A 144,179-nucleotide genomic window follows, 5' to 3' on the forward strand; every position below is an offset into this window, starting at 1 on the left:
CCTATATTTTAACTAGCTTTACTTATCATCTTTATTCTGAATTTACCTTTTTTAAAAAATTTTTTTCAATTTATTTATTTTCAGAAAAACAGTATTCATTATTTTTTCACCACACCCAGTGCTCCATGCAATCCGTGCCCTCTATAATACCCACCACCTGGTACCCCAACCTCCCACCTCCCCGCCACTTCAAACCCCTCAGATTGTTTTTCAAAAGATTTTTAACATTTTCAAATTATTTTAGTAATTTAGTAACAACCTCCATTGTTGAATCTTTAATTAGTGGTATTATGTGCTCATCACCTTAAAAAAATTATATTTCCATTCCTGACTTATTTATTTTTATTCACTTTTCATTAGTTAAATAATTTTCCATTGTTTTAGTAGTTTTTCCAAAAACTAACTTGTTTAGTTATAATCTATAAGTTCTTACATGTCTGAAGACATAAAACACTTATATTTCTTTTCCACCAAAAGTTAAAGACGTAGTTGCACATTCTTCTATCAGTGAAGAAAGCTCTGTGAAGTCTGAAGTTAGTCTTATTTCCCTCTCCCTTAGATATTTTTACATCTTGAATGAAGATTTTCTTGTTGATTTTGCCTTAAATTCATATTTACCAAGATACAAATGTGTGAGGATTATTTGTTGATGTTTCACAGTGCAAAATATACATTCTGATATATACATTTCATTCCTTATTAAAGAAAGCAATTATTTCTATAGCTTAGATTTTTTTTCAAATCTCTGTTCTCTTATTTAGAATTCAGATTATATAGATTAAAATTCCTTTAACTTTTATATCTATCATAGTTGAGCTCTTATTTCTTGAGTTTTTTTCTATTGCACTTAATGTGACTTTTCTTATCTATGCCCAGCTCATTTTCAAGAGTATCTTTTTTTTTCTCTCTAAACTGGCATTACTTTTTGAAATGATTTGATTTTACCATAAATTTTCCTCAAGTTCTTTTCATTCATTTTTTAATCCTTTTTGAAGGAGTAATTATCTCTTTTTTCATTAATCATGTCTCAATTTTTGAGCTCTTTAAAATAATTAATATACTGCTTACTTTGAGATCATAGGTATTTTTTTCCTGAAATTTTCCAAGGGCAATTCTAACTAAAATACTTCATTTATGTAGGGTTGTTGTTTTGTTATGCTTATCTCTCTCTCTTTTTTTTTCTCTTCTTCATTTTAATGCTTCAAGAACACTATTTTTTTTTAACTACTCTTTTCTAAATTAAGATAATTTTAACAAAGCCAATGATACATTGGGAATAAATTGGGAAGGCAGTAGATTTTTGGCAGCAGTTTGCATTTTTTTCATCCTTGTGTCTACCTGCCACACTTTGTCATTCTTCAAAGTTCAGCTCACATTTAGATAGGAAATTATTCAAAGGCAAAGGTCACTCACATTTATCTTTTTGTATTCTCAAGTTTTAAAACAGTCTCATTAATTATATTTTAAATAAATTGGTCATGTTGATAGCCTAGCTCCCAAACCTCATTACTGATTTTCAAACCCACTAAGCCTTTGATCTCTAGCCAGAAATTTCACCTTTTGGCACATTCCTGGATTTCCTTCAAAACTGGCTCTCCATAAATCTATTTGGGTTAGTTCTTATCCTTATCTCTTTGTGACAATGTCAAATGGGAACAGGATAATTATAAGTGTTAATAAGTGAACATGGATACAACTGATTAAGGGGTAGTATAATCAATATATTGCATTAAAAAGAATAAAATACCTTGGCTTAAACTTAACCAAGGAGGTAAAAGACCTGTGCACTGAACACTATAAGATACTGATGAAAAAAATTGAGGACAACACCAATAAATGGGAAGATATTCCATGCTCTTTGATTGGAAGAATTAATATTGTGAAAATGACCATAGTAGCCAAGCAATCTACAGATTCAATAAAATACCTGTCAAAATTCTAATGGTATACTTCACCGAACTAGAACAAGTAATTTTAATATTTGTATGGAACAAAAAAAGATCCAAAATAGCCAAAACAATCTTCAGAAAGAATAATAAAGCTAGAGGTATCATCATCCCTGATTTCAAAATATATCACAAACTATAGCAATCAAAATGGAATTATGTTGGTTACAAAAAACAAACCAAAAACACCCAGTCCCATAGATCCAAAGAACAGAACTAAAAATCCAGAAATAAATCCACACATATATAGATAAGTAATGCATGACAATGAGCCAAAAGCATACAATGAAGAAAGATAGTTTTTTCAATAAATGGTGTTATAGAAATTGGACAGCCAAAGAATAAAACTAGATCACTATCTTACACCATACACAAAAATAAACTCGAAATAAAGACTTGAATGTAAGATCTAAAACCATAAAATCCTGGAAGAAAGCATAAGCAGTAAGCTCCTTGACATTGGTCTTAGTGATATATGTGTGAATTTGATGCCAAAGGCAAGGGGAACAAAAGTAAAAATAAGCAAAAGAAGATCTACATCAAACTAAAAATTTCTGCATAGCTAAGGAAACTATCATCAAAATGAAAAGACAACTTACTAAATGGGGGAAGATATTTTGAGACCGCATACATGATGAGGGCTTAATATCCAAAAAAACTCATGCAACTCAACAGCAAAAAGGCAAACAACTCAATTGAAAAATGGGCAGAGAATCTGAAAAGATATTTCTCCAAAAAACACCTACTGATGGCCAATAGTTAAATGAAGAGATGCTCAATATCATTATTAGGAAAATGCAAATCAAAGGCACAATGAGATATCACCTAACACCTGTTAGAATGGTTATCATCAGAAAGACAAGAAATAACAAGTGTTTCAGATAATGTGGAGAAAAGGAAACTTTCATACACTGTTGGTAGGTTTGTAAATTGGCACAGCCCTGTGGAACATAATATGACGATTCTACAAAATATTAGAACTAGAACTACCATATAACCCAGCTATTTCACTTCTGGTCATCTGTCAAAAAAATGCAAAATGTTATTCAAAAAGACATATGCACCCCCAAGTTTATTGCAGCCTTATTTACAATAGCTAAGATAGGGAAACAACCTAAATATCTATCAATAGATAATTGGATGAAAAAATGTGGTATATTTATACAGTGGAATATTACTCCATCATAAAAAAATGAAATCTTGCTATATGCAACATTAATGGACTTTGAGGTTATTATCTAAAGGACAGTATGTCAGGCAGATAAAAACAAATACCATTGAGTTCAGTCAGATATAGAAACCTAAAACAAAATAAAACAAAAAGTCATGGATACAGAAAACAGACTAATGGTTAGCAGAGGGAAAGCGGTTTGAGGGGTGGGCACAATGGATGGAGGAAGCCAACTGTACGGTGATTGATGGTAACTAAAACAGTGGTAATCATCACTTATGTAATGTATACAGATGGTGAATTATAAAGCTGTGCACCTGAAACTTATATAATAATAATAATAACAAAAGGATTTTGGGGGTTGCCTACTTAATATCTAATTGGAATTTTTCACCAAACTTTGGCAGAGAGTAAAAGCTCATAAATTTATATCCTTTGATGTTATATAATATTTGCACATAGAAATGATCTTCTGAAGACTACACCACCCAAGTAGCAACATAAAAAATAATGCTTTCAAAAAAGTTTGAAATTAAAATCAAAATGTGATGTAAAATTAAAAAAAATACTTTGTCCAGTAGCAAATTAAAATATATATTTCAGATTTGAGAAAGTTGCATGTAATGAACTTAAACTGTTTACTACAGTGTTTCTAGTGTTTCCTGATATGGAAACACATCAAGTGCAAAAGGGTTGTACGTGAAGTTGGGGTTTACTTGAGCAACTAATTCTGGCTCATATTCAAAGTTCTTATAGCTTTTAATACCCCAAACCCTGTGTTTTCTTTGATTATTCTCAACAAATCGATGTTTAATTTATTAATTTATTAAAATCTTATCAAAGTGATTTTAATAAAATGATTTTATTAATTTTAAATTTTATCATTTTAATTTTTGTGATTTTAATAAAAATGGTCTATGGCATTCAGTTTTATCTATTATTGTGGGTTTTCTGTCTGGCAACATTTTCCTTCAGATTTTTTTTGTTATATTAAAAGTGATCTTTTCTAAGGGCCATCTATCTTCCACATCTCTCTATCATATGCCAGAGTCTACAAGTATAATATAAACCAAAAATAATTTTGACACTATTGTGATGTAAGAACAAAGACTATACTGTCTTGACCCTCACAGACAATACATTGATAAGATAGTAATATTACTTTTAAAGTCATTTTGAAACATGTTAACAAATATTCATGAGCTATTAGGCATGTGTCATATCTTCTACATAATATTATTTCACTGTCCAAATTCAGTCCATTTCAAAACATAGAATAATTCTGCTACTTCTTAGAACTTCTGTAAGCCATGAGATTAAAACAAATGGTCAATTTTTATGTGTGAACTACACACTCTTCTTACTTCTTCATGGTAGATGAGACACTGTATTTTTAAAATTAACATTCCTAATACAATTTAAATTTAAGGAGCAGGACAGATGCTAAATACAGAGTGTGAATACGGTGGTATCATTGTGCTTTCTATGATAAATTACCAACCATTTACTGTTTTATATAGTCAACTTTTGTATGGAAATTCTTTTTTTTTTTTTAAGATTTTATTTACTTGTTTAACAGAGAGACATCACAAGTAGACAGAGAGACAGTCAGAGAGAGAGAGGGGAAAGCAGGCTTGATGCTGATGTGCAGCTCGATCCCAGGACCCTGAGATCATGACCTGAGCTGAAGGCAGAGGCTTTAACCCACTGAGCCACCTAGGCACTCCAGGAAATACTTTTGAACAAAGGAAAACTCATAATAATTTCTTAAAAAATACTAATTTTGACCCAACTACTGTTTTAGATTGTCAAATAGTCAAATATCTATATAAGGGCCTACACAATGTTTCAAAACATGTTAAAGAAAGTATTTATTAAATAATTAAGTAATCTTATACAAAGAGGGAGACAACAAAGATTATTTTTTTTCCTAAATAAATTGTTGTATCATTTTTCATGCCCAGTCTAAAAAAGAAAGTTATTCATCAACCTGAATTGGTAACAAACAGTCAGTTTTCTCTTCATAGGTTTTTATGAATATTTGCTAAGTAGGGTGATTATGCAGATGGTTATTTTGGAGAAGTTATCTGGCAACATATCCTACATTGCTTCATTTTCATCTAAATTATCGTTGCTGCAGTTCTTAGAATTTTGATAGCATACTTCATTTTTGAGAGAATCAGCATGTAATGGAAATGATGTTTAGTATAAGTCTGTTTCTACTAGGAAACATCAGTCCTTTTAGATGTACACATGCTCCAGATATAGAAAAGAGAAATAGAAAGAGAGAGAGAGCAAGAAAAATGTATAAATATATTTGTATTCTATAAAAATGCAAGTGTTATTTGTTGCCAAATCTTACATCACTAGTTGTGGTTATAAGGTACCCAGAATCATGTTATGATTCCTGCATTCTCAGACAGTTAGATATGCTTTAAATATATTTGAAATTTTCAGACTAGTAGAAGCAAGGACAACTATTATTTCATGTTTATGTTTTATATTCTAGAAGAAAATATTTTCAAATAAATATTCTTTACAACTTTTTAATACTTTATAAAGTCAGCAGGGTTTATTTACAACCGTGAAATGATTCACAAGTTGTAGTTTTTCCTCACCTTTTTCTACCTAATCAAAAAGCTTTAGATCAATCATCTTTTATAAAATGCTGCAATCTTTAGAGGATAACGTATGTATAACAACATAGCTAATTTCTCTGAAAAGATATTAACCTTATCTAAAGGGATCTCCAGTAAGTTAAGGTATGAAGATAAATGAGTACTCTGTTTCATTGTATCTGGATTTTATTTTATCAGAATTTAGTAAGAGTTGTCTGTTGAATATGAAATACATGGCTATCGATTACTGAATAGACACAAAATTATTCTGATTTTGTATATAACTGGAAATTTAAAATTTAAGAATTCTTCTAAAAATTCATAGGAGTAGAAATTTCCTAATATTTCCTCAAGATGTTTTGTTTTAATTTCAGTTGATTTTTCTCTAGGAATAAATTAACTACACATATTCTTGAGTGATGTACCAATGTATCAATAAACTGATCTCTCTAAATACCATGGAGCAGAGAAAAATAAATTACAAAATCTATTTCCATTGATTTTTGCAATCAGGTTGTTCTTTTGGAAATTTTCTCATAAATACATAGCACATTAAAGTAATTTAAGAAATTTTAATTTTAGTGGCTAAATTGCCATTAGTGATTTAGCAGAAATATTACTGAATTTGGTGTCATAACTACCCAAATTTGTTCCAGTCCTATTACATGATCGCTGGTTATATTCCTTGGTCTTAGGTAGTCCCTCAGTCTGAAATAATAATTTTTAGTAAGCTACTAGCATATTCATGATACTGTTTTGTATTGAGCCAACTCTCAGTGAAATGCAAATGAATTAATGGTGTTACCATTAGATAGTTGGGGAATTGTGTATCTGCACACTTGTATAGATAAACTCCTCAAAGTATTTCTTGGAAGACTTTTTGACCACTTTTGGTGAAACTTTGTTCCTATGTTTCACTTTCCTCAGATTGGTGGATGATCATAAAGAGAGCTTTTAAAGAAATTTTGTATTAATTATCATCTATTAAATTATCATGTATGTATTGGGGCGCCTGGGTGGCTCAGTGGGTTAAAGCCTCTGCCTTTGGCTCAGGTCATGATCCCAGGGTTCTGGGATCGAGCCCCACATCGGGGGTCTCTGCTCAGCAGGGAGCCTGCTTCCTCCTCTCTCTCTCTCTCTGCCTGCTTCTCTGCCTACTTGTGATCTCTGCCTGTCAAATAAATAAATAAAATCTTAAAAAAAATAAAATAAATTATCATGTATGATACATCTATTACCTTTTAACAATATTCTTCTATTTGGCTCTTAGTGATTTCTTTCCTATAAAAATATTTTAACATTTATTTTTATGCCTTTGCATGGACCATTTTTGGCAAGAATTACTGAGCTACCATTGTGAATGTCAGAGTTATTATTAAATATCTTATGACAGAACAGGATTAAAAGAATAAAATTAATATGTCAACCACATTTTTTTTTTTACAGAGGAAGAGTCCCCCCCCCCTTAATCCTCTCTCTTCAGCCTCTTAAGTTTTCTTCAGTTATCATTCACTGATCAGTGATTTTTTTAAAAGATTTATTTATTTATTTTAGAGAGAAAGAGAGAGAGCAGGGGGAGAGGCAGAGGGAGAGAATCTCAAGTAGACTCCCCACTGAAGGTGGAGCTTGAAGCAGGTCTCAATCTCATGATCCTGAGAACATGACCTGAGCAGAAATCAAGAGTCCACACTTAACCGACTAAGCCATTTAGGCACCCTTATGATTTTTAATAAATAGAAATGTGATGCACTATTTTGAGATCTGAACATATAATTTATTTATATCAACATAAAAATGATTTTCTTTATTTTTATTGATGTGCATAAGAGAAAATAAAGGGTACTATTTTATTCTTTGAATTCTACACCATTCCTGAGCTTTAATTGTTGTATTTAATCAAGTAAATTGATCAATAACAGGTTTAGTACAACATAGCAGATAAAGTAAAAATACATATGAGATCTTCAAAAGTTTTTCCTTGTTTTGCAGATACAATAGAGAAGGCAAAATGCATTTAAATGAGTTTTTAAGACCTAAGGTTATATTTTCACCCTGGTTTTCCAGAATTTTTTTTTAATCCCATTGCAAGATGCCTTTTTATAACCTTATCATCCAGGCAAGCACTAATTGGTATATATTACTTGATATCCTGCATATCCTATGTAAAATTACTGCTTTGAGAATTAAATTTGACTTTGAAATAAGTTACTATTATAACTACAGTATAAAGTTAACTTTTTTCAGTATTAATTACTTTCTCTCTTTCAAGTCCATTTACATTCATTAATGAAGACTTAGAAAGGATACAGAAAAGCATGGTAGACAGAAATAAACAGGAACTTTAAGTTATTCTGCTTATTTCCCCCTGTAAGTATTTGAGTGCAATTGACTTCTTCCAGCTTTCATATTCCTGGTCTGCTTGAGGTACTGCTTATGGTTGTCACATCTCCTACTGTGGCTTTAAAAGTGATTTAAAAAGCCTGTTGTTTAAAATTCTCAGGCAGATGTTACTTTTACCACCACAGTCAAGCATGACTCCTGTGTGTTTGACTTTCAAAATCCCTGCTAAGTTCCTTGCTGAGATCAGAAATGGTTTGTTTATTAAATCTATATCTTTACATAGTGTGGGGTCTAGAAAGCAATGCCAGCTCTGTGACAGAATCCCAAGGGAACATATACCTACTTAATCTTTTATCCAACACCATTTTTCAGTTACAAAGATGTATATCTAGAGTTATGAAATGAACAAATAGTGTTTGGCTTTCATCTGTATCAAGTAGATTTATACACTATGAGGAACTTTCCGAGTAGACTACAGTTGTTTAGCCTCTGGGGCTACAATATCACAAAAGCCTACTTTTGTTGATATGTTTGTTGCAGTGTAACTATTGGCTATTGAGTTTCATCACAAATAATTTTCATGTTTAGGATGAGAATAACTGAAAGATGGGAAACAGTTTATAATGAATTTATGACTTTGTTCATTTAATTTAAACTACAATATCAGTATAAATTGATAATATTGAAAATTAGTATTATTGGTGTTATTATTATTGAAAATTAATATTATTATTACTAACACATTTTAAATTTCATTATTGTCATTCAATTACCTGGCCCTGAGTATAGAGAAAATAAAAACCAAATTTCATGATATGGTTTCTGCTGCAATGTGCATTGCAATCAATGGAATCAATACCAAGAAAAAGTTAGCTAGGGGACCTGGGTGGCTCAGTTGGTTAAGCATTTGCATTCTGCTCAGGTCATGATCCTGGAGTCCTGGGATCAAGTCCTACATCAGAATCCCTCCTCAGTGGGAATCCTGTTCCTCCTTTCCCTCTGCCTGCCTCTTCCCCCTGCTTCTGCTCTCTCTGTCTCTGTCAAATAAATAAATAAATAAATAAATAAGATTTTTAAAAAAATAAAGAAAGACAAAGTCAGCTATATGAAGAAATCTACATTCATTGGTAATTGGTAATAGAAGTGCCTTAATTCATATTTCCTTTAAGAAAGTAGATAAGATAAAGTAGATAAGAAATTTTCACCATAAGAAATACTGGAAAAGAGAGATATGCTAAAATTTGAAAAGAAATTATAGATTTTAATTTGATTATTGAAGACTTTTTAAAAATGAGAACTCACTGGCAGGAGTGATAATAAGTAAGAAAGAAACACAAATTACCACTATAAGTAAAAACAAAACAAAACATCATGAGATATTACCTCACAACCTTATCAGGATGGCTAGCATTAAAAAAACCACACAAAATAACAAAAATAGCAAATGTTCATGAAAATGCAGAGAAAAGAGCCCTTGTGTGCTATTAGTGGGAATAGTGGATTTTATCAAGCATATATATAATAAATAGCTCAAACTTATGCAAAACCTTTTGGAAAGTAGAAAAGAGGGAAACTCTTTGTAGCATGACTTTAACAACTTTAACAACAAAATCTGATAAAGACATTTAAGAAAAAAAATTATAGAGCTGTAACCCTAATGAATGCATACACAAAAACCTTTGACAAAGCACACAAATCAATAACCATTAAAGAAAAATGTATAATTAGACTTCATCTAGGAGCACCTGAGTGGCTCAGTGGGTTAAACTGACTGTCAAGGGCCATATATGGTCTGTAAGTGTGTGCATAAGTTTTGCTTTGTTTTGTTTTGTTTTTTAAGATTTTTATTTTTAAGTAATCTCTACACCACCTGGAGCTCCTGGGTGGTTTAGTGAGTGGGTTTAGCCTCTGCCTTCGGCTTAGGTCATGATCTCAGGGTCCTGGGATTGAGCCCTGCATTGGGCTCTCTACTCAGCTTGGAACCTGCTTCCCCCTCTCTCTCTTTGCCTGCTTCTCTGCCTGCCTCTCTGCCTGCCTCTCTGCCTAATTGTGATCTCTCTCTCTCTCTGTCAAATAAATAAAGTCTTTAAAAAAAATAAAAATAAACAAACATCATCTAAAGGCAATGTTAAAAAAAAAATGAACCAAACCATAGACTAGGAGAAAATAACTGAGGAGAAAAAAGTATGTGCTGATTAAATATATACACACACACACACACACACACACACAATAGATAATTAAAAGAGAAACATCCCCATAAGGATATGGGAGAGACTGAAACAGTTATTTAACTAAGAATATTTCTAAATGACCAATAGCATCTGAAAATGGCTATCATTAGTCATCTTGGAAATGCATATTTTTTTAGTTGTAAGAATTTACTGCATACATCCGGTCTACTAAAATGGAAAATATTAAAATGAGTCACAAGATCAAATGGTGGTGAGAATGCTGTAGTAACTTGCTGACAATAGTGTAACCTGAGACAGGCACTTTGGAGTGAAGAAAAAAATGAAAAGAAATAAATAGCAATTGGAGAAATTTGTCACCAGCAGATTTCCTGGGCAAGAAATATTAAAAAGTACCCATCTGAAAAAAGGAAAACGTTGAAAGAAGGGGCATCTGGGTGGTTCAGTGGGTTAAGCCTCTGCCTTAGACTCAGGTCATAATCCCAGGATCCTGGGATCTAGCCTCACGTTGGGCTCTCTGCTCAGCAGGGAGCCTGCTCCCCGCCCCTCCATGCCTGACTCTGCCTATTCTTGATCTCTCTCTTTCTCTCTCTGTCAAACAAACAAATAAAATCTTTTTTTTTTTTTTAAAGGAACAGATCTACATGAATTAAAGGAAGAACTAAAGGAAAAACAAGAAGATAATTTTTTTTTATTTTTCCTATTCTTAATCGATACAACAGATAAAACAGTTCAAAATGATAATAGCAACAATGTATTTGGTGATTATAGCTTATGGAAAAGTAAAATGAATGACAACAAATTCATAAAAGATGAATGGGAGGAACTGGGAATACTGTTATAAGGAACTTGCACTGCTCATGATGTGGTACAGTGTTATTTGAATTAGATATAAAGATAAACTGTAAACTCAATGGAATCACTGAAAATGTTAAAAAAATAAAAAATGAAATACATAAAAAATGGAACGATTTTAATGACTTCTTTATAATATTTATATCTGAATAAAATGATAAGTCTATACTAATAAAAATGAAGAAAGAAATGAAGAAATGAATGACAGGAAATGGAAAGTTATTTCCAGTGGTGGGTATGCTCAATAGATAGTGAAGATATGATGGAGTGATAAAATCATTAGTGGATTTTAAATACGGTTGATGAAAATTTGATTAGAAATAGGAAATTTCCATGATCTTAAGGTATCTCTCTGATTTAGCTAAATTATTATATTTTGTTAAGTAGTAATTTTAGTTAAGTTATTAACTAAAATAAAAAATAATTTTATAGCTGTGAGACACCATGATAGCAGAATAATAAAAGTTAAAATCTGCTTTATTGGGATAAACTGACATCATATGCTTCCTAATGAGGGACCAAGAATAATATGAGGGACCAAATAATAATATTTCTGTCAAAATGTATAACCTGAATACATTTATAAGATAGCTTCAAACCAACTCAAATTTAGGATAGTTAATGAAAAAAAGTAAAATAAAGACTGAAGAACCATCCATCCATTAGACAACTAAATGCAATGTGTGACTATGAAATGGATCATGAAATTTGGGGAAAAAGGAGCTATAAAAGTTACTTGAAAATAGCTATTATTTGCACAGCTAATAAATTTGAATTGTGAACTAGGTAATATTATGAAATGTTACATTTTCAGATTTCGATAATATAGAGTTAAAATGTATAACAGGGTTTCTTGGGTCTAAGAAAATGCACACAGAAGATTTTAAGAATAAATAGGCAAAATGTTTTCAACTTGCTCTCAAAATATTCAGAAAACAATAAATAATGATAGATGGGCAGACATAGGCATTGCAAATAGATGAAATACATAAGTAGGAAGAAAGAATGATAAATGGGAGAAAGGTAAACATTTGGTGAATCCAGATGAGGTATATATATGAGTTCTTTGTATTTGTGATTTTTCTATAAGTTTGCAGGTATGGCAAAACGAAAATCTGTGAACAAAAATTATACCACTTAGTTGTCTTAAATTTCCATAAACCTGGATGTGCCAAAAATATGCTATAATTTTTTGTGTTTATAACTTAACAGTGCAGAAGAAAATGTAAAGTATATCACACATATGAAGAACTTTAAAGTTTTTGTAGAAACGAGATAAACCTCCTATTTACAAACTTACCATTTGTTTAACAGATTTCTCTGAAAGATTGCAATAGGAAATAAAAGGGGGTTTAAGGGGAAACAAAAAGAAAGAAGGCTAGATGTGGCACCTGGATGGCTCAGTGGGTTGAAGCCTCTGCCTTTGGCTCAGGTTATGATCCCAGAGTCCTGGGATCAAGCCCCACCTTGGGCTCTCTGCTCAGCAAGGAGCCTGCTTCCCTTCCTCTCTCTGCCTACTTGTGATCTCTGTCTGTCAAATAAATAAATAAAATCTTAAAAAAAAAAGAAGGCTAGAGATAGTATCTGTATTATTACATTTAATCCTCATAAGAATCCTTAGATTATATTTTGTTACCCAACTTTTGGATTAAAAAAATTGAATTGGATTGGATTAAAAAGAGTGAATTGGATTAAAAATTGTATTAAAAAGTCTGAATATATTATCCAAAGCCACAATTTATAAACTGGTTTGTAGCAAGCAAATGAATCCAGTGCTTCTGACTCCAAAATTCATGTTCTATCCAGAATACTTCAACAAAGAATTTTTAAACTGGTAGATGTATATATTTTAATATATTTTATAAGCATTTATTATTTGAATATATAATTCACACTCATATTTTTTCTTTTTTTAAATATAAGTCAAAAAGTATAAAAGTATCTCCCTGATATGAGGAAGTGGTGATGCAACATGGGGGCTTAAGTGGGTAGGAGAAGAATCAATGAAACAAGATGGAATTGGGAGGGAGACAAAGCATAAGTGACTCTTAATCTTACAAAACAAACTGAGGGTTGCTGGGGGGAGGGGGGTTGGGAGAAGGGGGGGTGGGATTATGGACATTGGGGAGGGTATGTGCTTTGGTGAGTGCTGTGAAGTGTGTAAACCTGGCAATTCACAGACCTGTACCCCTGGGGATAAAAACACATGTTCATAAAAAAAATTTTTTTAATAAAAAAATTATTTTAATAAAAAAAAAAGGATAAAAGTATCTAAATGAAGAGTCTATCTAACCACACTCTGATCCATATCTCTTTCTTTTTTTTTGTTTTGTTTTCTTTCTTTCTTTTCTTTTTTTTCCTGGTCCATACCTCTTATTAATTTATATTCCCAAAGATATTCAATCATATTAAACACATAAGACATATCACTTACTTATTTACATAGAAGTTAAACCATAGTTTTTGATCTCCCCTTTTTTTCTTACTTAACAATATATTTTAAAATATATTTCAGTGTTCCATAGTTCCATAACTATTAATCAATATATATTACATTCCATATTTTAAAATACTAGGTCTCCAGTTAATATCCATTCAGTTGTTCCACACTTTTGAAATCAAACAACTACATGAGAATCCTTATACATACATATCTATATATATAGATATGTATGCATATATGTTTTAAAGATATTATTTATTTATCTGAGAGAGAGAGACAGAGATCCTGAGCAGAGTGAAGAGGGTAGAGGGAGAAGCAGACTCCCTGCTCACCAGGAAGCCCCATGAGAAACTTGATCCCAGGACTCTGAGACTGATCCCAGGACCTGGGCTGAAGGCAGGTGCGTAACCAACAGAGTCACCCAGTTGCCTTCATATATATTTTTTACATGTGTACACATATGAGTGCTTCCATAAAATATATCCTACAATTAGAATTTCTTGCTCAAAAAAAAAAAACCGCCTTTGTAATTTAATAGTCAAAATGTCTGCTAAAGGCAATGTACTGTTTATTATGTTCAAAAAATATGTTTAAGAATGTTTGATTCCCCACTCATGAAAACATAAAATTATCAAGCTTATTTTTATAAATTTATATGGAAAATATTTTTTCATTGCATTTTTAAAAGTTGTTATTTATTTATTAATGTAGAGTGAGTGGGGTAAGGGGCAGATGGAGAGCAAGAGAGACAATCTCAAGCAGACAGGACCCAGGGTTCAATCTAACAACTTCAAGATCACAATGTGAGCCAAAACCAAGAGTCAATCATGCAACCAAATGAGCCATCCAGGCATCCCTCATTATATTTTTAATTTGCTATTCTTTTTAAATTCAAAAGGCTTACTTTCTGCTCATGAATTTAAAAACTAGTATTTCTATTTCTTTTGGAGGGACTCTTTATTTATGCTCTTTGCCCATTTTATATGCTTTGTTAATACATATTTTATTTTCAAATTCTTTATATTTAAGTATATCTTATTGATATTAGTCTTCCTCAATCTCATATCATAACTATTTTTAACTCGGCCTTTAGTTTTTTAAATGTATACATAGTATCTTACATGGAGAATTTTAAAATATTTTTACAATTACATTTATCAATCTTTCGGTTATGAATTCTTTTTCACTAACAAAATCATCTTTTCTGTCATTACATGAAATGTGAGTTTTCAGTATTTCATTCTATTTTTCTTTACTTATGCTAAACTTTTTATTTTTCTAGAATTTCTTTTGTGTAAGGAATGGCTCAGCTAGCCAAGTGTATTTATTTCCTAGGATTATGACTTCTACTACTTCTATGCTATTTTGAAATACCTCTTTTATTTTATGTTTACCTGTATATTTGGGTTTATTTCCAGTCTTTTTTCTGTCACACTATTTCTGTGCCAGGAACAAGCAATTTTAATTACTTTTGCTTTGTAATATTTATATTGGATAGGGTATATTACTCTTCATTACCTTTTATTCTCCTCATCTATTTTTTTTTTAGGATTTTTCTGGTTATTTTTATACATTTCTCAAAATAATGTTAGAAGAATCTCTTCTTCCAAAATGAATTATAAAAATAATTCTAATATTTCATTAATTTTTTGAGGGAGGAGGGACAGAGGGAGAGAGGGTCTTAAGCAGGCTCCATGCCCAATGCAGAACCCAACCTAGGGCTCAATCTCATATCTGTGAGATCATGACCTGAACCAAAATAAAAAATCAGATGCTTAACCAACTGAGCCATCCAGGCACCCCTATTTCATCAACTCTTAAAGTAATTTAGGAAAAAGTGTCATCTGTAAAATTCTAAGCCCTCATTCCAAGAACAGCATTTATCTTTCAATTTATTCGTATCTCTTATACTCATCAGTAGCATCTTATAATAATCTTATAAAGCTTATACCTGAGCATTTTGCCTTTCTTTCTGCTCTGTTAATGAGCAGCAGGCTTAGCAATTGCCCTTTTGTTATCTTCTTAAAATTTCGATTTATACTGCTGTCCCTTTGGTGTAGCATTGGGTAAGTCCTAAATCCCTCTATAGCCCTATAAGAATAAGAATAAGAAAGTGCAGATTCAACACTAAATTCTACTCCTGAAACTAATATTACACTATATGTTAACTAACTGAAATTTAAATAAAAACTTGAAATAAACAAAACAAAAAAAAGTTTAAGTTCAAATTAAGAGGTAAACATGATAAGCACTATAGTATGGAAATGCTTAGAAAATGTAGGTTTGAACTAAAGACTCAATAGCATGGCATACAAAAGATTCACTCTGGGAGATTGTTTTGTTTTGTTTTTAATGCAACTGACTCTACGTTTAAGGATGAATTAGGAATATGTAAGAGACTGAGATAAATGGCATGCGCTTGAGATCAGAAATTTTGTTCTAGAATCCCATATTAGGTAGCGATGGGCATGAGTTAAAGATGGTAGTATTAAGAAGAAGACTTATCAGACAGGCTGATTTTATAAATTACCATGAAAAGAGCTATAATAAGGAGTCCCATATCTTGACATTACACAGAAACTCACCACTGTATACTAGACATTGGCTATGGGTCTGGTTAGATGGTCCAGCAGGGGCCAGAAACCTGAGAAGTTTTATAGTTGTGGTTGTTATACACCCACCCACCCCCCAGAACACACACCAAAAAATCACTGATCTAAAAACAAACCAACAAAATTATTATTTTAAATCCCCCCCACCCTTCAAATATTATCCTAAATGCCCCGCCCATGAGAGAAATTGGAGCTAAAAGTAAGTGAAGATTATTACCATAATTCTTTTAAGGAATACATTATGTAGGCTTGGAAACTGGAAGAGGCTAGCACCTATTGGTCATGGAATCGCATGCTGGGGAACTAGAGAAAGCAGAGGTAAAGAAAATATGCACATAGAACTATAGCATAGTTTCTGTGTCTTATTCATTGGGGCTTCCTCGGTGGCCATTCTCTTTTAGGGAAAATACTGCTTTGAAACATATTCAACATATTCAGACTTCAGGAGTCTCCACCATGATGACTTTCATTACAGAACAAAAAGACAAGCCTGAATGTGTTTTGCTTTCATTACAACAGACTCCCATTTAATAGGTCAGAATTCTGACATCCAGACTAAAAGAGCAATTTGAGAAATAAACATTTCTAAGTATTTAAATTCCAAAATACAAGCCTATTTGAAAATGTGCTTTTTAAAAAACTTACAAATACTGGGATGCCTGGGTGGCTCAGTCGGTTGGACGACTGCCTTCAGCTCAGGTCATGATCCCGGAGTCCCTGGATCGAATTCTGCATCAGGCTCCCAGCTCCACGAGGAGTCTGCTTCTCCCTCTAACCTTCTCGTAGCTCATGCTCTCTCTCACCGTCTCTCAATAAATAAATAAAAATCCTTAAAACAAACAAACAAACAAAAACTTATAAATACAATAAGTTTCTTCACTTGGAAGTATGATAATGTATGAGATCTTTATTTTCTGTTTTCCATGAATTTTAGGCATTTTCTATAAATAAGCTTCATGGATATAGCCATCTGTATAATGTCGGGAGTCATAAAGCAAAACAGTATCAACCACATTCTAGACAAAGAGCATGGGTCATTTATTTAATAAATATTTATAATTGGCACTCTTCTGGACTCTAGAAATCTAACATTATAGAATCAAATCTTTATAGCATGGGGGTTACATTTAAGTTGAAATAGATACCTACTAATAATTTTTAAGAGATTAAATATATTATATGTATGTTAGTATGGAGTTAAGAGTGACCAAAGAAGGACTCAGTGGGAAGTTGACATTTTACCAAAATTTTAAGGAGAGGAGAGTGTCAGCTTGCATCTAACGTGCCTCTCCAGTAGTGAATCACCAACGTTTGTCCCAACAGTTTCAGCATGCCTCTGCTCTGATTGATTGAAGGCCATGAATTAACAGCTGTTAAATATTTGGGATATCATTTCTGAGTAGACATCTATAGTTTTCCTGAGAAAATTCTCACCATTTCTTTTTTCTCTAAGACTGGCTGCCTTTCTGAAACCTAATTCATGTTTCTGAGTCCAAAAATGATGGACCAAGATAAAGGTTCAGCCAAAGCCTGGCCAATCACAGGCCTTCTCAGAGATTTTAACCACAGATCTAAGGAAAGGCGCTCAGTGTACTGTCAGCACAATGGTGATACACAGAGCACAACTATAGCCAAGTTTATATGTATATACATTATATTGTCCTCTTTTTGTGTGCCCTGGTTGAAGCTGAATTTATGGAACTTGTAAAAAATAATTTTAAATAACGCAATCAATTATGTACCAGACACTGTGGTAGAATATATGAAGTAAACACTGTTAAGATGTCTCAAAATTATTTCAGAGAAACTTGATTTCATCACAAATCTAAAGCAGAGAGCATTCACTATCACATAAACAATCTCGTTTAATTCTTGCAGAACTCAAATGTAGCTTACTTTGACTCAGGCACTTCTGAAATCCATACAGACAATTAAGCTGTGGAATCATGATTCAACCTGAGACTCCAAAGTTAAACTATCAAAGTTATAATATTACTTATTTTTAGATTGCCAAAATTTGGAAGAAAAATTATTTCTATTCATTTTTTAAAATTCTATAAATGTTTTTAGAGAAATCAAAGATGAGAAACAGTAATAATAAAGACAGAATGCTGTAATGGTTTAGAAAAAAGAGGAAGTTTGCATTAGGGCTATTCTACAAATATTGTATGGATCAAAGAAATGGGGATTATATTCTACTTATTATTGTGCTCTTACTGTACTCTGCATGACTTTTTACCTTTCTTTCCATTAAGACTTCTTTTTTTTTTTTTAATCTTAATGCAAATACAACAGGGAATTTGTTCCCAAAGTTAACTTCTCTCCCCATATAAAATTAAATTGGCATTAACAGTTATACAAAACTTCGGAATGTGACAGGTATTAAAAAGATTGTCACCTTTATCATGTAATGGTATTCTTCGGGCTCAGTAATATGTACAGAAGTTTTCTTCAATTTATAGAAAACAAAGACATTAGTGTTCATATGTTTAAAAACTGATTACTCAAAACAATTTAGTACAAGTCACAAGTGACAGAACCAGAACCATAGTCCAAATACTCTAATCCTGAGTGTTATATTCTCTCTATCTAAGTACATGTAAATGTATCACATTTAGGAGTCTCAAGAATTTTTTTTTTGTTTGTTTCAGTTTTTGAAAAATTCTGCTGTCTATTAACTGTTTAGTTCTTTAGGAATTAGTTTTGAACAATGAGAGTAGAAACATTTAGTTGTCTGTTGTTTCAAAGAACAGAAACTAAGACCAGCTCAAATGTAGAATTTACTGAAAAGGCAATGGGAAGTTCAGAGGGAAGATCACAGGAAAGAAGTCTGTGACTTTGGTGATGTAGACTTAGGATTTAATGTGTTACCAAGATGTCAGGTGGTTACTCTGTGTCAGCTCCTTTTCACTTGCTGTCAGTAGAAATAGTCTTTCCTACTTACATCTCTAATCTGTGCATTTGATCTTTCTATTGTTATAGTCTGTGTTTCACCTTAATTTAGGTTTATTATGGTGCTGCTTCAGACCTCAACTTTAAATGAAATTTAAGCTCCAGAGCCTACAGTATGTGTCTCTAAGTTCAATTAAAATAATAATAATAGTAATAACAATAATGATGATCAGTCTGTTCCATAACCAATTTTTTGACTCTGTTTAGCTGAAATATATATTCTGATCTAACATAATATGGCCATAAGGATGGATTCAGTAATACATATATGGCTGTCCCAGCATATTTATTATAAAGAATTTGCTCAGAGACAGTTATATGAAGGATTGTGAAATTGTGCTAGAGTTGAGAAAAATCTACTTTAGATTTTTATTTTCCCTTAGAGGATACATTATCCACATACCTACTTGATCTCTTCTCTTCACTTTTGTCTCAGTAGACACAAGCAGTATTTCAAGGCTTCCAGATGAAGGAGTTCAGAAAACGTTTAGTAAATGTGTTCTTCTGGATAAGGTCAAACTATTTTGCACCTAAGGAATTTCTAATAAAATCAATAGCTAGAATAAAATTTTATAGAACCAAAACATGTGAACCATGACTGACAAAAACATGTGAGGTGTGACTGACAAAAACATTATTCAGGATTTCTTGGAAAAAAGTCATCAAAGTCTGGGCAAAACTACTATGGTTACGGTAGATTTAAAAGTATGGATCATTCGGAATTGACTAGAAACTTCTGAATATCATAGATTTTGAGACTGGTTTTCTTAGTATTTTCCTATTATTTCATTTAGAAATAAAAACAGACTTATAGAACATCGCAAAATAGAATTCCTGTATACACTTCACACCCAGATTCCCTAAATGCGAAGAGCTTACCATGTAAAATATATATATATAGTCCTTGAAACTTTCTGAACCATCTGAAAATAAAATACATGACTCCTTCTGCCCCTAAATAATTTCTTAAAAAGAAGGACTCTCCTACATAATCATATAGCCACAGCATGATTATAAAATCAAGATGTCACCACTGACATAATAAAATTACCTGAACCCTAGATCTTATTCAAATTGTGATAATTTCTGCACTAATGTCATTTACCTGTCAGGATCCAATCCAATCATATCTTGCCTTTAGCTGTGATGCTCTTTAATCTCCTTTAATTTGGAATAGGTCTTTATTCTTTCTTTCATGACCTTGACACTTGGCTTACAGAAGGTGTCTCTGTTTAGATCCTTATGGTTCTATTCAGATGGTGTATTTTGTTGGAATATCACAAAAGTGATTGTGTATTCCTCTGAGTATATCATATCAGGAACCACATGATGGTAATTTGTCCCATTAGTAATAACATGAAATTGATCAGTTGGTGATGGTGGCACCTGAAAAGAATTGACTACTGTAAAGTTACTGTATTTCTTTTGTAATCAATATTTGAGACAATATCTGGTTTCTTCTCAAGCTTTCATATCCTAATATCAAGCATCCATCAATGTGAATCAATTGTTGCTCTGATGGTCACCAAGAGTTATGATGCTGATTTTATTGATTAGCAGTTTATTAGTTCATCCAGAACATGCTTTAAATGTTCTGAATTAGTCCTAAAATCAAGCAGAGTGAATATTCCCAATTTAAAGTAACCAGTTCAGAATTTTGTTTCTAAGCAACTTGCCATTCTACTTTCTCAGGAATATATACAGCTCTAGTAATTACAAGCACGTTTTCATGGGGGGGATTAAAATGAACAGAGATAATGAAATTTGTATTTGTGATCTCTCCTGAGTCTATTCAGTAATCTGAAAGATTAATGCATTTGTGTTTTATTTAAACTTCATGATTTTCTTTTTCTTTTTTTTTTTTGGTTTTGGTTTTTGTTTAATAGTGGGATTTTTTTCTTTGTTCATCTATTTTCCTCCTACAGTTCATTTTGTCCAAGAGGCAAGTCAGGCATTAGAATTAGATATCATCCATTTATTCAACAATGCCACACTAAGAAATGCTATAATCAACAATTCTGAAAATAGCAGAGTTTGTTTGTTTTTCATTTGTCTAATCACTTTTTCGGGAAAAAAAAAGCATTAAGGTTTTTACCTCCTTGAGCTCCATCCTTTTCTTTGGTCTGAGATTGCCTTCATGTGGGCTTCATTCTCTTATCTATATTTATACATAAGCAAATGCTTCAAACAAACTCCCTGAGTTATTCTTTGATATTAACCTGAAGTTATTCTCTACAGCATAAATTCATCTGCATTAAATCAGATTTTCCCTAATTCAGTAGTAGCAAGTTCCTATTAACCTTATTATGTCTTTGAGTCTTAATATTTCTCTTATCAATAATATGTCAGAATCTGTAAAAAAATGTAAATAATCTTTTAATATGGAAACATTTATTTAAAAATATTGACTAATCTGAAAATAAAGGTGATGATTTTAAAGAGATGTGCACTACTTTATACAATTTTTTTTTTCCATCCCCTATAAAGCCTATCTCTATAATAGCTGCCTGTTTAGAGGGGTCATCTACAAGTTTCTAAAACCATTTGGTAACTTGCTCTGATCAGCATATTCCTGATAGGTGTAGGATTGGTATAGGGTAGTAGGGGTGAAGGTGAGGAATCTCTCAGTCTTGCTGAGCTCTGAAGGAAGCTTGTTGTTGTTATTTGTATTAGCTCATAGAAAACAGATATAAAATAAAATATATCAAGTTAAATATAAGGTAGGCTTATTAATGTTCTTATTTGGCACAACATCTTGTTATCCTTTATTTATGTACTCCATTTATTCTCGACATCTAACTGGTTCATTAAAATCTGAAATGATTAGGATGAGTAACAGAGGTACTCTAGTAAAGGAGATTCTTGAAATTTGACTACCTGTGAACCAAATGTGGAGATTTCACTGACTTACGCTTTCAGGGTATAATGAGAAAAAATGCGTCTTGGGGAAAAAAAAAATGAAAATATGCCAGTACCTATCTTATCATGACAAAACTAAAGAGATTTCTACTTTTCAGGTTTTACTGTTTCCTTGAAAATAAATAGACCCTTACTATTATAGAAAATCAAATAATAATAATACTTGAAGACTAAACAATTCTTCACTTTGATATCAAAACAGAAAATCTCATCTATGGTGGTCAAATCCTAGAGTCATAGGTGCTCAGAACTCAAAGGGACTTTGAAGGCCAATTTATTCTACCCCTCTGGCAGAGATTTGGTTCAGTGCTACATAACTATATACACTATTTTCTCAGTGCATTTGTGCCCTTTCCTTACCTCATTCTTCCCTCATCTAAACCAGAATAATGTTCTCAAGTTTCAAACAGGTTTTGTGATATAATGATTTTGCTCCTTACTAATATAAAGGAACATTTTGTATTTATTTTAAGTTCATCAGAAGGTCATTAGCGTCTCCTTTGTCCTGGTGGGACAAACCAAACATCTTCTAGTCTTTGTCGAATAAGCTAGTATTATCACATTCTAGCACTGCTTTTTGTCTGCTTTTTATAAGTTTGCACATATAAATCCTTAAAAACCAAAGAGAAGAATCAATCAGTACTCCAGTTATCAGGGATGAATACATTTGTCTTTAATAGAGCTCTGCATTTGGGGGGTGCCAGGTGGCTCAGTGTTAAAGCCTCTGCCTTTGCCTCAGGTCATGATCCAAGGGTCCTGGGATCAAGCCCCTGCAAGGGGATCTCTGCTCAGCAGGGAGCCTGCTTCCTCCTCTCTCTCTATCTGCCTGCTTCTCTGCCTAATTGTGATCTCTGCCTGTCAAATAAATAAATACAATCTTTAAAAAAAATAAAAAATAAAAGAGCTCTACATTTGGGATACATAATTTGAATTAGCATTGTATGGATATTATGGTTCAAATAGTCAAAGAAGAATAAAACCAAAATCCACACTATAAAATTTTATCCTGACACTGTATATTCTTATAACTATAGACTCTGAAATGAGCTTAGATATGAAACCCCACACAATGAAGCTGATATTGAATTGGTGTAATACATGTTAGAAGATGTGACAACTAATTATAACTTTCTGGTTGTATTGTCTAAAGAAAATATTTAGCAACCACCATCGACTTCCAGACTTTTTAAACATTTCTCAAACTGCTAAATTTGACAAGGCATTACTCTGCTGACCGTGTACAGTAAATAACCAAAAGCATGGAATGTATCATTGGAGAACCTACTGTTGATGAAATCATCATGATTTTTATAGCTTAGCTCACTTTTACAAGCAGAAGTGCTGTAAGGGTCAAAGCCCTGTTTCATGTCATATGGCAATTGAACAAAGCTGCACACCCACCATGAGACACTGAGGTGGCCAGCTGGCATGGTGGCGGCTCTGCAATATTGTTTTGCCCACCCACACAGTGTGTTTTAAACCAGTAAATAAAGAACACAACAGTAGCTTTTAAAATTACCAACTATAAGCAATTAACTCATTAGATAAAAGATTGATAATTAAAAAAAGAGAAATTGCACATGAATCTTAAATATACGAGGAATAAGCCCTTTCCAAATGCAATGAACAGGGCAGAAAAAATAATCTCTTAAAATGCTCTATGAGACAATACAGTTTGCTACTTTCAAGTTTCAGCCAAGAAACTGTAGATCAGAACTAGATTTAACTTCTAGTTTTAGCCATAATATTAATATGTAATACACTGTAGGATACATTCAGTACCTTTCTTGGCATTCTAAAAAGCAAGCACTCCATGAAGTAGAATAGACTATATATTATGTGGTCTGACATAGAACACCTATGTCATACTCCAATTTCAGAATCTCACACAAGGATCTGACCATCTGATAAATGAAAGCTAGTGGGGTAGCTAGAATGATTTAAATAGTTAGGGCCACTCTTGTTGACAGTTTTACTTGTTTAAAACACAATCTTAATTCCAGTTGCAATGTTTTCTAAATTGATTAGCAGATGCATTAGGTATTATCTTTATTCTTTGAATAATAATATAACTAAATTAAAAAATATATTTTAACTAAAATAGTAAATGTGGGTTGAAAGAAAACTTGCTTTGGATTACAACAAGGATGGGTCAAATATCCCCATTTGGGCTATATACTTGTTATGAATAAAGTTTCTAAATAACTTCACAGGTAAGATATAATAAAAAAAATATACCGTTTGTCTCTTTGTCTAAAGAACTCTGGTGTTCTACAACTTTAAGTTTCATTTACTCTATCATTCTTTTTTAGCAGCCTTTGTTTATTTTTTATTTGTGGGGTATCTTATGCACATCTCTGCATGATATTTCTGTTGGCTTACTTTGTAAACTATCTGCAAGTGTTTTGAAATAAGCTAGAAACTGCGATTCCTATTAATGCATGTGATTACTAAGATAAAAGATAAGAGAAAATATTATTTTTAAGTGGGCCAGATTCAGCTATAAGAGTAAATTATTATTGATTCTTTCATCCCTCTGCTTTGAGATTTTATAGATAACCATAGGGCCCAGTGAAATTAAAAAGTTTCAAAGATTCACTTGATAGTGATTTTTTTTTTCCCTACAGTCTTTGTCAGTCTGACCCCACTTCTTCAGGGCCTCAAATAATCATTTTAGATTTTTAAAAAATCAATAACAATAACCAAGCAAAAATGCAAATTCTCATGATTAAAAAAAAAAAAGAGGATGAAGCCAATTTGTTTTTTTATTAATGCATTCTGATTACAGTGAACGTGTTAACATGATTTCTGGTGATCAAATTCCCTTTTAACCACACAAAATGCTCTGGCTTCTTTCCAAGTGTGGCCTAGATTCTGGATTTCCACAGTTAGGAGCTTTGGGATTTGTCTTTGCCTATTATAGGTAGAGAAACGGGAAAAAGGGAAATGGAATTCTAGGTGACATGATTTTAGGAACCAAATAATGGATTGAAATGGCCATTTTGTAAAAAAAGGCACTGGCTGATGAGATTAATATTAGTAACAGGACAAGAAGGTGGTATCTAGAAATTTTTCCTGAAGAAAGGTTCACAGGGAGCTAGAGATTCTGTGTTTTGCTACTGAAGAGTTTATAGAGAATATTCTTGAATATATAAAATTTGGATAGGTAATCAAAAGCAAAACAGAAGAACTGAGATATTAAGTACAAAAGAGGGAAAATCACAAGACTACAACAAGCTGAGATGAAAGGCAGACTTGATATAGAAGAAAAAGACCTGGTGGTCAGCCCAGGGATGCACTGAACCACACACAACTCAGAGCAAACCTAAAGGCCAGGCTTCTAAGGAAGGCCCGGTGTGACTGAATCCTTTGTTGTCATTTCAACAGTCTTCTCTGCCTAAGCACCAAGAGTAGACTCCATCTCAAGGAACCCTTTCTTTGCTTATCGGTCAGAAGTGAACGCAACTATTCAAGTTTCATCATGAGATTTCCGCAAGTCAGTCACATTTTCACGTTTCATTTCTAATTCTAGTTCTCTTGTTGTTTCTACCACGTCTGCTTTTACTTCCTTCACTTAGGTCTTGAACCCCTCAAAGTCATCCATGAGGTTGGAATCAACTTCTTCTAAACTCCTATGAGTATTGATATTTTGGCCTCTTCCCAACTCCAAATGTTCTTAATGGTATCTGGAATGACAACTCCTTTCCAGAAGATTTTCAATTTATTTTTCCCAGATCCATCAGAGAATCATTCCATGGCAGCTATAGTCTTAACAAAATGTTTCTCTTCAATATTAAGAATGAAAGTCTAGTTTACCCTTTGGTCCATGGGTTACAGAATGGAGGTTGTTTTCACGGGCATGAAAACATTGTACATCTTCTTGTACATCTCACTGTACATCTTATCTAAAGCTCTTGGGTGACTATGTGCATTGTCAATGAACAGTCAATCATATTTTCATAAGATTTTTTGTTTGTTTTGTTTTGTTTTCTGAGAAGTAGGCCTCAATAGTGAGTTTAACCAATTTTGTAAACCATGTTGTAAACAGATGTGCTATCCTCCAGGTTTTGTTTTTCCATTTATAGAGCACAGGCAGAGTAGATTTAGCACAATTCTTAAGGGCCCTAGGATTTGCAGCATGGTAGGTGAGCTCTAGCTTCAACTTCTTTTCACCAGCTGCATTTGTCCCTAAGAGGAGAGTCAGCCCTCCTTTGAATCTTTGAAGCCAGGCATTGGCTTCTCCTTTCCAGCTAGGACAGCATAGGTGGTATCTTCTTCCTATGGAAGGTTACATGACATTGAAAATCTATTGTTTGGTGTAGCCATCTTCATTAATGATCTTAACTAGATGCCCTAGATAACTTGCTGCAGCTTTTACCTAGGGGATCTAGTTAAGATCATTAACTCTGGAATCCCAGAACTGATGCACTTTTAAGAAAACTGCTATGTGGATAACTTAAGCATTTTTATATGATTTGGAAAACAACTGACACATCTTTACTAATCAAGTCCCACTTTCAATGTTATCTCTGCCCCACCCTCATTGCTCAGCTGTACAATAGTCACTTATCTACCTTGTTTCATATATCTGTCTCATAATCATCTGCCAAAGTTTTTGTTGCAAAAAAATCTTTATGATTAAATACACAATGGAAAGATGATTAGACATTTATAGAATTTGAAATGTTAAAAATTAACACATAATGTAGTGTGATAAGAAGGGTACTTTTATGCTATACAGACAGCTTCTTTGCTTTTTTCATTTCCTTTCATCTATTAGCTTCATACTTTACTTCTGCAGCTTCCTCACTTCTCTTGGCCTTCATAGAAATGAAGAGAGTTTTCTGGATTAGGCTTTGGCTTAAGGAAATGTTGTGGCTGGTTTGATCTTCTATCCAAACCACTAAAACTTTCTCCATATCAGCATAAGGCTGTTTTGCATTTTTATTATTCTTGTGTTCACTGGAGTAGCACTTTTAATTTCCTTCAGGAACTTTCTCTTTGCATTCACAACTTGACTATTTGGTGCAAGAGGCCTAGCTTTCAAACTATCTTGGCTTTCAACATGTTTTCCTCAGTAAGCTTAATCATTTCTAGCTTTTGATTTAAAGGGAGTGGGGTAAAAAATCTTTCTTTTGCTTTAATACTTTAGAAGCCATTGTAGGATTATTAGCTGGCCTAATTTCAAAATTGTTATGTCTCAGGGAATAGGGAGGCCCAAAGAGAAGGAGAAAAATGGGGGAATAATCAGTTGGTGGAACAGTCAGGACACATAAAACATAAGGTCCACAGTCTGATATGGGTATCATTCATGGTACTCCCAAAATATTATAATAATAACAACTCAAATCACTGATCGCAGATCATAACAAATATAATAATGAGAAAGTTATAAATAGTATGAAAATTACCATGCTGTGGTAAAGGGAGCAAATGTTGGAAAAAATGGTGCCAAAAGACCTGTTTAATGCAGGGTTGCCACAAAAACTTTAATTTATAAAAACACGATATCTACAAAGTGCAATGAAGTGAAGGTCAATAAAACAAAGCATGCCTATACATCACTGGGATGAGGTATCATCATCTGGAAGTATTACATATAAAGATAAATACTAAGGCATTTTAAATTCTTAAAATTCCATGTCAATAAAATCTGTAGAGTGAAGGAGAGGATCCCTATATGAATATCACCAGCCAAAGAATTGCTTAGATAGATTGCAAGTTTTCTATATATTTTTCATTTAAACGACTCAGTGAAAGGTGCCATAAATTGATTGGATTTAATGGTATTGTTTTAAAACTCCCCTTTCCTACTACTCTAGTGGAAGCAAAGAGCACATTTTTTAACTGTATAACATTTGAAACTGGGCATTTTTTTCTTCATTTTGTGATACATATCCTTAAGTGGTTTAAAACAATCATTAGTTCTGAGTTATGTCTTGTATATATAAAGAGTAAACTATTCTTTCACTGTAGTAGTTTCCAAATATCATTTTATAAATGACAAACTATCTAGTTAACAAAAGAAACTAGAGTCATTAATAAAGAAAACTGGGATTGGGAGGGAGACAAACCATAAGTGACTCTTAATCTCACAAAACAAACTGAGGGTTGCTGGGGGGAGGGGGTTTGGGAGAAGGGGGTGGGATTATGGACATTGGGGAGGGTATGTGATTTGGTGAGTGCTGTGAAGTGTGTAAACCTGGTGATTCACAGACCTGTACCCCTGGGGATAAAAATATATGTTTATAAAAAATAAAAAATTAAAAAAAAAAAAAAAAAAAAAAAAAAAAAAAAGAAAACTGCTTTTCTGGAAACCAAAACATCTGAACAACTAAGCTCTGAATAGAAATAAGCAATTTAAAATTTTATGATAAGACAAATATGTTACTGGGGCACCACAGGAGGTACATATTTTGCACTTAATTTTTCCCCTGGGAGGGGGAATCTCCTTGAAGAGGGAATCCATCAGTCTGGGACACAAACTGGGGAAGAGAGAAGACAGAAAAAATGTTCTTCCTCATTTAGGAGTGGGGGTTGCAAGAAGATCTCATAGCTATTACAGAAAGAGGCTGTCCCTAAATAAAAATTCTGATATTCTCCAATCTATGTTTTCTAAATTCCTGGATTGATTGATTGATTGATTGATCTATGTAAATTCCTGGGTATACTTGCAGGATGTTTTTGCCAGGGAAGTACATGGGTTACTTTTTGCCTTGAAGCATACAGGATAGTTTCGCATAGATGCTTTTAAGTAATTGTGAATGAGCTAATCAAAATCTTAGAAGTACAAAACAAAATCTATAAAAGTAAGGTAAGTTATCTCCCCCTTCATTTACTTCTTCTCGTCAGCCTCCAACAATCTGTATTGAACTCAAGAGATAAAAATGTTATTAAATAGACTTAAACATTAATTACAGAAAAAAATGAAGCTGGTATATATAATCCATAAAGCCATTCATCGCATAGCATATAATTATAAGAACACTGATTATAAAAATATTTTCATTGTCTGAAAACTTATAATTGCACTTATATATTGCTCATCTGGTCAACTGACTGAAACGATATGATAAACACAACATTTACTTGATAATAAACTTCTGGTAAATAGTTTATATTTTCCCACAGTTATAAAAGAAAATTATTACTTAAATAAGGAGTTATTTAAGACATATTTTTTAAAAGCTCACAAGTGATTATAATTCTGTTTTTATCTGTTCCTTTTAGTTGTTTAAATGTAGATTTAGGAAATGTTTATACCTCAAGCCATATATATATATATATTTTTTTTTTTCATATTCTGTTTTAGGTGTAGTTAGGTTTCCCCTCTGGCATGACATGGTGGCTTCTGGGAATAAAAGTTTTAGATTTTCAAAGAAGATAAAAATAGTTAATTATTTAATTTGACAGTTTATTCCTATAAGTCTAACTCTATTAATCTTTTAGTTATAATATTTTTTAAGGAACTGAGATTTAATAAACAAATATGATGATCCAAATGTTTTATAATTTTAGGAACAATCCCAAAGAAATAATGCAAGTGAAGTTAGTTAGAATAATTCTTTTTCAAACTAATAATATTATAAAACTATCCTACCATATCTTTTTATTGTTTTGTAACAATGCATCTTTCAAAATTTCACAAAAATAAAGCTTCTAGAGATGGTAGTGGCAATGATATTTCCGCTACTGATGATAACTAACATGATTTTCCAAGTAATGGAAGTTAAAACATCACTGAAATAATAGCAGCATCTTGTTATAGTCTTACTGAGGGACATAATTCTCAGGAGTCTATAATATACATACAGTCATAAATATCATTACAATTTGGATAATTCAAAGAACATAACAGTGAGCACTTTACATTTTATTATTCATTATTCAATATAGAGTCTCATTAAAATGCTCTGGGTTCTATATATCAGAGCATCCTGCATTTAAATGATAAGGCCTAACCATTAGGCTTTATACTTCCCATTCACTCAGCCATCTGATGAAGTCAGCTTCCCTAGGAAGGAGTGTCCTTAAGAGTTAGCTCACTGCAGCTGAGACAGATCCTGAGGTTGCTGATGAGTAGAGGGTGTTGGCTGACTCTCCTCTTTGCTATTATTCTCTTCGCCATTCCCTAAAAAGTCCTCCCTAGAATTGAGATTCAGGCAGTAAATTGACACTTCTATCACAAGGGTGCTAGGTAACAATATGGAGTATAAGAAGTGGTCAGATTTTGGATACAGTGTGGAGGTGGGGCTGGAAATTTTTCTTAATGGATTAAATGAGTGTAATAAGAAAAGTAGTTGTCAGGAAGAGTCCTAGATTAGATTTTTTTTTTTTTTAATAGAGATCTCGTGTTGTATTTCAGCAACACTGCACTATTCAAAAATCAACTGTATTCCTTTTTAATCAAGGGAGAGGTGTTTTTTTTTTTTCTTTTCCCAGAGTTAATTCATGAAAAGTCAACAATTTTTCCAAAATAAGAGAGGGGTTGATTTGGAAGGTAGAAAAATGAAAGTTTTGTTTGGAGTGAGTTTAGTTTGAGCTATGCGTTAAACACCTCATGTGTATGTCAAGTATAGACTTAGATGTATGTGGTTAGTGAGGAGATTGGAGAAAGAAATGTAAATTTGGACATCTTCACTGTCATAGGATCGACAGGGGTGAGGGTTAAGACAAAACAAGAAAGCCAAGGATGAAACCAACACTTAAAGAGTTAATCTGACATTTAGATGCTGGAATGAGGAGGAGGATCCAGAAAGGAGACTAAAAAACTTTCCAGGAAAATGACAGAGAACAAAATAGGGAGCCAAATGAAGATGTTTCAGGTTTGAAAGATAGAGACAAAGATGTTTCTAAATCATTCAATCTGATTTTTTTCCTGTTATGATGAAAAAATCCCTCTTCCTTGATTAAAAAGGAATACAGTTGATTTTTGAATAGTGCAGTGTTGCTGAAATACAACATGAGATCTCTATAAAAACAAATGACTAAGCAATAGTCATCAGCTTTCACAAAGTTATATTTAAATATAAAGATCCTTCTGCAAGTGAACTATAAATTAACTTTGACATAAAAGAGAAAGAGTTTAATATGCTTAACTCTAATGATTGCCCAGAAAAATATTCCAAATCCAGTCAAAATGTATTCTCCTAAATACACAAAAGCTGTGTTCACTGCATAAGTTACTGCTTGGTCAGTAGCTAATTTTATAGGCTGTCTTGCTTATGAAGGAATTGTTTTGTAATAGCATAACAAAAAACTAATGATAGCTTAGGTTTTTCTTTTGTGATTTCCTGTTGTGTTAACTGTCTATGCAAAACCGAATATCAAAACAAAACTTGTAGATATATTTAGATGAATTTTAAAATAACGAATTATTTTAAAGATTTCTTACATCAAAGTGATAATTAACATAAAACCCACTTGAGACACATTAAAATAAATTAAGCTTTGTGGTAAACATATTAAATAACTGCCCATTCAGCCCTTGGGCAAATTTTGTAATGCAGTTTTATCATAGTATAAAATTAGTATTGTCAATTAGTATTGTCTTAGTTATACTGACAATTGAATAGTAGTCTACATTTGGGTCAATAACTTTAAATGTGACCCTAACTTATGATAAAAAAATAATGAAAAACTACTTTGGCCATTTAAGAAAAAAAAAAAAAAAAAACTTTACCTGTATATTGCTTACTGTTCATTGGTTTGTTTTCCTTCAATGAATATCTTCAAGTACATAACTGAAGTTAACATTCAAGTATATAACTGAAGTTAACATGTTGATATGTGGATTTTACACTCTCAAAATTTACTTTTTAAAAATCCCCATATAAAATTAAATTTTCTAATTCTTCTCTTTCAGTAACATAATATTTATTGAAAAGAAGTCTTTGTTATGAGGAACAGCGTTATATGTTAATTACTATATGACCACATGTGCCCTGGAAAAAATTTTCAAATTAAAATATTTATTTAGGTAAGCCAAAATTATATTTGGGTACATTCAATCAGACTAACGTTTGTTTCTGGGGGAAATACTTGTTTAAGTTTCAATTTGTTAAAGGTTGTTTCAATCACAGCATTGTTTACTTTTAAGACATTGAGGACAGTATGAAATTTTTGTAATTTACAAAGATATATTACAAGCTAAAATACAGTTTACCCATGAAATAATCTCGGCATGATTGGAATTTATTTTAAATCATATAAACGATGAAATTCTGCCATAACTGTACAAAATGTGGGGTCACGGTATTGCAAGGTAACAAAAAACAATCATTTTTTAGTTGCCCTTCCATTTACTATGTGGTTAAAAAAAAATAGGGAAAATCTTGTCATTTATTTGTTTTATTTATTAGGCCAAGCAGGAAAAGGACTGATGTTTCAATGTATACATCCTACACTGAACTAAGGAAGACGGAAATGATCACCAGACAACTATCTTACACTTCCTTCTACTGTCCCCATTACCACCAAGAAGAAATCAGCTTTTACTCACCTTGCCCCTTTTTGAGAATTTGGGCTGGCCAGAGAGTTGGACTTATTCACCAATACCACATAATCTGTATTTTGACATTGTGGGTGTTTTACAGTAATTTGAAATATTATCTAGTCAACAGTCTTTATTTATTGCTACATTCATCATCTTGCTTATTGCCAAGGTCTATTCAGTTGATCAGACTGACTAGTTGATTATATTATTCCCTTCTAGTTGCTTTCTAGAGTGTTTAATTAATGAGAATGGTCTTTCCAGCAAAAGAACTGCCTTTCCAACAAGAATGCAAAAGGAGTAATTGTACTTCTGTAAGGAAAATTCTAAACACATTGTGTATGTTTATTTTTTAATCATTCATAGAAACTGTAAAACTTCATTTATTAAAACTGTGTTTTGTTAAAAAGCAAATATTAGAGCTCCATCACATTCCACAATTTATTTCTACATTTACTTTTTCTCCAACATATACTGAGATTATGGTAGCTCATGAAGATACACTTATGAATGATCACAGCCTTTTTGCCCAACTGCTTAGTCTTGTGGAGTGAAAACAAAGAAAAATTCTAAGAAGTGTGATAAAAGCTGTAAAGGAATACTCACAGTCCTCATTTAGTACCACCAAAAAGTGAGTAGATATGAATGTAGAACAAGCTTAAATATGTTTGAAAAAAACTTTCAAAATTAAAACCTGAGATATGATAAAATAGATTTAATAATTTGATGTTCTTAAAAAATAATAATAATTTGATGTTCTTTTTAAAGTGACCACTCATGCTAAAACAGCCATTCTTTTAAAGACTGGTGAAAGAGAATTCATACTACCATTACTAAAATCATATTAAGGAAGAGAGAGCAAGATATCAGGAGAAAATTATTGTAATTAATTTTCATCGATATATAAGGCTCTAGAATACTTACACTAGGGATTTGTAAGACATACAAGCTGCAATGTCATAATGAAAATATGATTACATTTTATATATTACTGTAGGGAAGAAAAAATATTGTTTAAAATGAAGTTAGCCCTCAAGCACAATTGTTTAATTTCATCATGGGTTTGGATGCCAGGCAAGGCTTTATTGCCATATTAGCAAGCATTATCTTTGATATGTTTTTCTACCAAGTCCTTTTTAACATTTCTGTGGGAGATAAAAATAAAGATTATCAGAGTTCTTTTAGTGCCTTTATCCATTGATATCACTATATCCAATCCCAAGAAGATTGATTGATTCAATTGATTGATATCATCCATCTTTATAACCAATCCCAAGAAGAAAATGACAGAAATTTTACAAAAAACAACATTGCAGTGCTTTGAGATATTACACAGTACAAACTAGAAAGCATCACCCTCAAAGTCTCTCCGTCTTTTGTTAAAATTCTACCAGATTCTAGCCATTAAAACAACAAACAGAGGTGAATAAGAGTCTCCAAAGTACTGAAACTAGAGATAATTCCACTCTTTTCAAGATTTCCCATGCCTCAAAGTTCAAATTTGATATATATTTATTTGAGGAAAAAATCTTGAGAAAAGCATTTAACATGCACTCAATTTAAATCGTTTTGAACACAATGCTTCTGGATTATCTACATGTGTTCCTCTTTAAGAGTTGCATTCTTTTTCTCGAAATATTTATTTTATTCTATCTTAATTTGTTCCACTTAAATTATTAAATTATGCCATGTGCCACACAACATTTCCTAATATAATTTTAGTAAAGTCTACTGATAAAGCTTTTAAATCATTAAATGAACAATTCTCAGTCTTCTTGGAAACTTGCCTCCTTATAATACATAACACTTTGTAATTCCTTCTTACAACTCTCCACCAATTTATGTGCAAGTCTTCTACCTTCTTGACTGCCCTTTCCCATTCATTGTCTGTTGATTTCCTTCCTCTTCTAATCTTATAAATATTTGTATTTCCTGAAGTTTTGTACTTTGCCCTCTACTTGTCTCTATGCTTTCTCTCTGAGCCATTTTGTCTGCTCCTTATATTTTCAGTATATTTCAAATATGTCAAGCTGTTAAATCTATAATCTTAACTAAGCCTTCTCCCTTAAAATCTTCAAATGCTGTATAACTTGACTAGAAGTTCAAATATTATATATTATAACATGGTTTGAAAGAGAATTCTCAATTTCTAATTTGATTTCCAACTTATTTTGTTTATGTCTTATTTCCATTCTATATTAATTGAAAGATGTTCTCGGGGTGCCTGGGTAGCTCAGTGGGTTAAAGCCTCTGCCTTTGGCTCAGGTCATGGTTCCAGGGTCCTGGGATCAAGCCTTGCATCAGGCTCTCTGCTCAGCAGGGAGCCTGTTTCCCTTCCTCTCTCTCTGCCTGCCTCTCTGCCTACTTGTGATCTCTGTCTGTCAAATAAATAAATAAATAAAATCTTTAAAAAAAAAAGAAAGATGTTCTCAAGAGATAAAATTAAAAGTATAGCATGGAAAGAGAAAGATCTTGCTCTAAAGAGAATGTGCTTTGTGCACACTTGAGTCAAACCCAGTGAAACCTCATTTCTTTTAATCATTAGTCAATAACTGAATTGCCAAAGTAACTTTTTGTAGTTATTGTCTTTAAAGAATAATTTTTCATTGTGTTCTTTATTGTATATTTGAGATATATGACTGATATAAACTCTATATATGTTTATTTTCAGGCAATTATATTAAAAGAGGAAAGTCTTTAAAATGATACAGTAGTTTCATTTTTCTAAATGGTTTCTTAATGAACTGTCATAAGAATAAATGAGGTTAATTCACATATTGCATTTACAACTAGATGTTGATATAAGTTTTCCTAAACATGAGTATTTTTCAAACAAGTGGTAAAGACCAAGTCATATATAAAGACACTTTTAGAACTACTTGATTTTATAGTGTATTGGAGATATTCTTTATAGGCAGGTGAACTATCATTACTCATTGGAGGATATCCTCTGAATATAGATGCTTACTTACTAAAAATTACTGATTCATTAACCCAGAGCTATGTAATTGAAACAAATACTTTTGAAACAGCTGAAGACTCTCTAATAGAGAAAGTTGGGAACATTTTGAATTTCATTGTTTTGTGCCATATATATTTTTTTATTATTTTGGCTGGCCCAGAATTAGTTTTCAGAATCTTTTAAATATGTTAATTGTTTGATTACTGACTCTTGTGTGAAAAAAAAAAAAAGCAACGTTGGTGTGTTTCTGACTTCAATTAAGTCCATCAGATCAACACTGGAGAATTTATTCTCATGTAGTTCAACCTAGGAAAAAGCATAAGCTAATTTCGAAGTTTATTTCTTTATGAAAACCAGTTTGTTCCAAAGGCAATTCATCTGGAGATACTAATATGCCATTTTCCTTCTATTAACCTACATGTTTTTTCCTTGAGAGTAGACATTCAGAAATGACCTAGTGGTTATATTTCAGTATGTAGTGGTAGAATGGTATTGGCATATGATATGTTTATACTATGAGAGTAAAATAATAAATACCACTTAAATCCATTATCTATTGAGAGAAGATACACCATTTCATTATAATTATTATCAATTTAGAACAGATGCAATAAGTTGAAAGAGATGTTTATAATAGCTCAAAATCTTAAAATAGTTAAAATCTGTGTAGACTAAAATACAATAAAGGTTTCATAAAATCTCATTGAGCAAGAAGCCAGAAAAGAATGCCCTTCTGTTCTTTAGTTTGTGTTTTTTTAAAAAATCATTGATATGTTTACTATAATATCTTAAAGAGACATTCAATAATATCCAAAATGAGATAGAGAGGGAGATACTAAAGGACACGCATATCAGTGATAGTGAAGAGACTTAAGTCAAAGTTCTTTTGTTTTTAGTGAAGTGTGACTGATCTAAAATATCCTATGAGTTTCTGTTGCACAGCATAGTGAGTCAACATGTTTATACATTACAAAGTGATCCCCACAATAATTCTAGTTATCATCTGTCACCATACCAAATTATTACCATTCCAGTTATTTTAACAGAGACTTTATATAAAGAATGGTTAAATACCCATTGAAAAATTAGGACAAATAGAAACTAAGGTATTATTTTAGAAACAATTAATAGGAAACAGATATCACCCCTTGAAGTAGGACAACAAGAGGAAGAGATTGGGATTACTAAAACCTTCCAAGTTTGAAAAAGGGTCCTCCTAAGCTGAACTTCAATGTTCCAGGGGTACTATTTGTCTGGTGCTATATCTCAGAGCTTAGAAGAGGGGCTTTAAGGATGAGGAGGGACACTGGCCACTTCACGCCAATGTAATTAAGAGGTCACAAGTGCAAGTATTGGAAAAATTCCCAAAGGTTGCAACTGTAATGAACCTGCTATTGCTGACATGAAGAACCAAGGCTGCGTGTCATTAATGGGAGTGGGAAGTCTAAAGAAGCAAAGAGAAAGAAACTATTTCTTTCTCTTCCAGGCTCCCAATCTTCCCTCTGCTGGCAGAGCCCAATAGGAAATAAGCTTACAAAGCAGAACTGTAGTTTGCAGAGTTCTTGCCCCCATATCACAAATCACTATGTAGAATGATGGGTTACAAGTGAAGAAAACTAGCTTAATAACTTGCAAAACTGAACACTAATGATGGCAATATTTTGGAAGTGAATTTTTAAATTGTGAAATCAAATTGAAACCACAAGTTTTGCTGACCTGCTCTAAAACTTAAAGAGGACATACTATGCTGAAATTTGAAAAATATCCAAAGAAGTTGCTGAACTTATTCTCAACTAAGTTCTTTTGAAAGATATAATGAATTTGAACCTCACCAAAGGAAAAGAAAAAAAATATTAGCAAAACTGTAAAAAAATAATATTCATACTTGTCTGCCCTCCAATTCACATATATAAAGTAGAAAGGTCATGCCTATGATAAAAGATGGCTAAATGAGTTAAAGAAAAGGACAACTTTGTAATCTCACTATCAGAACACAAGAGTCAGATTTCTCAGCAGCTGTGTACAATGTATGTTTATGGTCCCTGGGAGAGTATCTTGTGCTTAGTTATGTTTATAAAGAGCAAACTTCTGTTTGATACAACATAACCAACTATTTATTCCCCCCACAATTCCTTGAAATCTTATCTAGATTTGTACAAAATATATTTGATGTTTGTATTAAAATTAGAACCTAGAAAGGCAGTCAAATTATTTATAACCTATGAGCATGTCTTCTACACGTCTCTTTTCTTTTTTTAGGAGGCGAACTATCACAGACTTTTTTTTTTAACTAAAAATTATGGTCATTAGTTTCAGGTGAAAGAAAACTGGAACAGAGAAAGAATGATAATTTCTGCAGAGAATATTTTTTTTTTCAGAGCTCATCTTTATGCTGAAAGGTTCATAGCTTATTTTAATTTATTCTTTTTCTAGAAAGACAGAATATGATAGAGAGAGGCTGATTGGAGGAAGGGGCAGTGAAAGAGAGAGAATCTCAAGCATCCTCCACTCTCAGCACAGAGCCTGACGTGGGGCTGGACATGGGGATCAACCTCACTACCCTGAGATCATGACCTGAGTCAAAACCAAGAGTTGGACACTTAACTAAGCCATTCATTTACCCCAAAAGGTTCATAGCTTATACTACATTTATCTCTAATGGGAAGTTACCAGTGTAAAAATAAGTAACCATTGCTAGTTTGATCTAGTATAACTATGTGTGTGTGCACACACACACACACACTCACACACTTAGGAAATATAAAAGGTATATATCCAATTCAATTTACCTTTTATTAGTATGCAAAATTATATGTAAATTTATTATACTATAATATATATATACATATATATAAATTTTGTTGCACAGTAATATAAATCTAGAAGAGCCATTTAAATAATTATTTGATTCGGGGCACCTGGGTGGCTCAGTGGGTTAAAGCCTCTGCCTTCAGCTCAGGTCATGATCCCAGGGTCCTGGGATCGAGCCCTGCATCAGGCTCTCTGCTGAGAGAGCTTCCTCCTCTCTCTCTGCCTGCATCTCCACGTACTTGTGATCTCTGCCTGTCAAATAAATAAATAAAATCTCTAAAGTTGGAAAAGAGAAGGAGGATTCTTCTTAAATAAATAAATAAATAAATATTTGATTATAAGTCTTTAAAACATGGCTAACATTTATTGAGTGCCTTCTAAGTATCCAGAGCTACTCTAGGTGTTATAGAAACATAGGTGAAGAAACATAAAGACTAATTCATGCCCTCATGTAGAAATAGTCAACAAGCATATAGTCTGTTACATGGTAATAAATTATATGATGAGATATAAAGTAGGAAAGAATTTAGAAACTGTTACTAAAGGGGATTGTTATTATAACCTAAGGTAATAAAGGAAGAACTCACGGAGAAATTACCTTAGAATATAAACAGAAGGGAGAAAGAGATAGTGAATAACATTATCTAGGAACAACCATTCCGAAAGGGGAGAGAGTAAGTGCAAAAATTCTAAAACAGGTGCAAACCTGGAGTGTTCAAGTAATTCCAAGACTGATGTAACAAGATGTAAGGGTTGTGAGAAACAAAACAAGAGGTCATATAAATAAGGAGAGTCATATGATATGGAGACTTGTAGATACTGGCCTGGCAACGGTAATCCATGTGAGTCATAGCAAAATCAGCATTAACTCTGGCTATACAACATCAGCTTAAAGCCACATTTCTTCACATTTCACATTTCTTCCACATAACTAACTCCCTTAATTGATTTCTAAAATAAGCATTGAGGTCTTCATATAGCAATTATGGGAGGGAGGACAAATCAAAATTATTTCTGAGTTTAGCCTGAAATGAAGAGAAATAATAGCTCAGGTTAAATGGCTTTTTAGGTTAAATGGAGTGGAAATCTCTGTGACATATATAAGTTGAGCCAATTGTATCAAGCAATAAATCATAGAAATACCAGTTAACAATTATCTTTGCGTTAAATTAACCTCCATACTTTCTTCTCTTAGTCATTTCCCATCCTCCCACTTTCCTTTTTAGAAAAGTTCTAGAAGTAATTTTATAAAAGTAATAAACAAGTTTTATCCAACTCAATTTCAGTAAAAGAGAAAAAAATCATCAATAATATCTTAAAGCTTGAATGTGTAACTTACTTAAAAAAAAAAAAACAACATTTGCCCACTTATATTTTTTGGGAAAAATGTGTATAAATTAATTACTGAATAATTAGGGAGAAAGGACAAATCTCCATTACAGATAAATTTTTAGAGATAAATTTAAACCTTTCTTAAAGAACATAGAAGATTTTAATAAATAGAAATACAAAGCATACTGAGGAATGGGACAATATTATCAATTATTTCAATGTTAATATAAAGGCAACAGAATTTTCACTTGGACATTTTGAAAAACTCTGCATCTTAAAATTTAAAGGAAAGGCTAACAATAGATGGATTTCTAAAACTTAGATAAATATCAGAGAAGGTAATTGATCTATTATTTATGAAGATGTAAATGCTATTATAATAAGTCTTAAAACACTATAATAGAAACATAGATATGCCAATGGAATAGGTCCAGATTTATATGGAAACTTGACAACATTAACATTGAATGGCAAATTAATAATGAAAGGTTGGATGGGCTAATTGGGTGATGAATATTAAGAAGTTTATTTGTCGTATTTAGCACTAGGTGTTATATATAAGTGATGAATCACTAAAATTTACTTCTGAAATCAATATTATACTAGATGTTAACTAACTAGAATTTAAAGAAAATATTGAAAAAAAGAATAATAAGTAGAATTATGTAAACTAGCTCACACTATAAAAAATGAAATATTTCCTAATACAACATATAAACTCAGAATCATGGTGGATAAAAGCTTAAGTCTGAAAAGTAAAGTTTTGCAGTATATCTTTTTGAATCAGAGATTGGAAAATACTTCTTTTTAAAAAAAAAAATTCCACATAGTACATACTAAGCAAAAAAACAAAGAAAAGATAGAATTGATTAATTTGTTTTAATATACACAAACATTTTATTTTTTCAAGATTTTATTTACTTACTTGAGATAGAAAGAGAGCATAGGTGGGGGCGGGTGCAGAGAGAGAAACAGGCTCACACTGAGCAGGAACACCGGCACAATCAGATCCCAGGGCCCTGAGATCATGACATGAGCTGAAGGCAGACACTTAGCTGACTAAGCCAACCATGGCCCCTATAGACACAAATATTTTAAACAATTAAAACCAATTTTATAAAATCTCTGAGAAAAAGAGAGAGAGAATACTTTCTAACTGATTTTTTGACAATAGTACTTGATACAAAACCATATAAACAGTACAAAAAAAAAAAAGAATAGATTGACACCTCGAAAAAAGAGAAAATAGAATGACATCTCTAATAAACATAGATACAAAAGTCCTCAACAATGTATTAGCAAATCAAAATCATCATTACATAAGTAATTATATATCATGACCAAGTGAGATTTATTTCAAGTTTAAAAAGCTGGTTTAATATTTAAAAATTAATCAATATAATTAACAGGCTAATTAAAAATATAATCATATTAGTGGGTACAGAATAAATATTTGACATAAGCCAATAATCATTAAGGTTAAAAACTCTTACTGCGTTAAGAATGAGAGGAACTATGTCAGCTTGATAAAGAGCATCTACAGAAAACTTATACCTAACTTCATAATAGTGAAAGACTGAATGTGTTCCTTTTATGATCTGGAAGAAATCAAGTATATTTGTTCTCACTACTCTTATTCAGCATAGCATCAGAAGTTCTAACCAATATGATAAGAAAAAAATAGAAGGGATACAGAGTTGAAAGAAATATATGAAACAGTCAATAATTTTAGATGATTGCTTATATAGAAAATCCCAACAAATCTACCAAAAAAACCTCCTGGACCTAATAAGCTAGTTCAGCAATTTTGCAGGATGCAAAGACACAGATGGATCAATCACATTCCTGCATAGAAATAATTAACATGTGGAAACCAAAATTCAAAACATAATACTATTTATAATCATGCTGAAAAACATAAAATACTTATATACCTAACAAAACTTGTATAGAATCTGTACAATGAGTCTTTTTAAATGGTGATGAAAAAAATAAAACAAGACCAAAACAAATGGAGAGAAATATTGGAAGACTCAACCTAGTACAGATGTTACTTCTCCCTAAAATGATTTAAAGCCTTATGTAATCCATATAAAAATCCAGTAAGGCTTTTTTTTTAAATTTTATTTATTTATTTGACAGAGAGAGATCACAAGGAGGCAGAGAGGCAGGCAGAGAGAGAGGAGGAAGCAGGCTCCTTGCTGAGCAGAGAGCCCGATGTGGGACTCGATCCCAGGACCCTGAGATCATGACCTGAGCCGAAGGCAGCAGCTTAACCCACTGAGACACCCAGGTGCCCCCAGTAAGGCTTTTTTTGTTGACATAGACAAACTTATCCTAAAACTAAAATAGAAAGACATAGACTCTAGAATAGATTTAAAATACTGAAGAATAAATGGTAGGGAGGGTTACTCTACCTCGTATGAGGCCTGTTACATCGGCACTGAAACAAGGTAAGTGTGGTAGAAGGATATTGTGGTAGAGAGAAAGATACTTGGATTGTTCCAAAGAAAAAAAAAAAAAAAAAAGGAATCCTGAAATAGAGGCACATAAATATGCTCAACTGATTTTTGATAAAGAAGAAAAGGCAATCTGATCGAAAAAGGTTACCCTTTTCAACAAACAGTGCTAGAACTGTAGCTCTCCTCAGCCCCTGGGGGGAAAAAAAAGAATCTTGATTCAGATCATGACCTTTATATAAAACACAATTCTAACTAAAATAAATTTTGGCAAGGATGGAAGAAAGGGAAACCCTCTCACACTATTGGTGGGAATGCAAAGTGATGCAAACACTCTGAAAAACAGTATGGAGTTTCCTCAAAAAGTTAAACATATAACTACTCTATGATCCATCAATTACACTACTAGGTACCAACCCAAAGGATACAAAAATACTGACTCAAAGGGATACATGCACCCTGATGTTTATAGCAGCATTATCAATAATAGCCAACTAATGGAAGGAGCCCAAATATCCAATGACTAATGAAAGAATAAGGAAGAGGTGGTGTGTGTGTGTGTATATACACACACACACACACACCACCTCTTCCTTATTCTTTCATTAGTCATATTAGTGTATATACACACACACACACATATATACATACATACACACACACTATGGAAGAGATGATATATATAGAGAGAGGTGAGATTATATATACATATAAAGAGAGAGAGAGAGAGATTTGTACACATACACACACACACACACACACACACACACACAGGAATATTACACAGCCATAGAAAGGAATGAAATCTTGCCATTCACAATAATGTGGATGAAACTAAAGTATATTATAGTAAGCAAAATAAGTCAATCAGAGAAAGATGAATACCATATAAGTTCACTCATATGCAGCATTTCAGAAACAACACAGATAAACATGTTGGGGGAGAGAGAGGCAAACCATAAAAGAGCCTCTTAACTAGAGAAAACAAACTAGAGAGAAGGTTGCTGGAGGGGAGGTAGGAGGAGGGAAAGAGTTAACTGGATGATACCTATTAAGGAAAGTACTTGTGAGGAGTATCGGGTGTTATTTTTACATGGTGAATCACTAAATTCTACTCCTGAAACTAATACCATGCTATATATTCATTGGAATTTGAATAAAAACTTGAAACAAGCAAACAAAAAGACAAATACCATATGATTTTACTCATATGTAGAATTTAAGAAACAAAACAAATGAGCATGGTGGGGAGAAAAGAGAGGCAAACCAAGAAACAGGCTCTTAACTATAGAGAACAAACTGATGGTTACCAGAGAGGTGGGGATGGAGGGAAAGATTAAATAGGTGATGGGGGTTAAGGAGGGCACGTTTCACAATGAACACAGGTGTTGGATGTAAGTACTGAATCACTAAATTCTATACCTGAAACATATTACACTGTATGTTAGCTAACTAAAATTTAAATAAAAACTTGGGGGAAAACAAAACAAACAAACAAAAAAGAATCTAGATTTATTCAGTATTTATTTATTTATTTATTTATTTATTTATTTTATTTATTTGAGAGAGACTGAGCATGAGTTCGGGTGGCAGGGGGAGGAGAGGAGCAGAGGAAGTGGAAAAAGCAGACTACCTATTGGGCAGAAGACACAGTGCAGGGATTAGTTCCAGAACCCTGAGATCATGACTTGAGGTGAAGTCAGATACTTAACCAACTAAAATGCCCAGAGACCCTGAATCCAGATTTATTTTTTTTAAATTTAATTTAATTTTTTCCGTGTTCTAAGATTAATTTTTTATGTACCACACCCAGTGCTCCATGCAATATGTGCCCTCCTTCATATCCATCACCAGGCTCTCCCATCCCTCCACCCCTCTCCCTTCCAAAACCCTCAGTTTATTACTCAGAGTCCATAGACTCTTATGCTTCATCTTCCCCCACCAATTTCCCTCAATTTTTTCCTTTCCTTATCCTAATGTCTTCTATTTTATTCCTTATGTTCCACAAGTAAGTCAAACCATATGATAATTGACTTTCCCTGCTTGACTTATTTCACTTCGCATAATATCCTCCAGTACTGTCCATGTTGATGCAAAAGTTAGGTATTCATCCTTTCTGATGGAGGCATAATACTCCATTGTATATATGGATCATATCTTCTTTATCCATTCATCCACTGAAGGGCATCCTGACTCTTCCCACAGTTTGGCAATGGTGGCCATTGCTGCTACAAACATTGTAGTATAGACGGCCCTTCTTTTCACTGGCTCTGTATCTTTGGATCTGCAATTGCAGTGTCATAGGTTATCTCTATTTTTAACTTCTTGGGGAATCTCCACACTGATTTCCAAAGTGGCTGCATCAACTTACATTAGCACCAACCAGTGTAAGAGGGTACCTCTTTTCCCACATACTCTCCAACACTTGTTGTTTACTGTCTTGTTGATTTTGGCCATCCTAACTGTTGTAAGAGCATCTCAATGTGATTTTGATTTGAATCTCCCTGATGGCTAAATATGATGAACATTATTTCAGGTGACTCTCAGCCACTTGAATGTATTCTTTAGAGAAGTGTCTGTTCATGTCTTCTTTTTTGACGTGATAATCTGTTATTTGAATGTTGAGTTTGAGAAGTTCTTTACAGATCTGGATATCATCCCTTTGTCTGCAGTCTCCTTTTCAAATATCTTCTCCCATTCTGTGGGTTACCTCTTTGTTTTTTTGACTGTTTCCTTTGTTGTGCAGAAGCTTTTGATCTTGGTAAGTCCCCAACGTTCACTTTGCTTTTGTTTCCTTTGCCTTTGGGGATATGTCTTTAAAGAAGTTGCTGTGGCCCATGTTGAAGAGATTACTGCCTATGTTCTCATCTAGGATTTTAATAGATTTCTGCCTCACTTTGAAGTCTTTTATCCATTCCAAGTTTATCTGTGTATGGTGCAAGAGAATGGTCGAGTTTCATCTATACATAGCTGTCCTATTTTACTAGCACCATCTACTGAAGAGACTATCTTTTTTCCACAGTATATTTTTTCCTGCTTTGTCAAAGATTATTTGACCATAGAGTTGAGGCTCCATATCTGGACTCTGTTCCACTGGTCTAAGTGTCTGTTTTTGTGCCAGCACCATGCTGTCTTGGTGATCACAAGCTTTGTAATAAAGCTTGAAATCAGGCAGCATGATGCCCCTAGTTTTGTTTTATTTTTCAACACTTCCTTAACATTTAGGGTTCTTTTCTGGTTTCAAACAAATTTTAGGATTGTTTGTTCCAGCAATTTGAAAAATGCTGGTGGAATTTTGATGGAGATGGCATTGAAAGTATAGATTGCTCTAGGCAATATAGACATTTTATAATGTTTATTCTTCTGATCCGTGAGTATGGAATTATTTTCCATCTTTTTGTGTCTTCCTCAATTTCTTTCATGAGGGTTCTGTAATTCCTTGAGTACAAATCCTTTGCCTCTTTGGTTAGGTTTATTCCAAGGTGACTTTTTTTTTTTTTTTAAGATTTTATTTATTTATTTGACAGAGATTATAAGTAGGCAGAGAGAGCAAGTTGGGTGGGGGGAGGGTCCTTGCTGAGCAGAGAGCCCGATGCAGCGTTCAATCCCAGGACCCCAAGATCTTGACCTGACCCAAGGCAGAGGTTTTACCCACTGAGACACCCAGATGCCCTATTCCAAGGTATCTTATGGTTATGGGATCGATTCTCTAATTTCCCTTTCTATATTTTCATTGTTAGTGTATCAGAAAGCAACTGATTTCTGTGTATTTATTTTGTATCCTCCCACATTACTAAATTGTTGTATGAGTTCTAGTAGTTTGGGGATGGACTCCTTTGGGTTACCGTATAAAGTATTATGTCATCTGTGAAGAGAGAGTTTGACTTCTTCTTTATCAATTTGAATACCTTTTATTTCTTTGTTGTCTGATTGCTATTGCTAGGACTTCTAGTTCTATGTTGAACAGCAGTGGTGAGAATGCTCATCCTTGTCCTGATCCTGATCTTAGTAGGAAGGCTATCAGTTTTTCCCATTGAGAATGACATTTGCTGTGGGTTTTTTCATAGATAGATTATATGAAATCGGGGTATTTTCACTCTATCCCTATACTTTGAAGAATTTTGATCATGAATGGATGCTATATTCTGTCAAATGCATCAATTGCATTTTCTGCATCGATTGAGAGAATCATATGGTTCTTCTCTCTTCTCTTGTTGATTTGTTCTATCACATTGATTTATTTGCAAATGTTGAACCACCCTTGCATCCTATGGATAAATCCCATCTCATCATGGTGGATAATCCTTTTTTTTTCTTAATTAAATTTAATTTTTTTCAGTGTTCCAAAATTCATTGTTTATGTACCACACACAGTGCTCCATGCAATATGTGCCCACATTGGTACCTATCACTAGGCTCACCAAAACCCTCCTCCCCTCCAAAACTCTCAGGTGGTTTCTCAGAGTCCACAGTCTCTCATGGTTTGTCACCCCCTCTTATTTCCTCCAACTCACTTTTCCTCTCCATCTCCCAATGTCTTCCATGTTATTCCTTATACTCCACAAGTAAGTGAAACCATAAGGTAATTGACTCTCTCTGCTTGACTTATTTCACTAAGCATAATCTCTTTCAGTACCATCCATGTTGATACAAAAGTTGAATATTCATCCTTTCGGAAGTGGGATAATACTCCCTTGTATATATGGACCATATCTCCCTTATCCATTCATCTATTGAAGTGCATCTTGGTTATTTCCACAATTTGGCAAATGTGGACATTGCTGTTATGAACATTGGGGTACAGATGTCCCCTGATATGGACCCTCAACTCTATGGTCAAATAATCTTTGACAAAGCAGGAAAAAAATATGGAAAAAAAATGTGGAAAAAAAAGTCTCTTCAGTAAATGGTGCTGGGAAAATTGGACAGCTATGTATAGAAGAATGAAACTCGACCATTCTCTTACACTATCCACAAAGATAATCTCAAAATGGTTAAAAACCTCAACAGGAGGCAGGAATCTATCAAAATCCTAGAGGAGAACATAAGCTGTAACCTCTTCAACATGGGCCAAAGCAACTTCTTTCAAGACATAGCCCCAAAGGCAAAGGAAACAAAAGCAAAAGTGAACTTTTAGGACTTCATCAAGATCAAAAGCTTCTGCACAACAAAGGAAACAGTCAACAAAACAAAGAGGCAACTCACAGAATGGGAGAAGATATTCACAAATGACACTACAGACAAAGGAATGATAGCAAAGATCTATAAAAAATTCCTCAAATTCAACACCCCAAAAACAGATAATCATGTCAAAATATGGGCAGAAGACATGAACAGACACTTCTCTAAAGAAGACATACAAGTGACTAATAGACACCTAAAAAAAATGTTCATCATGATTAGCCATCAGGGAGATTCAAATCAAAATCACATTGAGATGCCACCTTATACCAGTTAGAATGGCCAAAACCAAAAAGACAATAAACAAGTGTTGGAGAGGATGTGGAGAAAGGGGAACCCTCTTACACTGTTGGTGAGGATGCAAGTTGACGCAGCCACTTTGGAAATCAGTGTGGAGATTACATAAAAAATTAAAAAATAGAGCTACCCTATGACCCTGCAATTGCACTACTGGGTATTTACCCCAGAGATACACATGTAGTGAAAAAATCTTTTTCATGTACTGTTGGATCCTATTAGCTATGATCTTGTTGAAAATCTTGGCATCCACATGCATCAGGGATATTGGTCTGAAATTCTCTTTTTTGATGGGTCTTTGCCTGGTTTGGGGATCAAGGTAATTTTTGCTTCATAGAAAGAATCTGGAAATTTTCATTCTGTTTCTATTTATTGAAACAGCTTCAGGAGAATAGGTATTATTTCTTCTTTGAATGTTTGGTAGAATCCCCCAGGGAATCCGTCAGGTCCTGGACTCTTGTGTTTTGGGAGGTTTTTGATCACTGCTTCAATCTCATTACTACTAATTGGTCTATTCAGGTTGTCAATTTCTTCCTGTTTCAGTCTTGGAAGTTTATAGGTTTCCAGGAATGCATCCATTTCCTCTAAGTTTGCTTAACTTATTGGCATATAACTGTTGATAATAATTTCTGATGATTGTTTCTTTTTCCTGGTGTTAGTAATGATCTCTCCCTTTTCATTCATAATTTTATTAATTTGGGCTTTTTCTTTTCTTTTGGATTAGTTTAACCAGTGGTTTATCAATCTTATTAATTCTTTCAAAGAATCAGCTTCTAGTTTCATTGATGTGTTCTGCTGTATGTCTAGTTCTAACTCATTGATGTCTGCTCTTTTCTTATTTCCCCTCTTGTCCATGGGGTTGGCTTAATTTGTTGTTGATTTTCCAGCTCTTTAAAGTATAAAGAGAGTTGGTATACTTGGGATTTTTTCAATTTTTCATAATGAGGATGGATGGCCCTCTTAGGACCATCTTTGCCACATCTCAAAGGTATTGGACTAATGTGTCCTCATTCTCATTGGTTTCCATGAATTTTTTGAGTTCTTCTTTGATTTCCTGGTTGATCCAGACATACTTGAGCAGAATGGCCTTTAGCTTCCAAGTGTTTGAATTCCTTCCAAGATTTATCCTGTGATTGAGATCTAGCTTCAAAGCATTGTGGTCTGAGAATATGTAGGGAATAATATCAATCTTTTGGTACCAGTTGGGCCCTGATTTGTGAACCAGTATGTGTTCTATTCTGGAGAAAATTCCATGTGAACTTGGGAAGAGTGAGTATTCTGTTGTTTTAGGGTAGAATGTTCTGTATATATCTATGAGGTCCATCTGGTCCAATGTGTCATTCAAAGCTATTGCTTCTTTGTTGATTTTCTGCTTCGATGATCTGTCTATTGCTGAGAGTGGTGTGTTAAGATCCCTTAGAATTGGGGTGCCTGGTTGGCTCAGTGGGTTAAGCCTCTGCCTTTGGCTCAGAACATGATCTCAGTGTCCTGGGATCAAGCCCCACATTGGGCTTTCTGCTCAGCAGGGAGCCTGCTTCCCCTTCTCTCTCTGCCCACCTCTCTGCCTACTTGTCATCTCTCTCTCTCTCTCTGTCTGTCTGTCAAATAAATAAAATCTTAAGAAAAAAAGATCCCCTACCAAAAAAAAAAAATCTCCTGATGCATTCATATTAATATGACTCTTAGTTTTGATTAACAGTTGGCTTATGAAGTTGGCTGCTCCCATATTGGGGGCACAAATATTTACAATTGTTAGATCTTCTTGGTGGATAGAGACTTTAAGAATGATATAGTATCCTTTTGTATCTCTGACTACAGTCTTTACGTTAAAATCTAATTTATCTGATATGAGAATCCACCCTAGCTTTCTCTCAAGGTCCATTGGTATGAAAGATCCTTCTCCATTCCTTCACTTTCAGTCTGGATTTAGCTTTAGGTTCCAAATGGTTCTCTTGTAGACAGTATAGGAATGGGCCCTGTCATTTTATTCAGTCTGAAACCCTGTGCTCTTTTATGGGAGCACTTAGTCTATTCATGCTGAGAGTGATTATTGAAAGGTAAGTTTTTATTGACATCATGTTGCTTGCAATCTATAGATTTGTCTATAGTATGCTTGCAATTTATAGACAACATGTTGCCTGTTTCTATAGATTGTTTCTGTAAATATCTGTTCTATGTCATTCTTGGGTTCTTTCTTCTTTTATAGAACCCCCCTCAATATTTCTTGTGGTGCCGGTTTGGTGGTCACATATTCTTTTAAACTTTGCTGGTCTTGGAAGCTCTTTATCTCTCTATCCATTTTGAATGTCAGCCTTGCTGGATAAAGTATTCTTGGCTGCATGTTCTTCCTATTTAGTGCCCTGAATGAATACTTCTTGCCAGCTCTTTCTGGCTTGCCGGGTTTCTGTGGACAGGTCTGATATTATTCTGATGGTTCTTCCTCTGTATGCAAGGAATCTGTTCCCCATAGCTGCCCTTAAGACCTCCTGTCTGAACTTATGATTTATGAATTTCACAATTAAGAGTCTGGAGTCTTTCTAGACTCTTTGATCTTGGGGCTGTCTTCTCTGCCTCTAGGACATGAACACTTGCTCCATTCCCCAGATCAGAAAAATTTTCATCCAGTATTTGTTCCACTATATCTTCTATTCTTCTCTATTTCTCCACCCCCTCAGGAATCCCACTAATTCTGACTTTGCAATGTTTCATGGCTTCATTTATTTCCTTAATTCTGTTTTCATGGCTTCTAAGCTGTTTGTTTCTGACCTCCTCCTGATCCTTCTTTTCTATCACTTTGTCTTCTAGATCACTAATTTGGTCTTCTGCCTTGGTTACCATACCAAGATTAAATTGGATCTCACTGATAGCATTTTTAACTTCTGCCAGATCAGCTCTCAATTCCACCCTTAGAGATTCTATGTTGCCACTAATGGTCTTCTCCAAACTAGCCCTTGCCTGGATAATGGTTACCCTGAATTCCCTTTCTGACATACTGTTTATGTTCATATCCAATAATTCTGTGGCAGAGGGCACAGTCTCTGAATTTTTCCTCTGATGGGTGTTCCTCCTCCTAGTCATTTTGGTGAGAGATGTTTGAGGGGATTTATTGATGAATATATCAACCACGATTCAGGCAAGGTGAACCCTGGAAAACTTCAGAGTAATCAGAAGTCACCACCAAAAAGGAAAAAAAGAGAGAGAGAGAGAAATAGAAAAACCCAGCCAAAATGAGCTCCAAAACTAAGATTTATAAGATACATAAAAAGAACGAACAAACAAAAAGGCCGACAAAAGTAAATGACAAGAAAAAAAAGAAAAAAACAACCAAAATGATCCCCAAGAATAATATTTATATAATGCCAAAACAAAAACAAATGCACAGGAACACTGACAGAAGAATAAGATAGTAGAATAAGAAGGTTATTTTGGTTCTTCAAGTGTATCTTGTTATCTTTCTTAAAGGACTCAACTTTCCAGCAATACAGGGAGATTAAAACTGGTTTACATATAGGGTAGTATTGAATAGGGAAAGAAGATTACCTTGAAGCTTATATCTATATGTATATTTTAAAAAAAAGAGAGAAAGAGAGAGAGAGAGAAAAGAACAAGAAAAAGAAACACAGGTATATGTATGAAAAATGTTCAAGTTAAAAAGTTATTATGGAATATGTTGTATTAAACCTCCGGTTGTAATGGTAAGTAGGTTAAAAAAAATTAAAAGACAAGAATCATGAGAATGAATTAAATAAAAAAAAGAAAGAGAAGTTATATCTATGAAATATACAGGTTTTAGGGCAATACCAGGAGCTTAATATATTGTTTTCCCCTGATATTGGGTCTTACAGTTTTATGGGGACCCTGTGGTGGTTGTCCTCCTGTTCTTTTGGCTTGTCTTCTGGGGGAGATGCCTGCCGCATTGTTTTCAATCAATCTTGCTTGAGTTGAGTCACCTTGGCCCCTATCAAGGTGCTGGGTTTTGCAGAAACCAGTTTTTCAGACTTTTGTTCTCGAGGTTTTTGTTCTTTGACAGCTTTTTGAGGTTTTTTTGAGGGTCACATCAAAGAATCCATCTGTACCCAGACCTCTGTCTCAGAGAGAAGACCTCACACTGTTCCCCTCTGGGTGGTTCAGAACACACAGATTCCCCTCTGCAAACTCCCCTGAACACTGCAACCTCCCACATGTGTTGTGCACCCCCAGCCACCATCCCAGTGTCACTCAATGCCCCCCATTTGTCTCTGCAGCCCCATGCCCCCTGTGGTCAGGGGGCCCACTTCCAGTGGCTGCCTTTGCAGGGACTGCTGTCTGAAGTCTAGGCCCATGCTGTGGACATTCAGACCCCAATGTCATGCAGATTGCAAAAGGCTGCCACCAAGGGATACCAATCAGAGACTGAGCCTGTTTCTTTCAGGCATGGGCTGGGAGGGTTTAGGCCCTGCAGTCAATGTCAGAAGGCTGTGGTCATAGAGACCACTGGCTAGCACCCACAGCAAGCTCTTTGAGTTGCAATAGGGGTATGTCCAGCCAAGAGGTAGTGCCACCAGCAGAAAGACACAGGCTCAGGTTCCACACGCTGGGGGCCCCGCTGGACTCTCTCTGGCATGGGTGGTCACCGGTGGTGACTGTCCTGGGACCGAGGTTTTATGCCCATGCCTGCGATTGCCTGATTCCACCAGTTGCCCTAAGATATTCCACCCTCTTTGAGTGCTTTTAACCAGACTTCAAGTTAATGCTGGTCCCCAAGCACAGAGAGCACTTTCATATTGGAGTATTACTTTCCAGTGGGTCAGTTCTGGTGGCGCTCCCCCCTCCCTTTTAATTCTCCACTGATGTCTTCTGCCCATGTAGAGATCCAGAAGTGTATAATACTATATCTCAGGCTGATTTATGGGTGTTCAGAATACTCTGGTAGATATTTGGCTCATGTTAGGGGACTGGTTGAAACAGGGTCTCCTATTTCTCAACCATCTTGCCCCTCCTCCTATTAAACAGCCCAGATCCAGATTTAAATAAAAATACAAATATATAAAATTCTCAGAAAAAAAAAATAAAAAAAGAAAAGAAAGAATCAACCTTTAGGATCTAGGGCTAGGCATAGAGCATGATTCATAATAAGAAAAATTAATAAAATTGTTTGCTCTGTCACGGATCCTATCAAGAGCATGAAAGAACAAATTTCCAACTGGAAGAAAATATTTGCAAACTTCATATCAGACAAAAAATAGTATCTAGAATATAAAAATGGCTCTCAAAACTCATTATCTAAAGCACACACTCTCCCCCCCAACAAAAAGCAATGCAATTAGGGACGCCTGGGTGGCTCAATGGTTTAAAGCCTCTGCCTTCAGCTCAGGTCATGATCTCAGGGTCCTGGGATTGAGCCCCATATAGGGCTCTCTGCTCAGCAGGGAGCCTGCTTCCCCTCCTTCTCTCTCTGTCTATCTGTCTGCCTACTTGTGATCTCTTCTGTCAAATAAATAAAAATCTTTAAAATAAATTTAAAAAAAAAGAAATGCAATTAGAAAATGCAACTAGAAAATGTGCAAAAGAAAATATGCAAAAGGTGAAAATAGATATTTCACCCAAGAGGATATACAGATGGTAAATAAATACATTAAAAAATGTTCAACATCATAATCCCTTAAAGAAATGCAAATACTAAGACACAATAACATCAGTATAACAACTATCAAAATAGTTAAAATTAAAACAAAACAAAATAATGACAACACTATATGTTAGCAAGGATGTGAAAAAAAAAACTATTAATTTAACAATACTGGTAAGTACTGGGAATCTATAACGACATAGCCACTCTGGATAACTGACTTTTTTTTTTTTTAATATTTTATTTATTTACTTGACAGAGAGAGAGGCAGTGAAAGAGAGAAAACACACAGGGGGAGTGGGACAGGGAAAACAGTCTTTCTAATGAGTGGGGAGCCCAATGAGAGGTTTTATCCCAGAAGCATGGAATCATGACTTGAGCCAAAGGCAGAAGCTTAACGACTGAGCTAACCAGCTGCTCCAGACTGTTGTTTCTTTTTTTTTTAAATAAAACTAAACATATAATTATCATACAATCCAACAATTGGACTTTTATCCTAAAGAAATGAAAATTTATGTTACACAAAAACTTGAGCACTAATGTCAATAGAAGATTTATCTATAACAGCTAAACCTGGAAATTAACCAGATCTCCTTTATTGGGTGAATGGTTACACAAACCATTGTATACCCATATGATGGAACACTACTCAGCAATAAATAGGAACTAAATATTGATACACACAACAGCTTGGATCAATCTCCTGACCATTTTGTCAAGTGACAAAAATAACCCTATAAGTTTACATAATATTGGATTCTATTTATAAAACAATCTTGAAAATACAAAAGTATAGAAATGGAAGCTGATTGACTAGTTCCAGGAGTTAAGAATGGGAGATAGATGTAACTATAAAAGGACAACAAAACAGATCCTTTTGATGATGTAATCATTATGTGTCTTGAATATTTCAATATCAATAACCTAGTGGTGGTTTTATAGTGTAGTTTTGCAAGATGTTATCATTAAGGGAAACCAATTATCCTGCATCATTTCTTACTACTACATGTGAATTTGTAATTAGCTCAAAAGAGTTAAAATAAAAAATACACATATTTCTTTAATGTAGATACTATAGATGATGTTATGATTCAGTTGGCAGGTTGGAAGAAAATTTTTATACTCCCTAAATTTGAGAAGTACTAATATAGAGACTTCAAAAGAAATTATTGCAATAAACAAAATGAGCAATCTATAAAATATAGGTAAACTATGAACATATAATTCATATGAGATAATATTCAAATGGATAATAAGGGTACAGAAATATGTAAAAATTCACTGGGAATCAAATACAAGAAGATATTACCACTCATATACCAGGTTTACAAAAATTAAAAATTTAATCCAGTCTAGTGTTTAGAAAGAGGTGGAGAAATGTAATTCATGCTGTATTTGCCTTTGATATGAGAAATGCTAGTACAGACTTCTAAAGAACAATCTTATAGTATTAGTAAAATTCAACATGTATACATATACATATACATCAAACACATGCACACACCACAAAATCTAAGACCTAGCCACCTAGCAATTCTTCTTTGTACATAACCCAGTTTAATCGACTCAGTATTATGTACAAACATGTTCGTCTTATGTAGTATAGTAGAGATGTGTACACAATACACACATGTAGTGTGTATTAGAGAGAAGTTTAAAACAATTTAAGTATTTGGATATAGACATAATAAGGTGGACAAATCTTATTATTATAGAAACAGAATATTGCCAGTAACAATAAAAATTTTGGGAATCTATCTATTATCTATCTATTTATCAAATAAATCCATGCTACTGATTTATAAGTACACATGCAATTATAATGATATATGTCTAACACATTAAAGGGTTTGACAATCTGTGGGGGGTTAGGAATGGTATTAAAAGTAATAAAAATAAAGTAAATGGAAGTGATGTTATTGAAGAATTGAATATTTCATTCATAGTGTAATCGATCATTGCATAGGTCTTTCTCTCCTAATCTAGAAATGGTGACCAGAGTCCAAAATCAAAAACAAAGTGGCCTTAATTACCTGATATTTTACAGAGACTTATCAATAGCCAAGGCCTGGCCCTTCCCAGAGGGCTTATTATATGTTTGAAGATGTTTGAACAAGTGGGACTACCTCCAACCATGATCACATCAACAATTTATCCCTCAATTCACAACTTTTAAAATATCAAAAATGGCTAGGGTGGTGGGGAAGTCCTTTACCAAAGAGAGACTATAGTAATTCTATCCTGATTTGCCTCATGTGATGATATATTTCCATCCCATAAGCCAAGTGAATAATGAAAATCCTCAGAGTCACTCACATAGCTTGAGAGAGCTGAACTATCTTCACCTAAAATCTATAGTATTCTTTTACTTTGAGGATTATATTCCAGAGACAGAGAAAGAATGGAATCCCGGACCAGGGATGTCTTTGGGCCCACTCAGTCTGAATTTGTCAGGTTGCCTAGAGAAATAATTCTATGCATTTCTTAACAACATGCTGCATAAAAAATATGAGGTCTGTGTTGGTGAGGATGTGGAGAAAAGGAAACTCTAGTACACTGTTTGTGGGAATATAAATTGGTGCAACCACTGTGAAAAATAGTATGGAGGTTTCTCAAAGAGTTAAACAATAGAAATACCATATAATCCAGTAATTCCAGTACTCAGTATTTGCCCAAAGAAAGTGAAAACAATCATCTGAACAGACATATATTCTCCTACATTTATTGCAGTATCATTTACAATGGCCAAGATATAAAAGCAACCTAAGTGCCCACTGATGGATGGATAAAGAAGATGTGGTATACATGTACACAGTGGGATATTACTGAGCCATTTAAAAAAAAAAAGAAATTTTGCCATTTGGCACAACATGTTTGGATCTAGAGGGTATTAATGTTAAGTGAAATAGGTCAGGCATAGAAAGACAAATACCATATGATTTCACTTACATGTAGGATCTAAAAAATAAAACAAAGACAAATAAAAAAGACTTTTAAATATAGATAACAAACTGGTAGTTGCCAAAGCAAGATGGATGGGAGGAAGAACAAAAGAGATAAAGGGGATTAAGGAGTAAAAACTTCCAGCTATAGAATAAGTAAGTCATAAAGATGAAAAGTAGAACATAAGGAATATAGTCAATAATATTGTAATAATGTTGAATAGTGAGAGATGGTAGCTACACTTATCTTAGTGAGCACTTAGTAGTGTGTTGAAGTGTTAAATAAATATGTTGTGTACCTGAGACTAATATAACATTGTATGTCAATTCTACTCAAAAAAAAAAAAAAAAAAAGAGTCTGATCCACACATTCAGTTATATGAAGTCCAGAAATTTGCAATGCAAAATCATATGGATCATGACATCTGTCTGATTTTTCTTTTGTTGAAAGAGTCTTCTTTGTAATAATTTCATCCAAAACAAAGTTTAATGCCAATTTGTCCAGCAATTACGTTCCTAAAAAGGAGCACTCACAATTTAAAACAGACTATAGGCCAATACACTAAAAGATATTTATCATCAATGTTTCAAAGTGATACTCTTTACAGATTCATAAAAAAAACTAAATAAAATAATTATGTAAATTAGAAATCTGAAATCCATCTTTGGTACCCTACTGTCTCTAATCCCTCCTATTTGATCTATCACAATACCTTAAATATTTTATGGGCCATTTACTGCTTTAAGTACATCCACTTTTGGCCATATCAACTGCCATCATCCTAGGTTAAGTTAGCATCATCTCTAAACATGAATATTCCAATTGTCTCTAGACTTCCATAATCCCTGTTGGCTCTTTCCATTTAGTTTTACTACACTGGTGACTCTTAATCTCACAAAACAAAACAAACTGAGGGTTGCTGGGGGAGGGGTGTTGGGAGAAGGGGGGTGGGGTTATGGACATTGGGGAGGGTATGTGCTATGGTGAGTGCTGTGAAGTGTGTAAACCTGGCGATTCACAGACCTGTACCTCTGGGGATAAAAATATAGTATATGTTTATTTTAAAAAAAATTTTAAATAAATAAATAAAAGCTTTAAAAAAATTAATCACACAATCACCCTAGTGTCACACTCTATCCTCACTTAAAATATTTCAAGGGTATTATATTGTGTATATGTTAGAATCAAGAAAATAGGGGAAAACTTTATGTTGTCTTCAAGTCTCTGCATAAGAAGGAGTCAGAATATGCCTATTGGTTAGACAAAATTAAATTTATTAGGTATACTACAATTTGGGTAAATGTCATCTTTACAGAGTCTTCATTATATCATAGAAAGCCAAATGAGAATATTTATGAAGTTTTGAAATCTGGACCCAAGTGGTATAAAGAGAATCTTTCAAGGCAGGGAGCTTCTTATTAGGATTGGGCACATTTTATATCATAATAATAGCTAAAGTTTCAGTGACCCCGCTTAGAAATGAGTTTTAAGCAAACTGTTGTTTGATAAATGAGTTGGTTGTCTAGGACAGCAATGAATTCTTCTGTTCAATGAAATATTTCCAAGATTAGTTTATTCAGATAGATTGGTCAGTAGGAATTTACCAAAGGAACCAGACACATATTTATTGGTTTACAGCCTATTTTCCAGAACAAGAATTTTTTGAAGGCAAAAGGAAAGTCTTGTTGATTCAGGTGGCCTCAGTTCTCAGTCCTTGATTGTTAAATTGTGTGGAGGGGGAAGGTCCCAGTTCTCATTCTTCAGCTAGAGTTTATGCTAATTTTCCTTTCTCCTCCAGCCACATTTCTTACATATAATCAGGGACTCATTTATACCATGGTCCTTTTTATCGCCATCCAGCAGCGATAATAACGACCCTCCGACCGGTTGGGTTTCAAAAAAGCGGGTGTTATTCCATATGGCCATGGCTTATATAGGGGAGCTAAGCCAATCAGCATAGACAGCGATATGCATCCACCAATCTTAAGCTTGTTACCAAGTACCCACAGCATAGCAATAGTTCAACAGCCAATAGGTAGTCAGTCACTCTAGACACACCTTCTGGCAAATCGCCAGGCGCCATTTTGCAAAGCTCTGTGGTTGACGGATCTCCGGGCCCCTGGAGCATCTGACCTCGACACTTTTTTTATTAGCATTTTTACATATATATTCCTGCTATGTAGAAGGCTCCTTCTTTCTCCTTTTCACATCTTAAACTCCTATGTCTTCTTCATAGCTCAGTAATTGCTTACTAAAGTCTTTGCTGGCACTTCTGACTTGACTAAACCAATCTATTTTGTGCTTTCATAGTTTAATGAATTTCTCATTTATATAGCACTGGTATAATTTTGTTTTGTTCTTTGATTAAAGGATAACTCTTCTACTAGACTAAGATTTAAGAGGTAGGTTTCATTTTGTCTTGGTTCCCTCATAGACCCTCAGTATCTATGACAGTATGGGCCACACAGTAGTCACTCAAATATTTGAATGAACACAAAATATCCCTCTACCTAACACTTCTGAATTTACTTTCTATAAAAAATTAGTATCCAGGCCTTAACTCTTGGGCCATGTAATTATCTCCAGGAATCTTGAACTTACCACTGGAGAGAAGATTCTATGGAATAAAGAAATAGTTTTTTCAATAAGTAGGGTGGGGACTGAGAAACGTAAAATGTAAATGTTTAAAGAGTATAATCTTATTTAAAATTGAAATTGATGAATTGGGACATCAGTATGAAAGATGTTAACAAAAGTGATTCATGAGTAATAAGATTATTCAAAATACTTTATTATATAAGAAACTATTCAAAGCAGGAAAATTTTTCTCGCTTTTCATTTCAAAGTATTTTCTCAAAAGGATATTGTGTAACCAAATGTAAATATGGAAATCCAAGTTTAGCATCTGTGAACAATAAGAAAATGCTTTATTCATTATAATCAAGATGCTACAATATTAAATATGAGACCAATATTTTAAAAGCATTTTTTTTTCATTTTTTTCTCAAATTCAGTTTACTTTCATGTCATGGGAGAAACCATCTATTGAGTATGCAAGCACACATATACACATACACAAACACACTCTCAAGACATCTGAAAGAAAACAATAAAATATTAAATACTTTAAAAAAATAAACCAAATAAGCTGTCAGTTTCAGCAGAAGGCCATAGGCTAAACTTTAGTGAACTAAATATTATGTAACATTTATTAAACATCTGCCAAGGCCTAACACTAAATAGCACTGCAGATATAAAAAGAGAGGATGAAGGAGATTAAGTCTCTCTCCCAACTGGTTCTAAACTACAGCATATAAATAAACAACTAAATGAAATGCATGTATACCTGGCAAAGTGGTAAAGTAAGCATAATACATAAGGAGATGACCATGACTGACATACCAATAAAGTAGATTTATGAAAAATCTGGATATTAAAGAAAAATTAGAGAAAATGAAATACAAAAGAGAGCCTAAGAAGATATTATAACACATTTGTTTATGCTCATCTTAAACATTTTCTTTCTAGGTCAACTCATTTGAATGTAGTCTTTTAGGAAAAAAATTTAACCTCAAGTCTTATCACAGCTTATAGGGATGTGCTGTTTGTAAGGACTTAATTCATGTAATTAAAGAAGCAGAGTACACAAATAAGGATGCACTAAGAGCACATTGACATGGTAAAGTGATAACTAGGAATCTCACAACTATGGAAGCTAAGCCCACTAAAAAAAAAAAAAATACCAAAATTGGGAAACATTTCTTCATGGAACCCTGTCCTTTTTTCACATCTTGTAAGAAGAAGCACTTTTTTTGTTGTTGTTTTTTAAGATTATCTTTTCAAAGATATTTATAAAAGGAATAGCCATTATTAATGTCTCCTTTCAGATCAAAGAGCAGGCATGTTTACTGCTCATTATAAAAATTGGAGTTCCTTTAACTCAATGTTCCTCTCCCTTAATATAACCCACTGCACATGCAAACATCCTTCTGGGTTCTTCTACACTAACCCATGGGATGCGAGCGTATGGAAACTGATGCAAATTTGTTGATGGTTATATTGCTTCCTGTGCTCTGAACCAGAAATCTTGTATCTTCTAAAACAGTTCATAAAACTTGCTAACTTGCAAGTACACTATCATCTGAGATCCTTCACAGTCCTTGAAAGTTGCTTTAGACAGTTTACATTGCTATAACAAAAATAATGTAAACTGGATGGTTTAAGCAACATTTATTTCTTATAGTCTAGATCCTGGAAAGTCCAAAATCAAAGTGCCAGCAGATCCCTTAACTACTGAGGACCTGCTTCCTGGATTGTAGATAGCCAGCCATCTTCTCTCTATGTCCACACATGGTGGAAAGAGAGAGAGAGAGCTTTCTGGGGTCACTAATCTTATGGGCTTGACCCTCACGACTTAATCATTTTCCAAAACCCCCTTCCTTGTACTATCATATTGGGGATTAGGATTTCAATTTATAAATTTTAAATGGACACAATTAGTCCATAGAAACAGTTATGGTGGGGCACCTGGGTGGCTCATTTGGTTAAGCTGAGAATTTGGTTCAGGTCATGATCTCGAGGTCCTGGGATCAAGTCCCACGTAAGGCTCCCTGAACTGTGGAGAGTCTGCACCCTCTCCCTCTCTCCTCCCCATGCTTGCCCTCTCTCTCTCTCTCACTCGTTATATTGTATATATTATACTGTTATATTTTATATATCTTTCCCTCACTGGTCTCCCAAATAAATAAATAACTTTAAAAGAAACAGTTCAAAAATGAGAATGAGATGTGGGATCCTGACAGAGACATGGCTTTCTAGAAGAGGAAGGGTAAGTTTGTTACAGACCAATTAACACGACTTAAAGAATGAGCATCAGAATAAATAGCAAGTACGTTGACCATACCATAAGGCCAGTTGGGCAATAAATAGCCTTTATTTCATTGCCTATTAATGAGCAAGAATTGGGACAGTAGTTATAAACTGAGTACTGAAAAGTAGTTTCAGAGATAGTTTGCTGAACAGTATCTTGTTACTTACTACCTTTCTAGCAGGGAAATTCCTTGCCATTATGGTAGTCACTCTGCTGTAATAATTAATACTAACATACATCCTAGATAGCCAGGAGTATTCTCTCCCTTTCAGAATAAGTTCCAACAGCAGGTGAGAATGGAGGAAAATTGGTAAGTGCTATGGGCAGAAATCAGACCAGTTGTGAGTATTTTGATTCTCTTGGAACATGAGGGAGTAAAGTCTATAACGTGTGTTAAGGAAGATGGCAACAGCTGGACGGTTTCAGATCTTACTTTCTCTTGGTATCTACTATGCCAACTTTAGATAGATTACAACTGTGACAATAAAAGATCTTGGTGCTTTATTACAGTGAGTTTTAACTCATGCAAGAGAGCTCTTGCTCTCTCTGGGGAATTTCTCTGAGCATAAAAAAATTGTCAGGGTGCCTGGGTGGCTCAATGGATTGAGCCTCTGCCTTCAGCTCAGATCTTGATCTCAGAGTCCTAGGATCGAGCCCCACCTCAGGCTCTCTTTTCAGCATGGAGCCCGCTTCCCCCTCTTTCTCTGCCTGCCTCTCTGCCTACTTGGGATTTCTCTCTCTGTGTCAAATATATAAAATCGTTTAAAAAATTGTCCTACCTATTAAGATGAAACCTGGTATAAATTTAAGAGAGATTTTCATGACAATGGGGTAGTTAATACCCTGGATGAAGGTGGAGTCCTTTAAAAAGTGTTGCTATGTGGATCAGTGAAGGCTGAGTCATCCAGTCAGTGGGTTCAAAGCTGATGGCCCCAGAAAGAAATGAATGTGACTTCAGATACAATATTAAATAATCCCTAAAGCTAAAATAAATGAGGTCAGTAATAATGACCTTATTACATGGTATAGGGCTTTGGAAGGACCAAAAACATTGAAAGTTTGAGCTGTCAGCAGCAACCTTGGAAATAATTCATCTAGCTTATTATTCATCTGACTTATACTGATAGTCATTCATTCCCTCCATATCTCCAATTTCTACTTCTCCTCCATCATGACCCAGTTACTTTAAATTTTAAAAAAATGGATTAGGTATCACATCAAGGTCTTCCTTTCTTCCAGTGTACTAAAGTCTATGCACACCTATGGAGTATGCTGAGGACTTTTTGGGAAATGAATAATTCCCATTTTTATGGTTCTGCCCAAAATGATTCTGTGGGGGAAATACATGCGTGATTTTAGCTGACTACTAGTGGGGAAGTGAGGTCAACATGATCATACAGATGAAGCCTGATAAGATCCTATTGGGGGTAATTCAGTGTACTGTTATTTCTCCTAAAACTGAATGTATTATAGGAAATAATGTGCTATATGTTTGTATTTCTACATCACATAAATACGAGACAGGATTTTCCTGACAGAGAAAGTCCAGCAATAGAGGAATACTAATGGGACATATTCTCCTGCTATTTGCCACCAGTTGGTAGATGAAGATTTAATATGACTGCTTCTACTCTCTGATGCCTAAAATTTTCACCATTTAATTGATATTCTCTCAGCCATCTTCTGAATTGTCTTGGCAAATCAGAGCCTCAATGATCCTAATCATAAATGTTATCAAATCTCTGCCAGCAGGAATGACAAATAAACACTTACATAATTCAGATGGCTGTTCACCAAATAGCACTTCTAGGGACTATGTGGACAGATTCATAGTGCTTAATTCTGCTGACAGTCAAGGAAAATCAGTTAATTTTTGGAAAATGGCCTCACCCAGAAAAATAAAGCTTAGCATCTCTTTAGAATCTGGGGATATTAGAGACAATATATGTCTCATTAATGTATTCTTCTTGATCTTTTATATTGGCTGGTCCACAAAGAAACATCCTTTTAGTGGGGCGCAAACTAATATGCTGCTTGGAACCTGTCCATCTAGCTGTGGCATTCTCTCTATCTTTGTGGCATCCCAACATAAATGATTTTTTTTTTTGGATTGCAATCTCTGAGTGAGGGTCTTGCTGACGAAGTCTCCAACAAGAATTCTACTTCCAAAGGCACTCCCTAGAGTTTTGGATTCACTGCCTTCTGGAAATCACTGTCAAGTATGCTCTTTTTGAAAGCAGCTATTAGACTGTTACTAAGGTCTTATCAAAACTGAATGACTGCCCAAGTTTGCTTTGTGACTCTTTTGCCTGATAGTGTCATGATAGAGTAAATCAACTTGTACTCAATAATTAACAAGGTAGAAAGAACCCAAAAGCCTTACTTGTCCATTGGAAATGGTATATTAAAAAAGTGCAACCTGCCTAATCCGAGTGGAATCTTGGTATTACATGAAAAAGTGGTAGTAATCCTTTACTCAGTCATCTGGAGCAAAGCTTTCAGCTCATTAGGGCTGTCAATTCATCTAGGTTCCCTTAAATGCTGGGCTAGCTTCAGTGATGATTCAGCCAAGCTAAAACACACTATTATCACATTGAGGTTGTTTAGTCTTAAAATCAGCTATGCATAGCATAGCATACAGACAAGGCTACTCTGTAGCCTTGGTGGGCAGAACTCAAGGCCATTCTCAAAGCTCTAACCAATCCCTTGATGAACGTTGTACTATTTCACTGACTCTTGGGTTGCTGCCAATGGTCTGGAAGTTTCATCTGCCACTTTGAAAACTACAGACTACCAGATTAAAGACACCAATTTTGGAGGCCATGAACTGCAGGAAAAAAAAAAAAAAATGGTCTGCTTATGAAAACACTTAGGTTACTTAATCAAATGCTTAGAGTAAGCACCCATTTTTCAGTAAGGAAAACTAGAAATAAACTGCTGTTTAAGGCTATCTCACTCAAATTGTCACCATTACTACCTGAACCCATCATTTAGCAGACATGAAATATATTAATTATTATATCTGGCAACAATACGAAGTATTCTATGTTTTTCTTTTGTCTCTGACCCATGATTTTTGTGTTTTCTACCAGCATCCATGCTATTTCAACAGATTTTCAGTACAAAATCTCAGGCGCTTCAGTCTTTAACACCTATAGATAAGCACTTTAAAATCCATTATTTAACATATTTAATAGTTTTCTCATATTATATTTGGATTATGGAACACATCTGTATGCATGTGTACATGCCCATGTCTTAATTGGAGTTAAAAAATATATTTACAAAATTTAATTCTGAGTGTGCATAAAAGTGGGAACTTTGGGACTATTGAGAAGAATAGTTTCCAAGACCTGCTTTGTAGAGACAGTGCTAACTGAAGTGCTAGCTTAAATATTTCCCCAAATAAAACTCTTGCATAAATAGATACTAAGTCTTTAAGGTTACTACCACTTCAGAACAAAAATATTTCACTCAGTATTCTTATCAGCTAAAAGTTGTATTATCAAATAGCACCTTGTTATTGTTGTTTTCCTTTTCTTTCTTTCTTTTTTTTAATTTCAACATGTCACTTATTTGCAGGAATGATCAATTTAGTATTTTTATTAACTGCTAAATTAATTTTTCAAAAACATTGAAGTTTCTATGAAATATTATAAGTGAATTAGTGAAAGAAAATATTGAATTCCAAGAATGGGTGGTAGATTTGAAAATCTATGATTTAAATTATTGTTAATAAGCAAGAGTTTTTCCCAAAATTGTATTTCTTTTTCCATGAGAAAATAGATTTATTAGATCTACCGCCATGCAAGCTAATGCATTACATTCCACCAGAACAAATGACAACTGTGGGCTGGTTTTCATTGCCACAGAAAACAGATGAGAATTTCAAAGTTAGTTCTTTTGGATTGTTTCCTACGTATACAGCACCAATGGAAAAAATCATCCCCCATTCTTAAGATTGGAAGATAAACATTTCCTCAACATTTGGGAAGCTTCTTTATCACTGAATAGAGTCATGGATAAGGAAATAAATGTTTTACAGGCATGAATACTGGTCTTTCCCTGGAAGAGGAAATGAATTCTCCTGCACAATTGTCTGTTCTGAGATTCAATGTCAGACAAAACATTTGTTGAAAAAGTTTTACCCAACAGGGTTTATAAGGAGATAATATCTTTGACCTTTTTCTTTAAATGTTTAGAAGTCATTTTGTATTTTGGCTTTTTTTTTCTCTCCTAGGAATTGTTTACATGGAAAATCATTTTCACACATACAGCAATTCCAGCATTGCTAATTGAAAAGTATCTTGCCACTATTGCCTTGTTACTGAGTTTTAGCAACCATCCTGTGAGGTTGGCCAACATAATGAAATTCCTTTTCAAGAAAAAGGCAATAATGGTATAATAAAATTCTATTTCATTTTTGCATGAGAGAGTAGCAAAGCAGATTCCAATGTAGAGTTTACTGGAGGCTTTACTTCATTCTTGTTGCCTGTCTATATGTAATACATGAAGTAAATATCAAAACTCTCTCTTTCTTTTCATCTATTATTTTCTCATTTATTTGTTAGAAAATTTTAAAAAACAAATTGAAGAATCTAGAAGTCTTACTTTACTGACAAGACATTATGTTTTCAGAAAAACTTGAAAAATTCCTAGTTATTACACCAAGTTCATATAACTAAACCAAATTCATGACTTGCTCCACCTACAATTAATCAAAATGGGCATGGCACCTTAAGTTATCACTCGAAGATGTATAGTTTTAGTTATGACTGATAAGCTGTTTCTGAGAGAAGTTATAGAATAGTTTGAAAATATATAACTGCCAAAAAGTTTGACAACTTGTGGAGTGTGTGGGTGGTTCTGTTGGTTAAAACAACTGACTCTTGATTTCAGCTCAGGTCATGATCTCAGGGTTGAGACTGACCCCGCATTTGGGCTCCACTCTGGGTACCGAGCCTGTAGGATTCTCTGTCTCCCTCCCACTCTGTCCTTCCTCCTCCACTTGTGCTCTCTCTAGTAACAATAATAAAAATAAATTAATTTTAAAAAAAGTTTGACTACCTGAATTCAGTCTCTATAATCTCTTCAAACTTGAACACAAGATGTATAAATGTTTGGCTTTCTCTATTTGTGTAACTGGCTATCCAAATCGCCCAGAATGGTGCATGGGTATAGTAAGTACACAAGTATACAAGCACCCATACTTTGGAGTTTCTAAAGTATTAGTTAAATCATTATTGCTTTTTCCCATTTATAATTAATTCCTATCCAAGGAAAGATAAATGTTCACAAAGTAGAATGTGTTTGTCATTTTCAGAAGTTAGAATTCTCCTGGAAAAATTGTTATTAAGCTACAGTAATGCCTTTTTATTTTCAGATGTTCTAGAATTACCATGTGACATTTACAAAATAAGACATTCAGCCTTTGTTTTCTAAAGAATATAAACTTAATAAAGTTCTATAAATGGAGCTTCTCTTTCAAAAACACAGTAAGGGGGACCCCTGGGTGGCTCAGTTGGTTGGGCAGCTGCCTTCGGCTCAGGTCATGATCCCAGCGTCCTGGCATCGAGTCCCACATCGGGCTCCTTGCTCGTCGGGGAGCCTGCTTCTCCCTCTGCCTCTGCCTGCCATTCTGTCTGCCTGTGCTCTCTCTCTCTCTCTCTCTCTGATAAATAAATAAAATCTTAAAAAAAAAACAAACAGTAAGGTATAAGTTTCACAGAAATAAGTAGAATGGTGATTATAGTTCAAATAAAGAGAGCTACAACAATCTACATAATCAATTAAGACATTTTGATCTTATAATAATTGGTTCTTCTTCCGAATGTTCAAGTAGCAATAATTGCAACTTTCTCATACTGGTTGTTCTTTTATAACTTACTTTGGGATCAAAGGGGCTAAAAAAAAAAAAAAAAAGAAAAAAGAAAGCAACAACAAAAACAATACTCCCTTCCCCTGAGTTCTGTATCAGTTGAGGATTGACTTTAGATGTGTCTTATCTGTGGGAAAGTAGGTTTCCTCACAATTAGGATAACTACATTATTAAGTGTACAAACCAAGAAACTTTTGAAAGAAAAAAAAAAAGCAATGTTAATAATTACAGGAAGTATATATTGAGACCATCCTGACACACCAGCACATATGTTTACACTAGTTATAATGAACCGCAGACTTCAACAAATTCACCCATCTTCTACCAGACTGTACTGAATGATTCCAGGCATCTCCTATGGAAGCCAGCCCTTTTTGCTTCCTTCTGGAAAGAAGAAAATAGCACCTATCCTTAGCAGGCAGATTTTCTTCGGAAAAGGAAATAGTTGAGCCACGCATTGTCAGTTTATCCCCCTCAGATTTGCTGTGCCATGCCTGCAATGTTGGAGTGGACTCTCTGGGAGGGACAGCAAGAAGTCAGGGGTTTCATACCAGTGGTTATCTCTCCTCATGGAAGAAAATATCAGGAGTGAGTCAGAAGTGTTTCTCTCCTTTCTCCCAAAATCTTGTACTTCTAAAGGCCAGTCCTTCTACATTCAGGATACATGTAGTCAATGCTTCACATAACATACATTTAAACAGAAAAGCAAGTAATCCATAGCTTTTATTTCTAAACACTATTCTATTTTTTTTTTCAAGAATGTATTTATCCATTTGACAGAGAGAGATCACAAGTAGGCAGAGAGGCAGGTAGAGAGAAAGGAGGAAGCAGGCTCCCTGCGTACAGAGAGCCCCATGCAGGTCTCCATCCCAGGACCCTGAGATCATGACCTGAGCCGAAGGCCGAGGCTCAACCCACTGTGGCACCCAGGTGCCCCAAAGACTATTCTTGAAAGAAACAATATAAAGTTTATTCTAAGAAGACGTTTTAAAAAATCTAAGACCAGTTAGAGACTGTTTTCAGCCTCTGGCCATAAAGAGGAAAGGAGAAAGATTGGTAGAAACAAGAGGGTTAGATTTTGATATATGCGTCTAAGAAAAGGTTTGGCTTCCTGCTTTACAGTGATCCCTAGATGAAGGTAGAAGGATGAGGCAGGAGAAGAAACCCAAGATAGGTTTATGCCCAAGGGCAGATAATACAGTGAAAAAAAGACAGTGACTTACTTCTTGAATGAGGGCTAGGGTGATTCCCTGGGCCCAGTAGTTAAAAAAAGTTAAAGCACTTCATGTGACATCAGTGAAACAGGTCCAGTATAGAATGTGAAATTGTGCTTATTTAATATTTATTTATTTATTTACTTACTTACTTATTTGTTTTAAACTGTAAGGATAAATCACAGATACTCCATGGACCTTTTGCTTGTGAAAATGGAGTGGGGCCAACAGTGGGGAGACCAGATCTGGATGCAGATTAAGGTTCAGCAGTCCTCCATTCTTCCCACAGATGCCAACACAATACAGAAATCCCTAGAATTTATAGCAATCACAAAGAGAAGGAAATAAATCTGAAACTAAGATAGTGATTCTGGTTATTTTATTTTATTTTATTTAAAGATTTTATTTGTTTATTTGGCAGACAGAGATCACAAGTAGGCAGAGAGGCAGGCAGAAAGAGAGAGAGGAGGAAGCAAGCTTCCTGCTGAGCAGAAAGCCTGATAGGGGGCTCACTTCCAGGACCCTCGGATCATGACCTGAGCCCCAGGCAGAGGCTTTAACCCACGGAGCCACCCAGGCACCCCTGATTCTGGTTATTTTAAAACAAAAATAGAACAGGGAGAGATTGAGACATAGAAAAACAGAGTTATAGTCATCTTTATATGTGTATTTGTTATGCTGACTTTTTTACATTTATGGATGCTTGACATCTTTTGTGCACTCTTCCCGTATTTAGATAATCTTGGTAATTCTCTCTAAGAAGAAAAATTTGATTGTTATTTCTCTTTTACCCTGTGATAGGCTTTCATTTATTTATTTATTTATTTATTTATTTATTTATTTAAAAGATTTTTATTTATTTATTTGACAGACAGATCACAAGTAGGCAGAGAGGCAGGCAGAGAGAGAAAGGAGAAAGCAGGCTCCCTGCTAAGCAGAGAGCCCGATGCGGGGTTCGATGCTATGACCCTGGGATCATGACCTGAGCCGAAGGCAGAGCCTTTAATCCACTGAGCCACCTAGGCAAGCCTAGGCTTTCATTTAGAAGTGAGCACTATTGGGAAGTGGCAACAATGTGAATTGATGTTTTTAATAATGTGAAGACAGAAATACACAGCTTTTGAATGGCAATACTAAGTAATCTATGTTCAATGCAAGTTGTATTAATTTGTTAAGGCTTCCATAAAAAAATACCCCTAACTAAATGACTTAAACAGCAGAAATTTGTTGTATCACTATTCTAAAAGCCAATAGTCTGAGACTGAGATGTTGGAAGGGTTGGTTCCTTCTGAGGGCCATGATGGAGACTTTGTTCTATGCCTCTTTCCTAACTTCTTGTGTTTGCGGGCAATCTTTGGCGTTCTGAGGCTTATAGATACACCATCCTAATTTCTGCCTTCATTGTCACATGACATTGTTTCCATGTGCTTTTTTGTGTCTAAAAATTTCACCTTTTTATAAGAAAACCAGACATAATGCATTAAGGCCTGACTCTAATCCAGTATGGCTGTATCTTTAATTAATTACATTTGCACATTACTTTCTGAGGTACTAGGGGTTAGGATCTCAAAATATGAGTTTTGGGTCATTATTTAACCCACAGTATTAATATGGTGATATGGGTTGTGCTGTCTGGGTCATAGTGGTAGCAAAATTGGTATTTCTGCTCTTAAAACCCCTGCAGTGAATTTGAGATATTATATTGACATTGTAGCCTCTAGGTCTGATTTTCAGTGTTCCTACAGACCCTCAAGCTATTTAAATTCTGTTTATCCACCTAAATTAGGATCCATCTTATATATTTACAAATATACAAGTAAATATAACTAAAGATGCCCAGTCCATACACACAGACACATGCATACCGATTAAAATTTAACATTTTTTTAATGAAACTCTCCGAGCTTAATTTATTTTTAAAATTATTTCCCTTTAAAATTTTATTTACTCATCTGAGAGAGAGAGTGGAGGTGAGAGAGAACAAGTAGGGGGAACGGGAGAGGGACAGTGTGAAGCAGACTCCCAGCTGAACAGGGAGCCAGCCAGTACGGGGCTCCATGCAAGGACCCTGGGATCATGACCTAAGCCAAAGGCAGATGCTTAACCACTGAACTACCCAAGTACCCCTCCATGGTTAGTTTAATTTTGTATTCTTCTCAATGTATTATCTAGGAGAGCAGCATGCACTTTGTAGGGTTTCTATAAATATTTCTTAATGAAAAACTAAATATTTAAGATTTTTGTGTTGGAATTGGATAATACATGAATAATCTTAAGACACCCATCTATCACCTAAGATCTGTGATTAAAGAACCAAACCATTTGTTTAGACATACCTTCCTTTCGGATGTTCTTCATTTCTGCAACCAGACTATGAACTTTCCTTTAGAAAGAAGTCAAGGGATATATAGAGAATGTTATTATGGTTCCTATCTTCCTGCTTCCTTTCATCAATTTTTAAAGTGTAATAAACATCTCCAGGTATTTTTCCTTCTTTCCTGGTTCAGTTTCCCCTGACATTTTAACTCCTTTTTTTTTTTTTTTTCCTTTTGCTTTATCTGAGTAATGCTTTCTTGGTTAAAAACTGAATTGGGTTTTGCTTATTTCTACACTAGTCTGGTTTTAAACCTTGTCAACTCATTTTATTAATTGGATAATTGAAGGCTGTTCCACTTATTTAGAAGGATGTTGTGCAGTATTAAGAAATATTTTTTAGTTACATTAAATGATATAAGATGATTAAATAAAAAATATATGTGAACTAAAATTGTGTGTAGCTTATATAAAATATGAATAAACCATGTTAGTGGAGAGTTTGGATTTCCATTAGAAAATATTAATTTAAAAAGGACTTTTAATCTAATCACATATTCAAGCTATATATCTGCCTCACCAGGATATCAATTAATATTAATAAAATTAATTGAACTGGTATCTGTAGGGCATTATGTAAATAGCATCCTATCTAAGAAAAAGATATTAGGACTCTTTAAAATCTTATTACTTCATTACATGTATAAAAGTTTCTTCTATTATTTTACATTGAGAAAATAAAGCAGAAAACTGTCATGCTGGCCAAGGGGGCGGGGGAAATCTTTCTTTTTTGAGCTTTAATATTAAATTAAATATTTAATTGTTTAATATTAAAAAGCAAGGAAGGAAGACAATTAGAGCTAAAGACAATAAATAAACATAAGGATAAATCATTTCTGAGCTGGATATAGACACAAGGTTCAAGTGTATTGTTTTCTTACTTATAATGCACATAGTGGCAGATATTGGTAATCTGAAATATAATGTATTTTTACTTTTACAGTTTGGGTGGTTATATTAATTATATAGGCTCTGCAATTGAACTGAAAATTTGAAGTTTATTTTACCTTTGAAATAGTCTCTTGGGGGTGCCTGGGTGGCTCAGTTGGTTAAATGTCCGACTTTGGTTTCAGCTCAGGTCATGATCACAGGGTCCTGAGATAAAGCCCAGCATTGGGCCTGGCACTCCGTGCAGAGTTTGCTTCAGATTCTTTCTCCTTCCTCCTCTGTCCCTCCCTGCTTGTGCTCTTTCTCTCTCTCAAATAAATAAAATATTAAAAAAGAAAGGAAAGAAAAGAAAGGAAAGGAAAGGAAAGGAAAAAGAAATACCAGGCTCCTGAAAATTTTACCAGAGGGAAAAAGTTTTGAAACCGAAAAACCCATTGTCCAGGTTGGGAGTGGGTGAAGTTTAGGAGGCTAGAAGAAATATGATACACTTCATCTGATGCCCCATGACTAGTACCAAGTCAGGATCTATATTTTGTTCTAAAACATAAAGCTAACTTAAAGATTATGTTATAGACTATGCTTTGGAGTTTTTAAAAGAAAAAACTACTACTATGTTAAAAAATAAAAGGCAAAAAGAAATGTAATACCTTAGAACAGAGTAGAGCTTCTTAAATTTTAGCATGTGTCAGAATCACTGAAGGGCTTGTCAAAAAACAGATTGTGGAGCAATGCTCTCTGACCTTCTAATTAGTCCTGGGACGGGGCTGAGGATTTTCTTTCTTACAAGTCTCTGGGTTACCTCGATGATGATGCTGGCCTGGAGATACATTCTAAAAGCCATTAAGATAAAATAATTACTACGCCTCTGTCCTCAGCACCACTTCACATATTCATGTTCCCCATTTGGTTCCTGAATGTGTTTGAATTGTCTTCTTACTTGGGTAAAAGAAATAGAATAGAGCAAAATTACTTGGGGTTGAGAGTAGTCATTCTAGGAGGGAATGCAAGCAAGGGCAATCAATTCTGGGAAGTTATTGCAGTCAGTCTGAAGAGAGAGGAGCCACTTTGCACCAGATGGGGGAGGGTTCTTTCCTTTATGCATCAGAAATCAAGGCTTGGTCTGAACTGACACAGCAAAGAAAACAGGGAAATTGCTTGAGCCCTGTACCCACCCACTCAGGGTGCCAACCTGAAGTTGTCCTTACTGGTCAAAGACAATACTAAACAGGATTAAGGGATTAAAAAACAAAACCTTTAAGTCCTTCAAGGCTGGTCCAATAAGTCAACCTGTGGTTGAGATTCCAGTTACCTTCAGAGAAGAGAATCTGTATATAAATTTATCTGTTCTCTAGATCCCTTATTTTATTTGTCTTCATTTTCTCCTTTTTAATAAACGTACTTTGGAATGTTTGTCCACATTAAGCCAAGACGTCTAAACCTTTAGAGGCTAATTGTGGTACCAGCCATAACATACATCTGCCAAGACGAGAAGGGTGTTGGTAAAGCTGTGGTATTTCACTACAGTCCAACTCTGGAACCTGATCTATCATGATCCCCTATGATAGCTCTTTCTGCACATGACAATTCAGAGTGAAGATAAGCTAAAAACAACAACGACAAAACATCATAGTTTTCAGAGGCTGATTCACAGTATATGTAAGATACTGATGTTACTATATAGACCTTGCAAAAGATTGCAAATAATCTAATGTGCTCTTTTCCATAAAGAATGCTGCCAAGATTAAAGAATTATTCATGACATAAAGCCTCACATATCAGATGCAAGAAGAGAAACATGTTTTGGACATCAGTTTGCATCATCATATGCATATAAAAGGGGGAGGGAGTCCTTAAGAATTGCTAAAATAACATGGCGTTTTTAAGACGTTAGATAATTTGAGGAAGAAAATTCTTCCGTAATAATTTAAGTCATCATTTGAAGAGTGTTTTTCTACAAAATGAGACTTATGGTAAAAGGGCAAAAAAAATAAAATCATGAAAGATAGCTTTGTTAAATGTCAGTGATATGTGTCTGTTATTCTTCTGCTTTGCAAGCTAATAAACCGCAGTCAAATGCTTTAGAGACAGGGTTGCTATTAGCTCTCTGTAGAAATTAATGCACTGCAGGGATTTTCTACCCCAAGGAAAAAAAATGCTCTTAAGAATCTGGAGTCATATAAGCCACCCAGAGTGAGTATTTTCTGGCACCTAAGGTCTTATGATTGCTCTGGTTCTGTCACATGATGCTATTTTTCTCAAGTAAATGTAGTTTTTTAAATGCCATAAAGAAATTCGCCCAAATGCTTCAGCTACAAGCCAAGGCTTCCCCTTCCCCCAGTTTTAGGAAGAGAGGATCTGCCATTAAAAAAACAAAATAAAATATTTTTTTTTCTACAACCTCAAAATTAATTAAAAAAAAAAAGAAAAGCAAATTACAACCATACAGTAATGTTAAGGGATGTAATAAAAATCACAATTAACCAAACAGGTACTAATATTTTCTATAGAGTCAATTTTGCCACTCAATTGATATGGTGGTCAGGAGGCAAACAAGGAGAATCTCTCTCTATCTTCTCTCTACTGCTTCCTGGGGGGATACGAGATGGTGTAGAGAGCTGGCACAATGAAGAAAGGCAGAGGATTTGGAATGAATTTTTAACTTACTGATTGTTGAGATGCAGTCCTCCAAAGAATAATGCTTTCTAATTACCTGCCTGACATCAGTTACAGACAAGAGGTGCAGACATTGGGGATACAAAGCTGTAACATTTAAAAAATATATAGAGATGATGATGATAGATAGATAGATAGATAGATAGATAAGAAGATGATCGATGAATAATAGAGATCTGACATCTTATATATCATATATATGAACACCTTATAAATATATAGATATAGGTTATTTTTTCTAAATAGATATATACAGTCTGTTCTTAAAATGCCAAAGGCAGGAGGATTTGAGAAATAATGCAGGTCAAAATAGAACAAACATTTATTTAAAATATTTTATCTTTTAATAGGCACTAAAAGATCATAGCGGTGTTCTTAACAGTATCTTATTTATATAACATGATTCTCTCAGAGTTTCACAATAGACTATGCAATATGGATGTGAGTGTTGACCATGTTTGAGGCAGAGAACTAGAGGCGTATTGTACGTAATTTTATATGATTCTGAGTGCTGACTGACCAGAAGTAACTTCTATTAGAACAATGTATGGTTTATGTCAATGGTTTAAATTTTCTAGTAAAATATTGTTCTCTGTTAGAATATAATGTTCTAACACATTTCCAAGCACTCGTGGATTACTTTCCAATCCTGACAATTGTATATAAGGTCATTTAGCATGGCACATTTTACATCCTGACAGAGAGAAGCCCCTCGTCCCTTGACTGTAAGCATTAGGACTAAACATTTCAGAGGAAGATAGATGTTCCTACTCTACTTGACTAACCTAAGGTGAAACCACTGGATTCAGCCCAGGGTGGTGTATATGCATTTGTGAAATGCTTTTGATCACTTGCTCAGCTCAAGCTGCTCCTCCACACAGAAATGATGGTTTGTTATAACTCAGGCTGGAGAAGCAATTCCTGTGGCTTCTCAGAAAGCTGATCTTTCTAACTTTAAATTTGGAAGAGCTGAACATCTCCGACTGCTGTGCAGTACTAAGAGGGAGGCTATGAGGACTGCAGCTGTGCTTATTTTGGAAGACACACAGTGCAGACTCAATTGTTGTGCTTAGATTAAAATGCATGGCGGAGATTTCCAAGAGCACAGTGGATGACGGACCAGAATTGGGTATCTTAAGAGAAGACAAGCATCTGTAAGATGGAATAATTGAAGAGAATGTCCATTAAAACTAACTCTGTATGTGCGCTTAAACAAATACCAAATTATCCTGGGATGCAGGCCCTAATTGCAATCTTCAACAACTGATTTGCTGGCAAAATAGTTTCTCTTTTTTTTTTTTTTTTCTCTCTATCTCTCTAGCTTCCCCTTTTATTTGCAAAAAAACACAACGGAAGGAAATAAGTGGAAAAAAGATAATCTTTTGGTCACATAGAATTAAAACTTCTTTTATCTCAGCAAAAATAATTTGGTTTCATAATAATTATGAGTTTTAAAATGATGCTCATATTTTTAAATCGGGGGAGATTAAATGAACAATTATTTGTTTCTGTGCTATATCAGTGAAAATCCTAAACACTGATGGTCATTATCACTTTGTGTTCAATTTAATGAACAATCATATGTTTCTAGTCCCCAGTTCATTTTAATCATACTTTGCAATTTTTATATCACTTTGAAAGGAAATTACTAATAAAATAAAGACTTTTGGGGAAGAATAACTTTTGGGCTGCTCCATTAACTTTCAGGAATATGTAATATTTATAACTAGGTAAATACTCCAGACTTACTATTCTCTTAAATGGAGTCCCTGCCTAAACATGAACAAATGGAGATAATTTATGGATTGTTCCTTAATATGTCCTTTTTCTAAGACTTCAGTAAACCGTAAATGTTATGAAACATATTATCTGAGAGTAAGTGGTTTAACATGAAGTTTCTGCCAGTTAAACCAAAAATGAAAACCAAAGAACAAAATAAAGAGTTCAGAAGTAAAGAAAACTTGAGAAACACAAAGCATAAAAGCAGCATGGCTTCCAATTATATTTTTAGCAAGATAGGAAATATAAACCAGCAATTGTAGATTTATGACCTTTATAAGACTATATAATATTTTCATATTACTTATTTTTGATGATCCAAACTGTTTTAGCCTAATGATTAATGATACATTGCCTAAGATGAAACTGCTTAGGGGGCTAGTTTCCAGGAAAGTGTCCACTAACAGTGGATTTTTTTTGCTGTTGTTTCTTTTTGTTTTGTTTTCTGTAGGAGAAAACTTCAATCCACCGAAAGATAGTGTAGATGTATTCAGAAAGAGAGAGAGATCTATGTATTTAATGTTACTATATAGATCCTTGCAGAAAACTGCAAATAACCAAGTATACTTATTCTCCATAAAGAATACTGCCAAGACAAGAATAACTCGTGATTTAGGGCCTCACAAATTATATGCAAAAAAGGGAAAATATTCCCTTCTTACATTTGAGAGGGAGAGATTATCTATGTATCTTTTCTTTTACTTCAGGAAAGTAAAAGTCAAGAAAATTACTTGTGTTTGAAAATAGCTTTAAAATAAATAAAAAGAAGATTTTCTGTTCTTCCACATTCCAATAGAGGTTAAAATATACTTTGCTGAAAACTGCTCTTTTGATGTAAAACAAAACATGAAAATTTTAAAGGAAAATAGAAATTGTCTGTTTCTGGTTATTTTGCACTTAAATCATTAAAATGTTGCTTTCTTAGTCTCCATTAGTAATGCAAAATCATTTTCAACAATTTCAATAATATTTTAGTTGCATTTCTCTTAAATGCAGGCCCATTTTCCAAGGACAAATAAATCTGAACAAAAGATTTGATTTTTGTTAAAAATTTCTCCAGATGTGACTTTTGAAATAAGGCTCATGTTATTATCCTGGTTTGGAATAAAACACAGATTAAAACCAGAGAGAGAGAGAGAGAGAAATGCTTAGTAAATGAACAGGTAATTAAACATTGTTTACCATCTCATTCACAGAATTTGATGTTTGCCAGAATATAATTTTGGCTTGAGAGATGAGGTGTTGGCTAACATGAAGGCAAACAATTTTATATTTAGGAAAAAAAGTAAAAACTGAATTTAGTTAAAAAAAACAAGTTACTTTTAGACTTCACTTAATTCATACTGCCACCATTTTGTATTTCTATATCTTCTCGCTTTGCATGTGTAATAATACTTAGCTGAACTGCATTATTTTGGCTGTATATCTGTCCTTTGAGCAATTTTCAGTCACAGGTCATCAATAAAGCTAAATAAGTCAGTCAAGTAGCTCAAAAATTAAATAAATGAAATAATTCATGTTAAAAACAATTTTCATCATTTTATCCTTTCATCATGACTGCATACCAGAGAGAAACAATTTATAAATCAACACTTTGTGTCATCATATTAGAAAATATAGCTAATTTTATAAGACATTTTATTGATAAAATATAAGTATTTATATAAATGTAATCTATATTTTAACCATTTATCTCTATCTCTCATGTATTTGGGTGAATAAGATTAAATATCACATGGATATTGTTGCATCTTTGACATACTTCTGTTCTAGCAATACAGAATTTCATATTACTGTATCACATTGATATCATTTTCACCCACCAGACTGGTAAACGGTTTAAAGATTTCTAACATTCTTTGAGGAGACAAAGGAGACTAGGTACTCACATATTCACAGTGAGTATAAAATTTGGTAATAGTCTTCTCGGGAATAATTTGCCAGTACACATTAAATTTTAATTGTGCACAGGAAGCTGTTTTACAGAAATTACATCACAGTACAGATGTTCACGGAAGCACTGTGCTAGCAATGGACACCACTACTTTTCCATCAACAAGGGAATAGTTAAAATATGATAGATCCATAAAAGTGAATACAGAACAGCCACAAAAAAGAAAGAGAATACACACACACACACAATATATATATGACATATATAGAATATATACATAGCTATGAAAAGATATTAAGAGAAAAATGAAATGAAGAATAACATGTAGAAGATCATTCTATTTTCCTATAAATAATAATAGCTAAATATATTTATTAATATCAGTAAGAAATATGCCTGGAAAACTAGCACCAAACTCAGGAGGATGGATGGAAAGGGTTGGACTCCTTGCCTTTTACAATTATGCCTATATAATTAAGGAGTAAAATTAAGTTTAAAGAATTTTCTGCTCTTTTCTCTTAACATCCACTCCTGAAACCAGCATGTTTTCCACTTGGTCAGCATTTTTCTCTTCTCCTGAAAACTACTTCCCATCCAAAATAAATATTTCTACTGTGGCACAAAACAAATTATTCAGCTTTACAATTGCACAGCCTTCCCCATATGGTAAATTCCACTAAGCCATGGCAAAACTCCATCTTTAATTCGGAAAACATTTATGTTTGACCAGTGGATAGATGATAAATTGTTTACGTTACTTTTTGTCTTCTGGGAAAATATTTTCATTAAGTCTGAATGCTATCTAATGATTAAGACAGGAAAGTTTGAGAAAAGCTACTACTGTTATTCAATTACTAAATACAGAATACATTAAGATAGAAGAAGGAAATAAAACAAGCAAAAAAAAAAAAAAAAAAAAAGGCAAAGCTATCTGCTCCTGGGTTTCCCTTGTTACCCAATCTTATACTGCGTAAGGTGCGAAAGAAGCATCTTTCTCACTGACAAGTGAATTTCTTTCTCTCCTATAGGACAATATATTAAACTCTACTGTTGAATAGTTTCTTAGCTTGATGAATATTTGTGTCTGCATATGGAGGTGTTGTGTATGTACGTGTGTGTGTGTGTGTGCCTATGTGTTTTAATTCACAAGGAACTGAAAAGATTAAATAGGTCTCTGAGAAATATGTGCTTTTTGCTATTTCTAATGTTGCCCCCTCTCAAGGTAATTAAAATAATTTTATTTCTCCAAATAATTCTATGGCTTCATATCTTGTGTGGCTTCATCATTCTAAGTATATTACCAATTTAAATATTAACAAATTATGAAACAGATATCCAATTCATATTCTGTATCTCGAGTTAACATGTTAATCATTTTCCAAGTTAGTATATATATGATATATATATCTGAATAATGCTGAACCAATAAAATCTATTATACATTTAATCACAACCAATATTTGATATACTTCAATTTTTGATATATTCTATGATGTGACAAATTTATTTATTTTTTATTTACTTATTTTTGTGTGTGTATGAATATATTTGTATATCTGAATATCCCCCTATTTTAATTTATTGCTTTTGATTGCTTCTGGAGATATTCCTAAAAATAAAATTACTATATTAAACAATATCATTTGAGATGCATGGCAAAATGCCTTCAGTTTAACATTTATATATTTAGCAAAATAGCAGTAATATTTTCAACCAGGTATTATTAAATCCCAGAATAACTTAGCATATTTTTAAAAATAATAAAACAAATGGTAATGTTGAGTAATCGGTCTTAATTGATTTTAATGTATTTATATCTTAAGGTAAGGTGACTTTTTTGGGGTTTTTTTTGCTTTTGTTTTTTGTGCTTTTTTTTTCTTTTTTCTTTTTTTTTTTTTGTCTAACAGATTCAAGGTCCCTTTTACTTGAGTAGTGAAAAATTCAGCTTAGTTTTATTTTGAGGACATTTTCCCTTCTTAGCTCTGTAGTTTTATATATTGCAGTAATCTGGTATAAATATTGCTGGTCTTTAGTTCACTATGGTCTCCATTGCAATGTCTATTATCTAAGCCAATGTGACCTGTTCAGATTTGCTAAATTCAGCTCCCTGTACATCTGTCTAAGCTTTGGAGGCTACCACATTTGGGGTTATCCCCCTATAATATACATACACCTCTCAGCTGACCCAGCCATCTTCTGTGATACAGAATTTTGTTATGTTAGTATATCCAATATCCACAAGACCACCTTCAAAATAAATGATTCACTGGAAGAACTCACAAGAGTCAGGAAACTGTTATACTTACACTTAGGATTTAATATAGCAAAAGATTGCAGACTGAGATCAGCAAATGTAAAGGTACATAGGGAGGTCCCTAAATGGACAGGCATACCCATCCTTATGTCCTTTCCTAGGAAGAGTGTTAAAGACAGTGCTTAACTTCCTGTGACAACATGGATGAAGTAATGCCAAACAGAGAAGCTCACCTGAGTTTTGGTGTTGCTCGGTTTTTACTGGGCGTGGTCACTTAGCCATGGTGAACACCTGCAGGGCTGGCCTTAGTCTTTCAACCTCCAGCCCCTACAAAGAACAAACTGATACCATGTAGCCGAAAGCCTCAAGAAAAACAAATAGATGAAACACTCTTAGAGAGGATGGTACAAAAACTTAAAGATTACCTCCTGGAGCCCTTCAAGGGCCAAGACTTTCTTTGGCTTATGTTGGGTGTGGATAAAACGGCATTCTGGGTTGATCCTTTACTGTAGTTACCCACCTTACCTGTCCTATTTGGGTTCTTCAATATAGAGGAGTCTTATGCTTTCCTAGGTTGTTTGGGCTGCTCCCAACTCCTTAAAACGCCCTGGAATTTAAAAAGCCAGAGCTTCTCTTTGGGGGAAAAAAAAAACAAAATCTTTTACTCTCCATAACGCAAGGAATCTCAGACCTTCAAAAACAAATCATCACAATGACTCCCTTTTTCTCTTTTAGGGGAACAAGGGAAAAGTGCCTCTTCTTCTTCCCAGATACACTTAGAAGAAAAAGATAATAATCTCTCATCAGGTTATTCTGCCACAAATATAACACATTCCTAGACTAGAGTCATCATGATTGTTTTATGATGCTAAGTTACAAGGTTAACTTGTCACACAGCAATAGTGATCAGAAGAGTTAAATTTACACATATAATAAATTATATGTGAATCATTTTATGACTGTGTTGGGATGTTCCATGTGGATAGTAAAATTCTGCAATATACACTAATATATAGGTTGTTTAGATAATTTTAGAAATAATAAACAACACTGAAATCATATCTACTTAGTGCAGATACAATTATGAATTTTCTACTTGATAGATTCTTTTAGGCTTCTTTTTTGTTGTTTTCCAAATTTAAATACTGATAAAGTGATTATTAATTTTAAACACAAAGTATATTCAAATACATGGGCACATATGTCCAAGTGTTCTACTTCATGTTCCTTGACTGGAGTTACCTTTTTTAAGTAACTGACGCGGGGCTTGATCCAGAACCCTGAGCCAAAGGCAGACGTGACTTTGGTGACTTATGTACATATAAGCATCTACCCTTATCTATATTGTCTGCACAAATTTTAGTAAACCATACACTACTCTGTAACTTGTTTTTTTTTTTTCCTAAAATATACATCTTGGAAATTATACAGCTATGTTACCGAGTCTTGGTGTGTATTTGATTTTATTTATGGCACTTGAACCTTGCAGTTTTTTTCTTTAATGATTCTGTAGCCAACTATATTTCCTTTAATGAAACCTGGAGTTTTTGGTCATACTCTCACAAACATTTTTTTTTTTAAGATTTTATTTATTTATTTGACAGACAGAGATCACAAGTAGTCAGAGAGGCAAGCGGGGGCAGGGGGAAGCAGGTTCCTGCTGAGCAGAGAGCCGGACCTGGGGCTTGATCCCAGGACCCTGGGATCATTACCTGAGCTGAAGGTAGAGGCTTTAACCCACTGAGGCACCCAGGCTCCCCTCTCACAGACATTTATAACTGATATAAAAATATTCTAGGGTGTCTGGGTGGCTCAGTCCATTAAACGTCTGCCTTTGGCTCAGGGTACTGGATCAAGCCCCGCATCATGCTCCCTGATCAACCGGGAGCCTGCTTCTCCCTCTCCCTCTGCCATTGCCCCTGCTTGTGCTCTCTCTCTCACATGTCTCCCTTTCAAACAAATAAATAAAGTCTTTAAAAAATATTCTAAAAAGAAGTACTAATATTTTTATATTTCAATTCCTCCTTCTTATTTATTCACAAGTAATTTAGAATCATTGGTAAGTGAGATACCTCGCAAAGGACTAGCAAGTTATCACAATCACAGTTATTTAAAAATATAGAACTTCTGCCACTTTAAGTTAAATTTTGTTATATTTTAGATTACCGCATATGCCTATGTCTATTTATGAACTTTATAGATAATTTACACTGCTATATCTATCCATGTACCATTAAAACTGTTCTGAGTTTTACATTTTGTCAAGCATTTTATTTTGATTATCAGAAATTTCTAGACTAGACTGGATTATTTTTTTTCAAACAAAGTACAGCAAAGGGAATATAGCTTATCAATCTTCTAAGTGAATATAATACCAAAAAGCACAGGTCTGTATGTAAAAGTCTATTTACAGTTCCAGCCTTAAAATAAACTTTAAATCTCCAAAAATGCACTAACAAAAGTGGTCATGAAAGCTATATAGTCACAGAGGAATGCACACATCACAAAACTCACTTCAGATGTGTCCATGAGAATAATGTTAGGGGAAAAAAAAAAAATCTCCCAGAGTATAGACAAAACGGCCATGAAAAACACTGAAAAAGCAAGTTCTTTCCACAAGACAGAATTTCAGCTTGGGAAATAGAGGTAGTGTCTCTCTCCACAGCAAAGAATAGATTATATCATATAATATGTTATTACGTCATAAGGATACAGCAATATCTCCCACTGGGGAAAAGGTTGGCAAAATTGATATTATTGTCATTGTAAGATTAGGAGTTTTGTAAGCTCAGAGTTTTTAATTTGTGATGCAGATTCACTGCATCAGCCTGTGACCTTCCACAATCATGGGACTTGGGATGTCAACAGAAACTGACATAAGCATGAAACTCATCTTACCTGATGTGGCATTAGTGATATGGATCTTTGTCTTTGACCTAGGAGTCTTGTAATTTTTCTCATTATCAATGACACTATAGTAGAATACCTTGTTAGGTTACAAGGGAGGTAAAATCTAAAATCCTAGAGAGTTTTTTTGTAACTTATTATTTTCAATATTTAGGTCACTGGAACACTGGAAACCATATTGGATATGATACAAAAAGCCATACATCAAGTGATGAACCTTAACTTTATGCTAAAGGCAGTTACTGATGAGAATTTGCAGTTACGGTTGTTACTCATCGTAAGAAGTTGAGCATATTCTATTTGTGTAGTGTTATGGGTTGAAATGTGCCCCCTTTTCTCAATTCATCCATCAAGGCCTTAATCCCCAGCCTCTCACATTATTTGGCAATGGGACTATTTCAAATGTAATTAAGTTGACATGAGATCAGTAGGGTGGACCCTAATCTTATAATGGATGGTGTCTTTATAAAAGAGGAAATTTGGACAGAGATACTGAGGAAGAATGCCAGATGAAGATGAAAGCAGGTAGTGGGATGATGCTTTGACAAGTCAAGAAATGCCAAAGATTGCCAAAAAATTGTCAGAAGCTAAGAAAGAGTCAAAGGATGGATTTTTCTTCACATCTCTCAGAAGCAAGCTATACCAATGCTTGGTCTCCAAGTTCTAGCCTCCAGGTTGTTAAGTCACACAGTTTGTGGTACTAGCAGCTCTGGCAAACTTATCAGTGTAGGAATATCTTGAAATGGATGTAATGAAATCAGAATAGCAGAGATTGTTAATTGAATGCCAAACATGTGCCCTTTGATTTCTTTTTTTTTTTTTTTTAAGATTTTATTTATTTGACAGACAGAGATTACAAGTAGGCAGAGAAGCAGGCAGAGAGAGAGGGGGAAGCAGGCCCCCGCTGAGCAGAGAGCCTGATGCAGTGCTTGATCCCAGGGCTTGATCCTAAGATCATGACCTGAGCCGAAGGCAGAGGCTTAACCCACTGAGCCACCCAGGAGCCCTTGTCCTTTGATTTCTAGCATAACATTCAATCTTTATTTCCTAGTCTACCTTATATTCTGGCAGGGACATGTATGGATTCTGGTATTCCAAAGTAAATATAAAAAATAAAAAATGACAGTCCCAAGCCTCAGTCAAAAAAGCCTTTGACTCATTATCCTTCATGACCTTTCATCTTTCATTGGTAATCTCTGGAACCATGTTTTGAAGATTAAAGAACCAAAGCAATTTAAAATGTGGGTTACTAAGTCAACTCATTTTTTAATTTTATGAGACTGAGAAATGTGTTGGGTCACTGAGGTTTTGGATTTACTACTAAAGTAGCTAATGTTATCTTGACATCGTTAATGTTGACAACATACATTGACAAAGTACAATGACAACTTCCTTACCAGTAACTGAACACTTCAGACAGATTAATAATTTGAAAGCATTTTAGAATATACAGTGTGCTGGCATGATGTGTGAGTGCAAGGATATTGCCACTACTCTACTTTCTTAGGTAGGATTAACTATCCAATTTAATAAAACATATTTTGTGGGGTAATAGATGTGTTAATTCGAGAAAATCTACTTTTTTAAGAATATCAATAATCACCTGAGCCACTAACTCCTCTCTTTTCCCCATATCACATTAATGTGCCAGCATATCTACTCCTGGTAAGTATGGCAAAGATAATGGGGTTCCCTCGGCCTTTAGCAATCACAAGTACAAGAGTATTTCCCTGGAAGAGGCAAGCAACCAGCATTTATCATTTCCCCAAGATCCATGCTGCAAAGCTTAGATTCCAAATGGTACAGCTGAAGAGGCAGGTCTTCGTTCCTCTGTCTGACTTTCCTTCGTCCGCTCAGCTCTTGCTCACAGAGTGGTGGTTCCACCTGAAGAAAGGAAGGCTGAGAATAATGGGACTTTATTGATCCTTGCCCCAGCCTGCCTCTGGAACAGAGGTTCTGTGCGGTGAAAGGTAAGCTGAGAACACTAAAGGCAACTGGTCTGGATGGTACCTTGCTCATTAAACCCGAGTATATTCTCTGAAAGAAGTGGGCCACTCTCTCTGCAACTAGCTCAGGATCAATGGCTCAGGGATTTTGTCCAAAGATGACTTAAGAACACAGAACTCCAAAGTGCTCCCCAAGGGAAATAGCTGTATTTAGAACAGTGTGGGGAAATGAAAGCCTAAGGTAATCTGGAAAATGATGTAGATTTTGGGAGTAAGCAATTTCGAGGAAGCAGATCATACCATGAGAACCACAGACTAAACCATTAGAGAGAAGTGAAAAAGAACATATAAGAAACCCATATTGGGAGCAGAACAAACCTTGAAGATTGACGTCAGAAACTAATTCTGCCAGCCTCAGTTTTAGTTGGATTAGAGTGAGGAGTAATTTCTATTATAGACCAAAACTAGTAGAGCCATCAGCTGACATCAGTGGATCCTAACTTCTGGGTATGATACCAACAGAGAGAAGAATGAGAAAGAGAGAAAGAGAGAAAAAGAGCTATGTTAAAACCACTGATATAGTAGGGTGTCTGTGCACATGACCAATGTCTGCTACACTTGCTCAGGAGTGGTAGCAAATGCCTCACATTAGAGAGGAAATGAACTTTATCAAAGTCCAGCCAAGTCTCTGAACAAATATATACAAGCAGGCAAGAAAACAAATCCTAGAGAAAGAATATCAGTATCTTGAGTTGCTGCAGTATCTTAATAAAAATCCACTTTCCAACAAAAATTTATAAAACTTAAAAAGATACATGAAGGTTTGGCCCATACATAGAAAAAAATCAGTCAGCAGAAACTTCCTGTGAGACTAATGAGATGTTAGATTTAACAAACATGTAAAATAAAAAGCACTACAAACATGTTCAAAAAATAAAGGAAAATGTACTTAAGTAAATAAATGAAGGCATGATAATGATGTCTCTTCAAATAAAGAATATCAATAAAGAGATAGAAATGATCAAAAAAAGAATCATATGGAAGTTCTGGAATTGAAAATTACCATAAATAAGGGGCACAACGGTAGATTTTAAGTTGCAAAAGAAATTGCCAGTGAACTTGAAGAAAAACCCATAGAGATTATGCAGTCTGAAGAGCCAAGAGAAAAAGAATTTAAGAAATAAACAAATCTTTAGAGTAATATAAGACACCAACATACATGTAATAGGAGTAGCAGAATAAAAGAAGAAAGTGAAAGGGATAGAAAAAAGTATTCAGAGAAATAATGGTTGAAAGCTTGCATGTCTGATGAAGACATACAAATAGTCATTAAGCACATAAAAATGTTCAATATTATTAAGTGCCAGAAAATACAAATCAAAACCATAATGTAATACTACTTCACACCCACTAAGATGGTTATAATCACAAAAAATAAGTGTTACGAGGATGTGGAGAATTGGAAGCCTCACCTACTGCTTCTGGAAATGTAAATTGATATGGTCACCCTGGAAATAGCCTGGCAAATTCAACCCTAGTTAAACTTCAAAAGTTTAAACTAGGAATTATCATATGACCCAGATATTTCATTCTTAAATATATAATTAGGAAAACTGAAAACATATATTCACACAAAAAGTTATAAATAAATGATCACAGCCAAATTATAATAGCTCAGCAGTGGAAATGACCTAAATGTCCATCAACTAGTAAGCAGAAAAATAAAATGGTGTATATCCATACAATGGATAGCTTTTTTTTTTTCCTACAATAAAAAAGGATTAAATATTGATGAATATTATGACATGAATGAAACTTGAAAAGATGATGTTAGGTGAAAGAATCCAATCATAAACCACCATGATTTCATTTATTAAAAGATGGAGAATTAAGCAAATCTAGAAACAAAAAGTAAATTAGTGATTTCGAAGGACTGACAGCACTGGGGAAGGAAGAAGAGAAACTGTTATTTGTTGCAAGGCTTATTTTAGGGTGATGACAACATTCTAATACTCATTGCAGTGAAAGTTGCATAACTCTGAGAATTTACTAAAGACTATTGAATTTCATACTTTAAATGTGTGAATTGTGTAGCATGTAAATATGCAAGTCATAATCTCAATAAATATGGTATATTTTTAAAGGGTAATCATAAACCTCAGGGGGTTTTCATCTAGTAAGAAAATAAATACATTTATAGGACCAATCCAAATTTGATAAAAGCCATGAAACACTTATGAATTACCATTGTTTTGCTAATTTGGTTGTGGAGGTATTTCGTTGGGAAGAACCCCATTAGAATTAATATTAAAGGTGGATATTGGGTTTCAGAGTGACAGCCAAGGGTATCAAATGTACACTGTTAGAAAATAATGAAAAATAGAAAAGATATAAGATCTTCTGATAAAGAGTTGAATACAATGGTAGAGGACTGGCTTTGAAAAACAACTTCTGATGAGAGAAGCAAATGAAGTCATGTTGGTTCAATACTTATTCAATACTCTAGCTTGAGAGAACTTTTTCAAAGGTTTGAGTAAGGTAATTAAAAAATGATTATATCAGGTCACTGGATTTTCTTGGTTAAGGAACTTTGATCTTTGGAGACACACACTTTCTCAGGGTTGACTTGGTTATAAGTCTTACATTTGTTTATTATACTGCTTTGAAATATGACAAAGTTTTTCATCTTTCATGGCCAATGAGAAGAAATTTCATGGGTAGTCTAAATGACAGATAAAAAAGACCGATGGATAATATGCTAATAACATATTTATTTGCATTCTCCATTTGTCTTGGGAAATCTTAGTCATCTAGATTACGTTAAATAAACTAAGTGATATTACAGAAGGTCAGAGACTTTAAACACTTCTTAGACTTTTAATTTCAGTTAAATGCTTTTGGGGAACTAAAAATTCTGCACATACAAATCAAGAAGCTCAGGGTTTGTTTTTTGCTTCCCCCCGCTCCCCCTGCAAACCAAGGAAATGTCTCCCTAATGCAATATTTTCCTGACATATCAGCAAGAAAATTCAACCCTAGCAAAATGTGTAATATGATTCTCTCTGATTCAGTGTCACACATTTTCCATTGTTAGTCTTACAATTTCAATATTTAGCTTTAAAATGTAAATATTACATTTTAATAGTGACACTGTTATTATTTATTATAATTATATGATTTTATTATTTACTTAAACATTTGTATGACTATGTAGGTGCTTTAAATGAAAATAGCCACAGAACAAAAAGTTATCTTAAAGATATGATCCACCACACTCACCCTTGACATTTTATAGATTGAACTGAATGAAGGAAAGCTTGTGAGGGATGTATGGGCTTACTGCGATTTAATGCCAAAGCTGGGATACAATTCAAACATCTTAATTCCAAGTTCAGTGACTTTCCCTATATACCATCCAGTAGATTAGCTAACAATAGTTTGGATAATCATATGAGAAACCTAATAAAAATATGTGACATGGTAATAAATGATTTCTATTTCTGGCTTGTCAAGGATTTGGACCGTATAGAACATAGCAAGCCCCAAAGCCATTTATTATATTCTGCTCTGTGACATCCAGTCATAGCAGCCTGCCCGAACTCAGATCTTTGCGGATGGCAAGGGGTCAGGGAAGTCAGTTCAGCCAAGCGCTAACTCCTTGTGTTTGGCTGCAAAACTGCTGGCATTCGCCTCCCTCAGGGTGATCACAAAGTCTTAACTGAGTGCTCTCCTAGTATGAGAGAAAGGAATTGCATTAGATTTTAACAATCAAGATGCTGTTACCTTCTGCCTTTTCCAGATTTCCTGTGTGACAAACGTCAGAATTAAACTGTTGCAACATTCAGCACATTTTTATCCAGATAAATATTGAAAACATATTTAATGCAATATTGAAGGGATTAGAGCATTCAGAAAAGGGAAAGTCTGACTAATGCAGCAGCTGCACCGCATTCCAGTGCGCTCAAGCCATTGCCAGCATTTATTAGCCAGTCAAGTCTTTGACAATAAACAATCTGCGGTCCGGCTCATGCTCTCTAGTGCATAGTTTGTTGGAAGTTTGTTTTCATGATAGTATTAACAGATCTTATTTCTGCAAGGTTGCCTATTGTTAACTGCCTCATCAACATCAGAAAGCTTTTAATTGAGCTTTAGATGTACTTTGAATTGCATTCCAACAGATGATAGTTTTATGGTAATGATCCGCTTTGTAAAATGTAAACAAATTAATCTGTACCCAAAATCAGAATTTTGACAGAAAATGGGGTGTCTGTTGACTGCAAAAACTGAGCTGGTTGTTTCTTAACACTTTAAAAACCTGGTATCTAAAAATGGAATAAAACCATAGGTGCATATCATTTTATCCAGACTTCTTCCATACAGAATGTCATTGTCTGCATCTCTTTATAGCTTCTATTACCTCCTGGGGTTAGAATCAGGCCACTTTCCAGCAGGTTTGCATGGAAAGGCCACAGCCATCACAGGAACAGTTTTTCCTGAATGGATGATTTTTGCTCTAAGTGATCTGTTCCCAAGTCGGACTACTTGTTCAATATTCTGAATGCGACTTTTGGATAGATTGGATCATTAACGTAGTCCAAAGAACATTTTTGGTAAAGTTGGAAGGCTTCCAAATGATATGCCAAAGAGTAGTTAAGACAAGAAGAACACAGGCTATGCAGGATGGGGAAGAAGAGCAGTGACATATTACATATCCTTGGTCTAGTTCCATTTTGATTAATAACAAATATTTATGGAGTATACAGCAAAGTCTGAGAAAAGAGTTTTTGTTTGCAGAATAGAATTAAGATAAGTGACTCAATTATTAAAAATACACAGGGGCACCTCAGTGGCTCAGTCATTGGAGCGTTTCTCTTTCACCCGGGTTGTGGTCCCAGCATCCTGGGATGGTGTCCAGAGTCCTGACTGGGGCTTTTTGCTCAGCGTGGAGTCTGCTTCTTCCTCTCTCTTTCTGCTGCTCTTCCTGCTCATGCTCTCTCTCACCCTTGCGGTCTTTCTCTCTCAAATAAATAAATATAATCTTAAAAAAATATATATATATATTTAGCTGAGCCCTTCTGGTTGCTTTCTACCAGAAGAGTCTGGTGGCTTATAAAGGAAGAGCATCTATTTCTCATTCTGGATGCTGGGACATCCAAGATCAAGGTACTGATATAGCGGTGTTCTGATGAAGGCCCATTTCCTTGATCATAATAGAAGGCACTTTCTCACTGTGTCCCCACATGGTGGAAGGGGTGAGGGATCTCTGTGAGGCTTCTTTTATGAGAACACTAGCCTCATTCACAAGGGCTCCACCCTCATGACCTAAGCACCTCCGAAAAGCCCCTCCTCCTACTATCATCCTCTTTGGGGGTTAAGATTTCAACATACCAATTTGGGGAGAAAAATATTCAGACCACAGCAATACTATATACATATATTCCATATTTCAATCAAAGCAACCAGCTCCACAAGTGAAAACATCAAAATAAAGTAAAAAGTTTAATGAACATTTTAGATATATGTCAGGAAATAACTTTTTTACTTTTATATGTTATCAAAGCTATATTTGCCTAATACAATGATAGATAGCATAAACATATTTTCTTATATTTTTCTAAAAAAGAGCTTTGATAAGTAGATGGAAATGTGATATTTCTTGTTTGTTTAAAATCCTTGCTGGTTTGTGTATAACTGTACAGATATTTATTCAGTTGGACCATAAAACTGCTAATACTTTATTGTTCAGCAAAAAAGTATTTGTAGGAAAACTGTTTTTTGACAATTTAATAGTTTTATTGTAAGATTCAGTCTGAATACTTCCTCATGTATAAAAAAGTTTGATCCCCTTCTTTAAAGACTTTACCACTCTTTAGCTTCTTATTATAACACCTATAAAATTGGTAATACTGCTTTTTTGTTTAGATTTTCTTTATTTAACTAAACTATAAGAGCTTTAAGGAGAGAACAGACATGGGAAATTACATAATGTCATACTGATAAAAAAGCTTTAAAGAAAGCAAAATTATAACACATTCCATTGAATCAGTAAGAGACAGTCATAAACCGTTAGTCTGAGATGGGAGATTCTGTTGATATCATACGCTTCCACATCAGTAGATTAAGTGCATGCTATCATATTTAGGTAAGTTCCTGTAATGAAGTGATATTTATGCAAAACAATCATTTACAACTCTCAGATGAGGTAAACAAAATATTATTCTTCCCCATTCTTCCAATCTAATGACAAAATATTTTTTTTTTCCTGAGACCTTGTATTATCAGAATAATATTAATCTTAGAATATCAATCTACATACAGACTGGACAGATCTTTCTAGAAAAGAAGAAGACTGTTATAAGTTTGAAAGAATAATTTTATAAATTAATATAAGTGATTGATAGCTGATAAACAATAATAGCTAGTTTGACCTTAAGTTTTAGAGTTACTTTAACCTGTATATTAAATTTATAAAACTTATTAACTGTTTTATGATACTGGTTGAATCAGAATAATTATGTTAATTAAATATACTCATTTTCATAGAGACTGAAAGATGTTTTACCCTATTCTTCATTACTCACATCTCAAAAGTTTAATTGCCTGAAAGTTTCATAATCTTCTCACAAATGTGATGTAGTTAATAAAATAATTTAAATTTATATTATTCAAACTTAATTTGGTGATCCAATTGATAATACTTATATATTATAAACCCTCGGAGACCAAACACAGTATAAAATATACTAGATTAAATGATTAAAGGCTACATTTCTATGTTATGTAAATGTAGATGCTTATATATATGGAATTTCATTTTTATAATGTCTATATGATGGAGGCACAAATCATATTGATTGAACTTTTGCTGTTGAAATATTTTATAATACTCTCTAGATAAAATATTAAAGGGAGAAAAATAAGAGAAACCAGTTTCAATTTTAACAGCAAAGAACAGAAACCTCTGTATGCATGTAAATATATAGTATCAATTGCTAGCAAAATCTTATATATAAATAACATATTACTAAGTCTTCATATTTTGTGTTAACTTTTATCTTTACATTAGTAGTTTTATAATTTAAGTCCTAGAAATATTTTTATATAATTTCCTGAGGTGGTTTTCTACTTTACTTCAAAATATTTATTATATGTTAATCTAAAGGGGAAAAAGTTTACCTTTTCTTGATTCCCTTATAATTAAAAAAATCTCAACTTTTTTTTTCTTACAATTATTTTTGGAGAATGTATACTCTTATAGATTAAATCTATGGGTAAAATATTTAGACAGTCAAGTTGTTAAATTTAAAAATTAAGCAACATGTAAATGGAGTTGAAATGGAAATCTGTGTTATTTAAGTGATCAAATAGTATTATAATTATGACTTGTGGAAGCAAAACACTCCCTAAACTCATACCACATTTACCTGAGCTTCATTACATTTTCTTATGTTTATGTTCATGAAGAGGCTCAGAAAGTTCTCAAACCAAACAAAACCAGAAAGAAAACTATATCACCACCAGTGAGTAGGATGTCAGCCATTTCAAAAGAGTTCATTGTTGCCTCTATATGAGGACAGTCTTGTGCTTAAAGAATACCACTTTCTTCTCTAGTACAACCATTCATTAACCCATGTTTTCATATAATTCCTTTTAAATTATATCAATGCAAATTAGATAGCCATGCTAATTTTTTCCACTGTTTTGTAAGCTTGAAATCATAAGAGTATAAGTTAAAGAATTTTTTAAAAGGAAAAATAAATAAACCACAGGTGCATGTTTCAATAGGAGTAACTCCTAAACACATAATGTTAATGTTGTATATTAACATTTTTAAAATATGCAAAATACTTGCATATATTTGTTTTATAGTGTACACATTTAATATATAAGAAACATGTGCAAAGCAAACCAACTACTTTCATTCTCAAGTTGTGGTGGATATATGCCTAAAAAGAAGGAGGTAATTTGAAATTTTGGTTTAGAACAATATTTGATGTCCCTATGATTCTCCCCTATTCCCTACATAGCCCAGCAGAAGATTAAAGGTTTACTTCATAGAGAGAATAGAACAGTGTCTCTGGACTTGGGGACAACAGGCAAGTGGAACATTGAAGTACCACATAAAAAGGTAGGTTCCAGTGGAAGTTCACTTTTTAAATATTGAAATAACATCCTGCCCCCAACTTTTTTCTTGTTCCCAAAATGAAGGCATTCAGTATCACATCTCATAATCAGGAGATTGCTAGCATGGGGTGAGGGGCTTTTGAATGAAGCAATCAAGCCAGATTACTAAGAGAATCTAATAAATACTCATCAACAAGGGAGACCCACAGTTCAGTAGCCCCACTTATATAGACAAAGTTTCAGATCAGATTTAAATGCACTATTTTTAAAAGTAAACAGACAACCATAACCAAGAAATATCTGGGGAAGCCTCATATGTAATAAATAGATCAAAACAAATAAAGAAGTAAAAAGGGAACCTGTGAGAAATACACTAGAGAGGAAGCAAACCTCACCACCATTAATATTCCTAGAGAGAGAAAGGGTAGCAATGCAACCATGCAAAAAGACCAGGATGTAATTAAAATAACAAAAGATATTCAGGAAACAAAAATTAATTTTTGGAAATATATATACTAGAAATAGAAACAATATATTTATTGGAAAATTAATTTAAGGAAGCCTTATGTAAAATAGATCAAAAATAGACCAAAAAGACACATTTATGAGTAACATGAGAGAAAAGATCAGAAAATCAAAGGGTCAGGTCTGGAGTCTCAATGTCTCAATATAAAAAGTCTTTGCAAGAGATAACAAGCAAAAAAAAAAAAAAAAAAAAAGAGAGAGAAAATAATTCAAGAAATCATTTTTAGAATGAAAGTATTTGTTGTTTGAGTAAATAAAGCACCAAGTGCCTAGAACAATGGATGAAAATGGATCTACCTGTGCATATAATCCTATAGTCCTAAACATCATAACCAATAAGAAAAGTATGATTTTCAGAGAGAAAACGGAATGTTTTTATATAAGGAAGTGTGAAGCTACAAGGGCAATGAGGTATGCCTTAAAATATTGAGGGAATTTATTTTCTTTTTCTGATCTTAATATTCTGTTCCTAAAAGAACTATCAATTAAATGTGACCAAAGATATTTTGATATGCAAAGTATTAAAAAAACTATTTACCTCCATGCGCTCATTCTCAAAAAGCTGCTAGTGGATAGGCTTAAAACAAAACCAATTACTTAATAATTAACTATTTAAAACTACAGGGGTTAAATACATTAAAAAAAAAAAAAGGAAAAGAGATTTAAAAGGTGATGAAGAAGGAAGGTGTAGAGAGCAAGCAATCCAATCAGAGGAAGTCAGAAATCACTGAGAGATACATTTCCAAAAAGAGGAGTTTTGTAGGAAATTTGATGTATTCAAATATGTTTAGAGAAATATTTTACTTCTAGAGATAAATTTGGAATTGATGGTTAGTACATAAAATTGGGGATTAATCCATAGAAAATTTAGCAAATAGAAATAATTTGCAACTCTAAGGAAAACATTAAGTTTCTCAAGAAAAAAGAAAATAAAAATTATAGTCTATGTGACTTTTATGTGAATCTTTTCTACAGCATCATAATAATATAAATGCAGGCTACTGACCTAACTGTAACTGTAAGTATATATAGGAATGGACAGAAGAAAGATGTGTTTGTTAGAAGTGGTGGGAAAGAGAGGTAAATATCCAAGACACAGAGATAAATAACAAATATAACAACTAACATAATTAAATATAATTGCTTGTGGATAGCAATGAAGAATGAAGATATGTTGTTTTGTTTTGTTTTGTGGAAAGGATAGACTTCCTTTTTTTCATAAAAAAAGTTTTGATTCTTTAAACAACATTTAAGTTTTTGAAAAAATTAAACATAAATTTGACCAAAAAATTATCATAAAAAAAAGATTATATGAAGTAGATGGATAAAATTCAATTCTGTCTGAGAAAGAAAACACTATTATCCAATGGAGAGGAGATATGGAAAACCATACTGACAACAAAGTAATTGGGGACCACTGAATTTTATTTAATTCTATATGACCTATACAAGTACATGTCTTCAGTCTTGTTTGTTCCTTAATCCCACGGAGACTTCTTTACAAATTACTTGCAATTCTCTCTCAATGCTCACCAGATAGAATGTTTATCATATATTCCATTCTTTGATCTTATAGATACAGTTTACATTTAAATCTAATCCAGTTTTATGAAGAAAATGTCTAATGTTGTAAAATCACAAAATGTTAAAAGAACATTTACAGTACAATAAAATGCATGATTATAAACACTGTTACAAATCACATCACACATAAAACCACTTTAACTTTTAACCAGATTATCATCTGGAAGGCAATGTACACATTCTAAGATCCAGAGCCATTGTTCCAGTGTTTTAAATTAAAATGGAGCTGTGCCAGAAAAAAAATTAAAAACACAAAAAAACCAAGAGCTTGAGCACAAAGAATAAACAGAATAAACCTAAAACGCATCAAGACAAATTTAAGAGAGTTGTAATTTGAAATCAAGTATCAAGGAATTATCTTAAAATCACAGTACTCAATGATTAACACAATTCATTTTGAAGCTTTTCTGCAGAAAGAATCAGATAAAAACTGTATTACAGTGGCCCAGAGAATGACATCACAAATAAGTATATCCATTTTGCAGACTCTTGGCCAAACAAGAACATATTTGGCAGCATAAACAAGTAAGAGAAGACTATGTTTTTTAAACTTCTCCAAAATGCTTTTGTTAAACCCACACTCATGACTTCAGATTATGTATAGGCCAGTGTTAAAAGGATCAAGGATCGAGTTGGACTCAGACTAAATTTGTGTTCAGTTGGTGGAAGTAAATGTTATGAGTGCTAATAGTCAATATGAATGATTATAAAGAAAATTATTTTCTAAAATGCACTATGAATTGTGTTTCTCAAAAAAATTGTTAATAAAATGAGAATAGCTTATTGAAGGTGCTGAGTTTATTAATAGTAAAATAATCATTAAACCCAAACTTCCAAACAACTCACTTTATAAAGTAAAATGATTCATGCTTATACTTGCAAATTTGTGTGTCTATGTTTTAAGGTGTTGGGGGTAGCCTTTTGTTCTTGGAAGTTTTCATAATTTTTCCTCATTCAAGTACTGTTCTGCTATAGAATGGAGTTCATTTTAAGTTCAGAAATTAAAAAATACAATGGTAAACTACATGCAGCTACTACCAAACAAAGAAATTTATTTTGGTTTAGGAGAGATTATCAAAAACTTAAAGTTTCTAGAAGTTCAGACACTCCAATCCATAATCAGCCATAAAAGTTTATTCCAGTCAACATGTCTACCCAAGAAACCTAGAAAAGGAAAAACAAGCCTGGACCTGAGTAAACAAATATCTCATTTATGAGATTATGAATGTTTTTATATCCTAATGCAAACTTTTACAAAATATTTCACTTTGTGGTCTGTGGTTAAAATTCTCCTCAAAGATCTAGATGGATATGAAATATCTAAAGTGATATTCAAAGATCATAAACTCTAAATTTCAGTGTCTGGGTAGTAAAATATGTCCACTGTTGAATAAAACTTGGGGAATATGAACACAAGTGACTTGTTAAATTCCCCTGACTTGATGCATTGTTACTGTTCTTTGAGGTTGCTTTACCTGAGACAACTTGATGCCCTGTTTTCATCTGCATACCTCTGTGTGTGTGTGTGTGCTATTTAATTCAAATTAATTCAAATTAATGTTGAGTTCAATCACAAAACTCAGTCACCACTTCCCTATTTTCAGCTTCACAACTATTTTAACAAACCTTTAGATTCAGAAATCAATCAACTCAAATAGTTGATTAATCTAAAAGCTAAGCAGATTTATTTGATTAATGTAGGTAATTCTGTGTGAATAATCAGACCGCTGGCTCCTGACTAGTAAGGTATATTATAAAATGCAAAATCAAAGCATGAGGGAAAACAAACAAAAAAACAAAAATTATGAATCTAGCCTTTTTTTTTCACATTTTTTGAAGGTATAAACTTCAGAGCCACAAAAATCTGTGCTCCTTACCAGTTTAGGAAATGTGTTGACTCTACAGCCCCCTTACCTGTGAAATGGGATTAATGGTTCCTACAGAAGTTTTTCCAACATGCTCCCTTTCATAAACCCATATGCATCAGAAGCATCTGAGACTTTGATTAAACTCATATCCTTGGGCCCTACTGATAAACATAGGAACTGTGTTATTAACCAACATCCCAGGTGATTTTTAGTTCCCTAAATTTGAAGAATCATGAATTTAGGGATTAGTGTGTAGATTAACATTAACAACCAGAACATTTAAATCTCTGGCAAACTGGGCTAATTCTGAATCTGATTTTAATGGGGGAACCAGGAATTCTATACACAATATTGCCAAGATTTGTGTTGGGAGGGAGGAGAAGGATTATAGTTAGGACTGCCCCAAAGTCTCAGTGAACAGTAGCCCTGTGGGGTGGGACTAGAAAGGGCCCAGGCTTTTATGTGCTGTCATATTATTGCATGAGCTCTAGTGCTGTCATAAAGCCCAGGCCTGAATGAGTGTGGGATGAACTGACATGAATATAACCCTGTGGGCTCTGTGGTTAGGATGAGTGGACGTGCAGTAGGGAAGACAAAGGACGGCCCAGACATGCCGCCTTCCCCCTTGACATCGTTCTTCCTCCTCAAATCCTTTATTACCAATACATGAGCATTATCGTACGATACTCTAAAATATCTAGTAAATGCAGTAGGAAATTTAAGTTGATTAATTCACAAAAGAAAGGAAAACCCAACGGCAAAATTAAGAAGGGAATCCGATCATTCTAACAACAAAACAATGTGTAAATTTTGCTTCTCTCTTCATTGTCTTTGCAACACAGGACAAAGCAATTGATGACAGAGCTTATTCCATTCATATATAAATAATTAATTGACTGTGTTACAAATATATATGATATCAAGACATATTTAAATAAATAACCAAAATAGCACAATAAACAAGGCAGTCCATACTAATGTTTCAGCTTTTTCAGTAAGGTTTAGAATTAGAGTAAAAAATGGTCTTTTGTCTTTGAACTTTTTAAAGTATCTAATTAAGGATGAGAACAATGTGATCCTAAATTTAAAATCATTTTCTAGGGGACTCTGTGGATTTCATACATAATTTATTTTTTATTGTTCTTTAGATGCAAAATATGTATTATGAAAATCAATTAAAACTCATTATGCAGGAGAAATGTTCATTAAGTGTAAGAATGATTAAAGAAAATATTTACTAGGAGGGAGTGATTATAAATGCTTATCTTTTATTATTCTCCAGGTAATATACACCTAGGGACTTATAAATGAAAATTGGATCACATGTTGGAGGTTAGAAAGCCAGTTTCTATTTCTGGCTCTCTGTAGATTATAATAGGTAGAACAAGTTCATGGAAAACCTGAGCTACACTTGGGAAAAAAAAAAAAAGCCTCATGTATGTTTTGAAGCAGATATAGTAAGAGGCCTGGTAGTGTGAGGTTGGTTGGGTATTCAGCTTTGGTTTAAGGATTTGTTGACTTCAACTTCTGAATTTGCATACCTTAGGGCAATGGAGACTGTGTTATTATTTGTTCATATACACACCATTTACATCAAACTCTTACCGATTCCACAGAAGAAGCAGAGATATATGGTCCTTTTAAGCAAATCAGTTACCTTTAATGGTTTAAAAAAAAAACAACTGGCAGGTAATCTTTACCTCTGGAATACAGCTCTGCAAGGGAAGAGTGAGTAGGACATTTCTCTTATTGGAGTGCTATAATTAAATTTGGAAGGATAATAGAGAAATGAGTCAAATAAGCCTGTTTTGTTAAATAAATAGAATTAGATTTAAAAATAAGATTAACCATTAAATGACATTAAAAATTAAATCTAGAAAAATTTCAAGAAACTCCCATAATTGTAAAATATGCTTCACAAGAGAGAAGAAAAAGTATATAAAAAAATGAATAAATGATTTTTTTCATATAATTCATTTTTTCAGCATCACAAAGCTGGAAAAAAATTCTAACAACAAAGCTCACATACTAAGAGCTCACATATTCTTAGAATATGACTATTTTAAATCTTAAACTCTCTATGGAATATTTGTTTCTAGGAGTTCATAGCTATTTGGTTTATGTGGGGCAGGAACTGAAGGCTGATATTTATATTAGTTCAATCTGTGAAATATTTTTGATAGGCCTATTTATGACTGGTGAGGATTTAGTTCTGCCTACACTCAGGTTTCATGTCAGGTCTGGAAACTTTTCTTCATGTCACAATTTTTTTTTCCATTTTGAACACAATAGCCTTACAAATTCATCAGAGGGGGAATGTTAACACACAGACACACACACACTACACACACACACGCACTACACACACATACACAGACCCACAAAACTAAAGAAAACAAACAAAAACCTAGGAATCCATGATGCTGTTTCCTTGTATCTTCTCCAGAAATATCAGTGGTGGTCTTTGGTACCTGCAGTCTTGAGGACTATATGAGACTGTGCTCCAGAAAGACTACACATTAATTTCTTAGACAATCTTGTGAAGTACACTGCAGAAAAATTGGTGAAAATTATTTTTTTAAAGATTTATTATTATTATTATTATTATTTTTTAGGGGGAGAAGGAAACGTGACCACGTGTGTGCATAGGGAGAGGGGCAGACAGGAGAGAGAGAGAGAGGGAGAGGGAAATACAAGCTGACTCTGTGCTGAGCATAGAGCCTGATGCAGGGCTCAATCTCATGACTCTGAGATCAAACCTGAGCTGAAACCAAGAGTCAGATGCTCAACAGATTATGCCACCCATGTTACTTTGTATTGAGTCATCTTCTTAACCACACACATAAACACAGAAAATCCTTAACTTGTCCTGCTTAATGATGAACATAAATTCTTCTTAAAATTTATAACACTGTAAAAAAAATTATAACACTGCAGAATTGACAGAGAGCCACTGTCAAAAGACAGGATCAAATTGCTACAGATGTCCACAAGCCATAAAAGATTCTTAGGCAGAAATGAGACTTCAGAAGACTTTCTCTCCTATGTTTCATTTTAGAGTTCAATAAACTGAGGCAAAGAGAAATGAAATATTTATATTCATCTAATATGCTAGTTAACAAAGCTAGTTCCTAATGCAAGCTAATGTCAGTTTGCTTTCTTTCTTTTCACTTTTGACAAAAGGAAGAAGATAATTATGAGAATTAAAGTATATATAGGTAATTGAAATAAGAATTTTGAATTCTCAATTCACTGAACTTTGAAAATATTTTTGGCATATTTGAATCCATATATGAATCCTCATAAATGGAATCAATTTGAGAGACTTGATTTTATTTAACCAAGGCTGGAAGACTGTGAGACACATAGTAAGAACATAAAATTCAATATTTGCCAACATTTTCTGAGGCATCTTGTGTAGAAAATATTGGAAATTAGTAAATGAAAAAGACATAGCTCTGGTCTAGAGAATAGTACAGTCTCTTGTGGTAGGATATTTCAATTATTACAGGAGGAACATCCCTGAGAAATATGGTCAATTAATAATTATTTTTTTAAAGATTTTATTCTGGGGGCACCTGGGTGGCTCAGTGGGTTAAAGCCTCTGCCTTCAGCTCAGTTCATGCTCCCAGGGTCCTGGGATAGAGCCCCACATCGGGCTCTCTGCTTGACAGGGAGCCTGCTTCCCTTCCTCTCTCTCTGCCTGCCTCTCTGCCTACTTGTGATCTCTATCTATCTGTCAAATAAATAAAATAAAAACCAAAAGAAAAAAAAAGATTTTATTTTTTTATTTGAGAGAAAGACAGTGAGTATATGGAGGGAGAGGGAGAAGCAGATTTTCCACCCAGCAGAGAGCTAGACTTGGGGCTGGATCCCAGGACCCTAACGTCATGACCTGAGCTGAAGGCAGATGCTTAACCAACTGAGCCACCTAGGTACCTCAATAATTATTTTATTTTTGTTAGCTAAATAGAGTCTTCAATTTTTGTATATTTTGTACAATGAAATCAACTTTTATTATAATAAAATTTGGTGAGTTCATTACTAAGTGCAACAAATTAAAAGTGCTAGTGTTTGGACCAAACACTTTAAAGGTTGTAAAATTTAAATCATTTTGGATTATCCTACCAGTGTTAAAATATTATTTTCAGAAAGATAAAATCATGACTCTCAAGTAACTATAGAAAAGAACACCGGTTAAAGATTTTCATTTTAATTCATTAGTTAACCAGTGAACAAGTAATGTGTTAAAACCAGTACAAAGAACATTTCAGAAAGAAATATAAGCAATTAAAAGGATTGTCAGGGCAAGATTTATTGCTGGATTAAAGACAAAACAGGTTAATGTCCAACAGGGCAATAAACCATAACTTTTCAGGTTATCTTTTCCATAAGACAGAAACTATTTGCATACCCATCAGAAAAAAAGAAAAATGCAACTTGACCTCTGTCCCTAAAAAGTTGGAAAACAATATAATCCATGGAAAATTAATAAAAAATGCAAGCCAAACACTGCTCTGAAAGAACAGTATTCTCTTTTACTCTTTTCAAAACTTTGAAAAGTTTTTCTTACATCGGCTTGCTTTATATGTTGAGGCATGATGCTTCTGTTTAAGAACTCCAAATAATGTATCTTTTCTACCTTACATATCACTCACATACAGAATCTATTTGACTTTAGTCTTATTGAATGTTTTTAAGTAAACCCATTTGCCAGCTGTCCAACTTTTGTAATAGATAAATTAAAAACAGAAAATTTCTGAGTGGATGTCTTTGCTTTACCCTAAAGATACAAACGTAGTGATCCAAAGGGGCACGTGCACCTGAATGTTTATAGCAGCAATGTCCACAATAGCCAAACTATGGAAGGAACCTAGATGTCCACCAACAGATTAATGGATCAAGAAGATGTTGTATATATACACAATGGAATACTATTCAGCCATCAAAAGACATGAAATCTTGCCATTTGCGACAACATGGATAGAACTAGAGCGTATCATGCTTAGTGAAGTAAGTCAAGCAGAGAAAGACAACTATCATATGATCTCCCTGATATGAGGAAGTGGTGATGCAACATGGGGGCTTAAGTGGGTAGGAGAAGAATCAATGAAACAAGATGGAATTGGGAGGGAGACAAACCATAAGTGACTCTTAATCTCACAAAACAAACTGAGGGTTGCTGGGGGGAGGGGGGTTGAGAGAAGGAGGGTGGGGTTATGGACATTGGGGAGGGTATGTGCTTTGGTGAGTGCTGTGAAGTGTGTAAACCTGGCAATTCACAGACCTGTACCCCTGGGGATAAAAATATATGTTTATAAAAAAATAAAAAATTTAAAAAAATTATTTAAAAAAAAGAAAATTCTGAGTGGATGTCTTTGCTTTATTTGGAGAACAAATTTTCTAAACTTCCTACTATCCAAAATAGGTTTGATTTAAAGTTTGTTTAGGTGTCTGTTTGAGGTCCAGAAAAATCTAAGTTACTTCTATATTTTAATGGTTATACAGGAACTTCAAATGTAGCAGTTAGAGTTTAAATACACTGGAAAGTAGAGAGAACGGGATCTCTTGATGAAGACAGGATTTCAGCTGATGGAATTTAATATGCCTGTTAAGCCCCTGAAAAGCAACATTTTTGGAAATTGCTTTAGGGCTTTGTCTTAGAATATCTAATAATTTATTTGTTTTTGTAGGACAGGGATACAGAGGATTATAGTTGCAATTATTGCATCAATTTCCATTCTCCCTTATTCATTGCTGTTTAAATGACAAGGAGATAAAAGAAGTTACAGGGCACCTGGATGGTGAAGTCCAGTAAAAGACTGACTCTTGGTTTCAGCTCAGGTCATGACCTCAGGGTCGTGGGATCAGTTGAGCCCTATGATGGGTTCTTAGCCCAAGCACAGAGTCAGTTTAAGATTATCTTTCTCCCTCAGTTCCCTGCTCCTATCTCTCTCAAAAGAAACAAACATATCCTTTAAATTAAAAAAAAAAAAAAAGGCACAAGAGCAAGAGCAACAAAGAGAGAGAGAGAGAGAGAAAAGTTCTGCCAACCCAGCTAGGAGAAATGGAAAAAAATGACTTCTGAGTTTGGACTATTGATGAAAAGGAAATCCTAAATTTGTGAGGTAAAAAAACTTCACGCTGCATGACAGAAATTAAAACTCATCATTAAGATACTGCTATAATTATATAACATGATAGCAAACTATAAAGCACACTTTAAATCATGGGATTGGAAAAAGATAAATAATTTCTTAAAATCACAAGCTACCCAGTAAGAACCCTAGCTATGTACAAGTTTCTCCTTGATTATGTCGTTCTTCTTTTAACCACATCAACGTTGAAGTGCAGTCTTTTTTTTTTTTTTAAGATTTTATTTATTTATTTGACAGGCAGAGATCACAAGTAGGCAGAGAGGCGGGCAGAGAGAGAGGAGGAGGCAGCAGGCTTCCCGCTGAGCAGAGAGCCCGATGCAGGGCTTGATCCCAGGATTCTGGGATCATGACCTGAGCCGAAGGCAGAGGCTTAACCCACTGAGCCACCCAGGTGCCCCTGAAGTGCAGTCTTAATGAGAAATTGTCACTGATGCTGCAATGAGGATAACTTCTTCAAGGGAAATTATGTCGTAATAATACTTCCTCTGTGCAGAGTTTGACTTCTTATATTTTTTAATAGTTAACTACATTTAAAGTTCTAATATGGCTGAATTTTAGCAAAGAACAATAATGTCGAGTTGATGAGCCTAAGCTAAGGATAAAAGTAACCTCATTAGCTATAGAGTAACTCTCATGAATAATATATGTTGGCCTCAAAGTTTTACTTTAACATTTTTCATTATTTCATAGTAGAATAAGCCATTTAGTTTTCTCAGAAACATAACCCCCATGTGTTGCATTGTTTTTGCTGGGAATTAGGCTTTGATAATACTGTTTTGAATGAAATATCTATTACAGTACATACAGAGAGAATTTTTTTAAACAACTATCATGTTGAGAAACTGAGTTTCTGAGCAAAATATTAAATTTGAAAATGCAAAAAATCATGAAATAATGAGAACATATAAGCTAAAGTGATTTAAAAATATTGTGAGAATTTATTTTCTTTAATTGTATTTTTGCAAATAATTCAGATTTTTTTTAAATTATGGCCAATATTTCTTATTCACCCAAAATACATTTCATCACAAAGTAGGTTTTCAACTTTACCATAAATCTATTTTTTTGGAAAATGAAATTACAGTGTATATGAATAAAATAATTTTGAATTGCTTACTATATTCAGGTTATTCTTATCTTCTTATCTAAATTAGTGTATTTTTTTCAGTAATGCCAGGACTGTGTTTTGTTTAATACTGTCTGTCCAGGACATGGAGAACCTGATCCATAGTAGGTCCTTTTTATTGACTGAATGAATTAATGAATGTTTTAATTTGGCAATATTCAATCTGTCACTTTAGAATTATTTTAAAACCTACAGAGTGCATTTTTGTAATATTGTAAGGATTATTTTAAAGAGCATTTTAAAAACCAGCTAATGATGCCAGCTGGAAAGTTATTCATATTTTGTACAAATTGTGACAAATATAATTAAGGTCAACTATCGCCTCAAGAAAATGTCTAATTTGTACAGTATATCTCATCAATTTCCATACAATTCTTGATCTATAGTAAAAAAAAGTCAATGTAACATTACAAATAGCTCACTTCTGATATATAGTCCCTTAAACTTGATATTTTCACATAATTTTGCTCATAAATTTTTCTTACCATCTGTCTGTGCAAATCCAACAGCTTCTCTTATTTTGGCAACTCTGAACGAACGCATTTCTAAAGGAAACCTTGACATATTTATTTTATGCTCTTTCATGAGGGTTACAAAATATGTGCTTCATGATCTAGAAAAAAATGTGCTAACAACTAAAATCTTAACTGTAAAAAGCTATATATTTTTTCACTTTAAAATCCCTTGAAAAATCTCTTATTTGATTTTCTTAGTACTCTTTTTAATAATATGGAAAGCAAGATAATTCAGCTGTGAAAACAAGCAAAATTTCTTCTAATATAGAACAGCTGAGTGTTTCACTGTCTTTACAAAGAATCCACTCCTGTAACCGCAGGTATTTTTTTTTTTTTTAAATCAAGTTTATTATGAGCACAGTGCGGTTGAGTAAAGGTTCTTCTTTCTTATTGTAGAAAACGTAGAAGAATGAAAAGGCAGAGAGAGCCTAAATTGTTTTAGTTTGTGTTACATTGGCCTTGAAAAGAAATAGAAGAGGATAATTTAGCCAAAAACAACAAACATCCAGTTACCACGAATCTCAAACTTTCAGGTTTAGAGTGAAAGAGACCCATTAATTCAGGGATGTCAAGGCTGCTGGTGAAGTTGAATACAAAAAAATACTGTCCTGTGAGTTGTTATAGCTAGCTTCCTTTCTTTAGTAGACAGTGTTTGCGGGACTATCTACTCCTGCTATTAAAGTCCTTCGTAAAACAATGGACAAGTGTGGAGGAACAGAATCATGTAGTCTATAGCACACATCCACTCATTCAGAATCCCAACTCTGGCTGCTAAGAGAAAAATACAAGAACAGTTTCCTGAGAATGTTAAGCCAACACACTATTAAATATACCACCTAACATTGTTCTTTTCCTCTCCTTTTTCACTCTTGCAGCTACCACATGTGATGGAAGGAGTCCAAGTTAAACACTCTCACTAGAGCATGCTCCAAGACAGATGACTGGGCCTCAGGCTTGGCCAATACAATGCACTTCTATTCTCTATTTATTTTTGTAGTTCAAAGACCTGGCAGTAACCAAGTTGATGCCTGCCATAAGGACCAGTGCACTCCTGATTACTGCCCAGTGACTTTTATAACTGTATGCCAGCTACTCAGATAGACCACGTATAAAGAGTAGGGGGATTTTTTGGAAGGCAAAGAAACCCCAGCTTCCACATAAGCTTTGAAATTTCAGATGATGTACTGCCAACTTACAGACCTTGCTTTAATCAGAGCAGCCACATAAAAAAGCTGTTTCTATTTACCCTAGGTCATTTAGGAAACCAGTGATAAGTAGGCTGTGCAAAATTTCAACTTCTCTTAAAGTTGGCATGTTCGCCTCAACTAGAGTTGAGTCTTGATTTCATTTTCTGAGTCGAAATATTTACAATCCTGTCATACATGAGTTTTAGCCTTCCTCCTTTCTACCAACAAATGGGCTTTTTAAAGAATGCTTAGGGTTAATGTGGAAGTTTTCTAACAGTGGGCCCATGTAGATTTAAATAATGACTAAAGTACTTTACTGGTCTGGCTCAGATTTCATCAGAGACTGACTTTAGCTAGAAAAAAATAACATTCTATTTTAGTTTTAAATTGTGTATTTATGTAATAAGAAAGTAATCTTGCAGAACCTAAAGTAACAACTGTAATATTCAAGAATTCAGTGTTAGAAAGGAAAAAGATTCAGGATCCCCATTTATTCTTCAGCATACAAAGAATCCTTTGGGTAACATTTTGATTGTCCTTATCATGAAGAGATTCTGTATAGTCCTTGATATTGTGATATTCTGAATATGTTATGTTATCAAAATATAAACAGAAGAAGTTCCCTTTATCCATTATTTAGAGTCAATATTGCACCACTTAACACTATAAGCTCCCCCATACGTTAGATTTGTAACAATCAGATATCAGTAAAATTACATTTTCATGCTTCCCATCTTTTGTGCTACTGTGTCCTATTAAATTTTTAACCCCACCTAACAATGTTAATTTTTTGTTTTAAACAGGTTTCTAAGGAAATTAGGAGGAAAAAAATACTTTTTTATTTACCTCTACTACACTTTTTTTAAACCACTTCTAATATCTTTGTTCTTAATTTTAGAACCAAGTTTTCATCTGATATCCTTTTCCATCAATCCAAAAAGCCTTCTTTAGCATTTCTTATTGTACATATCTACTTGCAATGATTTTTATTTATCTGAAAATGTCTTTATTTCTTCCTTGTTTCTGAAGATACTTTAACTGGAGATAGAATTCTGGACAGACTGCTTCTTCAGCACTTTAAAGAGGTCTTTCTTGTTCAAGGCGACATATTTTCAGATGAGAAGTCAGCCATTACTTTTGATGGCTGCATAGTATTCCATTGCGTATATATACCACATCTTCTTGATCCATTCATCTGTTGATGGACATCTAGGTTCTTTCCATAGTTTGGCTATTGTGGACATTGCTGCTATAAACATTCGGGTGCATGTGCCCCTTTGGATCACTACGTTTGTATCTTTAGGGTAAATACCCAATAGTGCAATTGCTGGGTGAAATTTTGCCATTTGCGACAACATGGATGGAACTAGAGCGTATCATGCTTAGTGAAGTAAGTCAAGCAGAGAAAGACAACTATCATATGATCTCCCTGATATGAGGAAGTGGTGATGCAACATGGGGGCTTAAGTGGGTAGGAGAAGAATCAATGAAACAAGATGGGATTGGGAGGGAGACAAGCCATAAGTGACTCTTAATCTCACAAAACAAACTGAGGGTTGCTGGGGGGAGGGGGTTTGGGAGAAAGGGGTGGGATTATGGACATTGGGGAGGGTATGTGCTTTGGTGAGTGCTGTGAAGTGTGTAAACCTGGTGATTCACAGACCTGTACCCCTGGGGATAAAAATATATGTTTATAAAAAATAAAAAATTTATAAAAAAAAAAAAAGAAGTCAGCCATTATCTGTATCATTGTTTCCCTGTTTGGAATGTCTTTTTTATTGAACTAAGTTCTTGATTTTCTCTTAATTTGATTTTCAACTAGCCTTGGGTTTTTTGGATCTGTGAATGGATAGTAGATATTAATTATCAAATTGAGGAAAAATCTGACCATTATAGCTTCAAATATTTCCCAACAATATTCTCTGCCTTCTTCTCAGACCAATCATACACACATGCATGCACACTAAATATATATACATGGCTTGCTAGACATTGCCCCTCTCTTAGACTGTGATAATTTTTCTTTCTTTTTTATTGAAGTACCATTGACACATAGTGTTACATTAGTTTCAGTTGTACAACACAGTGATTCAACAAATCTATACACTATGCTGTGCTCACCACAAGTATAACTACATTTGTCCCCATACCTGCTATTACCACTGATTATATTTCCCCGACTGTAACTTTGATCCCCATGACTTATTCATCCCTAACTGGAAGACTGTACTTCCAAATCTTTTTCACCCATTTTCCCCAAGCCTCATCCCCTTCCCTCTGGCAACCACTAGTTTGTTCTCTGTATTGAAGAGTACATTTTTTGTTTGTGTTTGTTCGTTTGGTTTGTTTATTTAGATTCTACATATAAGTGAAATCATGTGGTATCTGTCTTTCTCTGTCTGACTTATTTCACTTAGCATAATACCCTTTAGGTCCATTCATGTTGCCATCAATGACAAGACCTCATTTTTTATGGCTGAGTAATACACACACACACACACAATAATAAATAAATATATATATACAATATATATAATAAAATATGATATGTGAGATATATAGATATGTATCTCTCTCCATACCTTCTTTATTCATTGGATAGATAGTTGGGTGGCTTCCATGTTTTGGTTATTGTAAATAACGCTTCAATAAACATAGAGGAGTATATGTCTTTTCAAATTAATGTTTTTCTTTGGGTAAATACCCTATTAGTTGAATTACCAGATTATATTGTATTTCTATTTTAACTTTTTAAGGAATCTCCATACTGTTTTCCACAGGGACTGTACCAATTTGCATTCCCACCAACAGTGCAAGAGCATTCCTTTTCTCCACATCCTCATCAACACCTGTTATTTCTTATCTTTTTGATTCTAGCCATTCTGACAAGTGTAAGGTGTTATCTCATTGTGGTTTTAATTTGCATATCCCTGATGATTAGTGATGTTGAGCATCTTTTCATGTGTCTGCTGGCCATCTGTATAGTCTTCTTTGGGAAAATGTCTATTCAGGTCCTTTGCCTGTTTTTAATTACATTATTTCTTGTTTTGGTTTTGAGTTGTATAAGTCCTTTTATATTTTGGATATTAACCCTTTTTCAGATATACATTTGCAAATATGTTCTCCCATTTGGTAGGTTGCCTTTTCATTTTGTTGGTTTCCTTCACTGTGCAGAAGCTTCTTATTTAATACTTTATTTTTGCTTTTGTTTCTTTTATCTGAGGAGACATATCTAGAGAAGTGTTTCTATGGTTGATATCAAAGAAATTACTGTCTATGCTTTTTTCTAGCAGTTATGAGGTTTTTGGTCTCACATTTTTCTTCAATCTTCTTCTTTCTTGATATTGGCTAATTTCTATTTTTATTCAGTTTTATTTATTCCTTTTTTTTCAAGCCCATCAAGTAATTCTTTCTCAATTTTTTTCTCAAACAATTCTCAAATAATTTTTTTTCTCAAATAATTTCTTCTCAAGCCCATCAAATAATTTTTCATTTTGGATATTGTAGTTTTTTGTTTTAGAATTTCCTGGTGGTGCTGCTGCTTTTTTTCCCACAGTTTCTGTTCTCTACCAAGATCCCTATATATTTAGAAATACCATATTTTCTTTAGGTCCATGAACAAATTTATAATAGCTTTCAAAACTATTGGTCTGATAAATCCAAAATCTGGGTCATCTTGGGATTAGTTTCTATTCATTACTTTTTTTGCCCTGACTTTGAGTCATATCATACTTTTTAAAAATGCCTAGTAAATTTTGACTTAATATTAAACATTGCATAAGTCATGTTATAAATGTTCCTTATTGTATTATATTCTTCTGAAGAATATCACTTTGAATTCTAGTGTTCAGCACAATTACTCACTAATCACCTTGAAATTTTAAAGGCTCAGTTTACACTTTGTTAAGTTTCCTCTGTGGAAAGCTCTGTTTTCCAGACCTCCTTAAGTGGTGGCTCAACCTCCACACTCTCATTTTCCTAAACATATTGTTGAAGGTTTATAAGTATATATCTAGTGTGGGTTTTACTCTAGGGCATAGTACTTACTTCAAAGCTATGGCCTTTCTGGAGTCTCAGCTGGGCGGTTACAGTGTTAAGTGGTTTTTGTTTTGTTTTGTTTTGTTTTGTTTCGTTTCGTTTTTTTTTTCTCTGTATTTGGGCCACAGCTCCAAAGAACTCCCAATGTGGCACTACCTTTAGTTTCTTGAGTTTGTTCCTAAACCCACAGCCTCTCTAGTAAGACTTGCATGTTCTGTCCTAACACATGTATCACCTAGCCTTCAGCTCAGAACTTTTACTGGCCCCTCAAACGGTCTTCTGTCTTCCCAAATTGTTCTGTGTTGTTTCACCTTCTTATACAGCAATCAAGAAATTGTATCCAAGCAGAGACATTAGAGCTAAAAACCTTCACATAAAGCCATTTTTCTAGATGAGGTACAGAATGAAATCATATTCCTTTTAATACAAATGTTCATATAATATGAACACCTTTCTTTCCTGCCTGGTAATTTTTTCTCCTGAGAAAACTCTTGAGAATGCTAGGAGTTACTGAGCCCAGGGAATCAAACCTCCTACTTTTACCCATAGGAAATAAGAAAGGAATGCTTTCTTCAGCTGTCAAAAATCTCTTACTGCTCGTTCAGTGGGGTCTGTGTGGTATTATTGGCCATAGTAAAATCAGAAGGTATGTTTGTTCGCTGAGATTCATTTAAGCAGAATTATCTCAGGGGAAAGCATGTTAGAGGGAAGATGAGGAATGCACATCCTCTCTTTGGAGATGGATCAAACTACTACTGCTTCTAGCCCTGCTGTTCATCCCACCAATGCAACAGGCAGGAAAATATATAGCAGGGCAGTTCATCCTAGCCTGCATCCTGAGACCAGAAGTCGCTTGCCCTCATCGTCAAGTTGAATTTGTCCTTTATCTACACTTCTTAGACTAGATGTAAGGCGGGAGGAATTCTTCCTCACCTCCATCTTCACTGTTCTCCCCTTTATTGATATAACATGCCTTGTTTCAGAGTTTTCACAAATAAGTCATTAAATAGAATAGTCTCATTTTAGTTCAGACCTTAATTGCAGTTGCTCAGTTTTCTCTCCAGAAACAACTACAGTTCAGATATTTGGATAATCATCTGCTGTTATCCAACATCCTGACTGTGCTGTTCACTTTCTTTGTTACAACTGATGTATTCAAGCTACACATGAATTCAGCCTGATGTTAGTCACCAGTACTCACTCTCTCCAGCACCAGTGTAAATAAGCATCTGAAACCCATGACCGCACATTTGAAATGCCATTCTCTCTAACTGCCCTCACTGTACTGTCTCCCTCCTGAGCACTTCTTATTCTGCAGTAGATATTTTGATTCCTTTCCCAGGTTCCTCCTTTAGAACTAAAGCATTCAATTCCTTATGTGCTGGGAATATTGCCTCATGATGGTTCGCAGCTGAGTCTCTATTAAGAGAAACAGCAGTATTATAGTTAATTGACCTGGTGTCTGCATTTTTGCTGTCTGTTACCTGAACGTCAGGTTATTCGGAAAAGCAACCAAAGTAGAGAAGAAAAAATTACCAGTTGATACTCTGATAAAGCATGCAAATAATAAACCACAAACTCTGGGATTTTTGTAACTATCTATAGTCTAGACATACTACTTTCAAGATAAGGTCGAGATAAGGGTGAGGTAGGCAGCAAGAATCCCTTCTTTTATCTTGATTACACCTTGCATAACTCAAAGAGGCAAGAAATGCATTGCAGTATCTCTGAAAAGTGCCTCTCAGAACCATGAAGTGTGTAAACTCCATGGTATGTGTAGCCCTCCTAAGGAGAGTTATATTTTTTTTTCTTCAAAACTGCATTATATGTTCCTTCAACATGATTTCTCTAATGGAAAACTACTTATAACATTAGATGGTATTAATAAATAAGCACAAGAATGTTAACTTCAGACCATAATTCCACCATAGCTCACAGTTGTAAGTTGTAGAGCTGTAGTAAAAGCTTTCTAGCAAGTCTATGGTAGACTGATTATTGAACTTGAAATGAATTTTCCCTTAGAAATTATACTGTAATAATGACCAGATTTCTTATTTGCCAAGGTCTATTAAGTCTATCATTTATCCTAAGTAGAAAAATAAAACTTAATAAACTAGTTTTTGGTTCATTATAGTGCTTGGTTCATGGTTAGTATATAAGAAATATATAATTGGATGACTAAATACATCAGTAAATACGTAAATATGTGACACTGCTTCCATGGAAACATGATTAAAATTCTGATTCAAGCCATAGCTGCCATTTGACACTCATGCCCTTTATACATATTTTCTTCTCCAGCCCCAGTTCCAGCAGCTGGATCAGTATTCTACCACATTCCAAGCATCAGTTCAAGGGAAGATAAGTTATAAGGATTTCTAAATGCTCTGTTCCTATACAGATCTGCAGATACTTACATGCAACAAACAATATGATGAATGATGGTGTCTTGGGAGAAAGAAGTAGGTCGGTTGGAACACTGCAAGAGAAGAGAGGTAGTGGTTCTACACCATGACAGCCAGTGTGGAGTTTACTCTGGGGGGTGTTTGTAGGAGGGCGATTCCTCTACCAGCAAAATTTCCAATTCAGTCACCGAGATGCCAAAACATGGATCTTTTTCTGGGACAATGGGGAGAATGCTCATTTTATTGACCACAGTTATGTATACTCTTTAAGTGGCTTAAAATTGCCATCTTAAGAAGGGATGACATTTTCAAACTGGATCCAGATGAATATTCAAATGAAACAAGTCTTTGGGGACAGATCCAACTGCAGGTGGAAATCGGATTTGGCAGGCAGAACACAATATTTAAAACAAATGGCAACAGAACATGGCATCAGAGAAATACCAACAAGGGACTTCCACAGCACTGAATGGAAGGCCAGGACTAGGTAATATTATAACTACATGGGCAAGCAGAGAGGGCGACATGAAATAGGCAGGGATCTTACATAAGGAGCTGCAGAGTAGCAGGAGTGAGCCATGGGGGCAGACAAACTCCTCTCGTTGAGCTATAAAGATGACTAAAATGAGACAGAGAAATAAAAAGTGCCTGCCACTTACTGGGGAAAATACAAGACTAGGTTTTAGGAATATAGCAGAAGTCCCTTAAGCAGAACAGAGACATGAAAGGAGAGTCAGACAGGTTTTGCTCTAGAGATTTTGATAGAGTCTCTTTATTTGCTTCATAATACTTAAGGTCAAGGTGGGCTCCCAAAACTAGGAAGGCAAGTTGTTTTATATTTGGAAAAAGAAAAGCCAGAAATCCCAACAATCTAGGTCTAACCATGTCAGCCAGTCTGGACATCAGGTCTTTACATTTTCATTTTCGTTTTCTTCCTATTTCATCCCAATTTCTTCTTTTATATCAATATGTCTTTGTGTTTCAAATCTCTCCTAATTAATTCATCTATAGGCTTGAATTTTTTATTCTCCATTGCAGTGTTAAACAAATGTTTTGATTTCCCTATTTCTGCATCTTCTCTAGTTATCTCTTCCTCTACCTCCTTATATGTTGTTAGTTTCTCTGTTTCTATCTTTTTTTTTTAGACTTTCAAACTGCATTTCTTTTTACATTTGCTGCATACCTAATGTAGCACTTTGTACCACAAGGCAGAATGTTTTATGAATACAGTTTCATATTTGTAGTCTCTAAAGAGTCTTTAGTTTAATTCCAAGTGACACCCTGAATAAACCATGCAAATTATCAAGGTCCATTTGGAACTGGCAGTAAATAGTACTTATGAAAAATCCAAAGTGACTGTATATAGAATTCTTTGATAAAGTTGGTGACCACACACAAAGCACTGAATCTATCAGAGTAGAATAATGACTTTACAATCATTAATAATGACTTAATCACTAATAATGATTAAACAAATGATTTTCCAATTTAGTATTTTTACAATTAAACTTTTCATGAATAATAATCTGGAAATAGAAGAAATCCACACTCAGAGATAGACATGAACTATCTTGACCATTTCCAAAATTTAGGCAATGGCATCTCAGGATTTATATTTGCTTTGAAAAGGAGCTATAGAGAAAACTAAATGACCAACAATCTCAGTTTATCCCTGAAGTTCCAGATGCTTCAACATTCCTCTCTTAGAGTTTTCAGGCATTAAATTAAGGATCAAAAGAATTTTAAAATATATGTACAATATTATAAGATTTGTTGATAGCTAATGAAATGAACAAAGGCCACTTTAAAAAAAACAAATAGGTGGACTTAATATTAAAAGTCTTCTTTAAAAAATTTAAAGAAAGACAAAAGTCTTCCTGATCACTTATGTTTAACAATTTCTTAGCAAATTAACATAATTTACTACATTTTAGTCAGTTTCAATAAAACAGCAGCTTTGTGCTTTGTATTTGTGTTATTATTTTTCAATAAAACATTTTAATTGAAGCTTTGTACTTTGAATAAGACAACAACAAATGGATTCAGTGTGATCTCAGAATAATCTAGGAGGCCAAGTTACATAGGTGGAAATTTCATTCTACTTTTTTTAACCTCCTGTATTGTGTATCTTAAGATGGAAGCACAATGCCACCTACAAAGTATTATAAGCAAATTCTAAACCAGAATCTGATCAAGACTTACATATAACTACCAATTTATAGAAACATAAGAAACAGAATACAAGCTAAACAATACCAGAGTGATGCAATTAACAAATTTCATACTCCAGAAAATTATACAGGACAAATCATCTTAATTCTTTAGCAAATAAACTTCTAGGAAACACACACACACACACACACACACACACACACAAGTTTAGAAAAGGACTGGCTTGGGGAGTTTGGGTGGCTCAATGGGTTAAGCCTCTGCCTTCTGCTCAGGTCATGATCTCAGGATCCTGGGATCTAGCCCAGCATTTGGAAGATCATTATAATGATCTGTGCAATCCTCTCACCTTACTGGTGAGGAAACTGAAACCTAGTTATTGAATTTAAAAGTATTTTTTCTGGGGAACCTGGGTGGCTCAGGGTAAAGCTTCTGCCTTCTGTTCAGGTCATGATCTCAGGGTCCTGGTATTGAACCCCCATCGCACCCTGCATTGGGCTCTCTGCTCAGCAGGGAGCCTGCTTCCCCCTCTCTCTCTGTCTGCCTCTCTGCCTACTTGTGATCTCTGTCAAATAAAAAATAAAATCTTTTAAAAAAAGATAAAAGATGGTCTTGGAGTTATAAAAGAAATCTTATTTAATCCAATTTTAATATATTAATCTTATTTGTATCTCAAAAATAACTCTATAAAAGAAATTTTGAAACCATCAGATAATTTGAACGTTAGCTGGATATTTCATAATATTAAGAAGTATTCTTAATAATTTGTTTATGACAATAGATATATGATTATGTTTCAGGATATGAACTGTGCTTATGTGTTTTTTATTTATAAATGTGCTTATTATTTATAGGCCATACAGAAATATTAAAGGTGAAATAATATGATTCTTGACATTTTTTCAAAATAAACCAGAAAAAGCAGGAATTGGCAAGAGTTATAGAGAAAGCAATATTTCTCATGAGCTGATAAGAACAAATAGTACATGTTTATTATTATTATTGTTTCTACATATTTATATATTTAAAAATTTCCATAATAAACTAAAAATAGTCTCAGACATTACACTTCCTAAAAATATATTGCTCTATGTAGAAATAAAGTTGACCTTAACAGCACAGTTTGAACTGCATGGATCTACTTTTATGCAGTTATTTTTAAATAAATATATTGAAAATATTTTTAGAGATTTATAATAATTTGTGAAACTCACAAACTGCATAGCCTAGAAATATAAAAAAATAAGGAAAATATATGTTATGAAAGCAGAAAATCTAGATAGATATTAATCTCCTTTATCATTTACTACCATAGAATATACACAAACCTATTATAAAAAGTTAAAATTCATCAAAACTTAAAAGAGCACCTGGCTGGCTCAGTCAGAAGAGCATGGCACTCTTGATCTCAGGGTCATGGGTTCAACCCCCAAGTTGGATGTAGAGATTACTTTTTTTTATTTATTCATTTGACAGAGAGAGATCACAAGTAGGCAGAGAGGCAGGCAGAGAGAGAGGGGGAAGCAAGCTCCCTGTTGAGCAGAGAGCCCGATGAGGGGCTCAGTCCCAGGACCCTGAGACCATGACCTGAGCCAAACGCAGAGGCTTAACCACTAAACCAACCAGGAGCCCCAGGTGGTGTAGAGATTACTTAAAAATAAAAATCTTAAAAAAACAAAAAAAATTTACGCACACACTTATAGACCATATATGGCCCTTGACAGTCAGAATATTCTAAACAAATATAAAGACATAGTGTTTCATAATAACAGCATGAAATTAACTGTAGTCCACACTATACTACTGGAATAACTTTGTAGCCCCCTTCTGTTGCTATTGCTGAGATCAAGAGTTGAGAGAATCTGCTTTAATTAAAACAACATGGGACACTAATCCTCTCTACATCAGCAGTTTGTCTCTCCAGTAAATTGTGTATCAAGAAAATCATTGAGGAGAGAGGATAGCTGCCAGAACAGGCTTTTAACACAGACAAAATTGCCCTATTCTGGAAAAAAAAAAATGCCACAAAAGACATTCATTAGTAAAGAAGAGAAGTAAGCACAAAGATTTAGGACAGGAAGGGATAAGCTAAGTCTATTTTTTCCTGCAAAGGCAGTTGGGTTTATGATCAGGATTGCCCTTATCTATAAAGCTGCTAAGCCCCTAAAAGATAAACAACTGCTAGTCTTTTAGTAATACAAAAGAGGCCTGGAAAACAAGAACCCTTTTCCTGTCTGAATAATGCTTTGTCCCTGAAATCAGAAGGTATCTGACCAGTGAAAAACTGTCTTTTAACGTTCTTCTGATATTGGCCAATGCCTCTGGCCACCGAGAACCCCACGAATTCAAAAACGAAAGCACTGAAGTGGTCTCCTTGCCCCCAAGCACAATGTCTCTAATGTAGCCTCTCAATCAGAGGGTCATGATGACCTCTAAGTCTCATTACACATGGTACTCTATGGAAAGGATTGTCAACACTGTGGAAAAGAACCCTGATAAGAGAGAACACCAAGAAAGTCTGAAAGGATTACACCACTGAAGATGCCATCATTGTTATGGAAAAAGCTGTGAAAGCCATCAAGCCCAAAACAAATTCTTTCTGGAGAAAACTGTGTCCAGATGTTGTGCATGACTTCACAGGATTTATGACAGAGCCAATCCCCTCCCCCCCCAAAAATAAAAAAAACTCATGACAGTGAAAGGTGGATATGGAAAAAAAAAAAAGGTAAAGGGTAAAGGTTTCAATATATGGATCTTGGAGAAAATCAAGAGCTAATAGACACCACACCAGATGACTGACCAGAAGATACTTGACAGAGATGAGTGCTTCTGAACCAGTGCCAGACTGTGAGGAAGAAGACATAGAAGCTGTGCAAGAAAAAAAAATTGACATCAGACAGTCTGGTAGGAGGGTTCAGATTTTTCAAGACTTCTTTTGAATTATTTGATGACAAGGACCCTTCTATGATATGGGCACTTATACTAAAGCATATGCAGAAAGACTGGTACTCTATAGGCAGTTACGAAGAAATGAGAAAGGAGAAAACACAGTTTTGTTTTGTTTTTTTAAATAATGAAACAATTTTGTTTCCAGCAGTGTATTATGAATATAATACTGTATGCCCTCAACATTTCATAATGATTCATTCATTAGTGTACAGACTAGGCTACCATAAAGCAAATATATTACTGCTTTTTCACAATCAGTGCATGAATATAATCATACCTTTAAGAAAATATGAATTTCTTTATTACATTATCTTTACATTTTTGATATATAGAGTTAGTAATACCTGAGACATTAAGAGTGTTTTGTATCATGTAAGAAAATGTTAGGGGCATCTGGCTGGCTTAGTTGGTAAACATGAGAATATTGATCTCAGGGTCATGAGTTGAAGCCCCACATTGAGCACAGAGCTTCCTAAAGAAAAGGTAAAAGAAAAATTGAAAAAAAAAATAAAATAAAATAGGAAGCTGGTTCTTTAAAATTAAGAGAGACTCAAAATAGAGGCCAAAATGAGTCATCGGGACAACAGCAAAATGAAAGAAAACAATTAAACAGAAAACAATTAAAAAACATTTTTTGCTGAGTTATTTTAACAACAACAAAAAATTGATGTAGGGACTAATAGACCAATAATTCAAGTTGTAAACAGATAACATAAACTTTAAGTATCAATAATACATATTTAAGTATTATTTTCTTCCTTATAATCTTCTAAATAATACTTCCTTTATTTCTAGCTTTCTTTAAAAATGCTATATATAATACAGAACAGATAAAATGTGTGTTAATTAACCATGTATGTTATCAATAAGACTTCCAGTCAACAGTAGGTTATATGTAGTTCGGTTTTGGCAAGTTGGAAGTTATGCAGGTATTTCTGACTGCTTTGGGGCTCAGTGACCCTAACTTATGAATTGTTCAAGGGTCAACTACATAATTAATCTTTTTCTAAATTGCCACCTTGCTATAGTCACCTATTTAATCTAATAATTTTTACATACTTTTTTGGGGGGGTTTTCTCTAAATACAACATGTCATTATCTCTTTTCTCAATTGTTCTCTAATATGGTGATGTGAGTGATTAAGATGACTGTCAAGATGAGTGATCAAGATGATTGTGCCTTAGGATGGTAATTAAACAGGTAAAGTTAAATATAATAGGGTTCCTGTTGATAAAATCAAGGGAATTATTTCAATAGCCATAGGTAACCCTTAAATTTGTTCTATTTAGAAAAACTTAATGCAACAAGATAAGTTATGCTTATATTTGAATGTATTGAGGACCTTTCCCTTTAACATAATTATCTCTTTAAAATATTTTATAGGAAAAAAGAATAAACTGTATTTACCCCTGGAGAGACCTTGTCAGTCATATCTATACAATTCCTGGTTTAAGCTGTAAGTAAATAATTAACTACAAAATTTTACATATGTATTATAAAATAAAGTGATATAAAATAAAGCTTTTTTTTTTAAGATTTTATTTATTTATTTGACAGAGAGAAATCACAAGTAGATGGAGAGGCAGGCAGAGAGAGAGAGGGATGCAGGCTCTCCGCTGAGCAGAGAGCCCGATGCGGGACTCGATCCCAGGACTCTGAGATCATGACCTGAGCCGAAGGCAGCGGCTTAACCCACTGAGCCACCCAGGCGCCCCTAAAATAAAGCTTTTAAAATTAATGAGACAACCAACCATATAGAATGTGCCTTAATAAGATACATATACATCAGATATCAAAGTACAATTTTTTATGAAAAAAAAAACTACAGAAATAGATTTATATCATGCAAGACTCATGAAAGTTCCTATGAGATTTAGTTTGGTAGTCAATAAACATTTACCTCTGTCAAAAATTTTTTCCAGGAGGAGTCAAGATGGCGGAGAAGTAGCAGGCTGAGAATACTTCAGCTAGCCGGAGATCAGCTAGATAGCTTATCTAAAGATTGCAAACACCTGAAAATCCATCAGCAGATCGAAGAGAAGAAGAACAGCAATTCAGGAAACGGAAAAACAACCACTTTCTGAAAGGTAGGACCGGCGGAGAAGTGAATCCAAAGCAACGGGAAGATAGAACCGGGGGGAGGGGCCAGCTCCAGGCAAGCGGCGGAGCAACGGAGCACAAAATCAGGACTTTTAAAAGTCTGTTCCACTGAGGGACATCGCTCCAGAGGCTAAACCAGAGCGAAGCCCACGCGGGGTCAGCGTGGCCTCAGGTCCTGCAGGGTCACAGAAGGATCGGGGGTATCTGAATGTCGCAGAGCTTGCAGGTGTTGGAACAGGAAAGCCAGCTACAGAGACTGAGCCGACAGTGAGCTCGCAGCTCGGGGTTACCTTGAACCGGTTGCAGGCTCAGTGAGCTCGGAGCGCGGCCGGAGGTCAGGCAGAAGGGAGTAACTGGGCGCTGTTCTCTGAGGGTGCACTGAGGAGTGGGGCCCCGGACTCTCGGCTCCTCTGGGCCAGAGACCAGGAGGCCGCCATTTGTATTCCCATTCTCTGGAACTCTACAGAAAGTGCTCAGGGAACAAAAGCTCCTGAAAGCAAACCCAAGCGGATTCCTCAGCCTGGCCCCTGGTAAGGGCGGTGCAATTCCGCCTGGGGCAAAGACACTTGAGAATCACTACACCAGGCCCCTCCCCCAGAAGATCAACAAGAAATCCGGACAAGACCAAGTTCACCTACAAAGAAGTGGGTTTCAATATGAAGGAGAGCAGCAGAATTCCAGAGGAGGAGGAAGCAAAGCACGAAACTCATGGCTTTCTCCCTGTGATTTTTTTTTTCCCCTGTGATTTTTTTTTTTTAGTCTCGCAGTTAATTTAATTTTTTTCTTTTTCATTTTTTTTCTCTTCTTCTGCTAAAATTTTTTTAAACTTTTACCTTTTACTTTTATAACTTTTTTTTTAAGAGTTAACCTTTTTTTTTTTTTAAAGATTTTATTTATTTATTTGACAGAGGGAGATCACAAGTAGGCAGAGAGGCAGGCAGAGAGAGAGAGGAGGAAGCAGGCTCCCTGCTGAGCAGAGAACCCGATGCGGGACTCGTTCCCAGGACCCTGAGATCATGACCTGAGCCGAAAGCAGCGGCTTAACCCACTGAGCCACCCAGGCGCCCTTTTTGAACATTTTTTAACTGGTTTATGTAATATATATATTTTTTCCTTTTTATATTGTTCTTTATTCGTTTTCCTTTTTTAAATTCTTTTATTTTTTTTCTTTATTCTTTTTTTTTTCTTTATTTCTTTTTGAATCTCTTTTATCCCCTTTCTGCCCCCTCATGATTTGGGATCTCTTCTGATTTGGTTAAACCATATTTTCTTGCGGTTGTTGCCACACTTTTAGTATTTTACTTGCTCATTCATATACTCTTATCTGGACAAAATGACAAGGCGGAAAAATTCACCACAATAAAAAGAGCAAGAAGCAGTACCGAAGGCTAGAGACCTAATCAATACAGACATTGGTAATATACCAGATCTAGAGTTCAGAATGACAATTCTCAAGGTTCTAGCTGGGCTCGAAAAAGGCATGGAAGATATTAGAGAAACCCTCTCGAGAGATATAAAAGCCCTTTCTGGAGAAATAAAAGAACTAAAATCTAACCAAGTTGAAATCAAAAAAGCTATTAATGAGGCGCAATCAAAAATGGAGCCTCTCACTTCTAGGATAAATGAGGCAGAAGAAAGAATTAGTGATATAGAAGACCAAATGACAGAGAATAAAGAAGCTGAGCAAAAGAGGGACAAACAGCTACTGGACCATGAGGGGAGAATTCGAGAGATAAGTGACACCATAAGACAAAACAACATTAGAATAATTGGGATTCCAGAAGAAGAAAGAAAGAGGGGAGCAGAAGGTATATTGGAGAGAATTATTGGGGAGAATTTCCCCAATATGGCAAAGGGAACAAGCATCAAAATTCAGGAGGTTCAGAGAACGCCCCTCAAAATCAATAAGAATAGGCCCACACCCCATCACCTTATAGTAAAATTTACAAGTCTTAGTGACAAAGAGAAAATCCTGAAAGCAGCCCGGGAAAAGAGGTCTGTAAGATACAATGGTAAAAATATTAGATTGGCAGCTGACTTATGCACAGAGACCTGGCAGGCCAGAAAGAGCTGGCATGATATTTTCAGAGCACTAAACGAGAAAAACATGCAGCCAAGAATACTATATCCAGCTAGGCTATCATTGAAAATAGAAGGAGAGATTAAAAGCTTCCAGGACAAACAAAAACGGAAAGAATTTGCAAACACCAAACCAGCTCTACAGGAAATCTTGAAAGGGGTCCTCTAATCAAAGAGAGAGGCTTCAAGAGGTAGATCAGTAAGGAACAGAGACCACATACAGTAACAGTCACCTTAAAGGCAATACAATGGCCCTAAATTCATATCTCTCAATAGTTAATGGACTAAATGTCCCAATCAAAAGACACAGGGCATCAGAATGGATAAAAAAACAAAACCCATCTATATGTTGCCTCCAGGAAACTCATTTTAAGCCCGGAGAAACCTCCAGATTTAAAGTGAGGGGGTGGAAAAGAATTTACCATGCTAATGGACATCAGAAGAAAGCAGGAGTGGCAATCCTTATATCAGATCAATTAGATTTTAAGCCAAAGACTATAATAGATGAGGAAGGACACTATATCATACTCAAAGGGTCTGTCCAACAAGAAGATTTAACAATTTTAAATATCTATGCCCCCAACGTGGGAGCAGCCAACTATATAAACCAATTAATAAAATCAAAGAAACACATCAACAATAATACAATAATAGTAGGGGACTTTAACACTCCCCTCACTGAAATGGACATATCATCCAAGCAAAAGATCAGCAAGGAAATAAAGGCCTTAAACAAAACACTGGACCAGATGGACATCACAGATATATTCAGAACATTTCATCCCAAAGCAACAGAATACACATTCTTCTCTAGTGCACATGGAACATTCTCCAGAATAGATCACATCCTCGGTCCTAAATCAGGACTCAACCGGTATCAAAAGCTTGGGATCATTCTCTGCATATTTTCAGACCACAATGCTCTGAAGCTAGAACTCAACCACAAGAGGAAGTTTGGAAAGAACCCAAATACATGGAGACTAAACAGCATCCTTCTAAAGAATGAATGGGTCAACCGGGAAATTAAAGAAGAATTGAAAAAAATCATGGAAACAAATGATAATGAAAATACAACAGTTCAAAATCTGTGGGACACAACAAAGGCAGTCCTGAGAGGAAAATATATAGCGGTACAAGCCTTTCTCAAGAAACAAGAAAGGTCTCAGGTACACAACCTAACCCTACACCTAAAGGAGCTCTAGAAAGAACAAGAGAGAAACCGTAAGCCCAGCAGGAGAAGAGAAATCATAAAGATCAGAGCAGAAATCAATGAAATAGAAACCACAAAGACAATAGAACAAATCAATGAAACTAGGAGCTGGTTCTTTGAAAGAATTAATAAAATTGATAAACCCCTGGCCAGACTTATTAAAAAGAAAAGAGAAAGGACCTAAATAAATAAAATCATGAATGCAAGAGGAGAGATCACAACAACACCAAAGAAATACAAACTATTATAAGAACATACTATGAGCAACTCTACGCCAACAAATTTGACAATCTTGAAGAAATGGATGCATTCCTAGAAACATATAAACTTCCACAACTGAACCAGGAAGGAGTAGAAAGCCTGAACAGACCCATAACCAGTAAGGAGATTGAAACAGTCATTTAAAATCTCCAAACAAACAAAAGCCCAGGGCCAGACGGCTTCCCCGGGGAATTCTACCAAACATTTAAAGAAGAACTAATTCCTATTCTCCTGAAACTGTTCCAAAAAATAGAAATGGAAGGAAAACTTCCAAACTCATTTTATGAGGCCAGCATTACCTTGATCCCCAAACCAGACAAGGATCCCATCAAAAAAGAGAGCTATAGACCAATATCCTTGATGAACACAGATGCGAAAATTCTCAGCAATATACTAGCCAATAGGATTCAACAGTACATTAAAAGGATTATTCACCACGACCAAGTGGATTTATTCCAGGGCTGCAAGGTTGGTTCAACATCCACAAATCAGTCAATGTGATACAACACATCAATAAAAGAAAGAACAAGAACCATATGATACTCTCAATAGATGCTGAAAAAGCATTTGACAAAGTACAGCATCCCTTCCTGATCAAAATTCTTCAAAGTGTAGGGATAGAGGGCACATACCTCAATATCATCAAAGCCATCTATGAAAAATCCACCACAAATATCCTTCTCAATGGAGAAAAACTGAAAGCTTTTCCGCTAAGGTCAGGAACACGGCAGGGATGTCCATTATCACCACTGCTATTCAACATAGTACTAGAGGTCCTAGCCTCAGCAATCAGACAACAAAAGGAAATTAAAGGCATCCAAATCGGCAAAGAAGAAGTCAAATTATCACTCTTCACAGATGATATGATACTATATGTGGAAAACCCAAAAGACTCCACTCCAAAACTGCTAGAACTTATACAGGAATTCAGTAGAGTGTCAGGATATAAAATCAATGCACAGAAATCAATAGCATTTCTCTACACCATCAGCAAGACAGAAGAAAGAGAAATTAAGGAGTCAATCCCATTTACAATTGCACCCAAAACCATAAGATACCTAGGAATAAACCTAACCAAAGAGACACAGAATCTATACTCAGAAAACTATAAAGTACTCATGAAAGAAATTGAGGAAGACACAAAGAAATGGAAAAATGTTCCATGCTCCTGGATTGGAAGAATAAATATTGTGGAAATGTCTATGCTACCTAAAGCAATCTATACATTTAATGCAATTCCTATCAAAGTACCATCCGTCTTTTTCAAAGAAATGGAACAAGTAATTCTAAAATTTATATGGAACCAGAAAAGACCTCGAATAGCCAAAGGGATATTGAAAAAGAAAGCCAATGTTGGTGGCATCACAATTCCGGACTTCAAGCTCTATTACAAAACTGTCATCATCAAGACAGCATGGTACTGGCACAAAAACAGACACATAGATCAATGGAACAGAATAGAGAGCCCAGAAATAGACCCTCAACTCTACAGTCAACTAATCTTTGACAAAGCAGGAAAGAATGTCCAATGGAAAAAAGGCAGCCTCTTCAATAAATGGTGCTGCGAAAATTGGACAGCCACATGCAGAAAAATGAAATTGGACCATTTCCTTACACCACACACGAAAATAGACTCAAAATGGATGAAGGACCTCAATGTGCGAAAGGAATCCATCAAAATCCTTGAGGAGAACACAGGCAGCAACCTCTTTGACCTCAGCCGCAGCAACATCTTACTAGGAACATCGCCAAAGGCAAGGGAAGCAAGGGCAAAAATGAACTATTGGGATTTCATCAAGATCAAAAGCTTTTGCACAGCAAAGGAAACAGTTAACAAAATCAAAAGACAACTGACAGAATGGGAGAAGATATTTGCAAACGACATATCAGATAAAGGATTAGTGTCCAGAATCTATAAAGAACTTAGCAAACTCAACACCCAAAGAACAAATAATCCAATCAAGAAATGGGCAGAGGACATGAACAGACATTTATGCAAAGAAGACATCCAGATGGCCAACAGACACATGAAAAAGTGCTCCATATCACTCGGCATCAGGGAAATACAAATCAAAACCACAATGAGATATCACCTCACACCAGTCAGAATGGCTAAAATCAACAAGTCAGGAAATGACAGATGCTGGTGAGGATGCGGAGAAAGGGGAACCCTCCTACACTGTTGGTGGGAATGCAAGCTGGTGCAGCCACTCTGGAAAACAGCATGGAGGTTCCTCAAAATGTTGAAAATAGAACTGCCCTATGACCCAGCAATTGCACTACTGGGTATCTACCCTAAAGATACAAACGTAGTGATCCAAAGGGGCACGTGCACCCGAATGTTTATAGCAGCAATGTCCACAATAGCCAAACTATGGAAAGAACCTAGATGTCCATCAACAGATGAATGGATCAAGAAGATGTGGTATATATACACAATGGAATACTAGGCAGCCATCAAAAGGCATGAAATCTTGCCATTTGCGACAACATGGATGGAACTAGAACGTATCATGCTTAGCGAAATAAGTCAAGCAGAGAAAGACAACTATCATATGATCTCCCTGATATGAGGAAGTGGTGATGCAACATGGGGGCTTAAGTGGGTAGGAGAAGAATCAATGAAATAAGATGGGATTGGGAGGGAGACAAGCCATAAGTGACTCTTAATCTTACAAAACAAACTGAGGGTTGCTGGCGGGAGGGGGGTTGGGGGAAGGTTGGGGTTATGGACATTGGGGAGGGTATGTGCTTTGGTGATTGCTGTGAAGTATGTAAACCTGGCGATTCACTGACCTGTACCCCTGGGGATAAAAATACATGTTTATAAAAAAAAGTAAAAAATTTTTAAAAAAAAGAAAAAAAAACTTTTTTCCATATACGTCTTTGGATAAAATAAAAGGAAATAGTCTGGAACAGTAAGAAACACAATACAGTCAACTAATGATAAAGGACAGAGCCTTTGAAGGTACACTATCTGAGTGTTCTTATTAGTGAGGACAAGCTGCTTAACACCCCAGTACCTCAATTACTCAAGTGTAAAATTAAGATCATAATAGTTCATCAACTCAATGGATTGAATAAATGAGTTATTACTATAAAATCCTTTAGAACAGTGCCCATAAAGAAGAAATGCACAAAAGCATTGGCATTATTATTTTTATTGCTATAGTCATCATTATTAAATATAAGTTATTAGAGACAAGGACATAAAGCTAACACACTAAGGGTTCTTTAGCTCTAGTTCTTCATCCATTAACTTCTCACAAGAAGAAAATTAACAGATAGAATCATTTACATTTACATATTGATTTAACAAATAATCATTAAATGTTTACTACATGCCAAGCATTGTAATTTGAGTGTACAAATATGAAGAAAATTTGTTAACCATCCACAAGGTACTTTTAGACCTAGAAATTGTTAAAGACACCTAAATGTTACTGGAGATATGAGAGTTGTTCATAGAGGTTGCTGTAGATTACTAGAGGAAAGAGTGGAGGAGACTGACCTGAGCAGGCTGTCAGAGAAGTTCTTACAAGGAAGACAGTATTCTAAGGATACTTATCTATCTATTTATCTATCTATCTATATTTATTTATTTAAAAAAGCAGGAGCATGCGTGTGTACATGTAAGCAGGGGGAGGGGACAAAAAGAGAGAGAGAGGGATAAGCAGACTCCAAGCTGAGCTGGGAGTCAAGTCAGGATCCCTGAGCCCTGAGCTGACCTGGAGCTCCATCTCACAACCCTGACATTGTGACCTACACTGAAATCAGGACTAGGATCCTTAAGCGACTGGCCACCCAGATACCCCAGAAGGAAGATAATATTCTAACTCTCTGTAAAAGTTTAGTAGGATTTGTTCACCAGATAGAAAGGACTTGGAACAACATGAACTTTCCAGGCAGCGCTAAAAGCTGGCAGAGAGAAACACAAATATCTGAGACAGATGGCGAGGCATGAGGCATTCCTTTATTTATTCAGCAAGTGATTTTTGAATGCCAGGCCCAGTATATGCTTTCCTGAACAAAACATGCAACATCCCTGTGTGCGCAAAAGTTACCCAAACCAATCAATAAATAGACTAATAAACGTAATATCTTTGGTAATGAATAATTATGTAAAGAAAAGCAGAGTAAGGGGAATGAGGGTGTTGGGGAAGTGGTACTTACTATTTTAATAAGGTCAGTCCATTGAGATGATGATACTTGCATAAAGATCTGAAGGAAGTGAAAGAATAAACAGGATACAATAACTTTTGAGTAGAAGAAATAGTAAGGAGCAAACTGTGAGGCAGTTTTGTTGACATGTTTAAGAAACAGCAAGGAATCTAGCAGGGCTGACAGGGAATGAATGAGTGTGAGAAAGTCAGGACCCGAAAGATGAGAGAAGAAAAGGATGCAGAGAGAACATGGATGGCCTTTCAGGGCATGGGAAGAACTTGGATTTTACACTAACTAGGGGGTTTTGATTAAAGTTGTGCTTTTATTGGATTTAAGGGTTTTTTTGTTTTGTTTTGTTTGTTGTTGTTGTTTTAATTTTTATTAACATATAATGTATTATTAGCCTCAGGGGTACAGGTCTATGAATCATCAGGCTTACACATTTCACAGCACTCACCATAGCACATACCCTCCCAATGTTCATAACCCAACCACCCTCTCCCTACCGCCCACCACCACCCCCACCCCGGCAACCCTCAGTTTGTTTTATTAGATTAAGAGTCTCTTATGATTTGCCTCCCTCTGGATCCCATCTTGTTTAATTTTTTCCTTTCCTACCTCCCTATCGGATTTAAGTTTTAAAGTACTCTGGCCAATGTGTGATTAGATTGTACAAAGTAAGGGGTGGAAGTAGGGGAACCAAACATTGTTTTCCTAATAATCCGCATGACAGATACCAGTGCGAAAACCCAAAGAGTAGCACTTCTATAATGAGCATCAGTCCAATTCAGAGTATAGTTTGAAGATACTGTTAACAAGATTGGCTAAAGGACATGGAAAAGGAAGGCAGGCAGGAAGGCAGCTCTCAAACCTGACTCCAAGTTTCAGAAACTGAAACAGTGTTTCCATTTACTGGGATGATAAGATTAGTGTTGAGAAACTGAGTTTCTTTTGGGCGTGTTAAATTCAAAATATCTATTACACCTTCCACAGGGACAAGTATATTCTAGTACCTGCAGGCTGTTTGGTATGACTGGAGCATAGACTCAATGAAGACATGTTGATAGCAAATAAGGCTGAGAAGTGAGTAGACTGTATCACATAGGGTCTTTGAAAATCAGTGTAATTCAAACTTCATGAATAGTTAAACGTACATGTTAGTTAAGTATATAGCACGATTAAAATTGTAGTTAAATAAACTTAATCCAGCAGCAATATCAAAGATTGATCATGAAGACTGACATTAGAACTAGAATTAGTATTGTTGACAAAATGATTCTTCTCCCAGTTTTTGATTATTATTTTAATAACATACTATCCAATTATTATATTTAACATCTCCCCAGTTGCTAAAAGGAAAATTTAGAATCATCTTCATGTTTTTCTTTCTCTAATCGAATACATAATTAGTTACTGAGTACTATGTATCTCAGCTTTTTACTGTTTTTATAGCTTTCTCTTCATTCTGCTACTTCTGCCCAAGTTCAGAAAATCACTATGTTTTGCCATGACTAGTGACAATCTAGTCATGAAATCATTGCTTCCTCCTGCTATAGTCATAGTGCCCACCATAGTCGAGAAAGACTTTCTTGACAATGTATCTTGACCTAATAACTCAACACTAGTTTAAGCTTTATTCCTAGAGGGATATAAATATCAATTCAGCATTTGATTTTTTTTTTTTAAGATTTCATTTATTTATTTGACAGACAGAGATCACAAGTAGGCAGAAAGGCAGGCAGAGAGAGACGGGGGTAAGCAGGCTCCCGGCTGAACAGAGAGCCAGATGCTGGGCTAGATCCCAGGATCCTGGGATCAGGAACTGAGCCCAAGGCAGAGGCTTAACCCACTGAGCCACCCAGGCTCCCCTCAGCATGTGATTATAGCACGAATACATGAAATACAATTTTAAACTGTGTCATAATACATTTTTGTTTTAAAATATTTCTTCTAGGAATATTTACACTTAGCATTCCCCTTCCCTCCTTGTTTATACCATATGTTATTAGTAACTATACATATTAGTTGAAAAGTAAATATTGTAAAAATAATCATTTCCTTCCCTTATACTGTGTACATCTGAATTAAATAATAGAATTGTTAAATATGTGATGGGAGTAGAAAAATATGACAAGCATCATTTGAGGCTTAAAGTTTTGTATTCATAAGTGTGTGATTTCTGAGACACAGTAATTGAAATTCCATACTCTGAAACAATCATTGAATTTCCTTACATAAATTTAACTCATGTCATCTATAAATAAAATCAGTAGCTGCAATCTTAAATAGCATATGAGTGAAATACAGTGTAGGATGAATGAATAATTTTCCTTAGTTTCAAACTAAAATTACATTATTTCTGAATTAATCAGTTAGCTGTTGTGATAGATGGTAGGTTAGGAGTTGTAATTCTCCTTTCAGTAGGGTTTCAAGATTATAAATTAAATTTGTTATTTCTCCTGAATAAATGACACTACTAAACTTATTAGACTTTTGCTTTGCTCAGGTTTTTAAATAAGAAAACTGAAATAATGTCTGAGAGTATTTGAAAATACCCACATTCAGTTTTGAGAAATTATAGGGTATCTCTGTTTTAGTGTCCATAAGAAATGCTATGTATGTATCAAAAAACAAATTGAAATTAAAAAAAAAATTCAGCACTTGCAATAGGAAAACCAACTAATTTTTTTTTTCATTTTTCTCTTTCTAAGAACAACATAATTTTAAAAAATGCCTTATTATTTAATTATATCCTATTATTGCGATGAATTTAATAAGATACACCAAAAATTATTATAACTACATATTTTCCTCATAATGTTTTCTGCATAATAATAACTTAGGTACAATTTGTTATTGATTATAGTCATGGCAGGGGTTGATGATTTGGGATAATATACATATGAAAGACAACTTTAATTTTAAAAGAAACTAGTTTTAAAAATCTTGGAGCTCTTTGTAATTATATGTAAACATGAAGCATATCTGATGATTTAAAATTGAAAAAAGACAGTTTTACTGGGAAAAAATTAAATAAAGTATTTTGCTCCTCTATTCACCCTAATTAGGGAAAATTAAACATTTTTTAATCTGTCCAACACTGTTATGAATATGTATACTGAATATATATAAGTTTATTAACAATTTTATGTAGATATTTTCTTTTGTGAATCTAGTATACATCAGAAAAACTACATGAATAAAAATGTTAAGTGAGTGATTGTAGCAATAAATCTACATCATAAAATATTCAAAACACTCACATTTGAAATATAATTACTTTTGGAGAAAGTATGTCATATAATTGGAATATATTAATAAATATTAAAAAGGTGATAATGCTCCTTAAAAAGCTTAGGTTTTTGGTGGTTTTCTAAATATGTATTTTATTGTCTTTTGTTGAAGAATTTGCCAGTAGTTACAGTTTATCTTTGACAATTTTTCTTTGTGTGCAGATTTTTATCCAACATGATTCCTAATAGTATTAATAATATTAATAAAACCACATTTAAATACTACATTTCTCTAAATGAAATTTTAATGAAAAGGTTTGTAACTTCTCCAGTAGATATATTTGAAAATTAAGCTCAAAATGAGTGTCTTCATTTTTTGAGGCTACCTGTGAATCAATATTGTTTTATTGGGAGATAGATCAAAATATACGCTACAATTTTGAGAATATCAGAGTGCTTATATTTTGAGAATGTAAACCATAGCAGAAAAAAAAGAAAGACAAAAACTAAGAAAAATTAACTCTAATTCTTCTTTCTCACCATGTAAAACATTTTAGAGAAATATATCTTTTATTTATTAACATTGTTCATACATATTAAATGATATTACATTGAGTAATGCAGTGTTATAAGCAAATAAGCAGTCATTTTACTCAACTCTAAAGATAAACATTCCTTTGTTGTGAACTATTAACTGTTAGTAACTATCCATTCTCTCAATTTTCTCTTTGGAGTAAAACTCCCTAATTAATCTAATGAGTAACTATTTTTTCACTGACTTGTAGGCAGGTATGGTCATGTGTACACATTTAGGCTGACTATATATCAGGAAATACTGTTGTGAGCAGCTTTGATGCCATCATTTTGAAGACAAAGGCTTTCTCTCCAGGTGCTTATTTTATTTTAATATTGGAATTCTAGTCGTAAAGATGGCAGAATTGTTCTGACCATTTAGACTATTATATAGGAAGGAATTATTTTTCTTCATATTGGAACACAGTATTTTAGAGTCACTTTGTAGCAGCAGATAAACTCATAATCAAATAATAGAGTAATAAAGTGCAATTACTATTGGAAAAAAATCCTTATAAATATTTAGTGTATAATATAAATAACTTGAAAGTTACTGAATTCTATGCATATTTGTAGAAAGCTAAAGCTTTTTCTACACTGCAAATATCAGCTGTCTTTTAATATATTTAGCTTTCCAAGAATGAAAGACAAAACAGAGATGGAAATAACAGAGAGGATAAAGAAACAACTTAGAAAGAAAAGAAAGCTGGATGGTGTCAATCTTGAAATTTCAGTAAATTAAGTAGGGTAATTAAAATATTACTATGTGAAGAGAAGCAAGTCAAATAAAACTATGTTAAAAAAAAAAAAACTTTCACATGCTCCTTTATTCTTCCATCACCTTTTTTTCTTTTTAACATAAGGAGAATATTATCTCCATATAATTCAGGTGAAAAAAGACATTAGACAATTAAATTAATAGTTATTGAAGATATGTATACTGACTGTATATGAAGGCAGGCATAAATCAACTGGCTTTCAAAAATAAACTGGTATGCATTTATTTTTAAAAATATTTTAAAATTCAATTTAATACCAAAATAACATTTTCTTTCTTTGGACTGCATGTTTGAAATACTGATATGTTTGACTAAAAGAATAAACATCTTGGAGATCTTTGTAGCATGTCAAATTTTAAGTGAGCTTGAAATTTGCAATTTCATCTGTAAATAAGGAGTTTAAATGAGAAGCCAGTAATAGGTCTTTAAAAAAAAAAATTCCCATTAGCCAGCATTGAACTATCACCTTAAAATGTGACATAAAGATGGGATCTTTAGACTCTAATATCATCTTCTTTGTGCACATATCTAGTGCTAATACCAAATTAAAAAAAAAAAATCCTACTCTCTTTCTTTGAGGCTCAAGTTTCCAACAGATAATTTTTCATGAATAATGGCAAATTTCACAGTTCTGATTTTCTTTTTATTTTTATTGCAGAAAATTCATAAAATAAAACCACATTGCTTTAAAGCAGAACACATGGTTAGTTTTCAGCAGAGAAGTGAAAAATCTCTAGTTTGTCTACCACTGTAATTATTGGCAGCCGTTAAATTCTATACACAACATAAGGCATAAATTAGCTGATCACCAACATGTGTGCAGTCACAAGGTAACAAATATTAAACCTAGGAGAAAAGGAGAAAATGAACTAGGTTAATAGATGATGACAAAGAGATAAGACATTTAGTTATATGTTGATTAGGTTTTCCCACATGTCATTTATTTTAGTCTTCAGTGTGAGTTGTTACTCAACATTTTTATAAAAAGATGCATTTTAGGATCTCAGTTTTCATTTTTAGTGGTCTTATTGCAAGGTGAACTTCTGCACTTTAGGCAAGAAAAAGAATGGCAACAAATGCAAATAGGGCCACATTCTTCTAGCAGCATAAAACTGATGTTAAGTCCCCCTGTCAACATAGATTCAGAGCCAAAAGGGGGAAAAAAATAAAGTGCCATAAGTGATTTGTTCCACTGTCCAATTTTCCTAAGGACTCTCATTCTACAATTAGAAGCTGATGACAGCTCACCATATTTAACTTGAATGTGTAGGTTCTTTTTAACAAATTTGTAGGGGGAAAAACACCGATGAAGATTTTCACATGTTACAAACAACAGTGTCTGAGTTCTAAAGTTTCAGAGTTATTAAGGAATAACTTAGATGAAAATATAAAGTAAGTAATATGCTATCTTCCATACACAACTATAACGTTAAAAGCGCACTTTAATACAGCATATAGCACTGACTTTCTTTCAATCAGTGATGATGGATTTATATTCATTAATTCACAACTACACTTAACGGGAAGCTGCTGACTGGAAACTCTATCAGGGGACATAAGGAAGCTGACTGGAACTCAGGAAACCTAAGTCCATCACCTATGGTCATTGATACAGCAAAGCCATTAACCAGACCAAAACGAAAAATGGAAAAGAAAAGAAGGGAAAAGAAACACTATGGACAAATACCCCAAAAGTTGAATTTTAACTCATAAACACTGACATTTGTTTCATATTTGCAGTTTGAAAATGATTTTTACAACAATTTTCTTATTCAGAACTTAATGCTATTCCTAGTAAGTAGGACTTATAATCACATCCATGTGATAGGAAGAGGAGATATGTAGTTAAAAGTTGCATTCAGAAGACAGAATTACCTGCTAGTTAAGACCTGGCCTTTTGCCTGAATTCAAGTCCCAGGTCTACCTCATAAGAAGCTTTATGACCTTCTGTAAAGTCAGTAATAGTCTCAGGCTCAATATCTTTATCTATAAAATTGGAAGAACACTAGCATCTACCTTATGAGAACGTCCAAAAAGTGACATAGGATAATCACCTAATGTTCTCTGTATTTAACTCATAAACATGGACATTTGTTTCATATTTGCAGTTTGCAATTATGATACCTGTCTGAGGTCTCAATAAACATAACTATTACTATATCCATTGTTTGAAATTATAATAAGAATATTTATTTTAAATGAATTTTTATACAAAAAAAATAGCACAACATTTCAGGTACATGAGATTCAATTGTGAATATCCTTATCCTTATAAGTCAAGGCCTGACCTGGCCTTACCACTTCTTAATGTGATATTAACTCTGACACTTATTAACTTCTCTGAGTCTCATAATAAAATCTGCTCTGCCATACTTACTGAGTTATAAGAGTCAAATGCAAAAGGACATTGAAATCTGGAAAGTACTGCACATGTGTAAAGTATTATTAGTACTTAGGAAATGATTGTTGGTGAAGTCAAATCTTACCATATAACTCCTATAGCCACTCACCATCTGGTATTACCTTATAATCTTCAACTGAATTGTGCCTTAACACCAATTTCAAAAGAAGACAAAAGAAAATGCCTTTTTAGTCTTGGTAACCTGTGTTTGCAAACATTTTCCTTTCGAAATAATTTTAATAAAATTAGGACACTAGTAGGTAACCATCAAGCAAGATACTGCAGTATTTGTTTCATTCATTTCATGTTCAGTGTGATCATAGAAGTTAAAATGACGAGACAAAATGGGACCCTTAACCAGCACATGTGTTTCATTGTACGTTGAGTTGTAAAATCCTGATCTCCGATTTTTAAAGTAATTTCTCTTTTGACTCTTTTCAACAAGAGTTATTTTTGAACATGTGTTAAGGTGTAAAACAATACGGCTTTGGAGGGGCTGTGGTTAATTCCACTCTACTACTGATTTGTTAACAAATATGTCAGCTCCATTTTGATTTGGATCCTTTCAATTGATATGAGCTAAAAAGAAATGGCTTCGATTTTTAGACCCTGCATGAAAAATCAGAGCTTCAGTGAGGGGAAAAAAAGAAAAAAAAAGAAAAATGACCTTGCTAATAGATTGTTTTTCTTTGGAAGAGACACTCAAGAATATAGAGTTCACAAAGAGAAACAACCTAACACATAGCATCAGTTGGTGAATATTTACTTAACCCCTCTGTCCATTAATAGACATTGAAAACACAGCAGGGGGCGCCTGGGTGGCTCAGTGGGTTAAGCATCTGCCTTGGGCTCAGGTCATGATCTCAGGGTCCTGGGATCGAGGCCCGTAACAGGCTCTCTGCTCAGCTGGGAGCCTGCTTCCCCCCTCGCTCTCTGTCTGCCTACTTGTGACCTCTTTCTCTGTCAAATAAATGAATAAAATTAAAAAAAAAAAAAGAAAGGAAGGAAGGAAGAAAGAAGAAAGAAAGAAAGAGAAAGAAAGAAAGAAAGAAAGAAAGAAAGAAAGAAAAAAAAAAGGGAAAAAAAAAAGAAAACACAGCAGGGAACAAAACAACAAAAATATGTGTCCTTATCCAGTTTATGCTCCCAATGCACTATGCAAAATAACAGAAAGGACAGAAAGACCTGTTTTTATGGTTGTATATAAATTTAGCTCAATACTTTAAATTCATCCCTATGTATATGTGTTTGCTAGAGGTGAATAAAAAGCTTGGGATTTATTCAAAGACAGCAGAAGGCAATGCTTCTGTCCATGTCTTAGAGCAGATAAAAGCAATATGCTTTTAGTAAATTTGGAAATCAAGAGTATGCCGTGAGGATGATGCTGAGTCCTCCGATATTCTGTGTATAACCATTATGTTTGTATCAGCATTGAGTATCAGGAGGCTTCACACCTCATTCTGCACTCCGCTCAGTGTTTGAACCCTTTCGGCAACCATTTCTGCAAATGCCACTGATGTCCTCATGTGAGGGGTTACCCTTAATTCAAGTCTTTAAAACTGATGAATTCTTCATCGTGACATGATTTTCTTTCCTGTGACCTCTACTTACTGTCAATTTGATCTATTCTGGATCACAACCAGATTCTTTCATTCATGTGTAAGGGACCCACTCAATGTCTTTCTTCCATGTTCTGGATTCCTTACCTTTCTCCCCAGCATCGCTGACTGAAGAGACAAAAATCCTCATACTTTTTATACAAAAGATTTCAACGTAATCCAAAATTCTCCTCTTTAGGCCAACCCAGAAGTCTTACTTTTCTTCCAATATCTGAAAATAAATAAATAATTAGAGCAAGTCAGGGGGTTCCTTTTTAGGCAGACTCAAGATTGTTCTTTTTCCTCCCCCTCTTATTTCATTTCTCCACGCACACAAGGTATCTGTGTATATAGTTCTTAGTAGAAAATAAATCCCTTACCATTAGCTTAGAATATCATGTACACTTGAATGACAAATCACTAGGTCACAGGAGAATGTAGAATACGTTGTCTTCACTGCTTATTATTTAGGTGATACTAGACAAGTTCGTTTACCAGTATTAACCTTAGATTAATCAACTTAGAAATCAGAAATATACTACGTCAGAGGATCATTAGGAGAATTGTATGCATGAAATTGAGATGTTGTAAATTACTCCCAATCACACTTTCCTTGCAGGAGGGTGAATTTGTCTTTCATGATCTAGAATTCCTACTTCCCGTTAGTTTGTCTTTGGTGCTGCTCTGCCAAGCATCTGATTCTTCACTCTAACTTCAGCGGCCTTAGGTCCCTCTAGTCCTTCTGCCTAGAATAATTTTTGGTTTTGTTTTTAATTTAATAGACATTTTTGGCACAGTTTTAGGTGTACATAAAATTGAACAGACTTCATAAAGTTCAAATATACTTCCTTTTCCTCTCCCTCTCACAGCTTCCCCATTAACATCTTACATTAATACTGTATATGTATTTGTCACACCAAGGAACCAATATTGTTACAGCGTTATTAACTGAAGTTTGTAAACTACATCAGGGTTCACTCTTTCTCTTGTACAATTCTGCGGATTTTGACAAGTGCATAAGGACATACATATCACTATAATACCTTGCAGAGTAGTTTCACTGCCCTAAAACCCGCATGTTCAGCTGATTCATCCCTCCCCCATCAACATATTCTGACAATCAATGTCTCGATCATTTTGCCTTTTCCAAAATGTCATACACTTGGAATAATTCAGTATATACCTTTTAAGACTGACTTTTTTTTTTTTACTAAGAAATATTCATTTAATTTTACTCCATGTCTTTTTTGTGGCTTAATAGCTCATTTCTTTTTACCACTGAATAATGTTCCATTGATTGGATGTAGTAGTTTATTTATCTATTCAACTATGGAAGGATATCTTCGTTGTTTCTATTTGGAAACTATGGATAAAATTGCTACAAACGTTAATGTGCAGGTTTTTGTTTTTAGTTCATTTGGGTAAATATCTAAGGTTACAAACGTAGGGTAGTACCATATAGTGAGACTATAATTAGTTTTGCAAGAAACTGTCAAAATGTCTCTCTAAGTGGTTAGACCATTTTTCATTTCCACCAGGATAAAGAGTTTGACAGGATTTTAGTCATTTCAAAATCACATTGTTGTTTTAATTTGCAATTCTCTAATGACATGCTAGGTTGAACATTTCATGTAATTGCTTGATATCTGTATATTTTCTTTCATGAGGTGTCTGTTCTGATCTTTCTCCCCTTTGTAAATTGGGTTGTTCCTTTTTTGATTGTTTAATTTTAAGAGTACTTCATATACTTTGGATAAAAGCCCTTTATCTTAAGTGTTTTGCAAATATTGTATCCAGGCTTGTGTTTCTCTTTTCATTCTCTTAATAGAGTCCTTCACAGACCAAAAGTTCTAAATTTTAATCATATAAAGAGTTTCAAGTTTTTGTTTCATGGATTGTGTTTTTGGTATTGTACCTATAACTCTAAGTCAATTCTGAAGTCATATTTGATTTTATCCTACATTTTGTAGTTTTGTGGTTTCTTCTTTCTTTGTCTACTTTTTTCACCTATTCCATAATATCTTGATCTCTGAAACTTTATCATGAGGTCTGTAATGTCAGTCCTTAAGATTCATTTTTCTTCTGCAGGATTATTTTGGTTATCCAGAGTCTTTTGTCTTCCCATAGAAACCTGAAAATCAATTTATCCATTTTGACTAATTAACTTCGTCAGTCTTTGATTGGGGTTCACTAGAATCTATATATTAAGTGGAAAGAACTGACATCTAAAAAATATTGCTTTCTCGTGTATGAACATGGAATATTTATCTATTTAGATTCTTAGATTTCCTTCATTATAGTTTTATAGTTATCATCATATAAATACACCTTGGTTATATTTACATCTGACTGTTTCAATTTTTTTGGTGCTAATGTCAATTAGATTGTAGTTTTTTTTTTTATTTTTATAAACATATATTTATATCCCCAGGGGTACAGGTCTGTGAATCACCAGGTTTACACATTTCACAGCACTCACCAAAGCACATACCCTCTCCAACGTCCATAATCCCACCCCCTTCTCCCAACCTCCCTCCCCCCAGCAACCCTCAGTTTGTTTTGTGAGATTAAGAGTCACTTATGGTTTGTCTCCCTCCCAATCCCATCTTGTTTCATTTATTCTTCTCCTACCCACTTAAGCTCCCATGTTGCATCACAACTTCCTCATATCAGGGAGATCATATGATAGTTGTCTTTCTCTGCTTGACTTATTTCGCTAAGCATGATACGCTCTATTTCCATCCATGTTGTCGCAAATGGCAAGATTTCATTTCTTTTGATGGCTGCCTAGTATTCCATTGTGTATATATACCACATCTTCTTGATCCATTCATCTGTTGATGGACATCTAGGTTCTTTCCATAGTTTGGCTATTGTGGACATTGCTGCTATAAACATTCGGGTGCACGTGCCCCTTTGGATCACTACGTTTGTATCTTTAGGGTAGATACCCAGTAGTGCAATTGCTGGGTCATAGGGCAGTTCTATTTTCAACATTTTGAGGAACCTCCATGCTGTTTTCCAGAGTGGCTGCACCAGCTTGCATTCCCACCAACAGTGTAGGAGGGTTCCCCTTTCTCCGCATCCTCACCAGCATCTGTCATTTCCTGACTTGTTGATTTTAGCCATTCTGACTGGTGTGAGGTGATATCTCATTGTGGTTTTGATTTGTATTTCCCTGATGCCGAGTGATATGGAGCACTTTTTCATGTGTCTGTTGGCCATCTGGATGTCTTCTTTGCATAAATGTCTGTTCATGTCCTCTGCCCATTTCTTGATTGGATTATTTGTTCTTTGGGTGTTGAGTTTGCTAAGTTCTTTATAGATTCTGGACACTAATCCTTTATCTGATATGTCGTTTGCAAATATCTTCTCCCATTCTGTCAGTTGTCTTTTGATTTTGTTAACTGTTTCCTTTGCTGTGCAAAAGCTTTTGATCTTGATGAAATCCCAATAGTTCATTTTTGCCCTTGCTTCCCTTGCCTTTGGCGATGTTCCTAGTAAGATGTTGCTGCGGCTGAGGTCAAAGAGGTTGCTGCCTGTGTTCTCCTCAAGGATTTTGATAGATTCCTTTCGCACATTGAGGTCCTTCATCCATTTTGAGTCTATTTTCGTGTGTGGTGTAAGGAAATGGTCCAATTTCATTTTTCTGCATGTGGCTGTCCAATTTTCGCAGCACCATTTATTGAAGAGGCTGCCTTTTTTCCATTGGACATTCTTTCCTGCTTTGTCAAAGATTAGTTGACTGTAGAGTTGAGGGTCTATTTCTGGGCTCTCTATTCTGTTCCACTGATCTATGTGTCTGTTTTTGTGCCAGTACCATGCTGTCTTGATGATGACAGTTTTGTAATAGAGCTTGAAGTCCGGAATTGTGATGCCACCAACGTTGGCTTTCTTTTTCAATATCCTTTTGGCTATTCGAGGTCTTTTCTAGTTCCATATAAATTTTAGAATTATTTGTTCCATTTCTTTGAAAAAGACGGATGGTACTTTGATAGGAATTGCATTAAATGTATAGATTGCTTTAGGTAGCATAGACATTTCCACAATATTTATTCTTCCAATCCAGGAGCATGGAACATTTTTCCATTTCTTTGTGTCTTCCTCAATTTCTTTCATGAGTACTTTATAGTTTTCTGAGTATAGATTCTGTGTGTCTTTGGTTAGGTTTATTCCTAGGTATCTTATGGTTTGGGGTGCAATTGTAAATGGGATTGACTCCTTAATTTCTCTTTCTTCTGTCTTGCTGATGGTGTAGAGAAATGCTATTGATTTCTGTGCATTGATTTTATATCCTGATACTCTACTAAATTCCTGTATAAGTTCTAGCAGTTTTGGAGTGGAGTCTTTTGGGTTTTCCACATATAGTATCATATCATCTGTGAAGAGTGATAATTTGACTTCTTCTTTGCCGATTTGGATGCCTTTAATTTCCTTTTGTTGTCTGATTGCTGAGGCTAGGAACTCTAGTACTATGTTGAATAGCAGTGGTGATAATGGACATCCCTGCCGTGTTCCTGACCTTAGCGGAAAAGCTTTCAGTTTTTCTCCATTGAGAAGGATATTTGCGGTGGATTTTTCATAGATGGCTTTGATGATATTGAGGTATGTGCCCTCTATCCCTACACTTTGAAGAATTTTGATCAGGAAGGGATGCTGTACTTTGTCAAATGCTTTTTCAGCATCTATTGAGAGTATCATATGGTTCTTGTTCTTTCTTTTATTGATGTGTTGTATCACATTGACTGATTTGCGGATGTTGAACCAACCTTGCAGCCCTGGAATAAATCCCACTTGGTCGTGGTGAATAATCTTTTTAATGTACTGTTGAATCCTATTGGCTAGTATTTTGTTGAGTATTTTCGCATCTGTATTCATCAAGGATATTGGTCTATAGGTCTCTTTTTTGGTGGGATCCTTGTCTGGTTTTGGGATCAAGGTGATGCTGGCCTCATAAAATGAGTTTGGAAGTTTTCCCTCCATTTCTATTTTTTGGAACAGTTTCAGGAGAATAGGAATTAGTTCTTCTTTAAATGTTTGGTAGAATTCCCCGGGGAAGCCGTCTGGCCCTGGGCTTTTGTTTGTTTGGAGATTTTAAATGACTGTTTCAATCTCCTTACTGGTTATGGGTCTGTTCAGGCTTTCTATTTCTTCCTGGTTCAGTTGTGGAAGTTTATATGTTTCTAGGAATGCATCCATTTCTTCCAGATTGTCAAATTTGTTGGCGTAGAGTTGCTCATAGTATGTTCTTATAATAGTTTGTATTTCTTTGGTGTTGTTGTGATCTCTCCTCTTGCATTCATGATTTTATTTATTTAGGTCCTTTCTCTTTTCTTTTTGATAAGTCTGGCCAGGGGTTTATCAATTTTATTAATTCTTTCAAAGAACCAGCTCCTAGTTTCATTGATTTGCTCTATTGTCTTTGTGGTTTCTATTTCATTTTTTTCTGCTCTGATCTTTATGATTTCTCTTCTCCTGCTGGGCTTAGGGTTTCTCTCTTGTTCTTTCTCCAGCTCCTTTAGGTGTAGGGTTAGGTTGTGTACCTGAGACCTTTCTTGTTTCTTGAGAAAGGCTTGTACAGCTATATATTTTCCTCTCAGGACTGCCTTTGTTGTGTCCCACAGATTTTGAACTGTTGTATTTTCATTATCATTTGTTTCCATGATTTTTTTCAATTCTTCTTTAATTTCCCGGTTGACCCATTTATTCTTTAGAAGGATGCTGTTTAGTCTCCATGTATTTGGGTTCTTTCCAAACTTCCTCTTGTGGTTGAGTTCTAGCTTCAGAGCATTGTGGTCTGAAAATATGCAGAGAATGATCCCAATCTTTTGATACCGGTTGAGTCCTGATTTAGGACCGAGGATGTGATCTATTCTGGAGAATGTTCCATGTGCACTAGAGAAGAATGTGTATTCTGTTGCTTTGGGATGAAATGTTCTGAATATATCTGTGATGTCCATCTGGTCCAGTGTTTTGTTTAAGGCCTTTATTTCCTTGCTGATCTTTTGCTTGGATGATCTGTCCATTTCAGTGAGGGGAGTGTTAAAGTCCCCTACTATTATTGTATTATTGTTGATGTGTTTCTTTGATTTTGTTATTAATTGGTTTATATAGTTGGCTGCTCCCACGTTGGGGGCATAGATATTTAAAATTGTTAAATCTTCTTGTTGGACAGACCCTTTGAGTATGATATAGTGTCCTTCCTCATCTATTATAGTCTTTGGCTTAAAATCTAATTGATCTGATATATGTATTGCCACTCCTGCTTTCTTCTGATGTCCATTAGCATGGTAAATTCTTTTCCACCCCCTCACTTTAAATCTGGAGGTGTCTTCGGGCTTAAAATGAGTTTCTTGGAGGCAACATATAGATGGGTTTTGTTTTTTTATCCATTCTGATACCCTGTGTCTTTTGACAGGGGTATTTAGTCCATTAACATTCAGGGTAACTATTGAGAGATATGAATTTAGGGCCATTGTATTGCCTTTAAGGTGACTGTTACTGTATATGGTCTCTGTTCCTTTCTGATCTACCACTTGAAGGCTCTCTCTTTGCTTAGAGGACCCCTTCCAAGATTTTCTGTAGAGCTGGTTTGGTGTTTGCAAATTCTTTCAGTTTTTGTTTGTCCTGGAAGCTTTTAATCTCTCCTTCTATTTTCAATGATAGCCTAGCTGGATATAGTATTCTTGGCTGCATGTTTTTCTCGTTTAGTGCTCTGAAAATATCATGCCAGCTCTTTCTGGCCTGCCAGGTCTCTGTGGATAAGTCAGCTGCCAATCTAATATTTTTACCATTGTATCTTACAGACCTCTTTTCCCGGGCTGCTTTCAGGATTTTCTCTTTGTCACTGAGACTTGTAAATTTTACTATAAGGTGATGGGGTGTGGGCCTATTCTTATTGATTTTGAGGGGCATTCTCTGAACCTCCTGAATTTTGATGCTCGTTTCCTTAGCCATATTGGGGAAATTCTCCCCAATAATTCTCTCCAGTATACCTTCTGCTCCCCTCTCTCTTTCTTCTTCTTCTGGAATCCCAATTATTCTAATGTTGTTTCGTCTTATGGTGTCACTTATCTCTCGAATTCTCCCCTCGTGGTCCAGTAGCTGTTTGTCCCTCTTTTGCTCAGCTTCTTTATTCTCTGTCATTTGGTCTTCTATATCACTAATTCTTTCTTCTGCCTCATTTATCCTAGCAGTGAGAGCCTCCATTTTTGATTGCACCTCATTAATAGCTTTTTTTATTTCAACTTCATTAGATTTTAGTTCTTTTTTTTCTCCAGAAAGGGCTTTTATATCTCTCGAGAGGGTTTCTCTAATATCTTCCATGCCTTTTTCAAGCCCGGCTAGAACCTTGAGAATTGTCATTCTGAACTCTAGATCTGACATATTACCAATGTCTGTATTGATTAGCTCCCTAGCCTTCGGTACTGCCTCTTGTTCTTTTTTTTGTGTTGAATTTTTTCATCTTATCATTTTGTCCTTATAAGTGTATATGAAGGGCAAGTAAAATACTAAAAGGGTGTCAACAGCCCCAGGAAAATATGCTTTAACCAAATTAGAAGAGATCCAAAATCATGAGGGGGGAGAAAGGGAATAAAAATAGGTTCAAAAAGGAAGAAAGAAAAAAAAAGAAAAGAAAAAAAAAGAAAAGAATTAAAAAAAAAAGAAAACACCTAAGAAAAATATAAAAAAGAAAAAATATATATATTAGATAAACTAGTAAAAAATCGTTAAAAAAAGAAAAAGGTAACATTTAAAAAAATATTTTACCTGAAGGCGAGAAAATTAAAACAAAAACCGAAAAAGAAAAAAATTAAATTAACTGCAAGACTAAAAAAAAATCAGAGGGAAAAAGCCATGAGCTCCGTGCTTGGCTTTCTCCTCCTCTGGAATTCTGCTGCTCTCCTTGGTATTGAAACCGCACTCCTTGGTAGGTGAACTTGGTCTCGGCTGGATTTCTTGTTGATCTTCTGGGGGAGCGGCCTGTTGTAGTGATTCTCAAGTGTCTTCCCTAGGCAGAGTTACACCGCCCTTACCCGGGGCCGGTGTGAGTATTCCGCTCGGGTTTGCTTTCAGGAGCTTTTTTTCCCTGTTCGCTTTCCGTAGATTTCCGGAGGACGGGAATACAAATGACGGCCTCCTGGTCTCTGGCCTGGAGGAGCCAAGAGCCCAGGGCCGCACTCCTCAGTGCGCCCTCAGAGAACAGCGCCCAGTTATTCCCGTCTGCCTGACCTCCGGCCGCGCTCCGAGCTCACTGAGCCTGCGACCGATTCAAGGTCACCCCGAGCTGTGAGCTTACTGTCGGCTCTGTCTCTGTAGCCGGC

Source organism: Mustela putorius, unplaced genomic scaffold (assembly GCF_011764305.1).
Source record: "Mustela putorius furo isolate JIRA1106 unplaced genomic scaffold, ASM1176430v1.1 tig00003866_pilon_pilon_pilon, whole genome shotgun sequence".
In the NCBI taxonomy this organism is placed as follows: domain Eukaryota; kingdom Metazoa; phylum Chordata; class Mammalia; order Carnivora; family Mustelidae; genus Mustela; species Mustela putorius.